Source organism: Camelus bactrianus, chromosome 26, assembly GCF_048773025.1.
Source record: "Camelus bactrianus isolate YW-2024 breed Bactrian camel chromosome 26, ASM4877302v1, whole genome shotgun sequence".
In the NCBI taxonomy this organism is placed as follows: Eukaryota; Metazoa; Chordata; class Mammalia; order Artiodactyla; family Camelidae; genus Camelus; species Camelus bactrianus.
The window spans coordinates 7,524,755-7,662,729 of NC_133564.1; the positions used below are offsets into that span (position 1 = coordinate 7,524,755).

The following is a 137,975-nucleotide window of genomic DNA, read 5'->3' on the forward strand; positions in this document are numbered from 1 at the left end:
TTGGTGTGGCGGACTGCAGGTCTGCCCTCCACCCCAGATTCACACGTTGGATACCTAACCCCAGTGCGATGGTGTCAGGAGGAGGGCCTTCGGGAGGTGCTGAGGTGCTGGGGGTGGGGCCCCCACGGTGAGACCGGAGAGCTGTCACCCCTGCCCCCTTCCAGCTGAGTCTGCACAGAGGAGGGCGTGTGCAGGCCGGGAGACCTGGAACCCGCCCCCGCCGTCAGCCGGAGCGTCAGCCTCCGGGTCTGCGTGCTGTCAGAGCAGCTCCCGTTCCTCGGCCGTACACGCCTGCAGCCCCCAAGCAGTCAGAAGAGTCCAAAACCCAGCCCGTCACCGCCACCCGCAGCCATCAGGGGGTAAGTGTCAGGGCTTCTGGTCCGGGAGCCCCTGCTGCTGCTTCCCTGGGGACTCTGCTTTGCCGCTTTCCACTTTGCAGCCTTCACGACGCTTGCGGCCTTGTCAGAGGTAAGACATAAAATGCCAGACCGCAGTTGGAAGCGGGCGTGTCTCAGCCAGTTTTTTTGTTTGTGTTGAGACAACCCTCAGTTCTTTTCCCAGAAACTTCAAGCCTGGTTGCTCTGCCCCAGAGGCTTTACTTCCACGCGGGGCGGACCCAGAGCACAGGGCTTTGCGGCCGGGGGGGCTGGGTGTGCAGAGTGCCGTGTTTCAGAAGTTCGAGGCCGGCCGCACTGGTCTCCCGTTCTCCGTCTTCCAGTGACTGCTTGTTTCACAGTGAAACATGTAGCCTCTTAAAAAAAGTGATAAGCTGAAAAGAACATCGCTGAAAATGATGGGTTGCATTCTAATTTGGAGCCAGTTACCCACTGGACTGTGGGGTGAACCTTAATCAGTTCATCCTTTGCCATCGGGGCTGTCTGCCCCCCTCGCCCCTCCGGCGTCAGGTGCCCGGAGCACGGGCTGGCCCCAGGGTCCTTCCTGCCTGCCGCTGTTTCTGACCACGTCCTTTTTCTCTCCCGGGACAGGATGCCCTGCTCTGTGTTGTCGCTGCACTGGGCTCAGCCGTTTCCGTGGAGAAGGCCCGGTTCCTGGGAGGAGTGGTGTGTGGACATCGGGGCTTGAGTCCGAGGTGGGCTCGCTGCTCGAAGGTCGTAACCTCCGGGCCGTCCTGCTCCAGCGCAGGGCTCCCTGCCTGCCCCTTCACCCTGAGCAGTGAGGACCTGACACCAGCGGCAGTGTGCGTCCAGGTGTGTGCAGAGATGCAGAACTGCGGCCCGCAGACACACATCCGGCCCCTACGAGGAGGCTGCTGTGTGCTGGCGGGGTTCTCTTCCTCACTCAGAGGGTGTACAGAGTGCTGTGTTCAGAGTTCCTTCGGTGCCGTCCTCCCAGCCCCCTTCAGGTGAGCACGTTCATCGTTTGAGAGACAGGTCCCCTCGTCGCTGTTTGCATTCAGTCTTAGGTCTTGTCCGGTTCTTGTTAATTTGATTGTATGTTTGAGTATGTAGAACATAACCCAAAAGTCAAAACTGTTCAAAAACTACGTTCAGAGAAAAGTCACTCTCTCCTCAGTTCCCGCATCCTGTTCCTTCACTCTTCGTAAGTGACAGGCTTCGTTCGTTCTAACAGCTTTCTTGAACCGTAATTCACGTGCCATTCAGTTCCCCGCTTCGAGCATCTAGGTGAGGAAAGCAGCAGTCGTGTGCCACCTTCGTCTGGTGACTGATGGTGACAGACCTGCCGTGATGGTCGTTTGTGCCGCACAGAGGTGACCACCGTGTTGTGTGACAGGAACTAAACAGCGCTGTGGGTAATTACACTGCAGAAAGCGACAGGCCCAGAGCAGGAGAGCAGACTGGTGTTACCAAGGTGGGCGGGGGCTGGGGGCCTGCAGGAAGGCAGCGGGAAGATCGAACGTGCAGCTGTGAGTCAGGGAGCCCCAGGGCTGTGAGGCACCGCGCGGGCAGCATCGTTCACTCTGCTGCGCGTCGCAGGTGAACGCACACAGAGCAAACCCTGAGAGTCCTCGTCGCAAGGGGAAAACATTTTTTCCTTCCGCACACACTTTCTAAAGTCAAATCGATAGCTCTTCGTTACATGTGGATTTTAAATCATCTGGAAAATCTTCCGCCCAGGTTAGAGGGTGATCGTGTGGCCTCGCTTCTCCCACATTTCGATCTCTGGTCCACGTAGCTTCACTCTTGCGTGTGGTGTGATGGACGGATCGCGTTTCGTCTTTTTCCAGAAGGCTCTCGGGTTGTCCCAGCACCGTGCGCTCAGGAGTGCGTTTGGTGTCCTGAAGGGAGACCCGCCCTCCTGAGCTGAATTCCCTGCGTGTGCGGCCCCGTCTCTGGACGTCGCTGCGCCCTGTGGGGCGGCGCGGCAAGCGTTCGTTTTCGTGGCCCCGTGCTTGTTCTTAGTGTTTAGATGAACTGTAACATCGGACAGTTTTTGTCGAACGGCAGGAAAAAAGTTAATTGATACTTTATCGAGGTCCCGTCAATTTCTCAGGAACCTAGTGACACAGAGACTCCCTGTCCCAGGACGAGGAAAGCCTTTGCAGCACTGGTTCTGCTCTTCCCGGCGCATCACTGCGTAGCCACTGCCCACCACTCGGGGTTCTGCCGCAGGCGTCACGGCTGTTTGTCTGGGCCCGGCTCTGGTCTGCGTGGTCCCCCGGCTGCCCTAGAGGGCCCAGGACAGCCTCGCCAGGCATTCCTTCTGCTGCGTCTTGTTGTCATAATGCTCCCGAGGCCAAACTCCTTCTGCTCACCGCACGACAGGCCAGTAGACTGGGAGACGAGGTGCTCGGGCAGGAATGACGACTTCATTGGGAAAGCAGGCAGACCGAGAAGATGGGGGACCAGTGTCCCCAAGCAGAATTCAGGCCCCTCTTATACTAGAAAGGGGAGTGGGTGCTTGGTGGTGGCAAACTTCTTGGTGTCGGAATCCTTTGTTCTTGCCGCTTGTCCGCTGTCCGCGTGGGTCAGGTCCTGGCATCCCTGTAAACCTCCAACAAGACAAGTGTGATTCTCCGTCCCGCAACGTCTTCTCTCTGTGAATGGGAAGGTGTCCTGCCCTTGCAGGTCAGAGCCCTGAGAGTGGGCTCTCCTGTGTGTTTCAGGCTCTAGGCGACATTCTGTTACAAAAGGTGCAGAACCAGCAGAACTCAGCCCAGGAGACGGAGCACAGGGTTGGAGCCACAGGAGTGGATCCAATATGGAGTCAGGTGTGTCCTTTCTGTCACCACAGAGCCAACCAGACCAAGGGCGGGTGCCCAGCGAGAGCCTTGCTGAGGGCTGGCGGCTGTCCTCGGGCCGACACGCCCCTCCTGGTGTCCAGGGCGTCTTCAGAGCCCCTGACACGGGCTCTGCCCATGCCCAGTAGGTGCCCCCCCCCCCCAGGTGCCTGCATCCTTGCTGTGGGGAGAGGGCTCCTCTCCTGCTGCGTTTGCTCCCCGGTTTGCCTGCAGGCTCTGCAGGTGTTTACGTCCCCCCCACTTGCTCAGGCTGAATGCAGAGGTGCTCGGCTTCCTCTCCAGCTGCTAGGCCTGCAGGTTCCCCTCATCAGGACTTCCTGTGGGGATGCGTTCTCTCGCTCTCGTTTCCACGTGCAGCCTGGGGTCCGCGTGGTTCCCGTCCAGTTCGCCAGTGCTGCCCCCCAACGGCTCCTGGCTCCGCAGGGTCGGCTGTGCGGTGTGGACGCCTTCGGTCCAGCCTGCCGTGGGCCAGGGGGTGGCCTGGGGACCGTCGCCACGAGTGTGTGCTGGGCGGGCACCCCCCCCCCGAGTTCTGCCACGTGGCCAACAGGACATCCTCACCAGGGCCCATCATGCGCGCTCCCAGCGTCCGGCTCCCTTGCCCAGCCCAGCGTTGAGGCTCACGCCCGCGATGACGTCAGAGCCGACCTCCCCTGAGCAGGGCCACTTTGTGTGGCAGGTGGCGTGTGGCCCTTTCACCCTGTCCCCTCCGGCTGACAGGCGGTGGGTTGTATCCAGGTTCCTGCTGTCAGGTCGGGCCCCCTGAGTCTTCTGTGCGTCTGTGCGTCACTCCTCCCGGGCAGACACCGGGCGGGGGGGGTTCTGATCTACCAGGAGATGCCGCGCTTTCCTGAGGGGCAGAGCAGAGGGAGAGGCGGGTTAACATAGCAGCTTTTTAAAATTCTGACATCATTTCAAGTAATTTTTTGTTGGTTTCCTGCAAAAAAAGTTATTTCTTCTTCTGGAACCTTCTAAAGACCAATCAGTGAGTGTTCTACCCAGGCTGTCTGACCTGGGCCGTTCCTGCTGGCTGTGTACACGAGGAAATTAGGCGTCAGAAGGACCTGGATGGCCATTTTAGGTTGAGGCCTCCTTCACTGGGGCTTCCCCAGCAAGTATTTGCAGGTGTAAATCCCACACGTGTCGTACGGGAACCTGGCCTGGGTGTTGGCTGGAGGCTGGCAACCTGTCATTCCTTTCTTTTGTTTTGAAGCTTTGTTCCCCGTCCCAAGGTCGCTTTGTTGGGCAGAAATCACTGGTGAGGACCACGTGGTGGGCGGGTGTGCTGCTGTGGGCCCCACTCCGGGGTCGAGCCCAGGGTCACCGCAGCCCTCTTACACGTCTCCGTTTCTCCCCTTGGAGGCCTCGGGCCACCGCGGGCGGTCGGAGCACTGAGTGGCCGGCCCTTACGCCCCACCCCAGCCGGGCGCGGTGTGAAGTAAAGTGAGTGGGTTCCCCTCTAGGGACAGCAGCCCCGTGTGCGGACCTGCCCCCACCGCTCCCACAGGCTTCCCAGTTGCCGAGGGAGGCCAGTGCTGGCCGGGAGGTGTCCCTTCTGCCAGGCTGCAGGCTCTCAGGAGGGGTCTTCGTTTTTGTCCCAGCGGTCTCGGTGTGAGTAGCTGATTAGGGGGTGTTGGCAGGCCAGCCTCCCACCCAGTCACCCAGCCCAGCTGCGCTCGGTGTCCCACAGATCTTCCCAGTGTCTCTTGACCGGGGCGACCTGCGTTCCTCTGCTTGAGAACCTGCTCCTCCAGCAAGGAGTTTATCCACTGCCAGGTAAGGCAGGACCAGCCAGGAACGGGAGCGCCGGGACTCGGGAGGGGCACACCGAGCAGGCCGGTGGAGCACAGGCCCCCGTGGGTCCCAGCCTCTGCGTGGAGCTCGGGCAGCGAGGCGTCTGCTCGGGGCCCGCCGCAGTCGCCAGAACTGTCCGCTGAAGAGAAGCACAGCCTCAGAGCTGCCAGTTAGGGTTTCCTTGGGGCCTCACTGAGGCTTGTATCCCAGGAGCCCGCCTCTCAGGGGGGTCAGGGAGGAGCCAAGGTGTATGGATTTTTTGCTGGAAGGAAAAAAACATTAGTCGAATAGAGATTACTGCTTATCACACACACGGCAAATAACCCCAGACCTTGCAGGGTAACAGTTTTAGTGCTTTTCTGTGTATGGGAAGATGCAAGGTTCGGGGGTCACTGAAATCTTTGAACATGCATTCTAACCGTCTAGCGCTGGTTTCTGGCGCACAGAATGCTTCCTGTTTCTCTCCATCCTGAATCCGCCCCCACCCCAGGGCACACCACTGCGCGGCCTCGGGCTGGGGGCTTGAAAGTGCATACCTTGTTTGCTGGAGTGGCAGGTGACGCTGCGTCCTCCCCCCCGCGAGTCAGGTGGCTGCTTCGCTGGCTGGAGTGGCAGGTGACGCTGCGTCCTCCCCCCCGCGAGTCAGGTGGCTGCTTCGCTGTCCGTGCATGAACCGCTGTGCCTGTCAGTCGGGACGAGTGGTCACGTAGGTGTTGGTGCCTGGTTAGTCCTGTGCGACCATCTGCAGTGCTTTCTATCCTGTAATGTCGATGTGCTGACAGTTCACCTTGTAAACAGACAGTGTGAACGTTCCTCACTGGTAAACACAGAGTGTAAACATGTCATGGCTCTGACATTTTCTCTAGCTCTACTGTAAGAACGCAGTATAGTGCATGTACCACATAGAAGGCTAACGGGCTGTGTTGTCAGTAAGGCTTCTCGTTAACAGAAGGCCGTGAGCAGGTAAGTCTGGGGGAGTCAGAGTTACGTGCAGGGGGAGATTCCCCAGATGGCAGAGTAGGACGGCCCTGAGCTCAGCCCCTCGCAGGCCGGCCAGAACCACAGCAATCTGCAAGGAAACTGCTGCCAAGAAAGGCCAGACCCTGCCACTGAGGACCCCCTACAGTGAGGCTGGGCGGGGGGCCAGAGTCAGGATGGAGACCCGAGGAGGAGGGGCTGACGACAGAGCCAGAGGAGCCTCCCTTTGTAGTGAGTGGATGTGAAAACAAGCTTGTGGCATTTTAATCTAATGAGTGTTTTCATCTGCTGTCAAATACTGATTATTAAAATGTGCACTTACTGGAGAATTTGCTGGTGTGTGGCTGGATCCAGGGAACCCTAGACCTGTGACGTGGTGGTGTCTGCACAGGGCCTCGCCTCACTGCTGGTGGGCTGTGCCCTGCCTGCCAGCACCAGGGCCACCTGCTGGGGTGGCGGCGGTTACATTCATGAGAGGTCTTGTGCAGTTGTTTTTAACTGCACGCCTGTAAAACTCTATTTTATTTTGTAAATGAATAGGGCTTTAAAATGCTCGACTTAAATTTTTTTTTTTCAGTTCTATGAAGGACTTAAAACAAGCTACATTAAGCGTAGCTAAAATTATTTAGTGGACTAAAAAGTGTCAGAACTTCATTTCCAGGTGTTTTTCTGGCAAACGGTTTACAGTCAATTAAGGGAAAGACGTAAAACCGGACAAATAAATCCTGGAGCTTCAGTCAGTCTTCACCTTGGGGCTATTTCGGGCCAGTCATTTCTAACATCCTCGTGACGTGTGGAGCGTCGAAGGAGCTAATAGTATGTGTGTAAGTGCCAGGCAGCTGAAGCCTGTGTCGGTATTGCAGAGATACACACGTGGTACGTGTCTCCTCCCTTCCCCCTTCTCCCCACACACCCCCGTGAGGACACAGGGCCACACAGGATGGAAATAAAACCATCGGTTCAGGACCTGCACTCCTGGAAGGGGGCTAAGAAAAGGGGGCTGCGTGGGCCATACTGCCGTGGTGAGGGGGGGGATCAAGCCCCCGTCTGAGTCCTCCATGGAGGTGAGTTCCCTTGGCTGGCTGGGGAAGTCTAGGCTGCATCCGTGAGTGTGCCTGCCGCCGGACAGCAGGGGAGAGGCCTGACCTGGTGGCTGCCACCTTGCCTGGCTCCTCAGGCCAATCTGAGCTGAGCAGCCGTGCCCCCTTCTCCTCCAAGCCACGCCTTGGCTCTGTGTCTAGGGCAACCCGGTCCTGCAGAAAGACTCAGAAGTGGGCCAGAGGCCTGAGGTGAATGCCGGGTGTGGGGGGTGTGGCGTGAGCCAAGTCGGGGGTGGCCGTAGTTGGCACCTACTCCAGCAGCACCACAGAGGCAGCCCAGAGTTCTGACGGCAGCGAAGACACCTGAAGCCACAGCAGGGGAGAAGACGTGACGTGGGGCTGCGTCTGAGCAGAGCTGCAGACACCAAACACCCCTCTGCAGGCACACGAGCCCCACTTGCCCCAGCACGCCCATCCTTCGGGGCCGAGGCCCCAGTGCAAGGAAGAAGAGACACTTCCAAAGGCTGACCCTCAGGGCTTCCACTCCAGCATCTTGGGACAGACCCTCCCCCGACCCCTGAATGGGTGGTGCTGGCTGCTGAGCAGAGGAGTTCCGGCCGCCGCCCTGCACGGGCTCTGCTTCCTCCAGCACCAGCCGCGCCCCCTCCAAGGTGACAGTGGCCAGCACATCGCGTGGAAAGACGTGACTGGCGTCCACACCAAATCCAGTCCTACCAAAGGCGCTGGACACAGTCTGTGTGGGGGTGCTCCCCCGTAGAAACACCGCTTCAAACCACAACAGAGAACTGCTCACCTGAATATGCAGAAATTCACGTAAAAGGAAGAAGGCAGAGGAGCCACTCAACTAAAGAATGAGAACCCTGAAAAGAAACGTAACAGAGGTAGACCCCAGAAAAACTGTAACAAAGGTCCTCAGCCTCCCAGACAATCAAAACGTTGGTCATAAAAGTGCTAACAGAATGAAGAATCTAAGCACAGATCGTAGTCAGAGTTCCTTGTTACAGGAAAGTCCTAACCAAAGGCACATAATTTACTCTCTGAAGTTAAACAGCGGTCTGGAAGCAGTGACCAGCCGACTAAGTGACACAGAAGGGCACACGTGGACTGAAGACGAGTGGAGTCACCCAGTGAGAGCAGCAGGCAGATGGACGGAAGCGACACGAGAGCTCAGGTGGCAGCGGCACTATCCAGGTTCCACCCGGAGAAGGGCGGCGTCTGATGTTACGGCTACAGCCTCCCAAGTGTGAGGAGGAAACAGGGACGGGAGGCACAGAGGGCCCCAGACAGGGTGAATACACACAGAGCGACACCAGGACACATCATTAAAATGGCAGACGTCAGAGGACTCCACACGCAGCAGGAGGAAGACAAAGTCACTCACGAGGGAATTCCCGCGCAGCCATCGGCTGCTTCCTCTGCAGAGCTTGGAATGCACCATGCACTCCCTTTAGGCCTGCAAAGTCCTAAAAGTGAGAAAACCTACAGCCGAGGATACTCTGCCCAGCAAGATCCATTAGAATTCACGGAGAGGAAGAATTTCTCAGGCGATCAGAAACCAAAACGAATTCAGCAGAACTAAACCTGCCCTAGAACTGGAAGTCAGCTGTGGAAAGAACACCGGGAAGAGGACAAACACACGGAGACGAAACATGCTGCTAAAAAATAAACCCAATGGGTAAACGATTAAATATATACATTTTTAAAAACCACCACAAGACAAATGAAAATGAGGACAACTTCACAAAGTCTAGGGGTGCAGGAGAAGTCGTCGTAAGGGGAGGATCGCAGCGATAGCGGCTTCCTCAAGAGGCGGGGAGAGGGACAAAGCCCCAGGTCAACAGAGGAAGGAAACGGGAAGCAAGCAAGGATGAACGAGACCAAGAGCTGTCTTTCTTTTTTGAAAATAAGATTGGTAAACCTTTATCTAGAAGAGAGGACCCAGGGAAACAAGAAATGAGAGAGACCACTGATAACGCACGACCGCACTGACACGTGATGCTGTGAGTAGCTGCAGCCGCGTGCACGGACCCGGTGCACGTTACCACGCCTAGGGACGCAAGACAGAGAGACGAGTACCATGTGGTGTCACTTACACGTGGACTCTAAGAGGTCTGATAGAATTCAACACCCACTTAAGGTAAAAACCCTTTCCAAAGTGGGTGCAGAGGGAACATGGCTCAACGTAATAAAAGCCAAATGTGACAAGCCCACAGCTGGCACAGTGCTCCACGGTGAAAAGCCGAAAGCGTTCCCGCTGACATCTGGGACAAGACAAGGTGCCCACCCTCACCGCTGCTATTCACATCGTCTTGGGAGTCGGAGCCACAGCAACCAGGCAATAAAACAGATACAGGGGGTCCAAATTGGAGAAGAGGCAGAATTGCCATTACATGCAGATGACATGGTACTATAGAGAAAACCCTAGAGGCTCCGCACAGAAGCCACTGGAGCTGATAAAAGAACTCGGCAAGGTAGCAGGATACAGATTAACATACGTAAGTCAGTTGCATTTCTTTACACTGACGATGAACTATCAGAAAAGTAAAGAAACAATTCCTTTTAAAACTGCATCCAAAAAAATAACACACAGGAACTATCTGGCCACAAGGAAGTGAAAGACTTACACGCAGAGAACTACAAAACACTGACTGAGGAAATCAAAGAGGACTGAAAGAAATGGAATGATATCCGGATCCTTGGAAGAATTAATACTGTTAAAGCGGCCATACTACCCAAAGCCGTCTACAGATTTAAAGCGATCCCTGTCAAATTATCCAGGACATTTTTCACGGAACTAGAACAAACAATCCTAATATTTATATGGCTGCACCGAAGACCCAGAATTGCCAAAGCAATGCTGAAGAGAAAGAATGAAGCTGGAGGAATAACCCTCCCAGACTTCAGACAAGACTACAGAGCTACAGTTATCAAAACAGTGTGATAACTGTTGGCACAAAAATAGACATAAGGATCAATAGGACAGAATAGAGAGCCCAGAAACAAACCCACAAACTTTTAGTCAGTTAATCTTTGACAAAAGAGGCAAGAACATACAATGGAATAAAGACAGTCTCTTCAGCAAATGGTGCTGGGAAACTGGACAGCTGCATGCAAGTCAGTGAAGCTAGAGCACTCCCTCACACGATACACAGAAATAAACTCAAAATGGCTTAAAGACTTACACCTAAGACACTATAAGCCTCTTAGAAGAAAACACAGGCAAAACATCCGACATAGATTTCAGCAATGTTCTCCTAAGGCAGTCCACCCAGACAATAGAAATAGAAGCAAAAATAAACATAGGACCTAATTAAATTTATAACCTTTTCCGCAGCAAAGGAAACCATAAACAAAGCAAAGTGACAGCCTGTGGAATGGGAGAAAATATTGCAAAAGATGAGACTGACAAGGGCTTGATTTCCAGAATATGTAAACAGCTCATACACCTTAGTAATTAAAAAAAAAAAAATCTAAAATTGGGCAGAAGACCTAAACAAGCAATTCTACAATGAAGACATACAAATGGTCAAGAGACTTATGAAAAAAATGCTCAAAATCACTAATTATCAGAGAAATGCAAATCAAAACTACAATGAGGTATCACCTCACACCAGTCAGAATGGCCATTATTTAAAAGTCCATCAACAATAAGTGCTGGAGAGGGTGTAGATAAAAGGGCACCCCCCTACACTGCTGGTGGGAATGTAATTTGGTGCAGCCACTATCGAAAACAGTATAGAGATTCCTCAAAAAACTAGTAGACTTACCGTATGATCCAGCAATCCCACTCCTGGGCATATGTCCAGAGGGAAGCTTAATACAAAAGGATATGTGCACCCCAATGTTCACAGCAGCATATTTACAATACCCAAGACATGGAAGTAACCTAAATGTGTATCAACAGATGACTAGATAAAGACGTGGTGTACATACGTGTGTACATATGTACACACACACACAGGAATACCACTCAGCCATGAAAAAGTGAAATGCCACTTGCAGCAACATGGATGGAACCAGGAGACAGTCCCTCTAAGTGAAGTCAGCCAGAAAGAAAAAAGAAAAATACCGCATGATAGCACTTTTTGTGGAATCTTAAAAAAAAAAAAATCAAACGAACTTATTTACAAAACAGAAACAGACTCACCGACGGAGAACAAACTTATGATTACCACGGGGGCAGAGGGCGGGAAGGGATAAACTGGGAATTAGAGATTTGCACCCCTTGGGGAGTGACGGAAAAGTTAGCTATGTCGATTGCGGTGGCTTCGCTGGTGTATTCATCTATCAAAATTCAGATTGTACATGTGAAATATGTGCAGTTTACTATACAGAAGTTATACCACAATAAAGTTAGAAAAAGAAAGAAGTTAAGGAAACAGCCCCATTTCCTCTGCCGGCCCCACCAACACGCTGTGAGGCGGACCCGCCCGGGCCAGGCAACCCAGACTCAGACGGCGGCTGCAAACTGAAGGCGGCCAGTTCGGGGCAGGTCTCAGAGCGCAGGTTCCTGGAAGCAGCCCCGCGCCTGGCCTGGCCGTGGGTGAGACTGGACGCCCTCTGCGTGGTTCCTCCCCTGGGAGGTGGGGCTGCGGCGAGGGAGGACCCATCCAAGGTCCTGCAGCACCTGCCATGTGGTGCGTATTCAGTAGGTGTTAGTTAAGTGCAGCGGTGGCAGCTGTGATGGCAGCGGCAGGGGAAGAGGCGTCTTTGCAGCACTCTGGGCCGCAGGGGCAGCGTCTCCGGCTCCGCATGTGGTCACTGTGCGGGGGAGGCGGGGCTGCTCCGGCGCCCCGCCCACCTGGTCCCCGGGCCTGCCCGGCATCCTTTCCCATGGCTGTGCCTCCCGGCAGAACAAGAGGACGCTGCACACAGGCCCGGGCGGAACCCAGCCAGAACCTGCGGGCTTTTCCCCGACACACAGAACCCCGCAGCTGCCGCTCCCAGCGGGGCCTCGGAGCTGCCCGGCGGGGGGTTATTCCAGGTGCCTGCCTCCTGCCTCCCGAGTCACCGACTCCTGCCAACAGCAGGAGGGTTCCTGGAGAAGTTAGTAGACCCACCCCGCAACCCAGCAGTCCCGCTTCTGGTCAGAAGGAAACAAAAACATTTCGAAGAGGTAGCTGCACCCTGCGTTCATGGATTTTACCATCTGTGCGTGCTACTGGGTACACGAACATTTACCATGCACCCAGGGCACACAGCATTTTACGAAGTAGCCTGTCCCTACGTGGATAGAGGCTGGGTGCAGGGAGGAGGGGATTTGGGGCAGGGAGCGGGGCTGGAACCCACCATGGCAGGAGGCAGAGAGGGCTGGTCCAGGAGAGGAGTGGGTGCAGAGACCGCCGGGATCTGAGCCCACACGGGGCGGCAGCCACACAGCGAGTCCATCCTGCTGACCACCCTCACCCCAGCGCACAACCCCACCCCGTGGTTCTGCTGCTCGGCCACGCGAGTCCGTCCCTCTGGTCCAGACCCTTTCGCTCTGCCCCTCAGACCGCCGGCGGCTCCCAGGTCCCAGCTGCCAGTGGAGATGCCACCTCTGTGGTTTCTGAAAACAACAACTGAAGGAACGAGAAGAGAACGTCCAGCATCCATCTCTCCCACGGCATGAGGGCCCGTCCGCAGCCCCCTCCTCCACTGTGCATGGGCCCGCCCAGGCCTTTCTCAGCAGCTGCCTTCCCGCTGCACCCGACCCTTTCCCTCCTGGAGCAGCCTCCAGCCCTGCTGGGACCGCCCCCCACCCCCACCCCCACCCCCACCCCCACCCCACACTAGGGCATTCTTGGCTTCCATACCCCGTCGCCCTTCCCCAACTGTTTCTCTCCTTCACCGAAAACCCCTTGAAAGGGTTCCCACGCCCCCACCGTCCACACCCTCTGCCTTCCCCCAAGTGCCTGTCCCTGTCCCCCCACCACAGCCAGCGCCCCGTGCCTGACCGCGGGGGATGTTTGTGCATTCGTTCCCCTTCGTGAGTCCGCTCTTCCCGGCGGTCCTGCAAGCGACCGTGCCCCCGTCCTTCTGTCTTCTCTGCTTTCCCTTTGTCTTCTCCGTCATGCCCTCCTCGGACGAGCTCACAGATCCCGGGCTTAGAGTCATGTCTGTCCACTGCCAGCTCCCCAGACTCCTGTCCCCCACCCCGGCCCCGCCTGCAGAGCCAGCTGCTCATGCACACCTCACCCAGGGTGTTCCACCCGCGATGAGCCCTCCTGACCCCAAACAGGCCTTTTATTTTCTCCTCGACGCCCTGCTTTCCTCGGCCACTCCCACCTTGGTGAAGAGCACATCGTTACTTTGTGTAAGTCAAAGCTCTTGGACTGTCACTGGCCCTGCCTGCAGGAAACCAGGATCCAGACGTCGTCCCCTCCACCCATGTTCCCCAGTTTCCCTGCCTTCGCCCTGGCCCCCCGACGTCCAATTTCTCCCTACTGGCTTGTCCACACAGCAGAGCGACTCTGGGTCCTAGGAGTCTGCACACAGCTCTCCTTGGCCAAAGGCCCTGTTCCAGGAGTCGGAGCCTGGTCCTCGCATGTAGGTCGCGCCTGCCTGCCTGCCTGCTGCGGTTTCCCAGGGTGGCCTGGAGCCCAGACCCTTGGTGGGGTCCTAGCTGTGTTCCTACTAGCCCCAGGGCCGTGTTCCCCTCTGCACTCAGATCCCCTCACCAGGTAGGGGCCGGGGTTCCAGACACTGGTGGTCGCACCGCCTCCAAGTGCAGAACAGCTGTGAGCACCCCTTGTTTCCGTTAAGCCGAGAATAAGATGCAAAAGTGTGCAGTGATTTACTCTTCCCCCTGGAATACGGTCTTTGGGAAGCAGTTATTTCTCGTAAGGTAGGACATGTTATGTTAGCGTGTAACAGGTTTATTGCATTTTAATGATTTCTACAAATTAAAACACAGACAGTGCTGGTAGACACAGCCCACCTAACCCCAGCTCCACGCTCTCATCCATAATGTCTGGAGATGGCCAGTCCAGAGACCAACGGCGACAACACTGCCAAACAAGACACACCACGGCCACCCTCCACCTGAGTCCTGTCCTTGTCCCCCACTCGATACTTGTCAGGATGGCAGAAGGGCTACTTGAGAGGGATCCATTCCTGCAGCGAGGTTTCACGGGGGAGAGGTCGGGCTCACCTCCACATGTAGGGGTGGACAGCCAGGAGCAGGTGGTGTCACCAGTGGGAAGTCACCGAGGAAGCAGCAGGGGTGGGGGTGTCCCTGTCCAGGCTGCTGTAACAGGATCACAGACCAGGGGCTTCAGCTACGAGAGAATCCTGGCAGCCTAGGGGCTGATGTCCAGACCAAGGTGCCAGCCGACTCAGCGCCCTGTGAGGCCCCTCCTGGTCCACAGACGGCGTCTTCTCCCTGTGTTCTCACCTGGAGGAGGGGCTGGGGCTCTTCTACGGAGGCACTAAGCCCCCGCAGGGAGGGAGGTGTCCCTCCCCATGAACTCATCACCTCCCAAATGCCCCCGACACCCTCCCACTGGGCACCAGGATTCGATATGTGTTCTCAGGACACAGACATTCACACCATAGCAGAATGACTCAGGTAAACGGATGCACAGGATTCGTGCTGAGGGCAGGCCGGGGGGACCAGACATCATGCAGGGGACTGAGGGGGACAAGGAATCTCAGATACTGAGGGTACTCAGATGTTGAGCCTGGGGAGATCTGGCTAAGCTGACTTAACAAGAACTTGCTGAAATAGGACAATGAAAAGGCAGTGAAGCCCAGGGTCAGGGCCCAGGGGGGACTGGCTCAGAGGAGCCCGCCTGGAGTCTGGTCTAGAGGGACCGACCCTCCTCTGCTCCAGCCCACCTGTCATTTGCATGCCACACTGGTCCAGAATGTCCCTTCCCGGGATGCAGGGGGCCCGGAGCATTCCACGACACCCAGTCCTGCTCCCCAGACTCCAGGCTCCCCTGGGGTGTATGACCGGCAGTCCCGGGAGAGATCCCAGGTTCACTTCTACCTCGGGAACGTGATCGCAGAGCGAGTCACGTGAATGGCGTGGTTTCCCAGCGCATGTAAAGCTTACACTACACTGAAGTCCACACCTACAGACTAGCGTCTAAACATGCACACCTTACCGGTTTATTGCTAAAAAATGCAAGCCAGTACCTGAACTTCCCACGAGTCCTAGCAGTAAGAGCTCTGATCACATATCAGATAATCAGTTAGAAACATTCCCAGAGTTACTGGACTGTGATAAAGTGAGCAAATGCTGTTGGAAAACTGGCACCACCCTTGCTCACCGCAGGGTTGCCGCGAAGCCTCTGTGAGAGACGTAGTCTCATGAAAGCAGAACGCAGAGGCCTGGGAGAGACATTCCCTCGTGAGACCCCCGCATCCGCAGCAGTCGCCTTACCTAAGAGAGACGTTCTGTTAACTAAACCTGCGCGAGTGCGAGTAAGCGAGTAACCCGGGGCCGCGCCAGGGGCGGGGCGGGTGGGCGCCAGGGGCCGGGAGGGCGGGGCGGGGCCTTGAGCCTCACCTGCTTGCCCACCCACCCTCTCCCCACCCTTCTAACACCTCCTGCAGGGGGCTGGGGGCTCCGCCCTTGCTCTTCCAGTGAGAGACCTATGTTTGTGGAAAGCTGGGTTTTAAAGGGCTCTACTGACACCCTTACTTGCCTGGTGAAGCCTTTCCGACCCGGCTGCAGCGGGAGGCGGGGCAGCCGCGGGGCAGCACAGGCAGGCGGAGGGGCAGGGCTGCCCAGGTCGGACCTGGTCCAGGCCTCCCCATCCAGAGGCCTGGGGGCACCGTCCTCTTCCCCTTCCCAGGAAACCCCGGAGAACCCGGTGCACTGACAAGACAGTGTCCGCTTCCCTTCCTTGGAAAAAAGGCAGCAGATTCCCTACTGGAAGCTGTTCTGGGGGAGACCCTCCTTCCAACCCCCGCCCGGCGGTCAGCCGGGAGGTGACAGTGCAGGGCCCTGGTGCAGTGTGAGCGTTAGGTACGTCTGTGCCGATGAGCCCCAGGGTGGGGGCCTCGTGCCCAGTGAGGAGCTGCTGTCCCCCGCGTCTTCCTTGCCAGCTGGCAGGCGTCACAGGTGACGCAGGACGGCCTGTGGTCTCAGACGCATTCCAGTCGCCTTTCTTAAAGGTGTAACTATCAGGGAAAGGAAATCGTGTCTCAGATGCTGATAAAATCCCAACATTCTTTCAGGTGGGAAGCCTGGGGGTGAGAACCACGCTCAGGCCCTCTGCACCAAACACCATCAGCCCACAGCACAGGAGCGGGGACCCATCCTAGCACCCGGGCCTGGGGCTCGGCTCCAAGGACTGGCCGCAGGCAGCTGAAAGCTGTTTAACCTTTGCAGTCACCTCCCCGCTCCAGATTCTGCTCTCGTCCCCATGCAGTGAGGGGCTGGGCCTGTGCACTAGACTCACTTAGTGTCCGTCCTAGGGACCGGATCCCGGTCACACAGAATTCCCAGGGCCGTGGGCCTCCCCGGCCTTCCTCCCTGTCTCAGGAAGAGCTGTAGCCTGGAAGGAAGGACTCTGGGCCAAGTGGCATTGCCTGTGAGTTTGAGAACTAAACAATTGGGCTATTTTTAGCTACTTGCGTCTTCAGGATGGACAGGGAGGCCCTGGGTCCGGAAGCTGAGCCCTCCTAGACCAGGTTTCTGCCTGTGGCTTTCGGAAGATGGAGCATTTGGGTGCCCTCCCAGTTCAGGTAGATTAGCATCACACTGCAGGAGGTCCACTCTGCCCGGCGCACAGCAAGCCAAAACGCTGCGACGCAGATGTCTGTGGCAAAGAGGGCTTGTTTGCAGGGCAGACAAAGCAAGGAGACTGGAGAACACGTCTCACATCTGCTTCCCTGGAGGCCAGGGGCTGGGGTACAGACGGGGCCAGGTGGGCCTCCGTGGTTGGAAGAGTGTGCAGCAATCATCCCTCAGCACAGGCATCGTTAAGCTGCCGGCCTCTGCAAGTTCACAAGGTCACCCTCAGACCCCGAGCAGCAGCCCAGGCTGAGGGGTGGGGGTCCTATCCAGTCTCAACAGGCTCCGCCCAGGCCAGATGCAGCTGCCTCCAGGTTCCTGGACAACAACTCGGGCAAACATCAGGCTGAGTCCTGCTTGGAGGACACGCAAGTCTTCACGACCTTGATTAGTGATGGCAGGTGGGTTCAGCACCCGCCTCCCATTTTCTGATCATCCCTCAATCTGGAAGGAACGGGCGAGGATGACACTGGCTACTTCCTGCTGACAGGGGCACGGGCCCAGCGATGGCACGGCCTGAGGAATGAAACTGCTTGGCGCTCGTTTGAGAGAACATTGTTTCTGGTTTCAAGTTAACGTTTTGATCCCACTGAACGAACAGCACTTATGCGCCAGCCGTCAAGGTCCACACGGGCCCAAGGCTGGTAACGGAGTCTGCAGAGATGGCCCTCGGGGGGCACCGGGTGCCAGACACTGGGCAGCAGGGTCTTCGGGTTTTATCTAGGACACAGTCAAGCAGGGGCTATGGCTTACCTTCCGACTTGTGGTGGCGTCTTGGTCATCACCCACTGGGCTGAAACACTAGGATATCAAACATGGAAGTGACAGGCCAGGAAGAGTATGGTTTCTCCAATGTCCTGACCAAGTGGAGCCTCAACAGGGGATAGACACCAGGGTTTGTTTCGATGTGAGGATCTGATGATGCAGGACAAAGTTTCAGCTTAGTCAAGGGAAGGACAGCAGACAGGTGGTCAGCCTGTTTGATGCTGGAAATCCGTGGAGTTAGGGATGAGGAAAACCTGACCAGCACAACCACGGGGTCAGCCTGATCAGGTCAGGAAGGGGTTGGATGACAGCTCTGTAGCTGGAGAGAACACCTGCTTCTGTCAGAGGAGGAGAAATCCTCATCACTGAGCTGTCCTTCCAAACCTGGGAGGTTAGGAACAAAGGGCCAACGAGAGAAAGTCATTCTTATCGCCTAGCAGTTACTTGCGTTGCCTTCTGGAGAGTCTGGCTTCTCCAAAGCCACTACTGCAGCAAACCCACTCACCTGGATTTCTTTCCAGCAGCTTCTGAAAAGCGACTTCAGGTGCTAGGGTTCACCTGGCCCCTTGGGGAAGTCAGCGTTGGATCTGGAATCGGCCAAGGTTTGGGTGATCTTGGCCGCAGTTCTCCTTCTGCAGCCTGGTGTCTGTTTCCTGGGGCACTTCTCATAAAGTCCTGTGCAGCAAGGGTGGAGCTGGTCTTTGGATGTTTATCCTCCAGGATTTCAGACTAGAGGTTCACTGTCTTCTCTTTTAAGAACTTCATTAAAAGGGTTTTGCTATGAGCTCAAAGTTGGGGATCCCGAGGCGGCAGAGCCCAGCCGTTCCCAGGACCACGCCCCTCCCCACCCAGTTGTCTCTCAGTGGGAAATGCAGTCTTGCCTGGTGTCTCTCCCCGGAGCAGCTCTGTCCTTGAGTTCAAAACCCCACAGCATTTAACAGAGGGCTGAGATGTCTCTTTTCGGGGACACTTCCCAGCCTGGTTCAGCCAGGAAGTGCGAAGTCAAACCCCTGCTCTGGTCTCAGGTGTTCTTACCAGTAATCAGCATCACCCGCATCCTGGAGCAGGGCTCCCCCATTTAGTTCAAGGTCGCTTCAGTCTTTTGCGAGATGTCTCGAAATATGGAGAGAACTGAGGTCCCCGAGAAGCGCTGTGCAGCAGTCCCGTTGTCACTCCTCATCTAGACCCTCCCATTCGGAAGCAGGCGGCTGCAGGGTGTGTAGGACCGGCGCCCTTCCAGTCCAGACCGGCCACCCAGACCCCCTGGACAAAGCGAGCGGAGCGTGGGTTAGGGACTTGTGGTGGGGCTCCTACAGCCTGACTGACTGCTGTTCAGCCACGCACCAGCATTTGGCTGCGGACCCGCCGGTTGCTGAGAGGTCAGCGGGGGCCGGTTAGTCTCACAGGAGGAAGGCTGCTAGGCGTTAACGCCACACGCCGTTGCTCCTTCAGTGGAGACCACTTTAAGCTTGGGGATTCCGCCGCAGGGCGGAGCCTGCCCTGTGCCGGCACAGCTGTCTCTGCTCTTCCCGGCACCCCAGCCCCTGCCCCTCCGGACTCTCCTTCTGTGGTGTCCCTTCCGGAGGGGCTGGGGCTGTGCTGTGCGTTAGAGTAGAGCCCAGCGTGCAGGTCTGCTCCGGTGGTACCTTAACAACCCACTTAGAGTCCAGGTGCAGAGACCACCCTGGCTTTCAGTTCAGTTGGTAAACCTCACCCCACAGGGAACGGGGCCTTCAGGCTTCCCGTGCTCCCCCCGAGTCTAGCAGCTGGAGAGAAGGTGTCAAAGGCTCTCTGGACACCCCCATCACTGAGAGTCTCAAAGTTTAGGCAGCTGGGTATTTAAAACCAAGTCGGTGCCTCCCTCACCCCCTGCCCCGGGTGACGAGTCCAACCATTGATTTCCCACTGTCATAGTCACCTGGGACTCCGCAGGGGAGATACTGATGGACCTGGCGGAAACTTGAGGACCCCTGGGCCCCATCATTCTTGGTTGCTGTCATTTTCAGTTAGCTGTGGCATCTAATGTGCCACCTGTTTACCTTCAAGAGTCCCAGTCTCTTCCAGCGACATGCTTGCGATGTGCGACTTGGGCAAACAAGACCAAAAACCAGAGCCCCTCAGCCGTTGCAACCTTCCAGGTTATCTCCGACCCCCCCCCCACCCAGAGGGGCCTCCACCCGCCCTCTGGGTAAGACTGGCAGACAATTTAGACACAGGTGTGTTCCTTTAAGGCGGTTACTCACTCAGAAGACGTCCTCCTCACCCAAACCCCCAAACAGCTTCTCAGCTACAAAACGAAGCCATGCTCGGAAGGTCGTGGGGAAGTCCGGGTGGTCCTGGGGCAGGGGAGCCGGGCTGCTGGGGCAGGGCCCTGGCGCTCAGTGTCCCCCCCACCGCCCCCGGACCTCGGGCTAAGGCCCGTCTGGACCCTCTCGTGCCAGGTCGCTGCTCCTTACCAGGGTCTCTGGCCTGACGCACGGCCAGCTGTGGGGCTGAGGCTGGAAGCGAGGAGGGGTTTACTGACAAGGCAGCCGAGCGGGGAGACCCGAGAAGAAACCTCGAACCCGCCTCTGCCAGGCCAGGCCGGGTTTTTATGGGACCAGGAGGAAAGGACGCGGGCCTCCTCGTGCCACACAGGTGCACCTGGGCCGCCCGCCCGCACGGCGCCCACGCGCCGGCCCAGAGGCGGGTCCGGGGCCAGTCCGCTCTCACCCTGCTGGGACTAGCTGCAGCTGCTGCCTCGTTCCTGGGAACACCTCGGGCCGGCGGCTTATTGTTTAGCTCTGCGCTGCTGAGAGGACATGTAAGTTTTAAAAAGGACCTCATTAGTGACAGCAGGTGACGTGGATTTGACTCGTTAGCCACAGGTTCAATTTGCGACTCAAACCGGGTACGTGGCCGGACCCTTGACTTAGGAGGAGGTTTGAAAACGAGATTGGTCACGGCAATAAAGCCAGCGGGCGACTCTGATTGTTCACAACTCATGTCCGCGGTTGAAACCTGGCCCTACTGCTAACAGGCTCTGTGCGGGGACAGACTGTCCTGCCCACGTCCTCCCGGAAGCCTGGGGCCGGGCCTCTGACGAGCACTGACTGACTTAATATAGAAAACCAAATGCCTCTGCTTCATCTCCTGTCTGAAAAGCACAGCCGGCACTTCCAGGAACCAGACTCTCAGGAATGGAAGGGGCCTTAAAAAGCATACACCAAAGTTTAACATGAGTTTCTAGAGCAGCACAACCTGACTCACGGAGTTCAGAGAAAGGAGAAACCGCCGGGCTGCGGGAGGCTGCGAAGGGGTCAGGACTGAAGTAAATAATGTAAATAATGTAAATAATGCTGCAATGAACATGGGGGTGTGGATATCTTTTTGAGATAGCAGTTCTGTTTCTTTTGGATAAATACCCAGAAGTGGGATTGCTGGGTCATATGGCACTGAGCCCGAGCCAGCGAAAATCCAGGTATGGCTGTCTCTGCCCCCAAAACAGAGCAGTTGGTCAGTGACAGTCAAGGGCAGGAAGCCAAGCCAGTTTGGACAGAATCAGGGCTCAAACCCTAGTTCTTTTGACTCCACGTATTGTGAACTCTAATCAAACACAAACTTTGCCCGAACTTGGTTAAGTTAAAGGTTTGTAAAATGAAAATACAGATACTATGCTTACTGAAAAAAAAATTGGTGTCTAAGTGGACCTCTGCACTCCTAACCGTGTTATTCAGGGTCAGCTGCAGTTACACAGTTTGTGCGTCCCCAGTCTGCAGCCTGCAGGTGAGAGCGGAGGTGGACAGACAGCTCCCACCTGCCCCGGGCCTGTCTGTTCACCTGGGCTCCGTAAAGCAGAGGCTGGGACTTGATTCTGCCGGGGGTTGAGAGGGAACCATCCTGGGAGTCTGAGATTCGGTGTGGCTGCATCATACCTGCTCTGGGCATCGTCTGGGGGCTGTGCAGAGACTGGACATTAGGGGGAAGAAATCTGGAAAGGAAAAACAGAGGCTCATAGCCCAGCCCGGCCTGCGATCTTGAAAGCCTGTAGTGGGGCAGGAGAGCGCGTGGACGGAGGGAAGGGCGGATCTGAAGACACCTGAACCAGGAGCCATGGTACCAGCCAGGGGAGAGGTGGCTTCGAGCAGAGCAAGGGGCCCGCGGTGCACCCAGGAACCCAGCCGACGCTGCCGGGGCCGGAGCCCGAGGTTTCAGCAGAGTGATGGCAAAAGAGAGCTCCTTCTGCTCTACTCACGACCCTCTGACTCCGCGCTTGTGGGTGTTCCCCACCCGGCCGGTCCGCCCACACCAGCTGGGTGTCCTCCTGTCTACCTGGAGTTACCGTCACATCCCCGGGTTGCAGGTTTGGTCCCAGGGACGGCCCGCTCCACACACTAGTCCAGGCCTCTCACACTTCGACCGACTTGGCTGTAAGTTGGGGCCCCCACCCTCCCTTCGCTGGGTTCGGTCATTTGCTCACAGAACTCGGGGAGATGCTACTGACATTTACCGGCTCATTACATGATGAAGGACGACAGACAGGACATGAACGGTCAGATGGACAGGCGCGAGGGGCAGGGTCTGGGAAGGTCCTGAGCTCCGTCCCTGGATTTGGGGGCATGTTCGCCCACCTGGAAGCTCTCCGACCCCACACTTTATGGATGTTTAGGGGGGCTTCATCCCATAGACTATGATCCATCATTAACTCAACCTCCAGCCCCTCCCCCGCCCCGAGGGGGGGTGGGGCGGGAAGTCCCAGGCCTCTAGCCCCGCTGGGCACTTCTGAATCCATCCAGGAGTCTCCTCATTAGAACAGACATGCTTCTGTTACCCAGGAAACGGCAGGGGACTCGGAACGCCATGTCAGGCGCCGGGAGCAGGTACACAGATGCTCACCAGGTCCCCGGTGTGGAACAGAAGCCGGTTGGGGCTGGGGCAGCGGGCTGGGAGCGGGGAGTTAGGAGAGTGAGCACCTTAGGTCACATTCTGCAGCCACAGACCTTCGTTCTGAATTCGGGTCCTAGGACGGGTGGGGCCCGTCTGCGGGTGCTGTGATGAGGGTCTGGAGGGTGGGGCGGGCTCTGCGGGGTGCCTGGAGATGGGACAGAGCAGAGGTCTGAGCTCTGCGCTGAAGCAGTAGGAGGGGCCTCGGGCAGAAGTGGGGACTCCACGTCCCCGAGAAGGTGTTCCTGTCCTCCTGCGTGTGGATCGGATTGGACGGGGGAGGTCACCCTCAGCATCTCTGGATGCAACGGGGGTGAGTTTCCTGCTGACAGGGAGAGGCAGTTGCTGGTGGTCAGCCCACTGGGGTGGGTCAGGGGAGGAACCATCGCTGAGGGGATGGGAATGAACTGGGGCAGAGGAAACGTCCTCCGGGACCGTAGGTGGTGCAGCTCCAGACATGGGGTGACCTGGAGCGAGGGACTGTGGGTCGTGTGGGTCCCAGCCTCCCTGTCCCCTGAAGTGTCTTTCATCTCCTCTGCTGCTCAGGACCACTGGGCACCGGGGTTCCCTCTCCCCTCCCTCCCCTTCCCCTCCCCCCTCCCTTCCCCCATCCTCCATCCCCTCCCCCTCCCTCTCCACCCTCCCTCTCCACCCTCCCTTCCCCTCCCCCACTCCTCCTAGTGGCCCCTGATAATACGGTGAAGGTGGACCGAGACCTGAGGTGTGCTGGCCTCTTACACGATGGCGGGGGCTGCAGATGCCCTAATGGAAAAGCTCAGGGCAGAAAGACAGATGTACCTGCACACAGGATAGGGGTGCGGGGGTTCCTTTGGGCCCCTAGAATCATGGCATGTTCCTTCCTGTGGGTCTCCGGGACACCGATGACTCCCGTGCTCACCGTGCTGAGAATTCGAGCTTGTTCAGGCAGGACCAGGGCTCTCCGAGCAGGGAAGAACCCTCTAGAACACCCGTGAGCGTCCCCTCTCTCTGTCCTTCCTTCCCAGCTCCAGCTCCCTGGAGGGTCTGCCAGAGGCCAGGAGGAGTGGGGGGAGGATGGGGGGGGCGTCTGTGTGAAGAACCCTTCCAGAGTCCTCCCACTGCCAGGTGTCACCTGCTGGGCCCCAAGGAGTCCATGTGCAAACCTGAGGCACTGAAATGGAGGCCTCTCACCCAGCCTCCCTCCCCTGGTCCTCGAGGCTTGTGGGGCGGCTTTCCTTAGAGCTCTGCCCATCTCCTCCCCCAACTGGAGACGAGCAAAGCAAGAAAACAGCTTAGTCCTTGTTGCAAGGGCTCTGGGAACAAAAAGGTCCTGTCTCCAGCCTGGAACAATGTGCCCTTCTCCCCCACCAGATTCCAATGACCCGCCAGACATGGCAGCAGCGTGGCCCTGCCTTCCTTATCTTCAGGTCCCCGCACCTCCTCTCTGCCTCTCCTGCTTTGTTTTCTCCCAACTCCGCCTTGTCCCCTGGGCTGCCCGCCCTTGAAGGGGGCGTGGGGGAGGCAGGGTGAAGAGTGGAGGTGGTCCAGGCACCCAGTGAGAGGGCGAGGGTGCAGCCGTGAGGGAGCGTGCCCTCGGCTCAGGGCACGGGCGTGCTGGGGACCCGCCCTGCCGTCCTTCCACGCACCTGCCTTCTGCCGACTCTATCTTGGGCTGAGTTAATGCAGCCACAGACACACCCCGTTGGCCATTTCTGCAGAGAAGGACACACAGTTTGGGGCAAAGAATGCCCCCAGGTCTGTTTTTTTTTCATACAACACTGTTTTTGAGGTTCATCTCAGCCACTGAGTGCACAGTTTATTCCTTTTTGTTACTGTTTCATTTTTGTTATCCTGTGTCCTAGTGTGTGCCTGTACCACACTTTGTTCATACACTCACCCTGTGATTGAATTTGGGTTGCTTCTCCAGTTTGGAACTAGTTGCACTGATTTGAACCGTTTGAACTGTTATGAATAAACCCTTCGTGCAACAGTCTTTTTGACCGCCGCCTGTTCTCACTTACCTTGAATAAGTGCCTGAGAGCGGGCTGCCGGGCCTCTCTCATGAGAAAAGGCAAAACAGGTTTTCCGGGTGGTTGAGCCGTTTCACAGTCCCACCCACCATGTGTAGTTGTGACAGTTAATTTCATGGGGTGACTGACGGCCTTGGAGTTACCCAGATTAAACATTCTTTCCAGGGGTGTCTGCGAGGGTGCTTCCAGAGGAGGTGGGCATGGAGTCCGTGGACGCAGTAAAGTTAGTCCACCTCCCCCACCAGGGTGGGCACCATCCAATCAGAGGGGCTTGACTAGAACAAAAGATGGAGGAAGGAGGAATTCGTCCCTTTTTCTGCCTCACTGAGGAGCTGGGACATCTCCGCCCTCCTGTCCTCAGACTGGGACTTCCACCATTGCCTCCCCTGTCCTCAGACTGGGTTACACCGCCGGCTTTCCTGACTCTGGCAGGCCAGGCGGCGTCCCTGTCTCCATGGTCAGGTCCTCATGATCAGTCTGTCTCTCACCATCTGTGTGACTCTGAAGCAGTGACTCCGTATCCGTGGTCCTCCGTATCCGTGGTCCTCTGCTCCACAGGTCTAGATGGAGATGCAGATCCATCCCTGAATGGTTGTGTTTCTCTGGGGAGCGCTGGCTAACGCGACAGTAGTTCCAGCTGCCCCACAGCCTTACCAGCACTCGCTGTTGTCAGTCTTGAGTTTTCGCCATTCTTGTACAGGTGAAGTGGTATCTTCATGTAGTTTTAATCTGAATTTTCCTGAAAGCTATAACACTGAGCACCCTTTTCTATTCCTACTGTCAATCAGTAAATTTTTTATGATGTATTTTTTTTCATTCTTATTTTTTATTGAAGTAGTTAACAATGTTAGTTTCAGGTGTACAGCAAAGCAATTCAGTTATACATATACACACGTACAAATATATATTTTCAGTTTGTTTTCCATCATGGCTCATTACCAGAAATTGAGTAGAGTTCCCTGTGCTGCACAGTAGGTCTTTGCTGCTTATTTTATATACAGTAATGTGCATGTGTTAATTTCAAACTCCTAGTCTATCCTCCCCACCTCTTCCCCCTGGTAACCACAGTTTGTTTTCTATGTCCATGAGGCTATTTCTGGTTTGTAAATGAAATTTGCATTTTTTTCTTTAGATTCCACGTGGAAGCGACATCCTGTGATACTTGTCTGTCTGACTGAAGGCATATTTGTTCTTAAATGGACTGTCTTTGTTGCTGATTTGCAGGAGCTCTTTACTGACACCTTTGTCAGATCACGTACTGCAGATTCCCAGTCTGCGGCTTGCCTTTGCACTTTCTTGCTGGTGTCATAAGCAGAAGTCCAGTTTAATCACTTTAAATGGTTAGTGCATTTTGTGTCCTACTCCAAGATCAATATTTCCTATATTTTTGTCAAGAAACTTAATAGTTTAATTTTTACATTTCAGTCTATGCTCCATCTCAAATTACTGGATTCCTTTTTTAATTCTAATAGCTTATTTACAGATTATTTTGGATTTTCTATGTACACAATCACATTGTGAACAATCAGTTTTTTCTTTCTCCCCAATCCTTGTACGTTTTCTTTTCTTGCTTTATCACACTGGTTGGGTGTTTCAGTGCAATGTTGGACAGAGTAGCAACGTTTGAAAATTTTAATCTTCTTTTCTTAGTGTCTGATAGAAAATGGAGACAATAAAAATTAGTAACAAATGTGACCTAATTGACATGCGTAGAACCGTACATCAACAGATGCAAAATACACTCTTTTCAAGTACTCATAGAACATTTATGAAAACACTGATGTATCTGAAGAACACTAGAATAAACTAGACGGGACTGGAGGCCTCAGTCAGAGCTCTTTCTGCCCCAGCCTCGTGCCCCACCTTCTTCGGCACTGCCCCGGTGTCCCACCCCGCTGCCCTTCCTGGTGGCCCTGAGCGTAGAGGTCAGTGCATCCAGTGTGGAAATGGGAAGCTCCCTGAGTTTTGATGGTGCTACGGTACTGTCCCTGGGGTCCACAATAACGTGATTTCTGGGTGGAAAACGGTGCCACCATAGCAGCATCTTGAACTTCCTTAAGTTTTAAAAACAGGGGAACCATCTATCAGAAGGTGAATCGATATGTTTGTTTGCTCCTGAAAAGAAAAAAAAAAAAGAAAAAAGAAGATGGAACCAAATTACTTTATGGCTTAGCGAACGTCTACTCCTGCTGGACGGCACACGGGTCCTTTGTATGGTTCTCTCTCCTAAACTTCTTGTCTATGATGTAGCTACTATTAGTCACACTTTCTAGATGGTTATACAGAAGCTCAGGGACTTGTGTGAGTCACACAGGATTTTATTAGTGTTAGAAACCACAATAGGATCTGCAAATTGACTCCACTGTTGAACCCATACACGCCGGTGCCATTTCCCTCTTGTTTGTGTTCTGCTCGACCAGACACACGAGCATCCGGGTCTTGTGTGGTGACCTAGAACTGACTTACTCGGTCTTTCTACCTCTATCCACCGTGACTATTAAAACTGGGCAAGAGACTTGAATAAGCTGCTGGAAGGCCCTAGCAGCAGAGATGTAAGTCACCGAGAGGAAGCATCCTCTTCAGCTGGTTCAGGCTCTAGTATCTTCACAGTGTGCTCTGAGATGGGTCTGAAATAGCATTTAAAAATGGCTCGGTCCATCTCCATAAAATTAGCAAATGCTGATAATAAATGTGCTAAAATATTACCTTACCTGCTACTGTCCATTTCCCAGGCATTTTCGTCTTTGTATGTTAGCTGTGATTTACATCAGCCACCATCTGCAGGGCAGAACTTCTACAGAGGGTGGGGGCTTTGAGGACACTTAATGTTTAAATTAGCTTTGTGGCATTTAGCTCTGTTTCTTCCTTCTGCAAGCCTAGTGCATGGCACCCGACAGCTTTAAGACGTCTGGCGTTTTAAAATGCTGACTTTAAATTACTTCTATGATTGAGAGGTTTGGCAGGAGATGGGAGAGGAGCCTAGGGTGTGACTCGTCTGATTACCCTGTCGACCAGGTAACAGATACTATTCTTCAGCTGTTATTTTGGTTTGTATCCTTGTTAAAGTTGCTTTATCTCCCGTTTTGTCCTATAGCAGAAATTATAACAATAATATGCTTCCTTTTTAAAAATTATAAAGCAGAGAAGTGCTCCTGGCGAACCACTCCAAGAGCACAGAAGGGAATTCTCGTTCATCTTAGGCGCTCCTGGGAGGAACCAAACACTCGGGTAGGTTTTAACCTCAGATGGGTTCACAGCACAGCAACGCTTTCCAGGCCTAATAAGCACTATGCCTTCAAGGGCGGAACCGAGGGTCGCGCTCTCCTCCAACAGCATGACGCTCTTAGAAGGTGTGGAATTCTAGAATCCACGCTCACCTGAAAGATACCAGGGAAAATGGGCGCTTTCCAGCAAAAGGCAAGCTTTACAAGTGCCTCGGTAATGTGTGAAATCATTGCATTTCCAAACTCCCAAGAGTCGGCGGGTCTAAGCGCAGCTGACTTTCGGAGGATCCAGGAACGCCCTGCAGGCAGGGCCGGCTTGCGAAGGGAAGGGGTGGATGCTGTGGGGACCCGGAGGGGGGTTGGGGGACCCTGGGAGGTGTGGCCTGCAAGGCGGCCCCTGTCCACGCGTGAACAGCCCGGGGGCTCCACGCGGAATAGACCCGACTCTGGGAGTCGGGCCCCGCGCCCCGCGCCCACGCGTGCGCAGCCAGGCGGGGCGTTGGGCCGAAGGAGGGGGCGAAGGCGGCCACGTGGCTCCGCAGGAATGCGCGGTCGCCGGGGCGGGGCGCGGCCGAGGAATGGGCAGGCGCGGCAACCAATGGGCTCCGGGGGCCGCCCAATCCGGCCAGTCACGGCGTGGGGGTGGGACGGCCTCCTTATGGGCGGGGCCGGGGCGCATCCCGGCGGCGGACGCCGGGCGGGGAGAGGGGCGCTCGGAGGGACGGCGGGCGGGGGTCCGGTCCCGGCTGCAGGGTGAGTGCGGGCCAGGGCCGGGCGGGGGTCTTGCGGGGTGAGAGCCGGCGGGGGCCGGCGGGGTTCCTGCAGGTGAGAGAAGGCGGGGGCGCGCAGGGGTCCTGCAGCGTGAGAGCGGGCCGGGGACAGATGGGGACCCTTGCACCGCGCCTCCAGCGAGCCGCCCGCGGGGACTCGGAGTTTTATTTTTTCCTGTGAAACTTGCACTTATGCCCATCTGCCCCCGAGCTAGCCAAGTCCCCCCGCCCCGCCGAGTCCGGGCTGCCTCCCCACCCCAGGTTTTGTGGGAGGCGCGAGGACACCTCGGGGTGCGCCCCGCCCAGGACGCACAGTGCGGGTGCCGGAGCCGAGGCCTCGGGGCAGCCCACTTACCGTGGGTCCGGGGATAACGGGGTTGGCCGAGACTCCCGGCTGTGAGCTCTGTGCCGGAGGGACCGTAGGCCGGCCTGGGGTCCACGCGACCCCCTGCAGTTGCATGAGCCATGACTAGTCGGGGTGAAAGGGTGGGCACAGGGATTTATACTTACCTATAGAGGCAGAGGTCCTTGGCCCGCTCGAGGGTGAAAAAACTTACCACTTTAAAAACCTGTGTGTGTTTCCTCTCGCCCGTCTACCCACGGCTCCAGAAACTGGTCGGCAGATGCTTGAATCGTCCCCTCCTGGCAGCACTTTGGGGTTGAGCCACAAAGTAAAAATGGAGTAGCTGTCAGTGTTCTGTCAACTTTGTGGACTTTGTGCAAGAGTTACGTAATATCCCTCCAGGTGGACCATTGCAATGGATAAGATTGTCGCTGTTCATTTATTGCTTATATATTCTGAGCTTCTGTTTTATAGGAAGTGACTTTTATTAGACAGGAAAGATGAGATCTACTCTGCGTAATTTTGAAACATGATTGCCCCCTTAAGCTCTCACAGTGTTTACTTGATTGGCCTTAGGGTGTGATTAAGTGACCGCAGCTGCAGTCAGGTGACCGAGTGACTCTTCACAGTCAGATGTAACTTTCGTGGTTTCATGATTTCAGGTCAATAAGAAAAGTCACTCCTTGAAGGTGCTGTTTCCTAACTGATTAATGTCCACACAGGCCTGGTGTTATCAGAGCACATTATAGACAGCTAGGGATGAGGTGAAACCAGTTATTCAAAATAGCTTTTTATCCTTTTAGAAGTTGAGCTTGACCTTCTAGTTTTAACCGAATTTGTCATCTTGATATTTTGACATGCTGCGTTTTCTTTGCATAAAACTTTTTTTTTTTTTTATTGGAGGTACTGAGGATTGAACCCAGGACCTCATGCGTGCTAAGCATACGCTCTACCACCGAGCTACACCCTCCCCTTCTCCCTAGTTTTTTGTGGTGAGGTTGGAAGACTCTTCAGAAATTCTTGGTGACAGAGGCATTCTGGTGGCTGCAGGGGCTTGGAGTTTGGACCCCAGGTTGAGTTCTGAAACTGCTCACCCGACCCTGGGTGAGTCAGGTCACCTGCAGAACTTCAGGTTACTCACTTAGGACGTTGCTGGAGGGCAAGCGTATGAAAACGCATCTTAAACAAAGGGTGTTCTGCATACCTTGGAGCAAAATGAAAATGTGGAGACTGGCTCTGTCCTCTGTCGGTGACAGACTCCTTGTGAGTGACGCACAGGGCCGAACAGAAAGGCGGCAACGACGAATTCAGAGCATATTTGTGTGTACTTCATACATCATGCAGAGTTTGCACAGGGACAAACGTGATCAGAGTGAAAGAAGACGGGGAACATAGGTGTTAAACGTTTATGAGGTTACAGCTCTCAATTGGGACTTCTGGAGGAGAAGGGGAACGTTCTGGGGGCTTTGAGTACATAGGGGAGTTCGGTCACCCAGGTGCTGAGGGTGTGAGAGCTGAGGCCATGACTGACCGTGCTCTGCAGATGTGTGGCAGGGCCTGCGCTGGGGGTGGCCTGGCTCTGCCCTGTGAGCAGTGAGGCCAGGAGAACTGGAAAGGACCCTCCTGTGCAGCACCGGTCCCCCCGCACCCCCGTCCCCTCATCCTCTCTCCTTCCCGACTCAGGCTTTTCAAAGATCCAGGCCTCACAGTTCATTTTTGCTCCTTTCTTTGTTTTTGTGTACACATTTTCAAATTTTTCGTTATAAAAATGACCAGTCCTGGTCCTAGTGTTGTTCTTTCATTTCCTGTTCTTTCTGTCACTAAAGTACGTGCTGGCAGAAGGTGCTTTCTGTGCGTTGTTGGTGTTTCATTGTTTCATTACACAAAGTTCAAAAGATTTTTTTTTAATATTAAAAAAAATTGTTTTTAAGTTTAACATTTTTGTCTTCCATTGGCTGCTTTCTGATGCTAGAAATTGTCTTTTAAAGTAAAATACAGCATCCAAAGCCTTGCGGTGGCCTTTGTGAAAGGGACTGTGGAGACGGCTCACGGGCAGGAGTGACCATGGTGGTCCCACCGGACGTGCCCGGCTGAGCCAGCCTTCCCCCCGGGGCCAGTTACCCATCTGAGTCCCCTGTGACTCCTGAACTGGGGATTTTAGGGGGGCGACAAGAGGAAGAGGTGGGGATGCCGGCATTCTCTGTGCACTGACGGCTCCACGGAGCCCAGGACCTTCTGCACGTGAGGTGTGTCTGGGTCTAAGGTCCTGGGCTTTGCTTCGTGGATGGAGGTTTTGCTGTTTGTTCCTGGGCCCCGGGCAGGCTGTCTGGCTGTGGGGGACCAGACCTCATGTGTGGACATCCTTGTCATTTTGTTTTTTTGGAAAGCGCCGTGGCCATTTAAACTCCACAGTCAAACGCAGACTGGATTTTGAAGTTGTGCCGTTGCTCACTGGTGGGGAGCGTCAGAGCTGACGCACGTGTTGATAACAGTTTGATGGCACAGGACTCACATTTTGATGAGGGTGTGCTGTGCACTTTTGCTGTTTTATTCTGTTCCTTGCGTTATTTCTGTGAAGGGAGGAGAGACAGGTGATGCCGACTTCAGAGGCTGTGAGAACATGTAGCTGGAAGGCTGCTTCTGTGCTGAGGGTTACTGGGTCTCCGTCTTCGAGGGTTGCAGGGCCTCGGTCTCGGGGAGGACGCGGCGGCCTTTGCAGCACACGGAGAGGATTGCTCCTCGGCTGGACCGGGCCGGGCTCTGCCTCACTCCAGCAGCAGCGGGGAGGGCTCCAGGGGGTAGGCACTGGCTATGGGGTTGGATGGGTCCCGTGTGGGCGGGCATAGACACAGCCCAGGGATTCCAGAGTCGCCCGTGCTCCCCGTCCGGAGCCGGAGCCCGCAGCGCTGAGCTGTGGTGGAAGGAATCCGGCGCCTGTTACTGACGGCGTGTGCAGGTCCGAGCCTGGCAGCGGGAGCGGCGGGCTGGGTGTGGGGCCTCCTGCTCCTGCCGGGGACGTGGACGTGGCTCCTGGCCCGGCCAGCCCTCTGGCTGCAGAGTGGTAGGAACTTGATCGAAGTTTTGTCCTCGAGCGCTGGACTCAGCAGGCCACGCGGCCGTGCTGACGCATGTCCGTCAGAGAAGCCGGGCTGGCCTTGCCCGCGGTTCTGTGGACTCAGCAGAAGCGCTTGGCCCAGAGCGGTGCTGGAGGGTCAGTGCTCCATCTTCACCGCTTTTCAGTGGAGCTAAAATCAGACCTGTGCCATCGGGTCCTGGGGTCTGCAGAGGACGCGGGTCTCTGTCTGTGGCCCAGAGTCCAGGGCCTGGAGAGGCGGACGTGGAGCAGAGCCTGGGAGCCCGCTGGGCTGGCTGCCAGCCTCTGTTCTGGAAAAACGTTTAGACACGCACCGCTCCGGTGACTTCACAGGAAGGAACGAGAGGGCGGCGTCCTGCCAGGCGCTGGGGATACCTGGGAGCCAGCCCGAGGGCTGCAGGGGGAGGCGGGGCTGCCTCCAGAGTGTGCGGTCCCTGCGCCTGCCTTTGCCCGGAGGAGAGCCAGGCCTCAGGGAGCATCTTCTGGTCGCCCTGGAGAGCGCCCCCTTCTCCACCGTTTGCAGGAGGAAGGGCGAGGACTCCCGGAAGGCAAGGAGGCTGTGTGCGCCTGCCAGCGATCCCATTGGGGCTTTCTCTCCTGAGGACATATATTCAGTGTTGTTTTGTTCTCATGCATTTTTAAAAGCAAGTTCTTACACTTGCAAAAAAAAAAAAAAAGCCCTGAGGAAAACGGACTAGCCTCTTTACAAACGGGAACAGGTGCATGTGGTCGCGTAACAAGCTGTGACGTGTCACCTGCCAGTCTGGAAATGACTTGTTAATTTGACGGATGTTTCGTGAGCACCTACCAGGTGGTGGGTCCTAAGGGTCCTCAGTCCCAGGACTAGGTAGTGAGCAGATGGACCAAGCACTGTTCTGTGGGGCTGATGTCCTGGTGTTTGGGGGAGAAGAGAGATGAGGAAAGCACACGGTACTTGAGATGAGGATAAAGGTAAAGCAGGAGGTGGGGCTGGGGGTGCTGAAGGGGCGGGGCTGGGGACCCATGGCAGGGGCCAGGAGAGGCCTCGCTGGGAAGGCGGTACTGAGTGAAGATCTTAGGATGAGTGATTGAGCTGCGCTGACATCCACACAAGAGCATTTGGGGTGGAAGGAACGGAAGGTGCAAAGGCCCTGTGGCAGGAGTGTGTCTGGAGCAGCGAGATGCCTGGGGGCTGTGGTGCTGGGACTGAGGAAGACAGGGCTTGACCTCAGGGAGGCAGCAGTGACAGAAAAGGGTTCAGGCAGATCTGACTTGTGTGTTTGTGGGCCTCCTGGCCTCTGTGTTGAGATGGTTATAGGGGAGCGAGGAGGGGGGAGGGAGGCCAGTTACGAGGCTTCTCCAGTAAGTCAGGCAAGAGACAGAGGGTGGCCCTGGAGGGAGGGAGAGTGGCTCGTCAGATTCTGGTCTGTTCTGAGGGTGGAACTAAGGAGATTTGCTGACAGATCAGACACTGCGAATGTGAGGGAGGGCGGAACTGGTTTTGTCCCGAGCGGGTGGGAGCAGGAGGCTCAGGCGGGGAGGCCGAGGTGGCCTTCACAGTGGAGCTGGTGGCACTCGTTTGTGAGAGCGTGTCTGAGATATGCAGTCCAGTATCACTGACCGTAGTCACCATAAGTACATCACATCCCAGGACTTAGGAGTTTGTAACTGGAAGTTTGCACGTTGTGCCCATCTTCACCCATTTTGTACACGCCCCACCCTGCTTCTGGCAACCACCAGTCTGCTCTCTGTATCTATGAACTTGTTTTGTTTTTTAAGCTTCCACAAAGAAGTGAGGGCATACGTATTTGTCTGTCTCTGTTTGACTTATTGCCTTAGCTTAGTGTCCGCAGGGTCCATCCCTGTTGCTGAGAATGGCTGGATCTCCTTCTTTCTTATGGTTGAGTAATATTCCATGGTGACTCTGTGTGCGTGTGTGTGTGTGTGTGTGTGTGTGTGAATCACATCTTTCTCCGTTCATCAGTCAGTGGACACTTGGGCTGTTTCCATGTCTTGGCTGTTGTAAATGATGCTGTGATGAATGGAGGTGCTGCACATATCTTTCTGATACCCTGTTTGGATAAATATCCAGACATGGGATTGCTGGATATGATGGCAATTCTATTTTTAATTTTTTGAGGCACCTCCATACGGTTTTCCATGGCGGCTGCACCAGTTTACCTTCCCACCAACAGTGCAGGAGGTTCCCTTTTCTCCGCATCCTCACTGACACTTGTTACCTCTCGTCTCTTCGATGACTGCCGTCTGACAGGTGTGAGGTGTTAGCTGATCGTGCGTTTGATTTGCATCCCTGATGATTAGAGAGACTGAGCTGCTTTCCGTGGACCAGTTGACCATTTGAATGTCTTCTTTGGAAACGTGTCTATTCATCTCCTTTGCCCATTTGAAAAATCAGAGGGGCTGTTTTTTTGGCTCTTGAGCTGTATGGGTATTTTTTGTGTATTTTAGACGTTATCTCCTTACTAGATGGTTTGCAGGTAGGTCCCCCTTCTGCAGGGTGCCTTCTCACGTTGTGATGGTTTTCCTTTGCTGTGCAGAAACTCTTTGGTTTGATGTGGTCCCTTTGTTTATTTTTGCTTTTGTTACCTTTGCTTTTGGTGTCAAATCCAAAAATGCATCACTGAGACCGATGTCAGGGACTTGACCCCCTGTATTTTCTTCTGGGAGATGTGTGGTTTCAGGTCTTACATTCAGTCTCTAATGTTTAATCCATTTTGAGTTAATTTTTGTTTACGGTGTAAACAGTGGTCCAATTTCTTTCTTTTGCACGTAGCTGTCCAGCGTTCCCTCCACTCTTCGGCAAAGAGACCATCCTTGTCTTACTGTGTATTCTGCCTCCTTTCTTGTAGGTTAATTGGCCATGTGAAGTGTGGGTCTGTTTCTGGTTTCCCTGTCCTGTTCCGTTGGTCTATGTGTCTGTTTGTGCCAGTGCCACACTGTTGTGATTACCGTGGCTTTGTAACACAGTCTGAGACCAGGAAGTGTGATGCCTGCGGCTTTGTTCTTTCTCAGGATTACTTTGACTATTTGGGGTCTTTTGTGTTTCTATACACATTTTAGGGTTGTTTGTTGTGTTTTGGTGAAAAAAGCCATTGAAATTTTGATAGGTATTGCACTGAATTTTTGTACTGCTTTGGGTAGCATAGGCATTTTAACAGTATTAATTCTTCAAATCCGTGAGCACAGAAAATCTTTCCATATATGTGTGTCTTCATTTTCTTTCATTAATGTCTTGTAGTTTTCAGTGTATATGTCTTTCACCTCCTTATTAAAATTTTCCCCAGATTTTTTCTTTGTGATGCAGTTGTAAATGCGGTTAGTTTCTTAATTTCTCTTTCTGATCGTTCATTATTAGTGTATAGAAATGCAGAAGGCTTTTGTGTATTGATTTTGTATCTTGCAATGTTACTGACATTGTTCATTCTAACAATTTTTTGGTGGAATCTTTAGGGTTTCCTGTATGTAATATTGTGTCATCTGCAAAGAGTGACAATGTTACTTCTTCCTTTTGGTTTGGATGCCTTTTATTTCTTCTTCTTGTCTGATTGCTCTGGATAGCACTTCCAATACTATTTTGAATGAAAGTAGTGAGAGTGGGCATCCTTGTCTTGCTCCTGATCTTAGAGGAAAGGCTTTCAGCTTCCCCTTCTTGAGGATGGTGTTTCTGTGGGTTTGTCTAGGTGGCTTTTATGTGAGGTACAGTCCCTCTGTACTCACTGTATTGAGAGTTTTTATCAGATGCTTTCCTGAGTCTGTTGAAGTGGTCCTACGACTTTTACCTTCGTTGTTTTAATGTGGTGTACCACACCGATGGATTTGTGGATGTTGAGCCATCCTTGCGTCCCTGGGATAAATCCTTTTAATGTAGTGCTGAATTTGGTTTGCCAGTATTTTGTTGAGGATTTTTTGAATCTGTGTTCCTCAGGGATATTGGCCTGTCATTTTCTTCCCTCTGGCGTCTCTGGCATCTTTGTATTCTGCAGCTTTACTGAGCTTTAGTAGATATGTGCGGAACATTCCATCCAAAAGTAGCAGAGTGGATGTTCCTGTAAAGTACACGGGGAGCATTGTCGAAGATAGGTCACAAGTTAGGTGACAAAACGAGTCTTGATAAATTTAAGAAGGTTGAAGTCGTATCAAGCACGTTTTCCTCCCACAATGGGGTGAAACCACAAGTCAAGCGTAGACAGAAAATGGGGAAATTCGTGGAAGGCTCCCATCCCTGCCACGTGGCTGCTGCCGCCGCACTCTCCATGCATCTCCTGTGCCGCCCCCTCCCTGTTTCCACCGTCATCGGGGCCACGAGCCTCGGCTCCTGCCCAATATCGTCCTGGGGCAGCCTCCCTCTACCTGGCCCTCCTCCCCGATGCCCTGTCCACCTGATGCCACTATGACCTTTCAAAAAGGCAACTCTGGCCACAGCAGTCCCCTGATCAGACACCTTCTGTGGATGCTCTCTAAGCCTGGACAGGCCCCCATAGCAGGCTGGCCGCCTCTCCCTGCCCTTCCCTCCATCTTCCTCAGGAAGGCGCTCTCTGCTCCTGCGCTGGGGCTGTGCTCCGGCTCGGTCCTCCTTCCTCCTGGCCTCGGGGTGTCTCGCCCCCCTGCAGCAGGGACGGCCGTGAGGGAGAGGTGATTGCAGGTGCTGTCTGGACACGTGATGAAAAGCTCCACTGAACTTCCGGGGGACAGTGGCTTCGTCTGCAGCGACTGGTGTAATTATGCATCACATGGCACTCTTCCTTCTCTGTGGAACATTTAGCTCGTTTCCCATGAATGAGGGGAACTCCTGCTTGAAGTGAGCCCCTGGGTGGGGCCTCATTGTGGGGCACCCTTGACTTTGCACCAGGGGTGCAGCGAATGGCCCTGCAAGGAACGCCCAGGGATGGACTTCAGCCCCAGGGGTTCTCCCAAGTTCCTTCCACTCCTGAGGCTGGTTGTCCTCATGCATGAGGATGAGTTTTGGAAGTTGGAACTTGCTTTATGCGAGAAGTTGCTGGGCATCTGGGGCCCCGGTGGAGGGGTGTCTCCTGCTTTCTCCCCTCCTCACTGCCTCCCTCCTCCGGTTACTTGGGGTGAGGACTCTGCTCGGTGTCCTTGGTCTGGGCCAGAACCGCCCTTTGCTGGTGTGCTCTGTGCCTGTTCTTGGATGGGGCACGTGTGATGTGGGAAGTGACAGGGAGGCCTGGACAGACTGGGTGTTGTGGGGCAGGCTCTCTGGCTCTGCTGGGAGGTCCTGACGCGGAAGTGGCACCTGGCGCAGTGCTGGGCAGCGTGTGCCAGGAGCAGACACGGGGCCCCGACATCCAGGCCTGAGACCCGGAGGCAGGTTATGTGTGTCACCTTCCTGGGAAGCTCCCGTCTCAGGAAGACGGTGTCCTGGGGATGCGGATGTGGGATGGAAAGTGTCCCTGAGCGTTGTGGTCTGCTTGAAACTCTTACAGGGTCGCGCACACAGACCGAGGTGCCCGGGCCTGGGTTCCAGTCCTGACTGTGCCACGCAGGCACGAGGGGCGTGCCCGTTGTCCTCCACAGGGGGGACCACCAGGACGGCCGTGCAGCAGTCTGGGTAGCCGTCCAGGTAGCCGTCTGGGTAGCCGTCCGGGTAGCTGTCCTGGCCTCTGGGCTCTGAGGGTGAGTTCTGGTTCTTTGATGCGGACAGTGATTCGGCAGAGCTCGCCTGTCTCAGCAAAGTTTGCTTCCCGCCCCTGTTCTGGTGCAAACACTCCTGAACAGGGCACTTGTTCCGTGGGACATTTTCCACGGAGCCAGGGAACCTGCCTTCTCACAACTTAGCTAGTGTCTCACTCGCTCTCAGACCCAGGTTTTCTGATCACGTTAAGGAAACAGGAGGGCAGAGGAGAGAGGAAACAAGGCGGGCCTGCAGAGGTCCGGCCCAGGCCCGAGGGCTTAAGAAAACAGCACATCCGTAATCCTCAGAAATTCGTTCTTCACTCAAAGCTGATGAAGATTAAGCTGAAGGAAGAAGAAATACTGGGCTTCTGTCTTCATTCCCCGCTCCAAGCATGTGCGAGAGGAAGCGGAGAGTTGAGGGTGTCGGGGGCTGGAGGGGTCTGGCCAGTGAACCCCTGGTGCGCGAGTTAACTCCTGGCGCGGGTCCGGGTGGCGTCTTGCTCTGGGAGCTCTGCGCCGCGCTCTGCCCTGAGCCTTATTTCAAGGTTTGCAGCCTTTCCACTAGTAGGTGGCAGTTCTTCAATTGCAGTTGTGAATGAAGTCCAGCCTCTTTCCTCAGGTGGTCGGTGGGCGTCCCCCCACCCACCCCTGACGGCGTGTCTCATCCTCACAGGGTCCCGGCTCCTCCGAGGCCCAGGAGCCAGGTGGACGGCGGTGACATGGACCAGCCAGGGCCCCCCGCTCCCGCGGCAGAAGGTAACGGCGGGTCACGGCGGATGGGGGCTCTTTCCCGGGACCCCAGGCTCTGGGAATCACTGAGTTGCTGCGGCTGGGTTGGGGCATGGGGTGGGCACTCCTGGGGAGGGGGTTCTGGGCAGACGCTGAGGGGGAGCCCTGGTGCCCCGTGCTCTCAGCCTGTGCCCCTCACTTTGGGGGCATCCTGGCTGAGCCCCCTCCTCCCTGCAGTGCACACGCCAGTATCTAGAGTCCCGTATGTTTACCTCAACATCAGAAGCCCATCTGGGTTGGGGGACGGGTGGACGACTTCCTGGTTCAGAGACTAAATTGAGGCCGGACCGCAGCTCGCCAAACACGTGTGCCTGTGGCCGACCGGGCACCTGCTGGCTGAGCTGCTCGCAGGTTCCCTTTCTCCTGCCTCCTCCCTCCCTCCCTCTTTCCTTCCTCCCTCCCTCCCTCCCTCCCTCCTTCCCTTCCTTCCTTCCTTCCTTCCTCCCTCCCTCCCTCTCTGAGCAAGGATGTGAAAGGGGGGGTGCACATTGAAGTGTCCTGTTGTCCCCTCCCTAGAGCAGAGTCATCACCGGAGATACTGGGGGGAAGCTGCACACACAGGCCACTGGCCTCCCCCCCCAGCAGGGTTTCCCGGTTTCCGGGCACTCCGGCCTGCTCTCACAGCGGCTTCATCCAGTGTGAGTGGCTGGCTCTGGGGTCTCAGGCTAGATCCCGCTGTGATTGTTCTAACTGCAAATGAGGCAGACGGACAAGCACCAGTTTTCATCCCCATCAGAGCAGCGATGCCTGGACAATGCCTGGAGGGTGTGTCCTCCTGTGGCCGCTGGGGGACGGGCCTGCGTCCCCTCGGCCTGGCCGCCGTCTGCCTGCTGGACCCGCCTCCTGGGACAGGCTGTGCGCTTGCAGAGCTCGGGGGAGGCCGAGGGCACTGGGCCTGGGAGCGGACTCCCCCGCGGCCGCCCTCCGCCTCTTCCTTCCTGGCGTTTCACTGGAACGGGCCTCTGTCGCTTTCCTGTCTCTCGGGGGCAGCAGCTGTGAGCTCGGGTGTTTCCCTCCCCTCCCCTCGGCCCTGGGCGGGATGGGGCGGGGGGCTGCAGGGCCCTGAGGTGCTGGGGGCGTCACAGCTGCTGGGGGAGTTGTGTCCAGGGCCGGATGATGTCCAAGCGGCTCAGATCTGGTGGCAGGCGTCTGCCGTCCAGAGGTGGCCACTCCTGCCCTTCCCTCGTTGCACGTGTCCAGGTGCGAGCCGGCCAGTGTCCACTCGGCCTTCCAGTCACGCCCCTGGTTCTGCAGAGACGCCCGTCCACCCGGCCTGCGCTCCCAGAGGCACCTCTGTGCTCGGTCTTGGCGAGGAGAGGGCGCGGCCCAGCAGCACCGAGCCCTGGTAGGCGGGCCGGCGGGCACGGGGCTCACGGCTGGACGCCTATCAGGGGAGATGGGGCCAGGCCTGTGCCAGGCTCGGGAGGCCGCGTCCCCGATCGGCTGCAGCGATGAGACCACGTGCCAGGGGCCGGGGCGCCTACTGGGGTGGAGGCCACCCAGCTGCTTGTGGTGGTGGTGGTTTCATAGAGCACCCGGCCGTGCACCTGACATTTACACAGTTTCTGTGTGTCACTCACACCTCAGTAGAGACAGAAAAGAACAGGTGAACGAGGGGCCCCACAGAGGGAACTGGAGGCGCGTTGAGGGTGCGGGCAGAGTTCATCGCGTTTCCCGCAAGTGGGCTCCGTCCTCTCCGCCCTGCAGGCTGCTTCCCGACCCCCACCCTGTCCTGCTCGCACACCAAGTGCTCCTCCGACCCAGATTCATGAGCGAGTCTGACCAGCAGGGCCTGTCGCTCACTTCTGGGGTGCGGCCAGTCCTGCCAGGCCCTCCACAGGTGACACCCCGACCCTGTCCCATTTCAGGGCCCCTCTTCGCTGGGATCTGACTCAGGGCTGGAGGAGGTGGGACCTTCTTCCTGGACCACTGTTCATGGTCCGCCTGGAAGGCTTCCCCCGGGGGCCTGGGAGGACCCTGCAAGTGTGGGGGAGCCGAGGGTGCAGGTGCAGGGCTGTCTCCGGCTCCCCAGGCCGGTGGCCGTCTCCTGGCTGAGAGCCCAGCGCACAGCTTCTGACTTTGGTGCAGAGTCAGGCCACAAGTCAGTCGTGTCAGTGCCACGTCTCACGTGCGACGGCACTCTGATGCTTGCGTGGTTTTCTGGGTAATTAACACTTGTGCCCTTAGTGGCGGGGTCACGGCCTGGCGCCTTTTTTGATGATTCAGAGGTGCTTTAATTATAATTTCCCTCATTATTAAACTGAAACTGTCCTCTTACAAACGCCGTGGCGAAGGGGCTGGAAGTCACCGAGGTCGCTCCTCCCAGCACCACTGGGACATCTTGGCACTTACATTTTGATCGGTTCTCTGGGTTTTCCTCGAGTTTCTACTCTGCGTGATCGCCGCCATCGGATGTTCATTTTAACATTGTTGACTGTGCGTCTTTATGTCGCGTATTTTCCACGTCCCTGGGAGTTTTCCCGGCTGTCATTTCTGATGGCTGCGTAGTGTTCTGTCTGCAGTGTTGTTACAGGTGTGGGTGGGGTAACTGTCCCGTGTCCATCTGTCACCTGTGCCTGTTCTAGGAGCTTCCTGGTGACAAGTCAAACTGTCAGGGTAGAGCGGGGTCTGGGCGCAGGTTGTGTGGCAGAGGACCCTGCGGGCTTTGAGGGCTCCGCGCACGCGGCGCAGGCGTGTGTCTCTCCAGCGTCAGCCCCTCCCCTGGGGACAGCGGAGCAGGAGCAGCCCTGCCCCCGCACTTTGGGTGGAGACTGGAGGGGTCACGTCCCGCAGGCGCGCAGACACGTGGCCAGCGGAGGCCCTCAGCGCCTCAGCGTAAAAGGGGCTCTGGGATGTGGACGTCGGATGGGAGGGTGCTCCCGGGTCTCTCAGGATGCACAGGCCGCAGTTTGAGGTTTTAACGTCGCCACCAGCTAAGCCTCCCCGTGACTGATGGCAGAACTGGACGGCGAGTCATGCCGGTCCCGGAGCCTGGTGGCTTGCCGCGGGCTCAGGCGGAAGCAGAGCAGCGGGCGGTGCGAGGGGACCCTGCCGTTCCAGCTGCAGCCGCGGTGACGCGCGGGCCGAGCCGGCCGTGAATGGAGCCTTGTTGGTGGGGCTGTTCGCAGCCTGCGGCTCCTTGCAGTGCTTCCTCTTCGTAACAGTAAAGGGAATTGCAAAGCAAGGAAACAGAGAAGCGTAGCGCGGATGAAGCGTTCACGTCCTGATCCACTGTGGTCTCACGAGCCCCCCACAGTGCGCGCTGCTTTTATCTCCAAACTTGAGAGCGACTCTTCTTTCATTTCCTTAATGTGTTATTTTGTGGCACGTCTGTAAAGGCTGTTAATGGGTCTGTAGCCGTCCTGGGGGGCTGTCTGTGCTCAGAGGAGGGATGACCCGATGGGGCAACCTCCCCTCATCCGCTTCACCCTCTGTCTTGAGCCCTGCAGCCGGCGTGCTCCCCCGGAGGACGGGGGACCAGAGCCAGGCTGTCCTCACTGCCTGTCGTCTGGGAGGGTAGATGGGGATGGGGACAGGGAGGGAGGGGGCGGGGGAGGACCGGCTCGGTTTGGGGTGAGCTGCATCGGGGCTCCTCTGGTTGCTGGGTGTGAGTCTGCAGCTCTGGGGGGCCTGGGTCTAGACTTTGTTTGGGCCTCACGTGGATGAGGACGGGGGTGGGCATGCCTGGCCCCTTGGGAGAAGGTCAGGACTGGAATTGACTTTCCAGGGGGTGGGCAGAGGGAAGGGGCCCGTCAAAGAGGACAGTCTGCTGCGGAGGCCATAAGAAACACCGCGGCCAGGGGGCTTAAACCACAGACGTCCGGTCCCTCCCAGTCCCAGAGGCTGGACAGCCGAGATGACACTGTTGCAGGCTGGTTCCTGAGGCCTCTCTCCTCGGTGGTGGACGGCCGTCTTCTGCCATGTCCTCACGTGGTCGTCCCCCTGGGCATGTCCGTGTCCTCACCTCCTCTTCTTGTAAGGACCCCAGTCCTGTGGGATCAGGACCCACCCCAAGAGCCTCATTTCACCTTTACCACCTCTTTAAAGGCCCTGCCTCCAGATACAGCGTGTTCTGAGGTCCGGTGTATGAATCTGGGGACACAGTCCAGCCGCACAGGGACTGAAAGTCTGCCAGCCGGTGGGAGGGAGTCGGGAGCGCGCTGTGACGGTGCTGCCCCAGGAGGGTGGTTCCAGGAGGGGTCGTGAGAGCTCCTGGGGCTCCTGGCCTGGGCAGGGGGCGCGTTTACAGCCCAGATGCCAGCCGTGGCTTGCAGGGCACAGAGGTTGGTGCTTCCGGCTCTGACTCTGGGCTGCTCCGCGTGTGGCTGTTGTGCCCTGGATCCCCATCCTGGGTGGGGTCTGTCCCTCCACACCACACTCCTGGCCTGGCTCCCAGACCAAGGGTGCCTGCACCTCATCTGTTTGGTACCCCTCGAACCCCAGAACCCTCAGCCGTGCTCGGCCACCTCCGCCTCTTCTGTGCGTGGAATTGGGAGCCAGGTGTTTCAGAGAGGCGTCCTCCTCCGAGTCACCCAGCCTGCCGATGACCGCTGAGTCCCATTTGCGTGGAAGCTTTCCATTTGGAGTGTCATTTGTCGTTACAGATGCCTGGGGGGGCTGTGTCCTTGCCTCTCCCCGGCTTGAGTGTGGAAGCCTCGTCATCTCTGCCCTGTCAACTCGTGACCCCTGTGTGTCTCCGTGTCCCCCCCTTTCTCACGGGGACATGGTCATGCTGGATTGGGGCCCACCTGCTCCGTCCACGATGACCTCACCTTGAGTCCCTCTGCCGGGGAGGTATTCCCGGAGGTGGTCACCTTCAGATGGTAAACAGCCGGTGTAAACCAAGCACCGTACGATTTTGTATGCTCTTTGTCTCAGGGATTCTGTCACTGAATATTCATCTTAAGGAAATAATCAGAGATCTTTACTTAGTTGACTGTAAGAATATTTGTGAAGAAACAGCCCCAACGTCTTACACTAGAAAATTTGTTCAGATTATGACACTCATACAGTGCGATACTGTGAAACCATTAAAGTCACTTTGTTGAAGATCAGTCAGTAACGTGGGAAAAAGCTCCTGACATGCTAAGTTAACGTAAGTCTAATTGAAAAACTGGGTCTTTTCATGCTCGTCTGCTGGAAGGTAACAGACACTGGTGAGGATGTGGAGAAACTGGAACCTTGTGCACGGTTGGTGGGAATGTAAATTGGTGCAGCTACTGTGGAAAGCAGCATGGAGGTTCCTCAAAAAAGAAAAAAAAAACTACCATACGATCCAGCAGCCCCACTTCTGGGTATATTATGCCGAGAAGACTTGAAAGCAGGGCCTCAAACAGACACTCGTGCCCCCGCGTCCACAGCAGCGTTGTTCACAGTAGCCGAGGAGGAAGCAGCCCAGGTGTCCGTCAGCAGTGGTTGTTTGAGGAACTGTGGTCTGGACACAGCAGAACATCACGCAGCCTTGAGAAGGAGGGAGACACTCACCACAGGGGTGGCCTCGAGGACATCGTGCTCAGTGAGAGGGACCCACATGAAGGACAAGTCCCGTCTGATCCCGCTCACGCGGGCCCCTGGAGGAGTCAAGTTCTTAAGACGGAAAGTAGGTGGGGGGGCGGGGGGCAAGGGGACGGGGAGTTAGCGTGTAACGGGGCAGAGTCCCAGTTTGGGAGGCTGGGCAGGTTCCAGAGACAGACGTGGTGGTGGGCGCACAGCAGTGCGAATGTGTTCGTGTCGCTGACCTCTGCTTCAGGATGGTCGAGACGGGGGATTTGAAGTTCTGTGTGTTTTACCACAGTTTTAAAAAAGACCTCGGTTTTGATCATTCCACCGCTCCCTTCACACACAGGCACGCACAAGTGCGGTCTCTGGACCTACTGCAAGCGATTGGCGCTTTCTTTGTGCTTTTCTACATTTTGCAGATTTTCTACAATGAATATATTGCTGTCTGCTTCAGGTTGCAGGACGTCTTTCTACCTGACACGCTAATTTTTTGAAGCATATTAACCCTTCGACATTCACATCTAATTACAATATGAAACTCAGCCACTTACTAGAAGTGAGAAGAGAAATTTGTTCTGTAATCTTCGATTTCAGCCTAACCCAGCAGAGTGATCACAACGGGGCGGAGGAGGCTGGCACTGGGGAGGCTGCTTCCTCTCCTGTCGACTTGGGTGCTTCCTAACCAGCTCCAACTGTGTTTCAAGCAACGAGGAAGGAATATATATTTCAGAAGGTTTTTGGGGCGGGGGCTGAATCATTAAGTACTCAGTTTACTCACAGCAGTAAAGCTGGCGAACACAGCTGAGCGATAAATCTCTTTAACAGAAAAATAAAAATTTCCAGAATATTTTCTAAATGCAGTTACCATCTCCTTAAGTTCATATTTGCCAAATAAATATGACAGGGGAATAATGCTAATTTAGTGCCCTGACAAAAATGATGGGGAAAAAAGCTTACGTTTTCACTTAGCAACGTGACAGAGCGCTCCCGGCACGGCCAGATTCCTGAGAGCGCTGACTCAGAGCCACGAGCCAGGCTTTTCTTTGATCAGCCTCCTTGCTCGGGAACCACATCTTACAACTGCCCAGCTTTGGGCATTAGAATACACCCAGAAGTGAATTTATGAAAGTTGTTCTAAAAAAACGCTTTACGGTGTCTCACACTAAATGGACTGTAAGACATCTGGGAGGAGATGGAGCGAAACACGAGCCCAGGACGTGAGACACAGGTGCTCCCGGCACCACCTTCACCTGTTTCTTTTTAAAACAAAATATTTGCAAGTATAGTCTATTTAGTGTTTTTATATGTAATACATGCAAAACTCAGGTAGGCATAGAGGGTTTTAATGCCATATCAGATTTTAATTCCAGCTTATGCATTTTTTTTTTCCCTGAAAAAAATTTTTAAAGTCACCTTCTAGTGATTTGAAATTACAGCAGGTACAGTGTTCTGGTCCTTTAAATTCAACTGACTTTCTTTTTCTTTTTAAAGTCTGCACAAGAGATCTTATTATTTGTGATATAAAAGCCCTTCTGTAAGCAAATATTGCATCCCCTCTCGAGCTCCCCCCAAAGAGCAGTCCTGGAAAGAACTCTCACAACCACGGGGACACAAGTCACCCATGCTGTGGGGCTTACGGCAGGGATGACACACAGCCGGCTGGGTGACTAGAAGGGATGGAGTCTTTACACTGAGCGCAGGGCCTGCTGAGTTAAACATCGCTGCTCTGCCGGCTGCTTTAGTTCAAGGTTTTCCGAGTCGATTTTTCCTAACGCGATTCTGAGTCCAGGGTGGAAGCATTTAAGACGTGGAAAGTGCTTTTTCTCTTGCCCTCTCCCTTTCTGCCTTTTCTTTCCAGACTGAGCTGTGGGTCCTGACCCCAAAGCCTGATGCTGCGCACATTTCCCAGTAGGAAGGCTGGGTGCCGGCCCGGGGGCCTGGCCACCCGTCCTCGACGCTTCTGTGTGTGTCCAGGAATATGAAAGTCATTTTACCAGTAACAGGTGGTAACACTGGTTTATGTTACCTTACATTTTAGAAAATGAAGTGAAGTATGACCGTAACAACAACGAGGAGGAGGAGGGGGAGCGGCTGGATTTCAACAATGGGGATGAGGTTCCAGACACAGACGGACAAGCACCTGGGGCCCCCCAGGCAGGTGACGCGGGAGCCGCCGCCCCCACCCCCACCACCGCCACTGACACCGTCACCGCCACTGACACCGGCCCCGCCACTGACACCACCGTCACTGCCACGGCCACTGCCACCACCACTGACACCACTGTCACCGCTGCCACCATCTCCACTGCGGGCTCAGGTCTGTCCTCGGGCTGCCCACCTGTGGCTTGGAACATGCCGGGGGAGGTAGTGTCGGGGGCCCGAGGTCTGTGCCGTTTCTGTGACGCAGCGTGAGCTGGAGCGGCTTAAGTTTGGTCAAGATCCTCTTATTGGTCCTATTTTCCGTGATTTTCAGTCTTGTCCGTCTACCTTCATATTTGTATGTTGGAGGGAACAGGCGTTGCCGTGTGTGTGCATGATTACCATGGCTCCTTTCCATCTTCAGGAGGTGAAAACGGGAGGCTGGGTGCAGACGCAGCCGCGCCGGCAGAACCTCCTAAACTCATGGTCCCGCCGAGGGTCAACCCCTACTCTGTCATCGACATCACGCCCTTCCAGGAGGACCCACCCCTGCCCGCAGACGCGGACGCCCAGGAGGAGCCTGCGGGCCTGCATGTGCCCAGCGGCTACTCGGTGCCGGTGCCCTGCGGCTACGCCGTCCCCTCCAACCTGCCCCTGCTCCTGCCCGCCTACTGCAGCCCTGTGGTCACGCCCGTCGACCCCACAGGTAGTGCTGCCCCGCCAGGCCCGGCCCCACCGCGTGCTCCCGGGTTCTCGGGCCTCGGCCACAGGAGCGCTGCCAAGGGAAGGGTCACCGTTGTGGTGTCTTGATGCAGCACGTGTTACTGGAGTGTGTTATATGTCACGTTACCCCTGTCTCCCCAAAATTCACTTGTTGAAACCCAGCCTTCAAGGTGATGGTGTCAGGAGGTGAGGTCATGAGGATGGACCCCCTCCCTGCGTGGGTTTAGTGTCCTGATGGAAGAGCCCCAGCCCCTCCTCCAGGTGAGGACACAGGGAGAAGACGCCGTCTGTGGACCCGGAGGGGCCTCACCAGACCGTGAGCCTTCCGGCACCTTGGTCCTGGACGTCGGCCCCCAGGCTGCCAGGAACAGACGTCTGTTGTTCACCAGCCGCCCGGGCTGTGGCATTTTGTTGGAGCTGCCAGGGCAGACTGAGCTGAGAGTGCAGGCTGACTGCAGCCTGGCTGAGGCCTGTGGGCAGCCGCCTTCGCCCACTGCAGTCCCGGGACTGGGAGGGCAGCCGGACCTCACGCTGAGGCGGTCCTGACCGCTGGGAGTTACACCTGAGGACAGAGGCCCCTCAGCCGCACGGTCACAGTTTGTGTGAAACCTCAGTAAAGGGGCTCTTCCCTTCCCAGTTCGTAACAGTTGAGAAAAAAGAACTTTGTCAGATATCACCAACTTCAGTGCTTCTCCCCTGAGCATCATTTGAGGTTGTCATATAGACGTGATAGCATATAGATCACAGCTGTCAATTCCCATGAAAACTTAAGAAACAGGAGATAAGCGTGGTGTTTCTTTTTAATTCTGTCTTGATTTATTTGGGCACCGTTTTATCTCTAACTGTTTGGTAAGATCTTGGGACGCCACTCTTCCTTGTAATCCTATTTGAATATGGTTTATCTAAAAGCTAAAGACCTTAAATCTACCAGTCGATCATCTTTACAGTAAGATAAGCCTCCCCGTTGATAAGGAAAACATGAAACCATTTTAAGGATAAAAAGCAGCTTCCTGAACACCCCTTTCAGGTGTAAATCAACACGAACTTTCTTTGCTGAACTTTCTCTCTTTTCCTGGCAGAAACACAGGAAGCAGCAGAAGACAACCAGTTTAACTCCTTAAGTTCTGAGGATCCAGCAAACAGGTACCTTTACTGACTTTATGCAGATGTTTTGAGCCCCTGACCTTTTTCTAGGATGTTGAGTCAGGGATTCTGAGGGGCCCCCGCCCTCCCTCAGCCTCCGACCGCCAGGCCCCTCCCCGCCCCCAGCCTTGTGTCCTCTAGTCCACTGCCCTCTCGCCTGGGACCCCTGGTTGGATCACCCTGAGCACCAGGACTCCATAAGACGTTAACATTACTCTTTGTGGATAAAGAGAGCCTGTGAGTCCCCGCCCGGTGGAGCTGGTTGATGCGACCCCCGTCTCCCCATTGCAGGTGCTCAGTCTGCTTAACGTGGTGACGGTATCAGTCTTGTCGGGGAGAAGGGGTTTTTAATTTTGTCTAGCCCACCTTTCATCTAGAATCCTTGAAACTGGTTTGGTTGTAGGCCTTTCTTTCATGCTGCTTGCCTTCACAAGTGCTATTTCCTCTGCTTGAAGTGCCCAGGAAAATCCCCTCCCCCAGGCAGACTCCTACTCACCCTGCAAAACCCAGCTTAAATGTCTCCTTTCATAAAATTTCCTGCTCCGTGCTTCTGAAGCGTGTGCACACACCTTGTTATAATTAACTGCTTTTTGCTCTCACTGTTGTTTCCTGTGTCCCTTTCTGCTACTAGACTGTGAATTCTTCAAAGACAAAGACCAGGTTTTACCAAGTCTTAGAACATCTACCACCTAGCCTGGCAGTGTGCTTGGTGCAGGGTAGGTGCGTTTGTTTTTGTTTTTAAGCAGCCGTTTTGAGTCGTAATTCACACACACTACGTTTCACCCATTTAAAGTGTACCACCCTGTGGTTTTTGGTATATTGCATTATTCACTTTTAAACAGTGGTTTAAAAATATACCATACAATTTGTCACATTAACCATTTTTAAGTGTAGAATTCAGTGACGTCAAATACATTTACGTGTTGTATAACCATCACCACCGTCTCCTTTGGAAACTTTCTCATCGTCCTGAACACAACCCTCCCCACAGTCCAGTAACCCACCGCCAACACTGCCCACTCTGACCTCTGCTCCGCCTCTGTCTCTGAATTTGCCTGGTCGAGGGGCCTCCTGCGCCGGAGTCACAGTGTGCTTGCCCTTCATGTCTGGCTTGTTTCACTTGCATCCATGTTGTAGCACGTGCTGGGTCTCCTTCCTTTTTAAGGCTCGATGATACTTTGCTCTAAGTACAGACCGCGTTGTGTGTGCCGGCTCATCTGTTGATGGACTCGTGGGTCATTTCCACCTTTTGGCCCCTGAGGGTGACGCTGCTGTGAGCGTTGGTGTGCAGGTATCTTAGCTCCCTTGGCTGCACCTAGGAGTGGAGTTGCTGGGTCACAGGGCAATCCTGTGTTTAACTTTTTGAGGATCAGCCAGAGTGTTTCTCAGAGGCTGCACAATTTTCCGCTCCCACCAGCTGTGAGCGGGTTCCAGTTCCCCTGTGAGCTCACCACACTTACTTTCCGCCTTGAAAACCCATGGCCTCCAGTGTGTGCGAGGTGCTCTGTGGTTTTGATTTGCGTTCCCTTGCTGACTGAAGGTGGTGAACGCCTGTCTTTTCACGTGCTTCTCGGCCGCTTGAGTGTCTTTCTTGGAAAAATGTTACTCAGATCCCTTAGCCCATTTCTGAGCTGGAGTTTTTGGTTGTTGTTGGGTTGTAGGCGTTCTTTATATAGTCTTGGTGTTAACCCCTCATCAGACACGCGGTTCTGGAACATTTCCTCCCGTTCTGTGGGTTGTCGTCACTCTCTTGATAGTGTCCTTTGATGCACAAAAATTTCTAATTTTGCTCAAGTCCAGTTTTATCTGTTTTTTCATGTTCTTGCCTGTGCTTCTGGTGTCGTATCCAGTAAGTCGTTGGCAAACCCAGTGTCCGGAAGCTTTTTTGCTGGTCTTTCTTCTAGGCGTTCACAGCTGTAGCTCTTAAGGCGGGGGGCCGTGATCCGTAGATGTCTGGGGGCCCAGCTGATCCGTAGTTCTGTTCACGTCCTGTTTGCACGTTGAGCTCTGGCCTGGTTCTGTCTGCGGCTGCGAGTGCTGCGCCGATGGCTCCGTGACGGCCGCGAAGCTGTCTGCCTGCCCGGTTTTGCTTCGTGTGTTTTGGGGCCCCTTTGATAGTCACGTGCACGTTGGTAATTGTCACGTCTTCCTGCTGCGTTGAACCTTTTACGAGTGTGTCATGTCCTCCGCTGTCTTCTGTAACCTGTTTTGGTTTGGGGTCTCCCTCGTCTGACCAGGTGGTACAGGGTCTCGGCGTGGTGGTGTGTGTGGCGCAGGGGAGTGTGTTTATTGTCATTCTTCGTTTGCCGGCGTTTCCTGAGTGCCCGTCGTGCGCTCTGCACCAGAGGGAGAGCAGCAGGGACACGTTTCTCGCGGTGTCGGCGGGGCAGGAGATGCTCGTTGGTAATCGCGGGAGTGAGTGGCTAGTCCTGTGCGACGGTCACTGTCCTGCGAGGAGGGAGTGTGGTCTCACGAGCGCCTGTAACAGCAGGGCTGCCCTGGGCTGCAGGATTAGGTCACGTCACGGTTTCTGAGTAAACAGGGGGCGAGTGCCTTTTCCTGGAGCACAGATCCAGCCCGTTACCCTCTTTGCTTTCACTCTCCTCAGCCGAGTCCGCCGCTCCCACGGCCCCTCCCAGCAACCCCCCCATGCTTCTCTCTCTGCCGAGATGGGCACCTCCCTGACGGTCACCTGTCGATCTCGAGCTGCCCCAGCCCCTCCTCCCAGGGGGAGGTGATCTGCGCTCCACCCACGGTGCGGGGAGGGGGGCACCTGCTGGCTCCCCCACATGCGGTGTGGCTGTGGGACCCGCCGGGGCCTCCAGGGCTCCTGGGCTGCCTGTGTCCCCAGCGCCACACACGTGGCTGCCAGGTGACCGCGACCACTGATCAGGCTCGGGTGTTCGAGGTATGCAGCCGTGAGGCCCCCGCCCTGTCTTGTTCTTACACCCACTTTGCCGGCCTTTTCACGGCACGAAGTGCACCTCGTGTGAGCTCCGAGGAGGAGCAGCTTGACCGGCGTCTTCTCCGTGGTTCCCGCACGGAATTATCGCGCAAACTAGACCCGCCTCTTTTGGAGATTCCAGTTCTGTACGTAATTAAAGATGAGTAGACGGAACATTGTCGCTGGTAATCTAAAGTTTATCGTGAAAAATATACCCATTGAAATGGTGGTTTTTTTTTTTTAGAAGAGAAAATATAAAATGAAGTGACACTGGTAACCCTCAAGCGACTTGCAAAAGTGTGAAATTTTTTAAACACATGGGAGCATTGAGGAATAATTTAAAGGACCATTCACGTTTGATTCAGATTTTCTCGTGTTTGGATAACTTTATTTTGATGTAGTTCCCCACTTGAAAAGCGCAGGAACGCTCCTTTGTCGACGTGGTAAAGCTCGGGCTGAGCTGGGGGGCGTCTGCCCCCGGGCGTCCTCCGGCCCTCGGCTCTTGCCTCTCACCCCGAGCCCTTGCAGGCATTTCGCGGCTTTTTAGAACTTCCAGCAAAAACAGTAAAGGAGGGGGACCATCCTCTGCAGACAGTGGCACCTCTGTCCCTTGCCCCGAGGTGTCGCCTTGTAGTCATGAAACTTGCCGTTGGTGACTCCTTCCCACGTGCAGGGTTCTCAGAGCTTCTGTGTTTGTCTCCGGGCGGCGCCCTGGCCCAGTCTCTCCTCCTCCCCGTCCCGCTTTCCCACCAAGCGCCCCCGGGACCGCACGTTCGCCAGGTCCGCACCACGCTGCCTGCAAGTCCGCAGCATCGTGCCGCTCACAGGCGCCGTGTGGCTGGTGGTCCTACTGTCTCTTCACTCTTCCCCACAAATCACCCCAGCAGCCTCCCTCCCAGGTCCCGACAGTGCGCGGTCCTGTGCCGCGGCCCCGAGGCCCTCGCGGGTGAGCGCTTATCCATGGCGGCCTGTGTCTCCCCTGCTGACCCACCACCGTGCCTTGGGGCCCGGCTCTCCCTCGGGTGTCTCCGTCCACAGCCCGGTGTTGCATGGGGCACAGCGGACCCGCCCCGAGGTCGTGGGAAACAGGAGGGTCCAGCCTCTTGGAGCAGGGACTGCATTTCTTCCGGTCCTGCAGTGCATGTGCCCACTTGTAAACAGTCATGACCTTGAACTCGCACTCCTGTGAGGCCCCCAGGAGGGTGCCCGAGCCGGGTGCAGTGGGTTGGGGGCCTTGGTGACGGCTGGGGGAGTCTCAGTGTCTGACGCTCGTTCGCTGTGTTTTCTTGAAGCGAAGATCCGGCCCACAGGGAGGAGAGCGCGCTCGCCCGGTGGGTTGCAGACCCGGACAACACAGCCTGGATGGAGAGTGAGTACCTGGGCCGGCGTGTGCCGGGCTCTGCGTGATTCTCTGCCCGCCGTGCTGACCAGCGCGCCTGTGAGGGTGCCCCCGCGCCCCGCGGACCCCCCGGCCCGTCTCCGGACGTGCCCCTCCCTGACGGGTTCTTTCCGGCCCAGACGCTGGGGCCCGTCAGACACGCGGAGGCTGGGGCAGTAGCAGCTCGCCTCCCTGGGGCCCCCAGTGAGGCGCTTTCTCGTGGTGCCACGTTGCGGGGGTGGGGGTGGGCCGTTACACAGCCGACCGACCAGATGGCTCAGCCGACCTGCTGCACGTGTGGTTTAGAGAGCAGAACTATTTTTAGCTAGGTTTGTTTGTTTAAAAAAAAAAAAAAACACTGCTTTTTAAATTACCCCCTTCGTTATCCACTGGCTCACTGATTCCTGTGAGGTTGTTTTAAATGATTGGCTTACAAGGTGGAACCGCCCTCACTGTCTGCTAATTATTAAATTCTCTCCTGGAACGTTTCATTCTGGCTTTAATTGTGGCATCGTCAGAATGAAGAACTTAGCATCAGTGACGCCTGCTGGGGGCTGTTGGCCCTGGATCGTTGCAGGGTTAAAGCTCCCTCCCACCGGCCCCTCCAGGTTTATTTCCCGAGTGAAATCTGCCAGCTTTCCCCCGTGACTTGGCCTTGCTCTCGGGATGGCTTGCTTGAAGGTGCCCCCTGTGCACCAGCAGCCCCTCACGCGCTCTCACGGGAGCGGGGACGCTTCCCGGGGTGCAGTTAACACACATTATTACAGGACGGCGTCTGTGACACGGGAGCTTGGCAGCAGCAGAGTTAGGCTGCTCACCCGGGGAGCGTGGGGACAGGGACGGTGTCTCCACGTCCGGGGAGAGGGAGGCTGTGTGAGCCTCGTTCTGTCTTGTGTTGCTTTGTCACTGGTTCCCTCTGTGGTTTCAGGGTGGGGGGCCTGTGGTTGGGTTGGTTTCCCTGTGAAGCCCGGGGAAAGTGTCTAAATGAATCACAAACCCTGCTGCTCTCCCGCGGGACCGTCTAATGCAGGCACATGGAGCACCCACCCAGGGAGGAGCCCTACTTTTTTTTTTTTAAAAAAAAGAAAACACATTACAGTTTCCTTGGACACTAATGTCCCGCATAATAGAGTTTGAGAGATTTTGTCCTAAAAGTTCAACGTTTTTCTGCTCGCGTGTGGCTGCCTCTCATCCACGTTGTGCGGCTGGGCACCCCTGTGTCCCCTCTCGGCCAGACGTGATGTCCCTGGTTAACCCCCGGGCCAGAGCGTGTCCGGTGAGGACTGGTGGTCACGGAGGGCGCTTTGCCTCAGAGCCACAGTGGGGAGAGGGGAGGTGAGCCGGCCCGGGGACAGAGGAGGCGACCTGCTGTTGGGACGTGCGCGGAGGGGCCAGGGTGGGGCGGGCTGGCTGGCTGGCTGTGCTCTCGGACTTGACTCCGGAAACCGTTCCCCATAAGGAACAGGATAAACACGTTATTCACATGGGATCACCGATAGCGAACTGGGGAGAGAAACCAACGCGAGAGGAGGCCTTTGGTCTGTTTCCACAGGCGGCTGTGAAGCCGTCCCTCTTTTTCGGGCACCCCACCTTTGCACTGTTTGTGTGCGTTCACTTCACTGGCTTAACAATGTTTATAAAGAGCCATGTGGGGATTTGTGGTTGGACACGGAGCAGTGAAAGAGTTTGGCCTGGAAAGCGGGAAACTCCCTGTTGGTGACGTTTCACAAGTGCTCCGCTCACAGCGCGGTGCTTCCGTCCCAAGAAGAAGTTCTGCCCTAAAAATCGTACTTCCCCTCTGGTGGGCACCGCCAGCCACCAGCCACCCTTACGGACTGACTTCCTGACCAGCTGCCGTGCCGCGGGGCCGTGGGCCCGTCTGACGCGGGGCTCGGTCAGTGCTTGAAGTCTCCTTCCTTTCTTTCCAGATCCGGAAGAAGCCATTTACGATGACGTGCCCAGAGAAAACTCAGACTCGGAGCCAGGTTTGCTTTTGTGCGGATCTGAGTCTTACGAGACTCGGTTCGGCAGTCTTTCCCTCTGGGTGTAGACGTGCACGCGTCCGCGCCCGGCGCCCGCGTGTTGTGCAGGCACGTCTTGTGCGTGTGCAGTGTCTCGTGACTAGGCTCCTCTAGAGTTAAAGGTGCGAGTTCTCGGACTGTAGGAGCAGGAATTCACAGCGGGCTGAGGCGCCCGTCGGCGCCGAGGCTCGGGCAGCTCGGACGGCCGAGCACAGCCCACGTGAACATCTCAGGAGGAATAGGGGAGAGCGTGTTCAGCCGCGGTTTGAAGGGACAGCCGACTTCTCCACGGAGCAGGGCCACGTGCTGAAGGGGGCAGTGTCCCAGCCTAGACTCCCACACCCAGCTGAAGTGCCGTCCTTTACGGAGAGGGAGTCAGAGGCAGTGACAGACGGGCTGGAGAGACTGCCCTCTCCCTGGCCCTAGAGAAACACGTCGTGTTGCGTGGGGGAGGACACTGAGCATGGTGATCAGGCGAGAGCGGTGAGCGGGGACGCCGTGCCCTCTGGCCCAGCCCGCGTGTAGCCCTTCCACCCCAGAGGTGTGAAGCTAAGCACCCCGAGAGACGTGTTAGCAGTCACATCCCGTAATGTCCCGGCAAACAAGCCGAGGCCCACCCTCACGCCCGAGACCGTCTGTGGGGTCCAGGGCTCCTTAAACGTTGGCTGGGTTGGAGCTGTCGTTTCTGGCAGGATCAGGCCTCAGTCTGCATGTGCCTGGAAGGCCCGTGGCAGGGTTCGGTGGCCTTCCACCTTGAAGCCCCTGGCGGAAGGAAACTTCCTCAGTGGTTGGAGTGCACGTCCCTTAGATCCACAGCTGACCCACGTGGCTTCCTTTAGTCCTTCCACGAGTGCTTTGGATGCTGCCACGAGCCCAGCGCTGTTCCAGCCACAGCTGGCGAGTCCTCCCCTCGAGGGCCCCCTGTGGGGCGACCAGCACATGCGTCTGGGTCTCTTTACAGACAAACCTCCGAGGTCCTTAGATAAGGACACTCCTGGGGGACATTTAAATACATGCTGCGTGTAAGGTGGGGCTCCAGGCTGGTCTGCATGACCAGGTCTGAGGAGCGTTTTCCAGCAATTCATCCTCCCAGGTTGGCCTTTCCCAGCACAGAAGGGGTGGTCTGGGGTCTCAGAACCAGATGCCACCAGGTGTGGTGCCCCTGCTGCAGGTGAGGGCTGCTCTGGGGAGACGCAGCGTGTCCCCTGCGTGGGCAGGGCCTTCATCACAGTGTTGGGTGACAGAAACAGGAGTGCTCGTCACTGACCCTAGAGGACCGAGGTGACCGCACGTCTGAACACAGTCGCAGGTTGTAAGCTCATTAGGCTCTTTTTAGCACAGAAGAGAATTCCCGGGCATCTGCCATGAGCTTCTCGTGTTCAGACTTCACCGTCTGTTGCTCTGTCCGTCTGTCTGTCCTGTTTATGTTCCATACGTTTGACCAAATCTTCCCTCGTTGGAAGTTCCCTGTGCGCGGGAGTTTGGTGGTGCCGTGGTGGGTTCTCATGGACCGGGGGTCCTCAGGCTCCGTCGGGCCCGTGGCCCCACTCCCGCGGCTCCCACGGTGCAGGGACGGGCGTGCGCGAGGTGAGAGCTGCGGGGCCACCTCAGAGGTATCTTGGCGTTTGTGCCCCCAGATGAGATGATTTACGATGACGTGGAGGACGGAGCCGAGGGCGGGGACAGCTCCCTGGAGTGCGGCTGGAGCTCCAGCGAGTTCGAGAGCTACGGGGAGCAGAGCGACTGCGAGAGCAGAGACGGGCCCCCCCGCCCCTTCCTGCGCGGCGGCCACAGGAAGCAGGTGCGTGCGCCGCGTGTGCGCTCCGGGAGGCGTGGCTTTGGCCCACAGGGTGTTGAGCTGCGTTTAAGAGGGTGTACGTGGTCTGAGGGGAGCAAGGGACACTGGCAGAGGAGAAGACGTCCCTTTTTCACACAGTGTAAGCCTGGCGGGACGGGAGAGCTAAGTTTTACAAACTGAGTTACTCAAGGCCCTAAGCACTCGCCATCTTGAATAACCTAAGGCAGTGGCCGTCCCTGAGTGTCTGTGTCGTGCACACAGGACACCCTGGCCCTGCACGCCGCGTGCATGGGCCCCGCTGCGTTAGCAGGTGCTTTGAACCTCAGCCTTCTCCTCACAAATAGGAAGACAGAAAATAGAATATGTCACAAACGGGTGTTTTAGGACAAAAGCTGCCGGGCTGCCCCGGGTTATCCTTCCTTGAAGGGCGAGGGAGAGAACCTCCTGAGGCGAGGGTCCGGAAGGAGTGGACCCAGGGCTGGTGGTTGTCGGCTGGGGCCCCGAGAGCGGCTTTGCCGAGGGCTGTCTTCCCAGGGGCCCCGGGCTCGGGGGCGCTCGGCCGTCTTGTGAAAGGTGGTCTCTGCTGCGGCCCGCCGTCCTGTTGGCTTCGTGTGCCTGGCGTGGGGCTGAGACGCAGGCCCCATGTGGATGGAGGCCACCAGCCTGACAGGGTCAGCGGGCACCACCCCTCCACCTGCCCATAGCCCAGGCCGGGCTCCGTGTTCCCGGACGCCGTTTCCACGTCGGTGGCTGACAGGTTGTTAGAGGTGCTCGGTGTCCTCTCTTCTGGAATGTTGTTTCATGAAACTCAAGGAGAACCTGCCAGTTCAGGGTAGCCATCCCAGAGCACCCGTGTTATTAACAAGCTTCCTTCAGGAATTCGGCTCTCTTCCGTCGCCAGAGCTACTGCCACTGGGACGTGAGCAGCCAGCGAAGCTACAGGCGACGTGTGTGGCTGAGCCAATAGCCAGGGAGGCAGCTGTGCGCAGCGCTCCAGGTTGAAACTGAGACTTTCACTGTGGCGCTGGGGTCTGATTTCAGCAGGACGCGTCCCCGGTGGTGCACTGGGGAGAGGGTGAAACCCCCCTGAACTTCGTCCTTGGTGAGCCTGGTGGGTCACACACAGGCTGGGCTGCGTTGGGCGATGGTCCCGAGCCGCAGGCGCCGTGACTGAGCAGAGACTCTGCCCTCCTGGCTGCCCACCGGGACCCGAGTCCCCAGACGCACCACCAGCAGGGCTGAGGGGGCGGGGCAGGGGTGGCAGGAGCGGGAGGGCCTGCCCGGAGCGGCACGAGCACAGAGGACTCCCGAGGGTAGCCTCCGGCCCCTCCTTGTGGGGCAGGTCCTGGGGCCGGGGAGGGGTGCTGTGATAAGCCCCAAGTGTCCTAGCATAAAAGCCCGATTCCCAAATCTGCCGAAACAGCACCCTGCCTGGCTGAAGAGTCACCTCACCAGCAGCCCCAGATTTTTGTCAGGAGTTGCCGAGCTGTCCTTGTCGGGGCGGAGGTGGGAGCGTGCCCTGGGGAGCGGTGGGGCCTCGGTTCGCATCCTTGAGAGGGTGGCGGTGACCTAGGGAGGGAGCAGCGCCAGGATTTCCCCCCCGGGGGGGCTGCAGGAAAGTAGGCCAGTCTGGAGACTTGAGGGTCTTCAGCCCCCGCTTATGCCCCTGTCAGCGCAGCCTGGAACTCAGGTTTCTTTTGCTCTGGTGCTGACTTAAAGGAGTAATTCTATGCGTATCTTGTGTACTTGATCTTTAATGTCCCTGAAGTCTGGAGGCGCGGCGGTGCACAGACTGCTCCTGCATTTCTCGCTCTTGCTCGGGTGGGAGCCTCCAGTCTGGCCAACTGGAGCCGCGTCCGCCTGTCGATGACTCGTGTGACTCACCTGTGCGTTTGTTCTCGAGGGCCGGTGGGCTGGACGCGGGGTCTCCGTGGCGCGTGGCTCCTGGGGCCCCGGGCGGAGGCCTGGGGTCTGAGCACCGCTCCCCAGACGCTGCTGGAGCCCCTGCGATGTAAGACCGTCTGGAAGTGCCTGCCGGGAAGAGCGTGTTTGTGAAAGACCGTGTCTCCCTGTAGCTCTCCCGTGACCTAAGCCGCTTAAAGGAGCACTATGAGAGAAAGATGCGAGCCTTGATGGCAAACACGGTGGGAGCGGTAGAGATGCAGCAGCTAAAGCAGAGGCAGGAGCGGAAGGTAGCGTGGCCCCTCCTCCCGGGCGGTGGTTCTCACGGCGCGGCCCAGGGAACCCCGGGGCCCCCGGCCGGGCGGCGGATCCCCCTCCACCCCGGGGCACCCTTGGCCTCTGTCTCTCCCGTCCTCCCGTGTGTGGCAACACCACATCTGCTGGGCACAGGGTCTGCCATCTGCGAGATCCCCCCAAATGCAAAATGATGCACTTTTTTGTTGTTTTGGAAAATATAGTGATTTTTTATAAGTTTGTTATCCGAGGTAAAATGCAATAGGTTTATTACTTTTTAAATGAATATTAAAAAAAATGCTCAGTATTTTTCTCAGTTTTGGCTCCTTATACAATAAACAGAGAGAAATAAACCCGGGCAGCCAAGCCCGCTGGGCGTCTCGATAGTTTCTCTGGGTTTTTTGAGGGGCTCCCGAGACCAGAGCTGAGAGCTGCTGGCGTCCGGTATCTGAGGGGTGTTTTAAAAGGACACTGTCAAGTAACTTGTACTTCAGTTGATCTTCCGTCCTGCTGCTGTTTGGGTTTGCTCACACGTCGGAGGGCACTCACCTGAAGTGGTGTTCACTCAGGGGCGTCCTCTGTGCTGTCACCTGCCTTGTTCCACGCTTCTCAGCGCAGGAGCGAGGCCCCGGGAGGCACGGTACCTCCCGCAGCTCAGCGTCGGCGTTCCCGGCAGGAGTGCTGCCAGGGAGGCGGCAGGTCACTGGTGTCACCTGGAGCCCAGAGCTGGGTCGTCCGGGGAGGCATGTGCGGGAGGCCAGCTCAGCAGAAGGGGTCGGACATTCGCACAGATCGGACGATGGGAGGAGGCGTGGGCCCGTGTGGGAGGCGGTGAGGACTGGGCAGAAATAGGGCTGCAGGAGGAGTGTGTCCCTGGCCGCTGTGCGGTCCCGGCAGCCGCTCCCACTCCCTGGAAGCCGGCATCTTTATGGCTTCACCTGGAGCTCGGCTGTCCTGCAGGCTCCCTGGCCGTCCCTCTGTCCCTAATCTCTGACTCCCCTTGGAGGAGCCTGGACGGGGTCAGGCTGCAGAGTGAGGCCTTGGAGTCCAGGTCTGGGGTGAGGAGGAGGGGGGTCTGGGGTGACCGTGTGGAAGGAAGTGACAAGGGGGTGCCTGGTGGCCAGACAGGCGGGGCACACGGGCAGAGCGAGGGGATGGCGGTGGCCGTGGAGACGGGGAAACGCAGGCTGCGGTCCGAGTGGTCAGTGGGGCAGCCACTTCTGGTTGGAGGGATACAGGAGTCGGGAGCCAAAGGCAGCTCTGCCGAGTGTAACCTGGAGGAGTCGAGGTCGACCTTCCCTGTGCTGAGTGGTGGCCTTGGTGCACGTGCTTGGGAAGGCCGCCCGAGGCTCGGGGTCATCCAGGACTTGCAGAAACACTTGGGCTGGGGGTTCCTGGAGGGGCTGCCCACGCCCGGGGAGTGCTGAGCGCGGCCAAGGGCTCGGCCCGTGTCCACCGGTCGCACACTCAGGCTGGACGGCTTGGCTGGCCAAGCACGGGCTGAACCTCGGCCCCCCGGTTCCCCTCACCTGGTGCCGCTTTGCACAAATGCACAACCGCGTGGCGGGTTCTCCCCCGGTGAGAAGCACGGGCTGAGAGGCCGGTGGAGGGAGGTCAGGCTGAGAGGGCAAGGCGAGCGCGCAGCCAGGTGTCGAGAGCCCTCGTCTGGCGGGTGGGGAAGCGCTGTAGACGACCGAAAGGTGCTGGTTTGTCTTTGAGTGGCCATGTGGGTTTTCTGTAAACGATCCGTTGCTCGGTGGCCAGCACCTCAGGTGTCAGACTTACAAAGGGTGAGAAACGAGGATAAAATTCCAAAGCACGTCATCGGAAGCTCTGGGCACCAGTGGCCAGTCTGAGTGTCAGCAGCTTGACGGGACCAGGCTGAGTCAGCTCCACGGTGGGCAGTGGTCTTTCTAGCCTCCAGCCTCCGCTGGGCAGGGCGGGGCGGGGGTCTGCCACTTCCTCTGCGGGCCGTCCCTCCATCCGAGTCGTGGGACTGGCTCATCCGGTCTGTTCGGTGGGCAGGGTCTCTCCGTGTCCTGGGCGGGCTCCACGTGGCCCTCAGGACGGATGGCCTGTGAGCTCCTGGACTGGCCTCCCTGGGGAGCTGAGGAGGGCCGGTGGGGAGGGGTCCGGGGCCAAGCTGGGTGGGCGAGGTCTCCAGTGGGTGGTTCTGCTATTCCCTGCATTCTGTCCTCTAACCCGGGCAGACCATTTACTTTACAAACGTGGCTTCTCCAGACTCGGCGTCTGCAGAGCTCTCGGCAGGTGTTTATAATAAAAGCGAGGACTGTCTTTTAAATGCAGCAGGAGACTCCTTTATGTCAAGGAAGGGCTCCAATTTTAAAGTTTGTTTTTCTTCCTTTTTTTTAACCAGCAAAACCAAACCAAACCAAACAGCTCCCACCCCTCCCCCCAGCACACGTGCACACTCGAAACAGCCAGCAAAGCTCTGCCAGATCAAAGAGCCAATTTCAGATGGCGTTTCAAGACCAAACTACTTGACAGTATTCTTTTAAAAAATTCGTGGAGCGCAAGGAGATGCTGGTCGCCGCCCCCCCATCACCTGTCTCCCTTTCCGCAGATGCAGAAGCTCATGAGGGCGGCGAGGGAAGGCACCAAGGACGGGCTGGAGCGGACCAAGGCTGCGGTGAAGCGGGGCCGCTCCTTCATCAGGACCAAGTCCTTCGTCTCTGCAGGTCCGCAGGCTCACACGCGGTGTCCCCTGGGTGTCGCCCCCTCCTCAGTCCTGCGTGTGCTGGCGGCGCACGGCCTCCTCCCAGCACATGGGGCAGGGTCTGTGGCCTCGGCTGCAGGTGCCTGTGGGCACCGGGCATCTGGGACTTCCTCCGGGGGGTCCACCAGCTGCAGGAAGTTCAGTGACTTCTCGCGGGCGGGGATCCACTTCCCTTTTACCATCTCCCTTGGCAGATGGATGCGTGGTGCTCCTTGGGGGACGGGTCCTCCCACCCACGTCCCCTTGGGTCCCCAGGGACCCCGATGAGTCGTGGATTCTCTGCAGTCTTGTTCATGACGATCATGACGATGCTGTGTTTACTGCCCAGGGAGGCCGAGGAGGGCAGGCTCTAAGCAGGACTGCAGGGACTTGTTCTGGTGAGAGGCGCCCGGACTGAGGTCAGAATTGTCAGGTTTTGTGAAATTTCAGTAAGGGCGGTAGCCCGAGCTGTGTGCATGTCAGAGGACAGGACGTCTGGGCCGCGGCTCCGGGCCAAGGATCGCTGGCGTGTGAGGGCATTTCGGTGGGCGCCTTGCTAGGTGGTAGGGGAGGCTCTGCGTCACACGGAGGCGCTGTGACTCTGACTTGGTCCTCTAACGGCGCGTTCCTGTGTTGTTCCTACGAGCTTCTAAGGTGCAAATCCGGTGCCGGCTCAGAGCAGCATTTGCTAATCACGGTGCTTGGAGAGGACTCTGAGACCCCGTGCTTCCTCGGGGAACGGCCCAGGGAGACCATCTGTAATCGCAGCTGGACCTAACGAGGCCTTTAAGGAAGTGTTAATCCTTGTGCAGTTGTGAGCTTCTTAACACAAGACAGGGTTTGTCCGGGGAGCGCAGCGGCAGTGAGGTGGCGGCAGCCTGCGTGTTCCGGAGGGGACCCTTTGTGGGGGACACACAGGCAGAGCCCGAGAAGGGCAGAGGCTGGGGTTTGGGGCCCTGTTCCGGGGTCTGGTCACAAGTGCCGACACGGGTCCACCCCAGACCCCTGGACCAGGATCTGCAGGCGAACGAGGTCCCTGGGACAGGACGAGGGGCGGGCCTGGGGAGCTGGGGGAGCGGGAAGGGTCATCCATGGTTGGCAGTGCAATACACACGCCCCAAACCCCGTGGCCCTGGTTCCCTGAGCTGCAAAACGGGGAGACTGGGCTAACTTGTGGTTCTGGGCCCTGGAGGTGCCCAGGCAGGAACCAGGAGCCCAGGCCCACTGCCGCTCAGGCCGTCTGCGAGTCTCGAGAGGGGTCTGGACACTGGGACATTCTGGGTTTTTTTAAAGAGCATATTTTAGAGCAGTTTTAGGTTCACAGCAAAACTGAGTGAGGAGTTCAGAGATGCCCCGTGTCCCCGTCCTCCCCGCACAGCCTCCCCCGCCATCAGCATCCCCCAGACTTGTCACAGCTGTGAGCTTGTGGACACGTCACCATCACCCGAGCCCGTGGTTTACGCTGGGGTCACTCCTGGTGTTGTCTGTTCTGTGGGTTTGGACAGATGGCATGATGACTTGTGTCCACCATGTGGCGTCACAGCGAAAACGCTCTGTGCTCCACTGCTCATCCGTCGCGAACCCCAGCACCTGACAGCCGCTGATCTTACGTCTCCCGGGTTTTAGCTTCTCCAGGATGTTCTCACAGTTGGAGTCACATGTGTAGCCTTTTCGGATTGGATTCTTCCAATGAGTCGTATGCCTTTAAAGTTCTTCCTTGTCTTTCCACGGCTGGACAGCTCATTTCTCTTGAGCTGAATAATGTCCCATTGTCTGGATGGTCCCGGTCTGCAGTTTATTTATCCGTTCACCTGCTGAGGGACGTCTTGGTTGCATCCAAGTTTTGGCAGTTATGGGTAAAACCGCTGTAAATGTGCGTGTGCAGGTTTTTGTGTGGACGTAAGGTTTCAGCTCCTTTGGGTAAATCCCCAGGAGCGTGACTGCTGGATCACAGGGTGAGAGTGTGTTTAGTTGTGCAGGGACCCCCCCGAATGGTCTTCCAAAGTGGCTGCGCCGTCCTGCGTCCCACGTCCTCACCAGCATGTGGCGCCATCGGTGTTCTGAGTCCCGGCCATTCTCCTAGGTGTGTAGACACTGTGGGTTTTAAAAGCTCCCAGGCAGTTTTCTTCTCTAGGGTTTTGTATCTTTGAGGTGGCCTCTGGGTTCGTGTCACCTGAGGACTCCTGTGCATTTCTGGTTTTCCAGCCGCTTCGTGGATTCTTCAGATTATTTAGCTGCATCTAAGTCTTTAGAAATGAGGTTAGCTTTGGTCAGAAGTTTTTGATTTTGGGAAAGTGGTACCTTTTCAGATTTCTGGTGAGAAAGGCCGACAGCCAGGAAGTTCTCACTGACCGAGGGTCGGTGCGCAGTCGTTCCTGGCTGCCTGTCTTTGTTCCTGGCTGGCATTTTATAGATGAAAAAATTGAAACGTGTATTTCTACCTTACCGTCTGGGTATTCAAATGACACATCTATCTGGAAGTTATACGCTGAGTATTGAGAATTTCAAACACCGACAGGTGCTGGGTTGCTCTTGAGGGAAGGGAGTTCTCTTGGGTTTGTCTGCCCAAGGCGTCGGCTGCTACCTTGGCTGTGCTGTTAGAAATGTGCTGTTTCCATGTCCAACGAGCACGTTCTGTCTGTCTTTAAGATCACAGGTCCTGTCTGGAGGAGGAGGAGCAGAACGTGTTTATTGACGTGGACTGCAGGCACCCGGAAGCCGTCCTGACCCCGATGCCCGAAGGCTTATCTCAGCAGCAGGTGGGCGAGCCGGGCTGCTGCTCCGCTTCGTGACTTATTTTCAGCCAGAGCAGCCGGGCTGGCTGCTCACGTGCCGCTGGGGTCACCTGCTGTCACAAACTCCTGGTCGCTCCATCCACCTGGGCTCCTCCACGGGCCTCTCCTGGTCCAGCAAGGAAGGGGCTAACCCTGCAGCTGTGGCCTCCGGGGCCTGGTCAGGAGCTGTGTTCTGGGCTCCAGCATCCGGGCCGTAGATTTCGAGTATCACCCCCAGTGTAACTGTGGAAATGCGTGGAAGGCGGGGGACACCTCAGATAGCCTTTGAGCCCCCCCCACACACTTCACCTCGTGTAGTCCCTGCACGTTCCCCGGGGAGAGGGGGATACCGGGCCCAGAGGAGGTCATGGTCGGGGTGGCCCGTGAGATGGCGTGGCTGCGTCCAGCTCCATCCGCATCCCGCGTCCTCCGCCTCCCGCACGCTCCCGGGTCTGAAATGTGGCCCCCATGCCGGCGGGGACAGGGCTCTGCTGGCCCCGCTCGTGGTCCTGCTTCATGGCTCATGCACCTGGCTGAGCCTCGCAAGTTTGAAAAGGGAACTGACTGCTGGAAAATGCCCTCGACCTCGCCGGGGGGCCTCTGGCTGGGACGTGCCCACCTTTGGGGCCCCTGCGGCCAGGCCCTGTTCTTGGATGACATGGTGTCGTGTGGCACGGTATGCAGCAGAGCCCCCGGGCCGGGAGCACCACGGGAAGGGCCGTGGACGGGGCAGCTGGCCGTGCAGAGAGGGGGGCTCGGGTGGGCCGGAGGCACAGTGACCACTTGGTGTCACTGTCTGAGCCTGGACTTGGGGGCGGTGAGGGGTGGTGAGGGTCGGCCAGGAGACAGAGGGTAGAGGTGTTTTGAGCCTGGAGGGCCTTAACAGACACTCACGCCTGCTGCTCTGTGGTCGCCCCCAGAGGGCTGGGTGGTAACAGCGAGGACGGGTGTGTCCGGGGTCGGGAAAGGTCACCCCGGAAGGCGTCCACAGACCTGTTCCGACCCCGGCACTGCGGCAGCGGGAGACTCTGGTGGGGCGGGTGGCTCCGTCTGTGCGCTGTCCTCCGCTGTGAAGCGGGGACGCTGTACCCCCTGCGTCTCCCTTGTGGCGGATCAGGACTCCGAAGTGGTGCGGGCCGGGCTCTTCCGGGCACCTCGCAGGCGCCCTCCGCGTGGAGCACGCGGCGGCTGGGCTCTGACTTGTGCTTCGGCTTCTGTGCGCGTCGCCCTGCTCGCTTCCTCCACCGCACGGCTCACAGAGGCCACGTCTTTCCCGCTGGTAACTGCCGGTTCTCACAGGAGTTTCTCTTAAAAGATTAAACCAGGATGTTGACGCTCTTTTTAATTTCTTCCAAAGTTGAAATAAGGCCCCATAACTGTCAGGAAAAGTGCAGGGTATCCAGCAGTCTTCACGTGTCTATCCAGACAGCCCTCTTTACTTCCTGGGTGGGCGTTCATTTTGAAGCAGCCTTGATGCTGAAGGGCCTCCGGTCCGGGCACAGGCGGGCTGCTCCCTCCTCCTCCAGCCCCGAGACCCGAGACCTCCACGCTGACGGCTTTGCAGGAGAGCCTGTCCTGGGGCTGAGTTCTCCCCACAACCTCGGGGTGGGGGTCTCGGAAGACTGAGCCTGGGAACCCGCACTGGGCGCGCTGTCCATGGCTGACCTGACTGCAGCGGCCGTGAGATCCCGGTAGCTGGCTGGTTTTACTTTGTGTTTTCCAGTTGTCTTAGTAGCAGTTCCAGGTCCTTCGACCTGATACATTGGTGTCGTCTCAGGACTTTAAATACATTTAATTCCTAGGTTGGATCCCCCAGCCCCCCAGATACCCTGAGTGCAGACTTGGGATGGTGTCTGGGACTCTGGGTTTGGGGAGGAGGCGGCCCGGATTTGACCGTCTGCAGTGTGGGGCGCATCCCGGTCGTGGGGTCTCACCCTCGTTTCAGAGCGCGGGCCTGTGGGCCGACCGTGCTGGGAGTCAGCCGCGGGAGGGCGGTGTGTGTGCGCTTGTGTTTTAGTCTTGACAACCCTTTACGTCACTTTCTTCCTCAAGGACCCCAGAAGGGTTGATTTTTGCCTTAATTATGTGAATGGAACAGCCTTTTTTGTAAAGAAAGGAGTCAGTCCCTCGGTGTCCGAGCCTGGAGTGGGGACTGGAGGCGTCTCCTGTGGAAGAGGCGCCCTCTGCCGCCAGGGGGCATCGTGGTTCTGAAATGAGTCTCCCCGCCGCGGGCTGCGGCCAGGGGTGCCTGTGGGTGTGGGTTGGGTTAGGAATTTGTGCCTGCGTGTGCTTCAGTAACGAAAAGTAAACCCAGTGTCGTCACCATTTGCAATCAAGGATCCCAGACAGTAGAGGACCTTTTGCAGCTGGAAATGACACTGGTCACTCACTCACGCGTCCTCAGCCTCGGAGGTGAGCTGTGCCTCCACCTTCCAAAAGCTTTTTTTTTTTTTTAAGTAACTTTGGAATGATTTTAGATTAGTGTTACTGACATCATTCTCTGAGTCAAGACTGGAACTGTGTTTTTAATACTTAGTGCATCCTTGAAATACCGTGTAACTCCACGCTGGACACGTAAAATGCTATCAGTTAGTTCAGCTCATTGTCACTGGGTAAGTGAGTGAAACTGTTATTAATGTAGTTACAGCTTATAATTTGAGGGTTAAAAACACACAACAAAATTGAGGTGATGGGGGAAGCACATTTGTGCCCAGCATGGGAGTTAGTTAACACATCATCTAAAATATTTAAAGACCTTGGGAGGTTTCGCTGACCTACTGTTTTGAAAACAAAAACTTCTTTATCATCGTGCGTCAACATAGAAGTAAAATTGATCTGTTGTCTTCTGAGGCCGTTTTCGACCATCATGCTTTCAAATCCCAACAGGTGGTGAGAAGGTACATTCTGGGCTCTGTTGTCGACAGTGAGAAGAACTATGTGGATGCTCTGAAGAGGATCCTGGAGGTACGGAAGTGCCTCGCTACGCAGTGCGTTTGTTTTGTTACATATGTACGTTGACATGTGTGAACCGTAAAGTACTCATTTGCAGAATTCTCAAAATGGTCTAAGAACCGCGTGTGTGCTGACCTCAGTGGTGGGGGGGCTTGCTTTGCCATAAGTGTGACTTGCACGGGGGCCTGTCTGTGCCTGTCGGGGGCCGTGCGAGCACCCGTGCCGTCCCTGCCCCCTCCCAGCAATATGAGAGGCCGCTGTCCGAGATGGAGCCCAAGATGTTGAGCGAGAGGAAGCTGCGGACCGTGTTCTACCGGGTCAAGGAGGTCCTGCAGTGCCACTGCCTGTTCCAGATGGCGCTGGCCAGCCGCGTGGCCGAGTGGGACTCCGTGGAGATGATCGGAGACGTCTTCGTGGCCTCGGTAAGCCGGCCCCTTCCATCCCTCCCTGCTGCCTCTCACCTGGAGGTGAGATCGGAGCGCCCGCCATTGGGAGGCCATCATCAGGACAAGTCCTTAACTGAGACCCGCGGCGCCACGGTTCGGAGCAGGGATGCTAAAGAGCACTGGGGGCGGCACAGTGAGAGAACCAGCCATTTAACAACTCCTAGCAAGTTTGTTCAAAGGAGAAAGCGATCACACAGCCTAACGAAGTTTATCCTGTGAGAACGTTGGTGGCTGAGGATCATCTCTGGTGCGGGATTCAGTCTTTTGTGACAAGCTCGGGAAGGGGGCGTTTGTACTCTGCGTTGTTTATGCTTCTCAATTTTCTCCTGTATTTCAGTTTTCCAAGTCCATGGTGCTGGATGCTTACAGTGAATATGTGAATAATTTTAGCACAGCGGTGGCAATCCTTAAGAAAACGTGTGCTACAAAACCTGCTTTTCTTGAATTTTTAAAGGTAAGCACTTAAAAAAAAATGGGGTGTTTTAATACCTTCTGATAAGAGGTCCCGTGTCAGAGTACTTCCTAATGAAAATTTCCCAAACCTTTTGCCTGTACAAGTAGAATGTTCTTTATTGTAAAGATTTTAGCGCCATCAGGACCCCAGCTCTTGGATCAGTGCTAGAAATAAAGGTGAATTTCTAGTGGTAACGTAGCTTTTTGAAAATAACTGTTTTTTGCATGTCCTTGGAAGTGTGCGGGTGGCCTCTTGCTTCCGGCCTTCAGCACAGCGCTGGGGGGAGCAGGGCATGGCGTTCGGGGTCTGGGTTGGAGGGCTCCGTGGCGCTCTGGGCGTCGGGCAGCGAGGCCGAGCCCCACGTGGCTGGTGGGGCTCCTGAGCTGGGGGCCTCCTCTGATGTCGGGAGCGGGGCGGGGCTGCCCACCCTCTGCACGGCTGAGCGAAGCCTCCGGTGGGGAGGTCTGGCCCAGCGCAGGATGAGCCCCGACAGCAGGGAGGGTTCGCCCCCGACGCGCAGGGCCCGCTGCCTTCAAGGGCCCTTGCAGCTCTGATTCAGGATTCTGTGACTTTTTGGGGGGAGAACTGCACTTTTCTTGTGGGTATAGAACCTCAGAAGCTTACTTAGCCCTTAGAGGGTGGAGATCAGACCCCAAGTGGGCGAGCACCAGTCCAGCAGTCAGAGGTGGCTCTCAAACCCGGAGTGAAGACCGGGGAAGGCTGCGGCCAGGAGGCCAGGCAGGGCGCCCTGTGGACGCAGGTGCACCCGCGTGCGTGCGAGGTGCGAGGTGCGGAGGCTGTTTTGGAGCAGGTCTGCAGCACAGGCAGGCGTGGGTGCCCCCGGCCAGCCACGTCCGCGTGCGAGTGAGCGCCCGTCTCCCGCAGCAGTGCCAGGAGTCCAGCCCCGACCGCGTCACGCTCTACAGCCTGATGATGAAGCCCATACAGAGGTTCCCGCAGTTCATCCTGCTGCTCCAGGTACGCCCCTCTGTGCGCCTGTCTGTGCTCCTCACCGGCTCGGATGTGGGCCGGCCTGGCCTTACTGAGTGTCTCCTCTTGCCGACGGCAGGCTCTCAGCCCCTCCTCTCCTCTGAGCAGTGACATGAGGTCATGGCCGGGGGGTGGGGTGGGCTCTAGGGACCCCAACCTGCTGAACGAGGTCAAAACGCCCCCAGTCCGACACCAACTTCCCAGAAGAGTGTCGGACCCCGCAGTGAGGGGCTCCGTCCCAGAAGATGGCCCCCACTTCAGACACCAGTGGGAAGTGGGGGGCGGGCTGCACACGGTCACCAGGCGGGGGGGTACCAGAAGGTCCAGGGTCTTGCTCTGGGGTCAGGCGTGTGCCTGGGGCGGGGTGGGGGGTGGCTCAGGAACCTGTGCCAGTACTTACGCGAACTGACTGTGGTTGACGGAGCCTGTATGCGGCCCGAGTGGGGGAGGTCTGTGAAGTAGGGTTTCCAGATTTCCCCACCCAGCAGCTTTTTAGGCTGTCTTCTCAGCTAGATGCGGGTGCTGGTTTAAAGAGGAGGCTGGTTTGAGTGCAGATACAAGACGTCACACCAGGAAGGCCCTCCCCTGCTGGGTGCAGCTCGGTCTCCCGGGGCTCGAGGCCCAGACACCGGGCGGGGTCAGCGCTCACCTGGCTGCGTAGGTGGACGTGGGGCATCGGGAGTGGTGGTGTCCTGGGAGGGTCCCCCGTGGCCTCTGCCCACGCGGGTTTCTCAGTGACCACTCAGCTCCCATCTCTCATTAAATCAAGCGACTTTGCTTGGCTGCCTGGCCATTGATGCTGGTTGAAGATGGACAGTGAACGTCCCCAGCCACGGGGACGACTTGCGGACACACTGCCCACCCATCACGTGGTTCCAGATTTTAGAAGGTGGTTTTTGGGAGAATCCTGCTCGCTTTCCCCGTATCCTTGTTTTTGCTTATCCCCAAATGATTCGATTTCCTGGGCAGGAGTAGATGGAAAGTCAGGATCAGAACTTGGTTTGGCTGAAGGCCTCGTCCTCTTGAGCAGATGCGTCTGCTCGCCCTGGTCCTCTCCGGGCTCCCCAGTGCTTCCCACGTGGCCCGTCCCCTCTGCCCGCTCCCGCCCCACCTGGGCACCTGCCCAACTCTCCTGGCAGAAAACAATCTTCACGGTGACTTGACGGCAGGGCAGCATCCAGGCTGCTGGTCCCAGGTCAGCCTGAGCAGGCGCCCCGCGGGGCGGGCCCTCCGGCCTTTCTGCTTCCTGAGCATGCCCAGTCATGGGGGCGGGGCTCAGACAGGTTACCTAGGAGACGGTTGTGGGGATGTGCCCGGGGTCCCCGCCTCCCAGGACCCACTGGAAGACGGGGCAGGTGTCCTCCGTCCCTGAGCTCTGAGTGTGCGGTGGAGGGGCTGGAGGGGGTGGCGGCAGGGGACAGTGCACCCTTCCTCCACTTTTCAGCCCTGCCAGCCGCTCCCCTGCCTCTTGTGTCTCTGCTCTCTGGTCCTCACCCCACCTGAACCTCCTTAGCTCGGGGGCCCATTACCTGTGGTCACTGTGACCCTACGGCCATGTCCCTGGCCCCTCGGTGCCTGCCGGACTCTAACACGTGGCCCCAGAAGCCTTTGTTTTTATCCCAGTTCCCTTCCCTCTCGTGTGTGCCAGAACAAGCGGCGGTGTGGGAGTGCCAACTCACGGCCCGGTTCTGTGCGGTGCTCATGCTGCTGACGGCCCCGGGGCCCGGCCGGCACTGCCCGTGGGCTGTGTTGGTACAGGGCTTCCTTTGACGATGCTTCGCTTTGCCTTGATGGGGTTTGACATGATTCACAGGGAAACAGTCGCCTGGAACAGGAGATACTGTTCACTGCAACGGAAAACGAGTGATCATGATGCAGACTGAAAAGGACAAGAGGTTTAAGGGGACGAGGGCACGGCGCAGATCCTGGGGGGCGGGCGGGTGGAAGCACGCGGAGGGAGGCCCAGTCTCGCCTGCCCTCCTTCTGCGATGTCGACAGGTGACGTGGCCCGGCACTTGGCTGTCTCTCTGGAGAGCTGACTCCGAGTTTGACCCATGTGGTGCCGTTGCTCGGTGACCGAGCTGTGCTCTGTGCGCTGCCTGGGCCACGTGGCCTGCAGAGCTGTGAGGCCCAGGACGCAGGCCCGCCGTGTGAGCCGAGGCCAGTGCGGTGGGGGCCAGCGGTGCTCCCGTGTCCCACCTGGACCGCCTGGGGCCTGGCTCCCCTGGTCTGACTTAAGCTGGGGCAGTGGTCCGACTGTCAGCAGAGAGCAGAGATTTCTGAGGCCGGGGAACGCGCGCTTGGGGGGTGTCCTCTGCCGGGATGTGCATGTGGCTCTGGCTCCATCTGCATCACCATTTAATCAGTCTCTGCTGTTTTCACACAGGGAGCTTCAGGTGTCGGCCAGGCGGGTCACCGTGCTCGCTGTCCCTCCCCTGGGGCTCGTTCCACTCTTCCCCGGAAGGGGCTGGCGCCGCCCCCCCGCTGGCCGTGTGTGGCCGTGGCTGGCGTGCGAGGACCACCCGCTGCCCCCACACCCGTCACACGGCCCCTCTATCTTGTCTCTCTGAAAGGACATGTTGAAGAACACGTCCCGAGGCCACCCCGACCGGCTGCCCCTGCAGATGGCGCTGACGGAGCTCGAGACGCTGGCAGAGAAGCTGAACGAGAGGAAGAGGGACGCTGACCGGCGCTGCGAGATCAGGCAGATAGCCAAGGCCGCCAACGAGCGCTACGTGAGCAAGGTGAGGCCGCGCTGGGCGCGCGCTGTCCCCTCCGTGCTGGCGGCCCTGCCTGGTGCCCGCCCCGCTCTGTGCTGGTGTGCGCTGCCCGCTCTGTGCCGGTGGCCACGCCTGGTGCGTGCTGTCCCCTTCATGCCGGTGGCCGTCGCCCTCTCGCTGCTTGTTTCTCCTCTCCTGGAACCTCTGCCAGGAGGCCCTTGACGGAGGGTCGGTGGGGAGGCACAGGGGTCGCGAGTGCTGGACGATGTGCACCTTCTTAGGAAAGGGGCCCCCAGGTGGACTAGGTCCTCATGGACCCAGGACCCCAAAAGGACACGAGCCACCCTTCAGCTGGCTTTTACCTCCAGAATGTGGTATTCCACCGTAGACGGCCCCGTTTAAAGCACAGGTGTCCGCATGCACTTTTATCTGTGCCCATCCACACACGGCCTGCGCGTCCGTTATCGTGAAGAAGTGACGTGGAGAACAGCTTGAAGGCGGTCTTTGCAGAACTGCGTGTAGCTTCATGTTCACAAAGCCGTTTCCCTGCCGCGGTGACCTCGTGTCAGGCCCCAGGAGGAGGTTTGCTGCTGTGAGCCGTGTGAGGCTGGGCCTTGTGGCTGAAGTCACCTTTGTTTTTGTTGGCGGGGGTGACTTCCTGCTACAGAAGGACATCCAGTAGTTTAACTGCAGGAACCTGGTTGTCATACATCGCAAGCTGAGGTTTCCCTGATTCTCTGATGATATGTGTGGGAATTTAACATGTGGACACTCGCGCTCGCTGATGAGTGGCTTCTGTTGTGTCAGGTCCGCTCCCCGCTCCCCACGGTGCCCGAGTGTCTGGGAACCCGGGATGTGCTTCGGGGACAAGGGAAGTGGTGTTTCCTTGCTGTCACCTCAGTGCGCACGTGGCCCCACCCCTGCCCCCGTGCAGGCGGAGTGCCCCGGCGAGGCCGGCCAGCCGGGCGGCCAGTGTGGGCGTCTGCGCTGAGGATTCCGGGTTTCCTACTGGGCAAAATTGCTAAAAATGGGCCTGACTTCTGTACAGGTTTGTCATTTTACTAATTCACACGAAGCATCTTTACAAAGAACCAAGCGTATTTTGTTTGGTGAAGGTTTTACGTGTCGGACCATAAGCCCTGAGGGTGTTTTCTTAATTATGCTATCCTTTGGGAAAACAAAATTACGAAATAGTTACTTTCACTCACAGACATTCCTGGTGGTTGATACAGTGACATGAGTAACACAGGGTGGGGTGACAGCCTGTCGGGGATGGAGCGAGTCTTCCCGGGGGGGAAGACACTGAGTGATGCTGGAAGGGGCCAAGCCTCCTTGGCTGGATCGGTGCCTCCGACGTGGACGTCATGCTTCCGGAGGAAGTTAGAGTCCTGTCCCTGTGCGGTTCGCTCAGAAAAGGCCACGTGGTGTGGGCCACGCGTGAAGTGTGGTCAGGAGTACACGGATTCTCTTTAAGGGAAGAAGTCTATAAAACTTTGACATCATCTGCTCCAGTGGTTTGCAAGCTTTTTTTCTCATCGTTTTTCTTTTTTTTGGGCTGGGGGTGTAATTAGGTTTATTTATTTACTTTAGTGGAGGTGCTGGGGGGGAACCCAGGACCTCGTGCACACTGGGCATGCGCTCCACCCTGCGCTGCACCCCCACCCCTGTGTCCTTCCTTGGTGAGCCGGGTTGTGGTAACTGTGTCCCCATCACTGTGAATTCTCAGCTTCTCAGCAGCGGGAGTCGGTACCTCGTGCGCTCCGACGACATGATAGAAACCGTCTACAACGACCGGGGCGAGGTGGTGAAGACCAAAGAACGCCGGCTCTTCATGCTGAGCGACGTGCTGATGTGCGCCACGGTCAGCACGCGGTAAGGACATGTCACGGGAAACGGTGTCCAGCGTCCGCATCTCACTCAGACCAGACAGTCTGTGTGCAGAGCCCCGGTCCCAGGTCCTGTGATTTATGGGGTCACCAGTGTCCTGTGTCTGCGTCTCACTCAGACCAGACAGTCTGTGTGCAGAGCCCCACCCCAGGTCCTGTGATTTACGGGGTCACCAGTGTCCTGTGTCTGCGTCTCACTCAGACCAGACAGTCTGTGTGCAGAGCCCCGCCCCAGGTCCTGTGATTTACGGGGTCACCAGTGTCCTGTGTCTGCGTCTCACTCAGACTGGACGGTCTGTGTGCAGAGCCCCGGCCCCAGGTCCTGTGATTTACGGGGTCACCAGTGTCCTGTGTCTGTGTCTCACTCAGACTGGATGGTCTGTGTGCAGAGCCCCGGCCCCAGGTCCTGTGATTTACGGGGTCACCAGTGTCCTGTGTCTGCGTCTCACTCAGACTGGATGGTCTGTGTGCAGAGCCCCAGCCCCAGGTCCTGTGATCTATATGGTCACCAGTGTTCTGTGATTTGTGTGGTCCCGTCTGAGTCTCCAGGTCACTGCGGGTGGAGGCTGGGACGTGTGTCTGTGTTTTCTCTTTAAACAAAGGCTGATGTTGGAGCTGGAAACTCAGCTGAATTTCCCTGTGGCCCCACTCCATCCTCTGCAGTTCCTGATTTTATCATCGTCCAAATTCTTTCTCATTAGTTACTTCTCTGTAAATGCATTTCTGATGATTTTTTTCTTAATAAACTTGTGTGTTTGTGGTCCGGGAAAACCCTTTGTGAAACCCAGTGGTCACTCCGGTGAGAGAGTCAGGACTACGATCGCACAGCCCAGGCGTTTCTCGCTCAAGTGTCTGGGGAGAAAAGCGCGGTGACGCTTGTGCGACTGTTGGTAAGCGGAGGGTTTTGGTCGTTGCAGCACCTCGCACGACAGCAGCGCGCTGACGTCCACCAGCCAGCGGTACCTGCTGAAGTGGAGCGTCCCTCTTGGGCACGTGGAAGTCGTAGAATACGGCGGCAGCGATGGCGCCGGGGAGAGCAGCCGGTGTCCCCTGGTGCACGCGCCCGAGAGCCTGGCGGTGGTGGCCAGCACCAAGCCAAGTAAGCGACCCCTCCGTGCACGTGCTCGCAGGGCTGGGACCGGTGTAGCTCCGGCGTTGGGACCCCTTCCTCAGCCTCTGGCGGCACCGAGGGGGAGAGCTGTGGGGTGACGCGGTCCCTGGAGTCTGTTCACCGGGGTCTGGCTGTGGATGCAAGCACCCCGTCGCCCTGTCGCTGTCCTCTGAGCCCATCCCCCGGCTGTCGTGTGCGTCCTGGGTTTACTGTGGGGCCCGGCCCTGGGCTGTGTTTCCCTTCAGCAGCTGGGGCGTAGATGTGTCTTTAAAATGCCTTCTAGATTGAAACAGGTTTTTTAACAAAGTAGAGCTTGCTAGTTGTGTGCGTGCCGGACGATGGGCGCAGGGCAGGCTCTCCTGGGCTGTTGCTGGCTCTGGAGTGAGGCTCGGAGGCCGTCCAGCCCTCAGTGATGCCGGGAGGGGCAGCCGCTGGGGCTGCATTGGCTCTGTCCAGGTTTGTCCAGGAGAGAGGGACCGTCTTGCTGGGGACAGTGAGCTGTCTGTGTGGCGTGAGCCTGTCCTGGTGATCCCAGCGCCGTCTGAGCCCCGAGTGCCTCGGGTGGGTTTGTGCAGATGAGAGCTGGCCCGGCCGGAATCCCGGGAGTCCCGGTTCAGCTGGGCTGCCCCGGCGTCCCAGGGCTTTTGTGGAACAGATTTGCCCCCACCTCCTGTCGCCGTCGCTGCCTTGGCTTCCTGTGCTCCCCCTGCCTGTCATCCCTAAATTATTTTGAGAAGCTAAGTTCGAGTTCCTCGTTCCTGGGCGATGGTCACGCGACTCGACTCTCCAGTCTGAGGGACTCTCCTCTGACACGCAGAGCTGGAGGGCCTGGCCTGTTCAGGGATGAAGGCGCGTGGCAGCTGCGTGGGGCCCGCGTCCTGGGGAGCAGCAGGTGGGCCGCGCTCTGCTTTGCCCCTTGGCGCCCTTGACCTGACCTGGGGTCGCGTTAGACCCTCCCTCCAGGGTGGGGCCTCCGAGTGGGTCCTGGGGTTAGTTTACGCTTCCCGGCCCCCTGGACTCATTTTGCAAAATTCTGTGTGTTTTCTGGCGGGTGATAGAGGTTTCAGTGACTCCTCGAGTCGGGGCCGGCGGGGGGAAGGCGGACCTGGACCCTCCGTTGCTGATCTTGCTGATGTTTCTGTATCTAATCACGAAATCGAACCCTAAATAACGTACAGTTCATAACTGTTGATTCTGCCTCAATTTAAAAAAGTCTTTGATTTTTAAGATACCAGACTTCCCTGAGTTAAACGGAAGTTCTGGAAAGGAGCATTTAGCCCAGGGCCAGAGGTGCTGGGCAGGGCAGGCCCGCCCTTCTCGTCCTGCCCGGATTGTTCCTTGGCCGCAGCCCTGGTCCCGCCCACCGCCCCGGGACTGCTCACTCTTGTCCAGCTGGATTCCGTCTGCGGCGTCCCCCTCTCCCCGCCCTCCTCCCTCCTGCCCAGAGACCCCGGCTCTGAAATCTCCTGCCACCCAGGTCGCGGGTGTGACGGAGGGGCCTGGCCATGCAGGGCAGCATGTCGTGTCCGCCTGGGGTCCTGCGTCCGCGCCCCTGGGAGTCTCTGGGCCGAGTTGCTGTTGCCTTGGCCACAGCGATCCGCTTAGCTTTCAACCCTGGATTTTCAGGCCAGTTGCCGGGTTTCCGTGGAGACAGCGGGTGTGCGTGAGAAGCCCGCTGCCCCCCACCCGGGTGCTGGGCCCGGGGACCAGACGGCGGGGAAGCCAACCAACCGGAACCCTGATTTGTTGTTTCTGTAAGTTTAGCCAGAAAAAGAGATTCCTCCCCCAGCCGAAGGCAGCCTCTGCGGAAGCAGTGACTGCTCTGTGCTCCGCCCCGGTGAGTGGAGCAGGCCCTCGGGCACTGGTGTGTGTCTGTGATCACCGCGCCGCCGCTCGCTGCTGTGTCCCCGGTGTGCCCTTCCGCAGAGCGTCCCTGGGGCTCCCCCTGTGTGGCCCTCGTCAGGTTTTCAGACATGGGGTGAAGACTGAGAAACCCCCTTCAGCCCCATAAAGGAGGGTTCCCTGGTGCCCTGGGGACGGTCCTCCCTCCCGCGATGGGGCGACCGGGGCAGGGCTGCCTGGCCCTCGTGTGGCAGCCGGGAGCGGCCCCGCGCCGTGGTCCTGATGCCGCTGTGCGTTCCCCGCCGTTCTCTCTGTCTCCAGAGCCTGCCCCGGGTCCCTGGCTGCCCAGCAGCCCGAGTCCTCTCTGCTCTGACCAGCGTGGCTTCCCTCCATCACGCCGGGCCCTCGTCCTGCCTGGTTCCCACCTGCCCTCCCCCTGCTGAGACAGGTTGGGCTGGCAGGTGCTGGTCCGGGTTGTCCCAGCTGCCTGGCTGGCGGGCAGCATCTGTCCTGGTGACCAGGCGCCCCTCTTGTCCTCATGCCATGGACCGTCCGCCCCACCTCCCGTGGCCCCCACCGGCTGGAAGGCAGAAAAGCCCCTCTTTTCTTTCATCCCAGTTCTGCCGCCTCTCGGTGAGCTTCCTGCCTCTCCTCCTCCGGCAGAGAGTAGGTGCCCATTCACTTTAGAGCCTCTTGGTCACAGAAGCAGAAGTCGGATTCTGAATCGGTTCCCAGTCTCTGAGCCGTTCTCCAGGTTGGGATGGTCTCAGAGGGCTTGCCAGTGACTCCACTGGTCAGGCGTGTGTTAACCTGACGTGCCTGTAAATTCACCGCGTGTCCACTTCACTCCTGGAAACGCTCCAGCAGCTTCAGAACTCTGATTCAGCTTCAGCCCTTTTGCTGATTCCCCCCGAAACGTAGCTCATTCGGTGGAGACCAAAACGGCTGGAATCCATTAATGGGTAACTCTTCAGTGAAGGCGGGCAGGCTGCCGAGGGCCTGGCTGGTTTGGGTGATGCTGTGGGAGTGCGTGGCCTTCGTGGGATCCCCCGCGTGGGGCAGCCACCTGTCGAGGGCCACATGTATCTGAGATTTAGGGAACCCCCAGTGTCCCTCCAGGTTTAACCGTCACCCACCTTGCCACTCCTCCGAGGAAGCACGTTCTTACTGGTTAAAGGAACAGGAGAGCCCTGAACTCAGGAGGGTGGGTTGTCGGGGGGCATCTTAATGGAAAAAAGATACAAATAGGACCTGCTGGCCGGGCTGCAGTGTTCCACGTGCAGGGGCGGGGCCTTGGGGGCGCGGCAGGTGCTGGAGTGAACAGACCCTCATCTGAGTGTGGACCCTTAAGACAAGTTACACAAGTTTCTGTAACACACGTGGCATTTACCTTAGCTCACAGAGTTCTTTTCTGTGGCTCCTCTGGACACTGCTGTGAGGTGGCAGGACAGTGCCGGCCACGCTGTCCCTGTTGACAGACTAGGTGACAGAGATGGGAGAGGTTTCGGGGTGTCCTTTTGGTGCTCCCAGGGGCTTCCTGGGTCCCAGAGGTAGATCCGGCCGGGGAGGTAGAGCATCGCCACTGGTCCTCCCCAGCGTGACTCTCGGCGTGGGCTTCTGTCTCTGAGGCACTTGCTTAGGTGGAAAAGCGTCTTCTCTCCTGGGGCCTTAGGGTGGCTGGGTTAGCAGAGGAGGAAAGGTGTGCGTCCCAACTTCAAGCACAGACGTCAGACTCTTGGTGCTCCCAGTTGAGAATCAGCTGCCAGTGTCCCTTCTGTGTGGTTCACACTGTATCTCAGGGATGGACCGTGAGACGGGGTGCAGACCGTGCCGGACTTTGCTTACGGTTCACAGCTGAAGGGGTGTAACTGTTTGGATCCAAGTTAGATACTTGTCCTCCAAAACCAAGGGATTTCTTCTAACAAAGGGCACATCAGTTGATTTGATGTGCAAATATAAATACACCATTTACGTGTTAAAAAATTGGTGTGGGCACCATGTGAGCACTTTTATACAGCACCCTTAAAAAGGCAAAACTGGAACATGATGGCCAGCAGACAGCTGGTGTGGGGCGGGTGGGGCTGGGGTCTCTCCGGGCCTCTCGTGAGCCTCCCCGTCCCCGCGGCCGTGATGGTTCCGTGGTTCTCTGAGATTTTAACATCCCGGACCTGGGAAACGGTGCCTATGAGGGAGGCCTATGCTACTGCAGCTTTTCTGCAAGTCCAACATTATTCCAAAATTAAAAGTCAGAGAAGGAAAAGCATCTCATTATCTGAAAACACGCACTCTTTAAAAATGCTGGACGAGCTAGACTGTGTTTCTGTGTTTCCTTCCTCGAGCGCCGGCGTGAACAGCTGTAGGTCTGTGCTGTTTTCTGTCGTCTTGTTTTGCAGACAGGGTTTACATGGGGCCAGGACAGCTGTATCAGGATCTACAAAACTTGCTGCATGACTTAAATGTAATTGGTCAGATCACTCAACTGATTGGAAACCTCAAAGGAAACTATCAGGTAATAGTTGAAGGCATTAGATTTAAAATCCTCCTTTTATTTCTGAATCAGTGTCAGCATGAGAGCACATCTCCCAGTTCTATTAGAAGTGAGAATTGACCTTAATGGTCAGAACTGATCCAATTGTCTGTTTTCTCCTGTTTTGGAGGAGGCGAAGCTCTTCCAGCGTAACTTCCCTTCATTCTGGGGCAGACTTGCATGTCCGTGGTCTCTGAGGGTGGTCCCAGCCAAACCACCACGTGACCCCACTCCCAAAGGGGTCTTTGTTGCCATCAGATGAGTGTTGCTCGTCCCCCTGAGGTTTTCACATGACGGCCTTGGTTTTCTCTTCCCCAGGATGGACGACCGAAACGTCCTTCAGCCCCTCTCAATGTGCCTGTGCGTTTCCTTCGTAGAACTTGAACCAGTCAGTGGCCCACGACTGGACCTCGGGGTTACAGAGACTCGTCTTGAAGAAGGAAGAGGAGATCAGGGCGGCCGACTGCTGCCGGATTCAGCTGCAGCTCCCGGGGAAGCAGGACAAGTCAGTGGGGACCCGGGCAGGGCGCCCCCGCCACCGGGGCTGAGGACGTGGCTCTCGCCTCACGTGTCTCCGTGGTGGGGGCTCCGTCCCACGGGGAGACACGGAGCCTGACCCCCCCGGACGGGGTGCGTTCCCGGGGTGAAGGCTCCCCTCTCGGCAGGTCTGGCCGGCCCACGTTCTTCACCGCCGTGTTCAACACCTTCACCCCTGCCATCAAGGAGTCCTGGACCCACAACCTGCAGATGGCTAAGCTCGCGCTCGGTAAGAGCCCACTGATTTCAGCTGGCGAGGCCAGTCCCTGCCCTGTGGTGAGGTGTGCACCCAGGAGGGCAGGGTCACGGCTGAGAAGTTGGCTTGACAGACGGTTCAGCCGGTCACCTGAAAGGCTCTTTCCAGGCAGGAAAAGTTAAAAAAAAACCGGCATAAGTGATTTTTTAAAGACATTTATATTATAATTTAAAGGTTGTAGGAGAAAGAAAGCCTCACTTTAATTAGAACAAAACATTAGTATTAGTTGAGATGGAAGTAAAGGCCCTTTGAGTCTGTGGCCTGTGAGTCGGGGGTCCCAGCCCCTGGTCTGCCCCACGGGGTGAGCAGGTGAGGGCTCCTCTCAGCCTTTTCCTGCCCTGCACCTGCGGGGTCAGACACAGGACCGGATGGCGTCCCCAAAGACCCCCCCCCGAAGACCCCCCGGCAGGTTCTGTCAGAGACAGGAGTGACTCAGGGATGTTCCAGTCCCCTTGGCCTCGCCCTCTGTGACCCGCGTACCAGACAGACAGGTGGGTGTGATGCACTGACCGCGCAGATGTGTGATTTACGCACACAGGTCTGCTGTGCGGAGCACGGGGCTGTCCTGTGTCTGTGCGTAAACTCCTCATTCAGATGCAAACACCCTGAAATGTTAACTGGAAATAAGATGAAGAAGAGAAGTAGGCAGAGGGACGCCTGCTCACCCCCCAGTGAGGGAGGTCAGTGAGAGAAGGCCTTTGTCAGGGGGACGGCTGTCTGGAGTGGCCCGAGCCCCAGGGAGGGGGCAGAGCGCGGCCCCTTTCTCTCTGCCCGGGTCAGTTGGTGGTTTATCAGGCCGGCTTCCAGGCGGCCTCGTGAGCGAGGAGATGGCCCGGTCTCTGCCGAGTGAGTGGAACGTGGAGATGAGCTCATTTCGTCTTCAGATGCTCACTTTCAGAGCGAGACTGGCGACCACTTAGCAGACCTGCTGCTTCCTCTCCGTGTACGTCTTACCCTGTGGCCTCGTGCCGCTTAAAGCCTCCTCCTCAGTTCCCAGCGCCTGAGTCTAAACAGGTCAGTTTCTTGGAAGGAAAGGTAAGGGAGGACAGGTGGCCTGCGCAGTGACGGTTCCCAGGCCGCCGGTGGGCTGGGCCCCGAGGCGGGAGCCGGGCACGCCCGTGCTCAGATGCGGCCAGAGCGTCGCTGGGTAAACCAGCCAGAGAGCGGCCCCTCCTGTGAGGAAGGGCCGTTCCCCGAAGTAAAAGGTGCAGTTCTCCAGTCTCGCCAGAGTAGGGAGCAGACTCCCCCGCCGCCCCGGGCGCCCGTGGAAGGTGCCAACCCCTCTGTTCCCTCCCCACCCCCGACCCCGCGGCTGCAGAGGAGGAGAACCACCTGGGCTGGCTCTGCACGGAGGATGACGGGAACCAGATTAAGAAGGAGAGACACCCCCTCCTCGTGGGACACATGCCAGTGACGGTGGCCAAGCAGCAGGAGTTCAAGGTGACGGCGGGCGGGCCCGGAGTCGCGTGTCCACATGGGCAGTTACCAGCAGGGAAGGGGCTCGGCGCGGCCCTGGGCGCTGCCTGTCCAGGCGGCTCGGGGAGGGCCTGGTGGTTTCAGACCAAAGCCCACTTTCTGGAGCCACAGCTGAGCGCCCCCCAACCCGGCACTTGTGATCCAGGCCCACACGTCTCGGCCCCAGGGGCTCCCGGCCTCTCACTCGGGGACACTTAGCCTCCCCTCAGGTCACCGCCGGCAGCCTCGTGGTTGCATGAGGTGTGGTGCCTACTGTGCTGGAGCAGACCCTGTCTCGGGGGACGTTGCATCCCTGTTCCTCTGCTGTCGGTCCCAGCACTGCAGCCGGTGCCTGCAGGGGCTTCAGGACCTGGCTGTGTCTCCCTAAGAAGCACGACAGTCATGGCCATTTCTCACGTCTGGTCTCCGGCCGACACTCAGACCTGGAGCCCACGTGTCCCTGGGGCTCCCTCAGCTGAGGGGGACCCCTCCCAGGGAGAGACAGGGCGCCGCCCGCGGTGTTGCGCAGCTCCCCCACCCACACTGGCCCCGGACAGGCTCCCTGCCGCTTGCTCCCAGCGGGCGCTGGGGTCTGAAGCCACCGCAGAGGGAGCGCTTACCTCGGTGCTCGCGTCCAAAAAGCTCGTTTTTGGGACTCCACACACTGAGCTTTCCCTGCCTTTGGAGTTGCTGTGGTTCGTGTCAACCCTGCCGTCCATTTAAGACAGGCCTGCTTGCCTCCTCCGAGTCCCGCTTTAAACTCGGGCCTCTGATTTAACCCGCTTGTAGATCGAATGTGCGGTTTATAACCCCGAGCCGTATCTGAATGACGAGGCCCGGCCAGACTCCTGTTCCACGGCGCATGGCTTCCTGTGGGTAAGATGCCTTTGTCTGTTTGAACGCAAGTCTGCGAAGAATCCGTAGTAATGGGATGGGAAATTGCAGTTTGGAGCGGTTCAACAGGACACTGTTAGGGGCCAGCGTGTCCACATTGTGCCTGCAAACTCAGAAGTCACGGAGCGGGAAGGGGAGCCCGTGCCTCCTCGAGCAGATGGAGAATGCCAAGGGGTCAGAATGTCCGTCCCTTTTGTTTTCCGTCTAGAACGTTGCCAGGTGAAATTCAGTCCAAAGACAGCTAACTCAAGTACTAGCATAAGTGACGTGCTTTGTCGGTTTGGGCGGTGAAGCTGCGTGGACAGGGATCTGCGAGGAAGGCGTGGCTCGCGGGCGGAGCCGGCCCAGGTCCCTCTGGTGCTGGAGCAGCCGCCCTCCCGCTGCGCGAGGTGCCGAGGGTGCACCCTGCCCTCTGCTCTCTTTCTGGGGACCTGTCTTCTCACGTGAGGCCTGTTACGCACTAAGTGTTACAGTGTAAACGTTGGCATCAGTCTGCTTTTTCAGAATTTGAATTACGTGTGGATCAGCCTTGACCACCGTGTGGTGCTGGGTGCGTGACTTTTAAAGGATGAAAATGTGCCTTTAAAAAAAAACCTGAGTCCGTGTTATTAAAATTGAAAGGAAAAGGAATTTAATTAGCGTGCTGCAGGGGGAACGGGGTCTGTTTGCAGACCGTTTAGACGTCATCTGGTTCTCGTGAGCGCACTGGGTCCGCATGAGCGCCGACTGTCTCCGAGGCCGTGGGTGGGGTCCCAGTGGCCCTGGAGCGCCCTCGTTCACAGCCCCCCCCCGTCCCCCCATTCAGATCGGAAGCTGTGCTGCTCAAATGGGCCAGATCGCCATCGTCTCCTTTCAAAGTCCCAGCCCCAAAGTCATCGAGTGCTTCAACGTCGAGTCCCGCATCCTGTGCATGGCGTACGTGCCCGCGGAGGAGAAGCCGCGGGGGCCCGGCGCCCCCCCGGAGCCCGAGGCTACGGCGGGGCACGTGCTGGGCGTCCCCACCATCTGCTTAGGGACGGAGGAGGGGAGGTGAGCCCGTACGCTGTGTCACACAGGCCTCTAGGCTTCGTCAGCGGCAGAGCTGTGGGGCCCCGGTGGACAGTCCCCGCGGCCCTCTGCTGGGAGGGACCTGATGCAGGTGGACGTGGGCGGGTCTCGCACTTGGAAGCGGCCGGTGACTGAGGCCGTGGATGTCACCCTAGGAAACCCCAGGGAGAAACGGTGACTCTTCGCAGGGACTGTCTTAGGTGCACCTGCCGTTTGCACGGACGTGCTTCGTTCTTACTCGTGCTTTCCCTGTGCAGCTCTGATACTTTGGAGTAAAGCAGGGCCGTGTTCTGTGTCCTTGTCGACCTGAACGTCCGCAGGGTTTAAAGGAAAGTTAAAATGATTTTCCTGATGCGATGTTCCAGGATCTGTAGGAAGAACTAAGATTGATTGATTGATTGATTGATTTTTGAATAACTGGGAACTTGCCTCTTGAAAGGAAGGAGAGATCACTGTGGGAGTGGCCGAGATTCCAGAAGGAGTGGGGGGGACGGGGAGGCAGCGCTGGGCGTGGCCGTGGGACGGACGGCCTGGCCCCCTCCCCGTGTTAGCTCCTCTTCTCTCGCGCAGCATCTCCGTCTATAAGAGCAGCCAGGGCTCCAAGAAGGTGCAGCTGCAGCATTTCTTCACCCCCGAGAAGTGCGCGGTCCTGAGCTTGGCCTGCTCGCCGCGCAGCCTGTACGCTGGCCTGGTCAGCGGGGCCGTGGCCGTCTACGCCAGAGCAGAAGGTGACCGTCCCGCGGGCGCGGCTGTCCTGGGAAGGGGGTCGCTCTGGGCCTAGTGTCGCGTCCCGTCAGCGTCCATCACCCCTCGTCCCCGCCACGTGGAGGGTGTGAGATAGGTCGGCGCCTGCGGAGCACGCGGGAGGTTGCTCGGAGTCCGCCCCTGCCGACACCCGTGTTCCCGGAGCAGAGGCTTCAGTGCAGACCTTCATCCGCCCTCACTCAGGGCCAACAGGGTTTCCCTTCCTGGACGGAGCGAGGTGCAGGCCCCCCACGCGGTGAGGCTGTCACCAGTCTGCACCAGCCCTGCTCCACGGGACCCCCAGGCTAGCGCCGGGTCGTCACCTCTGCAGGAAAACCTGACCGTCAGCTTGGTACCTGTGGCCACAGATTTGAGCGAATCCTACTTGGCCCTGAGGGGTGCATGATAAACAGACTAAGACTGGGCTGGGCCGGCTGGGAGGAGGCGGGGTGCTCCGGGCCCTGGGAGCAGCGCCTGCAGGCGCTGGGGGTCCAGGTCTCAGCAGGAGGGCGGAGCCCTGGGGGACAAGCGCCCCCTGCCCCCCACGGGGAGTCCGCAGGCTGGGGCGGCCGCAGTCCCGGGACACGGGCGGCTGGAGGGCCGAGGCCGTTCCTCCTGAAGGCGGGTTGGGGGGTGAGGGGCACCTCAGGGCCTGATGACTGCGGAGCACACGCCGTTCCTCCCCTGCTGGATGTGACGTGTTGGAGTGAAGGCCACGCTCGTTCAGGCTTGGGCGGATCGATCGTGGGATTCTGCCTGCTGCTCTTCTCTGCGGCTCTGCCTGGCCCCGGTGGCCGCACGTGCGCACTCGAGCTGCTGCTTCCGCTGCCCTGGCAGAGGGGAGGTCTCGGGGGATTATCAGCTGTTTGAAGGTTTGCAGCTGCCGTAATTCCGACCTGGGCTGGCAAGCCCCCAGCTTGGTGTGGGTCACCACGGCCGCTAGCTAGCACCCCCGTCACACCACGTAGTGACCTTGCTTCTCTGGTGTGAGGACGCTTTAAGATCCACTCTTCCAACAACTCTCGACCGTGTGACACAGCGACACTAACCGTGACCGGGACGCTGTGCTCCAGATCCCAGGACCTACTCACCTGACCACTGAGGTTTGTGCCCTTTGACGGACACCTCCCCGGCCCCCACCCCCGGTCCCTGGAAAGCACCATTCTGCGCTCTTGCCGAGTTCAGCCTTTTCAGGTCCCGCATGTAGGTGAGAGCACACCGTCTGGCTCGTTTCCTCAGCATCACAGCCTCAGGTCCCACTGGCGTTGTCACAGGTGGCAGGATTTCATTCTCGTCACAGCTGACACGCCATCGTGTGTCTACCTGTCACATTTTCTGTCACCATTCATCCATCAACAGCTTAGGTCACGTGCGTGCTCGGCCACGTGAATGGTGCCGCCGCGAACGTGGGGCACAGGTAGACTCTCCAATTAGCGTTTTCATTTTCTTCACATAAATACCCCGAAGCGGGGTTGCTGGGTTACATGGTGGTTCTACTTTTAATTTTTTGAGGAGCCTCTTTACTGTTCTCCACAGTGGCTGCACCGATTTACGTTCCCACCAGCCGTGCGCAGGGTCCCTTTCCTCCACGCCCGTCCCCGCCAGCTGTGCGTGGGGTCCCTTCCCTCCTGTGCGTGGGGTCCGCACCACACTTGTTCTCTCCTGTCTCTTTGGCGGCGGCCATTCTCACAGGTGTGATGCGACAGCTCGCTGTCAGTTGGGTTTGCATCCCTGGTGACTGTCACCACCTGTGGGCGTCTGTGCGTCTTGTGTGGAGACGAGTCTTCTTTGCTCTCGTTTTGTTATTGAAGGCGGGAGGACTTGGCAGGCCAGAGGCCTGGGGAAAAGGGCCGCTTGCCAGCCACATTCTGCTGCCAGTCTTTGACTTTTTAGGGAGTTGGCAATGTGGAATTCTGTGGGAAATTTCCAGACTTCTAAGTGGTGGCTCCAAGCATAATTAGCAGTTACGGGCCCGGCTGTGGTGTGGGCAGCCTGTTTGAGGACTCGGGCCTGCAGTGAAAACCTTTGAGGAAAGTGGCCATATCGCCCCCATTTTACAGATGAGGGAACTGAGACTAGGGTGAGTAGTTTGCCCAGCACATGCACAGCCGGCTGGGCTGGGACCAGAGCGGAGGCCTGCTGACTACGTACGGGAGCTCCGTGCTCCGCCGCTTGGCCAGATCGCCTTGGGGAAGTGGGGCTGATTCTTGGAGCTGTGGACACACCGCGAATCGGGCCCACGTGTGAGAACATCACAGATGATTTTCGTTTGTCTGTCACTTAAGTGACCTGTGCTCCTGTTCCGGTCCCCGTGCGTGGATAACTGAATTTGAATGAAATTAAGAGAAGTGTTTTCTTTTCAGATGGATCCTGGAATTCAGAACCTCAGAAAGTGCTGAAGCTGGGTGTCCTTCCAGTTCGAAGTCTCCTGATGATGGAAGACAGCCTGTGGGCCGCGTCCGGGGGCCAGGTGTTCATCATCAGTGCGGGGGCTCAGGCTGTGGAGGTAAGTCGCTCTGTGCGAGCACGGCGGGAGGGGAGGCACTTCAGAACTAGAGGTCGGGGGTGCCTCTCGCACGTAGGAAGCTCAGGCGGCCTCTTGCCTGTGGCTCCAGCTTTATCCTGCTCAGCGTTCCTGAGGGAGGGATGTTTAAACACAGGCAAAGCCAGGCTTCCAGGATGCAGACAGCAGAGTGGGGGCGGGTGTACCTAGAAGTGGCCGTACGAAAGAACGTGATCGATTTAGTCAAGCTGTAGAACACTGTTTTACGTTGAGTATGTGTTGTTTGTATAGAAACTTCTATAAATGAGAAGTTGGGAAAATATCGCTCCATCTACGATCGAGTGTGAATGTTCTTAATACAGAGAGAATTCTTACTGAGTTAAAAAAGACACCAAGCTGATAGAAAGTGTTCAGAGGACAAGAAGAGGCGTCTCAGAGACAAGGAAGCATAAGTAGGTTCGGCTTGTCCACGCCCAAGCGTCCTTGTGGTGTGTGTGTAAATGTATGTGTTTGCAGAGCCGTGTGCTCACAGCACACACACGCCAGCATGTGCACGTGTGTAACCATCGTGTGTAACCGTGTCCACCACACACATGCACATTAGCATCCTTAGCAACTAGAAATGGCTGTTGAACAAGGACCGTCCACGGGTGGGCAGAGGGTAGGCCATGCACGCCGTCCAGCGATGGTGCTTGGGGGCACATGACTGGGAAAGAGCCCTCAGCGCGGCGTCTCCAGACGGTGGCCCTGTGTCACCTGCTGTGGCTCACAGAGCTCCTCCCCGTGCCCGCGATGCTGCAGCGACCTTGCTCTGCAGAGAAGCTCGCGGCCCATCTCTCCCTAAGTGCTTGGGAGTCCCCACGAGAGCACCGGGGCCATCTGGTTCATCGTGCGCCCGTCTGAAAGGAGAACCTCACCGTCCTTACTCTTGATCGTCTGCAACATCCAGTGGTCGTGACTGAAGACATACAGGGTGGACGGAAGGGAAGGAAGAAAAGAGGAAGGCGTCCCTCGAGCCCCGCCCCCAACGTCGGGGAGAAACAGGACGAGGGAACATAAGGGATCAGGTGTTAAAGGTGACCTGGTGGCGGAGTGTTTTCTGAGTTGATGAGTTGAGTTCCTGACGTTCTGTAGAAAGACAGGAATGCAGGGCCCAGCGGACCAGGCCCAAGCCCACAGGCCCTGCTCTTCTCCGGAGACCTTTAGGGTCACACGACTTGTAGGTGGCAGGAGGCATGGAGACCCTGTTGCCCAAAGAGTCCCTTTTCAAACAGAAGATCAAGTCTGAGGCCGTGGGAGACCCTGCCTGCATCACAGGGGTGGGTTATTGCCCACGTCATCTGTCGCCCAGCAGAAACGTGTTGTGTGCTTGCCTGGGACAGGGGCTGCCCCGGGGAAGCCCCCAGGCCAGGCGGGGGCCGCCGTCCGGGGTCAGGACTGGCCATGAAGCCTGTGGGGCCTGGAAGCGTCACCACAGGTCTCAAGACAGCAGCCGCAGAGCATCAGAGTGGGTGTGGGGCACCTGTCAGATGCCCAAGAAGCCGGCCCCGTCGGGGTGAGGAGGGGCTTACCAGGGGCAGACGCACAGCATCTCGGAGGAGAGGAGTGACGTGTGTCAGGACGGGAGAAAGCAGTTCCTTGAGGGGCTTTGCCTGGAAACGGGGTGAGTCCGCACAGGTGTGGTCGGGAGGGACCTGAGACTTTGTTCAGAGGAGCTTGGGGTTCCTGTCCTCAGATCCCTGGGCTTCAGGCTCTGTTCCTTTAAGCGCTCGGGGTGGTCGGTAGGCCGCCTCCCCATCCAAAGCGGGGCGCATCCGGGCAGCGGGCAAGGCCTGTGACCGCAACCGTGGAGGCAGCTGGTTTGGCTCCATCTTGGAGCTGATTTGTGTGTGAGTCCCTTCCGGACACCAGCGTGCAAGTGCGGCCGTGAGCCGTGGGGGGTGGAGATACGGAACAGATGTGACAAAGCTTCTACCCTCTCCGCCCAGGTCGCCTTCCTCCGCCCCAGGCGGCTGTGCAGGGGGCAGGTACCGCTTGGTCCTGAACTGACCTGCGGAACCAGCCATGATGCAGGCTGTGCTGACACTTCCCCCTCCAGAGACAAGGGATCGCAGGCCGAGTGGCCATGTCACGCGTTTACTCAGGCTGCAAGATCAGTACACGGAAATCAAGCTAATTTCTGCACATTAGCTGCAAACAATCTGAAAAGGAGATTTTTTAAAAATCCGTTTACAATGACATCAAAAAGAGCAAAATAGAAATAAATTTAACAACAAAAGTGCACAATGTATACACTGAAAGCTAGAAAACGTAATTGCAGGCAATTAGGAGGACCTAGATAAACGGCAAGGCAGCCCACGTGCATGGCTTGGAAGACGCAGTATCGTTAAGACGGAAATCGTCCCCAGGTTGATCTGCAGATTCAGCACAACCTTGTCCAAGTCCCAGCTGCCTGCTTTTCTTTTTCTTTTAAACAAAACTTGACAAGCAGATCCTAAAATTTATATGGAAACTCTAGGGACCCACAGTAGCCAAAACAATCTTGAAAAAGTACAAAGCTGGAGGACCCACGCTTCCCAGGTTCACATTTACTACACACCACAGTGATCAAGTCAGCGAGGCCCAGGGACAGACATTCGGTCAGTGGAACGGAGCAGAGTCCACAAATAAAATCGCCTGACTGGGGTCAGCTGGTTTTCAGCAGACGTGCCAGAGCAGTTCCCTGGAGAGTCACCTTTTCAGCAAGTGGCCCTGGGACAGCCGGACGTCCACGCGCGGAAGAATGAGGGTGGACCCTGACCTAGCACCACAGATGAAAGCGAGGGGAAAAATGGATTAAACCCAAGTGTGGAGCTAAACTGTCAACCCCATAGGGAAGAACGCAGGAGCAGATCTGTATGACCTTGGACCAGGCAGTGGTTTCTCAGGTGTGACTCCTGAGGCACAGGAAACCAAGGGAAAAACAGATGCATTTGACTTTATGGAAATCAGAACCTTACGTGCCTCGAAGAAAACTGTCAGGAAAGTGCAAAGACAAGCCCAGGAGGGAGAGGATGTTTACGAGCCGTGTGTCTGCCAAGAACGCGTAACAAGCAGCTTGTGTAACGTGGCGCTCAGCGTCCGGTTGAAGCTGGACGAGGGGTCTGAAGAGACGCTTCTACGGAGAAGACACACAGCTGGCCGCTGCCTGCATGGAAGGGTTTGCGGCGGCGGCGTCCCCAGGGGAGTGCAGATCAAACCGGCCGTGAGACGCCACCTCGCTCACCTGCACTAGGATGGCAGCGGCAAGAAGGACGTGAGCCGCACCAGAGGGGACACTGGGGGACGCGGGGGACGCAAGCCTCACTCACTGCTGGTGGGAACGGGAAATGTGGCAGCTGCTAGAAACCTGCGTGTCCCTCAGAAAGTGAACCACGGGATCACCGTGTGGCCCAGCATTTCCAGCCATCAGCGCACACTCTAGGACGGATGTAGGCGTTCACGCAGAGGCTGGTCCGAGAGTTCGCAGCAGCTTTATTTACATGGGACGTGTTGTATTTACGTGCGACAGAAGGGACGGGAACAACCCGGTGTCCGTCAGCTGGCGCCTCCGCACAGGGGGCCCGTTCGTCATGAAAGGAGAGACGCGTCGGCACAGGGACTGTGTGGATGAGCCGGGAACGCCTGTGCTGCGTGGGCGAGGCCAGACCCCGTGCCGCTCCCCGGCTCTGCAGCCCCTGAGCGTGGGCCCAGGGTGCCCGCCTGTCCCTGTGCAGTCTTCCATTGAGACAAGGTGGTGCCCTTGGGTGGGGAGCCTCCCGTCCGACTGAAATTGGAGATTCACGTCCATTCCTCAGTCCAGCTCATCGAGTGCCGCGTGGTCTGAGGTACAGCGTGGAGGTTTGACTACGCGACCCCTCTCCGTGCAGTGGGCGAGCAGGACGGTAACATGGCCACCGAGCAGCAAAGGGGCACAGTGTCCCCCGTTTGCGGCCCCAGGACAGATACGCAGGCTTAGGGCCCTGGGCTGCATCATTCCAAGCGAGGGAGTCGGCGGGCCTGTCACCTGCTGAGGCTGAGGGGACTTCTCTGAGGACGCTGTTTGTTCTCGCCCGCCCGTCCAACCTCCACTTCCCCAGTGGCACAGGCTGTCCATCGTCCGTCGTGGGGACAAGTTGCCAGAGCTCCTTCCCGTGGGTCCCCTAGAGCCGGGCTGTCAGGATGGAGGTGGAGACGTGGGGGCAGAGCTCAGCCTGGAGGCTCGGGAAGGACCTGGTCAGACGGAGAAGCAGCAGGCCCCCCAGGGCCGGGCAGGGGCCAAGCAGCTCGGACCTGAGGGTGGGGGAGTGTGAGCCCCGCTGGGGACGCCGCCTCTACTGGTCCCGCCTGTGGGCAGGTGTGGGAGGGGGCCGATGGGTCCACACGAGTCCTGGCGTCAGTGTGGGTGGGGTTGGGGTGACAGTGCCTTTGCCGTAGGTGGTTGAGGGCGGTTGAGGACCAGGGCGCCAGCCGGGCGCCTTGCAATGGGACGACAGCGCTCCCCATCTGAACCGCCGTCCACAGGGCGGGCCGCGGGCAGCACTGTGAGGGTGCAGCCCTGAGCCTGCCCTCCTCGGCCTCTGCAGGGTCAGCTCGAGGCCCACCAGGAGGAGGGCATGGTGGTCTCACACTTGGCCGTTGCTGGCGTGGGGATCTGGGTGGCCTTCACCTCGGGGTCCACCCTCCGCCTGTTCCACACAGAGACCCTCAAGCATCTCCAGGACATCAACATAGCCACCCCCGTCCACCACATGCTGCCAGGTAAGGGCGGAGCCGGCGGGTGGGGCGGGCCTGGCAATCTCTGTCCTGTGTGTCCCCCCACCCCCGCCCTGGGAGAGGTGCTCAGGACGCCTCTGTGACTCCCATCTTTGCCTGGAGCCCAGCGAGAGTGCCACCCGGTTTATAGATCGGAAGCTGAGACCACACAAGCCTTCCTATTGCTCTCAAGGCGCTGGGGCAGGAGTGGGGGCGGGGCAAGGACCACAGTGGAAGAGCAGAGAAGGGGGGCCCTCAGGGTGGGGGTCACAGGGCAGCCTTGGCTGGGGTCCGCCGGCCCCGAGAGGGCAGGGTGTCCATCAGCGGGGGTGAAACCAGCCAACGTGCAGAAGTGGGGTGTGGGAACTGCAGAGCTAGTGTGTGCCTGTGCGTGCCTGGTGTGCATGAGCACGTGGCTGGTGAGCACACGCATGTGCTGGTTGTGTGTGAGCGTACAGCTAGGTCTGTATAAGAAGGTAGCTGACATTTGTGTGGTCACGTGGCTGGTGCGTGTAGCATGTGGCTGGTGCTGCCATGTGCGCACCCTCCGTGTGTGCTTATGCATCCATTATGTACGAGTGTATGGCTGGTGTTTCAGCGTGTGCCCGGCACACGTACGCTTTAGCTGGCGTGTGGACATGCGGGCCGTGTGCAGGAGCCTGACTGGCAGCGGCAGAAGCGGCCGGGAGGGTGAGCTGACCCGGCTGAGGCGGGCTGGGAGTCAGGGGCAGGTGACTCTCGGCTCCTGCGGGAGGAGAGACAGATGAGACGCAGAGCACGGGGCTCCCACCCACCCACCGTGGACACTTTGCAGGAACCTCCCCTCCCGGGGTGCCCATGTCCCCAGTTCCTGTTAAATCAAAACTCAGGGGTCACATGTCAGAGTTGTGACCCCATGACTGCTGTTGGCCCTGAGCCGCAGGATGTGACTAATCTCCCTGTCTTTCCTTGACTTTTGCACTTCTGGTAACGATGCCCTTGATTCTCATCCCCCAGCGTGGCCTTTGACGTGCTTCTGGGCTCCTGCAGAACCAGGGACCGTGCCGTTGGTGGGGCACCCGCGGCCCCACTGTCCCCGAGAGCCCTCCTCCAGTCTGCGGTCGCCGTCACCTGCACGCTCCCCCTGCCCGTCCTGGGCCCCGCTGCCCCCTCGCTCACCCCGGGCCTGTCCTCGGGGCTCTTCTTCGGCAGCGTGCTGCCCGTGTGGCGTGCTCCCCCGCACCTGTGTGCAGCGTGTGAGGGGGCTCCTAGCTCACCGTGCTGCAGTGCTTCGTGCTTTGTCTGCATCTCACACCTGCTCCTGGGTGTGCGGCCCTGGGCCTGGTGGGCTGCAAGGGAGGTGGGCCCTTCAGAGCGGCGTTCAGGGACGCTCGGGGCGAGGGTCCTCTTGTGACACCAGGTGCTTGAGTCCCGTCCTCAGAAAGGTGTCTGAAATACGTCAGATTCTCGTTGCGTTTTGTGAGCTGGAGACCAGGGAGGCTGAAGACCCACGTCTTTCCCCTCCTCCTTCCATCCGCCTTACCCCCGAGCCGGTGTTTCACAGCGGGAAGCACCGTCGAGGTCTGCCTCGCCCTTAGGTGCTTGAGTGCGTGTGTGCGCACACCCGTGTGCACACGTGGAATTGCGGTCGCTGGGCCATCGTCCTCCCGGACGGACGGACACACAGGGTAAAACCTCGTCTAGAAAGTGCTCCTGATGCTGCCCGGGTGGGGCTCGTTGCACACGTGTGACAGTGACCGTGAGGTGGTCCTCTCATGCACTCAGTGGAGTATAAACTTCTCAAGCCAGAAAGAACAAAATTTGAAAGAAAAAAAAAGACTGTACTGTAAGTCACGGCTTTTTTATAGCTTAACAAAACTGGTAAAATCTGTCTAGTTCCCTGGAGGCGCGGGCTCAGCGCGCCTTCCCCGTGACTGTGACTGACGAGCTGGCCTCTCCCCTTCTGTCGGGGCTCAGTTCTCAACACCGCTGGCTTGAGCTCTTGGCGGAAACCGCAGTGGGCCGACACCGCCCCGGGGGGGACGCACTTTGGGGCCAGCTCGCAGGTTTCTGGGGGCGGCAGCCACGCCTCGGCTGCGGGGGTGCTCCGAGGGGCCGCGGCTCCAGCCGGTCACGAGAAGCCGGAGTGACGTCGGTGCAGCTGCTTCTTGCTGCGTCTGGGACGCTCCAGGGAGGATATTTGGATGTTCTAGGGCAGGGCCTCCCGCCAGAGTAGCCTTTCCACGTCCCCGCTGACTGAGCCCGTGGCCTGCCAGGGTGACGTAGCCCAGTGAACGGGCCAAGTTTTCCATTTCAGAAAAATCAGTGTGACTCTTCTGAACACCATCAACCATGTCGTAAGGGGATTCAGCAAATTAAACCAGACTCAGGACTGTTTATGAATTAGGGGACAAACTGAGAGTCGGGTTTCCTGTCCCTGGGCTCTAGGTGCCATCCCGGGCTGACCAGCAGCTGCCTGACCAGGAGCCGACCGTGCCCGCTGCCTCGGTTTCTGCGCCCGCGAGCTTGCGTCGCCCAGCTGGTGGGCCGGCCCCTCCAGGTGTCTGTAACCCACTCAGACCCCATGCAGCCGTCATCAGCATCCCAACCCCCCCCAGCCCACCCCCACCTTGGTGCCGAGTGGAGGCCCCTCAGCCCGCAGCGTGGACACCGCTGCTGTGTGTGCAGCCCCCCCCGAATGGGGGACCCCCACGTCCCCCAGTTCCTCTTGCAGGTAAACTTTTTGTGTGTGAGGCGACTCTGGAAATGGAACAGACCATCATGCCTGGAGCTCGGGCTCTTGGCGAGCGTCTGGCTGCTTTCAGGCCGTGAGGACGCACAAGGGACAGCCCAGCTTTACCTGCTTCTGCCTTTTTATGGTGAAATCAGAGTTTGGGGGGCACTTCCAGGGGCCCCTCCAGGAGCCCCGTGGTCATTTCACTTGGTCTTTTCTACCTCCCGGGCAGAGAGATCTTCCCTCTCCTCGTGCTCATGACCTTTTTCCCACCTGGTGACGCCTCCCCGTCCCGAAGCCACACAGGGACCCTCTGTGCATTTGAATTGCTTTGACCTTTTTCCTTAGAGAGACGCATGCACGTCTGGAGAGAGGAGTTTCCTTACAAAGACCAGGGAAAGGTTCCCAGATTTTCACTGCCTGTGACACAACACAGATGCAAACGGACTAAAAGTCAGATGTTCCTAATTTGCTGTTTATTACGGCAGAGGTGGAGAAATTCCTAAGGAGGATGAAAGATCATTTTCAAAATGCATTTCTGAAAGAAAACAAATAGTAAAGTTTTATGCTTCATAATTTTAAAGCAAAATCTTTTTAATGTTTTTATTAGCAGGTAGAACTGTTCCGCATCACATTTCACGAGGATCTGTTTGCAATATGTAAGGGTAACCCGCACGTGGAGACGGGCTGTTTGCGAGTCCCATTTTGCTCGCTAGTTTTCTTTAAAGCCAAGTGACAGAATGAACGTATTTCAGATGCCTTCAGTAGCCCTAAGCCAGTCTTTAAAAAATTATAAATTCCCTGTGAAAGAAAATTTAACTCATAAACTCCCTTTTTGGAGAAGAAGTAAATGAAACTCAGTTTCCCAAACCAGAGCATTTCAGGATGATCCAGGAAATCACAAAATGACTTATTTGCGCAGTTTTCACTTACCTGCAGGACTTGGTTACCAAAACGAGGGTGTGGAAGGAACTGTGTGATGTGACACGGCTCGCTGAGAGCGTGCAGCCAGGGTCTGCGTGTTTGCACTGTTCCCAGAACTACCGTGTGTTAAAAGGAAGTTTATCTACACTTAGGACCACAGGACTGCAGCATTGTCCGATTTCTGTGACGGTGGCTTCAGAAAGTGGCTGCAGCGGGGGGGTAATAGCGCTCCCTCTGTCCACCCCGTTGTCATAGCGGTCTCCACTCACACCAGGTCTGCTGTAGGCCGTTCACAGCAGCGTTGGGAAGCAGTGTCCAGATGGAAAGACTGGTGGCAAGGAGCCTTCTGCCGTGTGCAGCAGGGTCGTGGGGGAAGCTGGCTGGGTTCCACTGAAACAGGGCGGAGTTCAGCGCAGCGAGCTCTGACATTGTTTCGAATGTCACCTCCACCAGCTGCTTCCAAAACTCCGCCGACCGGCTCCAGGAGGGTCGGGCAGGGTGGTCTCAGATCCGTTCTCTGTCTCACGGGTAGTCGAGTGAGACTGGTGCTCTGGAAAGGTGCACCTGCATTTACTGCGCGTCCTCGGCTCTCCGGGGCCCACCTCCTGGTGTGACCGCCTGGCCATCGTGAACTGTGCCCAGCCTCGCATTCCGGAACGACTTTCTCACTAGCTTTTGGAAATGACCGCTCTGGCTCTCCCGTAGACGGACGTGAAGCTCCAGTGAGTCTCTAAAGCCGAGCCCCTCCCACCGCTGCCGTGGGCACACGTTCAGAATTCCTGGGAACTTAATACATTAGCTTTTTAGAAACAATATGATGTCTCTATTCAGAGATAAAACCAGATCTTTGGTTTTTGTGGTGCTTGGTTTATTTTGGGTTGGGTTGTTTTAAGTGACTTCTGTAGACACGCCCACCTGCCTTTGGCTCTGGTGTTCAGGCCGCGTGTCTTCGTGCTTCTTATCTAAGGCGAGCTCCAGGTCAAGTGCAGAGATGTTGGAAGCGATGCATTTCCAGGGAACGGGAGTCAGGTTGTTTTTGTGCCCCTGTTCTTCTCAGGAGCAGACTGGATTGCCTTTCTCTGCCCTTGAGCGCTGGAGCTGAGCGGACAGATGCCAGGAGGGGTTTAAAGCCACTCTGAGAGCCTAGGTGCTGCAGGCAGAGTCAGAACGGCAAGGGTTCCAGATTCACTCCGAGATGAGAGCAGTGGGAGACGGTCCCGTGCATGGGGTGCAGTTCTGCCCCGTTCTTCGCCCCCACTTCCCATCTTGCCAGATTGCTCAGCCTCCTTGGGCCTCAGGGCTGGAAAACAGAACAAACCGTAGCAAGCAGCCAAAAGCTCTGCAGGCCCGGACCCATTGATGTCGCACGTTCCAGGCTTCCCCAGAGCCCGCGAGACGGTCTCCCTTCCGAAAGAATGCTTGGGAAGTGCTCGTGTCTCTTCTCTGTGTTGCGGAGCTCGGCGGCACTAGGAGCCCGTCCTGCCTGTGGGGTCTGGACTTACCTGTCCAGGTGGGCTCCTCCTCGCAGGGGGCTGTGGTCTGATGTGCCTGCGTGTCCGCGTGCGCGTGGCTCCAGGGCCCCGGTGCTCTCACTGGAAGTGGATGGCGTTTGTGGACAGTTAGGGGGTTTGATGGGCTCTGGAAGCAGGGGGGATGCGCGTGTCCCTCAGGTGGCCGTGTGTCCTGCTAGGGGGCAGCCAGGAGGGCACCTGGAGATCGCTCCCTTGTCCAGCTGAAGCAAACACAGTGTCACTCTGGGGCTCCTAGGAGGGCTCGGCGTCGGCGCGGGGAGCGCTCTGGTGGGTCTGCAGTGTTTTGGGCAGTTCTTGGAGTCCCTGTCCCCAGCGTGTGCCGCTGCAGAGGCCAGGCTGCAGGCAGAAGCCCTTCCTGTCTCCGCATGCAGGGCCCCAGCGGCTGTCTGTGACCAGCCTCCTCGTCTGCCACGGCTTGCTGATGGTGGGCACCAGCCTGGGCGTCGTGGTGGCCCTGCCTGTCCCTCGTCTGCAGGGCATCCCCAAGGTGACCGGTGAGTACCACCCCGCACTGTGCGCCTGCATCTCCCGGGCCTCTGTCCTGTCCTGTCAACTTGTAAAGCTTGCGGGTCTGTGTTCAGCTGCATCATCCTGGGAGTTGCTTAAATAATGTAAATTCCTTGGTTTCTCTCTCTTTTTTTAAATTTTACTATAAAGGCTCTGTCTGTTACTTTGAATCATCAGTTTATGCTTCTGTTTTCCTGTCGCTAACATCGTTGCTCCAGGGAGAATCTTATCCCCAGGACACATTTTCATGTTACCTTTATGCCTCTGGTTAGTTTATATCAGTATATACAGTTCCGCTCAGTGAAAATGGATGCTCTTATATTTTGCAAAGAAGGCAGCCCAGCACGGGAGAACGCTCAGCTGTGTGCTTCTGTGACGTTGTGGGGAGATCAAACCGGCACAGCCTTTTCGGAAAGCAGTCTGGCATTATGGCCCTGGAGCCTGGGAGTGCGCGTGTGTCAGGAGTCAGGGTTTCCAAGTCGGGTCTGTCTCCAGAAGCAGCCAAATCCATGATGCAGGAATAACAGGGAACAACCCAGAGGTCCCAAATGAAGGGCAGGGGGATGTCTAGGAAGGTGGTCAAGTTGTCATTTTAGGGTGTGATGCAGCCTGTGCAAATGTTTGCAGAGAGCTTCGAATGACACAGAAAAACATTAATTCTGTAAGTAAAACCAAGATCTCAAATTTTGTGTTGATTGTGGGATAACTCAAACAGATTTGTAGGAAACTCACTGAAATGTTAACGAATAAAAGATCTCTTTCTGTGGTTTCTTCCCAACGTCCACTCTGGAATCTTTCACTCTGGCTGCAGGCACCCCTCCTCCCCTCACCGAGGCTTGGCGGATCTATTGCAGACAGGTCTGTGGTTAGATAAATCCGTATTTTATCAGGACCCCCCCGTTAGGATTGAGGAGTTCCAACTCTGTACATTCATTTCTAAGTTCCCATTTTCATCGCTGTCTGTGACGCAGACGGAGGCTGCAGACGAGGAGCTCGTGCAGGTGAATGGGTGAGAAGGCGCGGGCCAGGACGCGGGCGTGACGGCCGGGGTGACCCCCCCCCCAGCACACAGGCAGGACTGTCCTCCGGAGCCTCATGCCGTCCTCCCGCTGGTTTTCTCTGTAGTTTCGCCCCTTGTGCCTCAGAAAACCAGGTTGTTTTTCGTTGTGCCATTTTCACGTGTATTCTTGTCTTGTGACACCTGAATTGCTCTGGACATCGTCTCCGAGCTGCATCCTCCTGGTCCTCTGACTGCATCATGGCCGGGGAGCGTGCCTGTCACCCAGGGACAGACCATGGATTCTAGTTGTTTCCGGCGCCGTGTGTTACAGGCAGCGCCTCCCTGGGCGTTTACCTGCCGCCCCTGCTCACAGGGGCACAGGGCCCCCTGGGTGTGCACCTGGGGGGGCGTCCCTGGGTGTTCAGATTCACCGGAGACGCTCGGGTGCTGTTCTGGCTGTGTGTCAGGTCACACCTCCGTCGCCGGTGTCCGGGCATCCTTACCCCTCCACGGTCCCCCCAGTGCCTGCGCTGGCAGAGCTCTTAACTCGCGTTCTGCTCTTTGAGGGAGCCTGTCACCCCACTGAAGGATCCTGCAGGTTACTGCGCTCCAGCCAAAGTGGGGTGAAGGCCCCAAGGCCCGGTGTTAGCCTTAAAGCATTTGGTGGAAGGGGCACATTCTCCCTGCAAGTATAAATACCACAAATGTAAATGTAAACGTGACTCAGCACCTGCCAAGTGCTTGACAAACGGACGGCCTGCTCCCACCTGACTCTCGGAGTCGCGTGTCCTGCGGGGAGTCCGCGTGCCATAGAAAGACCTGTAAGGAGCGCCTGATGACTTTAAAATTCGATTCACGTCACCTTTCAACTGAAAAGTCCCCGTTTTAGTTAATTCCAGAGAACTAACTTATTCCAAACCACAGAGCTGAGAGCTGGCAGCCAGCTCCGGGCAGCTGGGGCATGTTGCTCTTAAAACTGAAGTGTCTCAGGCGTTCAAGTTTTTAAGTCAAGATTCAGGAAAATTTTGCTAAATTGTATACTCTGGGAGCAGGTGAGAAGGCTTGTATGCCAAGAGCAGAAGAGCTGTTTTTCACTTTAGAGGTGTGATGCGAGTGTGAGAATGTAGAAAATGTCCTTAGAATTAACTAAAGGTCCCCGAGAATGTGACTGGAAGCTGTCTGCACCGTGAGCTGTCATGTGTGGGCTTTGTCCCGGGGACGGGGTCCCCTGGGTGCCCCTGTGGTCCTGCCCGTCCGCGAGGCTCTTGCTGAGCAATGTCCCATTTCAGGAAGAGGCATGGTCTCCTACCACGCGCACAACGGGCCCGTCAAGTTCCTGGTCGAGGCCACAGCCGCCCTCAAGACAGATAAGGACAAGCCCAGGGACAGCCCGCCCCTCAGCGTGGACCCCCAGGACGAAGACCAGAGGGACGCACTCCCCGGCGAGGGGCCCGGGCCCTGCCCCGCTCGGAGTAGCCCCGATGCCGTGTGGCTGGGGGCTTCACTGGGCTCCACGACCCAGGCCAGCGACGTCTCCTCCTCGTCCGGGTCCCTGACGCCGTCCCAGGGCTCCGGCTCCCTGGAGCCCCGATCAGAGGAGGGCTTCCTCCAGGACCTCCTGCGGCACCCTGGCATCTCCGCCGGCCGAGGGCGGAGGGCCAGGAAGGCCAAGGCCAGCTCCGTGCTGGTGGCCTGCGGGGGCCAGGGCCACCGGCGGATGAGCAGGAAGGCCAGGCAGCAGCGGCCGGAGGAGCTGGTCTCCTCTGTCATGGTCTGGCAGATCCCTCTGCTGAATGTGTGAGCCGAGATCGCCACCCCGGACGGTCTCAGCCAAGCCCCAGGGCCAGGGCGAGCGAGCGTGTCTGCCCCGGTCGGTCAGCGTCCCTGGGGCAGAAGTGTGCGATGGCATCGAGGTGGCGCGTCCTGCCAGCACCTCCCCTCTCCCCAGCGGCAGGGCCGAGTGTGGAAGCTCGTGAGGACGGCCGGAGGTGGTCCCGGGAGGACACGGTGCCCCGACCCCCGCGCCTTAATCATCACAGCCCCTCCAGACCGGTTCTCACACTGTCCTGTCTGTCACCTAGAGAATCTGACAACTCAGACCTCACGGGGAAGCCCAGCACTTTCAGCAGTGGAGGGATGTGGAAACGATCCTTAGTCACGTGGCTTGATTCTGGCTCACTCCTTTTATTTATATGATGAACCTCAACTCCAGGGTAGAATGCGTTAACAGTGAAGAAGGCCAGGTAGCACTCACCAGTCCAGGTGGTGTCCTTGCTTTCCGAGGTGAGCTGGGTTTTCCAAAGAGGCATGATGTGTGTCTTGTATGTCTTTAACAAAGTAGTATTTTTATGTTGCATTTTGCTGTTAAAAAAACTAACAAAGGTTTAGTTGATATATTTTCTGTAACGTTTCACAAATAACTGCTTTGAACCAAAATGCTCAGCTCCTATCGAGATTGTAGACCTGAGTGCCGGTGCCAAAACGTTCACCTGTTCTCATGCTAAGTAAGCAGCGTCCGTCTCCGGGTCAGAGATGCGTGTGTTGTAGTGCCGTGGAGACGTGCCGGCGGCGTGCTGGCCAGTCCTCCCTGCTGGCTTTGCACCTGTCGGCCAGGAACGCTGCCTGAAGGACGCAGGGGGCCGGTGGGGTGGGCGCCCCTGGGGGCGGCGGACACGGGCGATAGGCAGCCCTCGGTCGGCAGGACCTGCCACTCGGCTGCACCGGCCTGCCATCTGCAGTCGTCCTGTGCGGGGGTTCGGGGCTCATCGTGCGCCACGTGGATACATGATGTAAATTCTACTTACTGGATGGATTTAAAAAAAAACAAAACTAATGCAGGCCTTCACCCGAGATGAAGTTGTCAGCACTTTACAGGTGACTAAAAATGCTAATTTTATGACTTCGCCAAATATTTTCCAAGGTGCATGTGGACCCCCATGTGAAAGTAATACCTCCCCGAGCTTCTCAAACTATCAGCTGCTCTTATTTCATAAATAAAGTCTTTTTATTTAAAAACAGTATCGCGAGTTGCCCTTTCTTCCTGTAAAACGCAAAAGGGGCGGTTCTGTTCCGCAGAGGGTAGAACAGCCCTGCCTGATGCAGCCGCCCCGCCTGCGGCGCCCGGAGGTGGGCGGGCGCAGCTGCGCGTTAGCAGCGCTTTGAGCTTGAAGCAGGTGCCGGGAAACTGTAGAGACGCACGCACTCGCCAGTTTTTGTTCTGAGTGACGCCGTGGGTTGGATGAGTTGATGTAAAACAGAGAGAGATGTGTGGGGTGATTAAAACCCAGCTTCTCAGTATTTCCAGGGGCCAAATAAGACGGAAGCGCGTGGATGCGCCTTTTACTTAAAGCTGGATGCACGAAGGTCTTCATCAGTGTCTCAGAAACTCAGGTTACAACTGCCGGCTCTGCGTGCAGCATAAATGAGGTAAAAAAAGTGCCAGGTGATGTTTCCGTTGACGCTGGGATATTGGCGACCTGTCGAGAAGAGCCTCACTGTCACTTGCGGTCCACCTGCACTTCGCCCGGTTTGCTTTTCAGCGGCGTGGTGAAGCTTTCAAGATTGCTTTACTCCTGCGTTTTGGTTAAGATGTGACATTGTTCTTTCCCAAATATAAACACACTGGCCGGCTCCTGAAGGTTTCCCTCCCGTGGGGAACTTGATGGTTCTTAACCCCAGTGAGACAACGTGTGTAAGGAAGATCTGGGGAGACTAGGTCCTCACAGAGACGTCAGGGCCTGAAACTTGTCAGCAGTTCCAGGGAGTCCTTTCTCGGTGCTCCTGGTGTCCTGCAGCACGTCTCTGGGCGTCCGGATCGGAGCGCGTGGCTATACGTGCACCTCCGAGGGCGCTGACTGCGTGCCGGGGCCCACGCCTCCCAGGCAAACCGCTGGCCGACTGGCTCGGCAGACTCATCATCATTCCGGAGGTCAGAGCATTTGTACACGAGGACAGCAGTTTCCACGTACAGTCAGATCCCGAGACGGGGCGAACGGGCTGAGGGGCTGGGAGGTAGCCGGGTCCCATGTTCCCAGAGTGTCCTGTCTGTTAGTCACGGTCTCTTCCGTCCCCGCAGACACGGTGGTGTTGGCTGTAAAGGACAATTCCAGAGCCTCACGGGAGGCAAAACCCAGGCACGTCCCAAGGATGTTTTATGAGCGCCACACAGCCCCAAATAACATTTTCACGGAGATCTGTTCATCAAACGCCGTGTCATTTAAATGACTTGAGTTGTTAGCTGTCATCGGGCACTGTGAGGGCCGGTCCAGCTCACCCCGCCTCGCCGTCCAAGCTTCAGGCTAGGGAGCGGGAGGTCCGGGGTGGGCACTGCAGGATTGGGGGGGGATGGAAGCAGCTGCAGCAGGGTTCCCCGTTGGGGGGGGTCCTGTCACCTGTCACCCCTGGGGCCTGATTAGCAAACCCTGAAATGCGGGGTAAACCTCAGCCAGTGGGACCAGGGGTGGTGAGCCTGCAGGGCTGGCCTTGCATCTCTGCCGGGAAGGAGTGTGGCCGCAGGTGCGGGAGAGCTGCCGTCTCAGGTGAGTGAGGGCCGGTGGGCTCGTCTAAGGGATGTCGGTGCTGTGCTGTGTGAGGCCACCGTGCCGGCCTCCCCGGATGTGCTGGGCCCTCCTCGGGAGATGGGAACTGTTCAGACCGCCATCTGAAGGTGGGAGAATGTCCTTTAGATCCTGCTGGGCTCATGTGTGAGAGGGTCCTGGAGGACGAGGAGGTGGCCAGCCCTGGGGGGACAGTGAGAGGGTGCGGAGTCCTGGAGCCACACCCAGCCTCCACCCAGCTCTCCTCTGCTGCGTGCCCCCCACCCTGCTCCTCAGGTCCGGGATGCCCTCACCCTCTGCCCCCTCTCCTGGTTGGGGTCACCCCACCTCCTGCCCCTCCCAGCTGGTGGTGCCCAGGGGACTGCATCAGACCCCTGGCTTCCTCTCGAGCTGACATCCAGCCAGTCCAGAGCCCCCGCAGGGACCCTGTTTTTACTGGATCCATCTGGAACCCCTCCCGCACCACTTCCTGTTTCTGCCTCTGGCCGGGAGCACAATGTATTCTGTGCTTTGAGTCTCTGGGACTTGGGTTTCCCCAGAAAACCCATTTCCTCCTTACCGGTCACTCTGGGCCCGGCCCTGCTGTGAGGCCCCGGTTCCAGCAGGATAGGGAACGGGCAGGGGCCACGGCAAAGTCGGTTGCTGCACTCTGGACGCTTGGCTTTTATGCCTGCACCGGTCAGAGCAGGAGCCGGGCGCCTGGAGAGGAGGCTTCCTCTCCGCGTCCAGACGGTCTGCGTCTGGCTGCGTGACCTGGGCCGGCTGCTCCTGGGGACGGGAGCAGCACTGGCACTGAGCTGGGGAGGAAAGCGTTGTGTTTCCTTGGTGACCGCGTGTAACGGCTTCTCTCCCTGACGAGCCATGTGGCGTGGAGGGGGGTTTCTGCAAATAGAGTCATCTGATTTGGTTTTCTAAATCATGTCCTGAAGTGTCCTTTTCTGCAAATACTTCCATAAATTGAATTTGATAAAATGTCCCAGATCCTGGGAAAGAGGGACAATTCATAACCAGCTTTCTCGCCTGTGAAGTGGACATAGTCCAGCCCCAGGGACTGTGCATTTTGGGGGCAGCTTTGAGATTAATATGCATGGAAGTGTTTCATAAAACTGGGTTTTTTAATGAATAAAGGTCTCAGTAGTGGGAGTGGGCACTGACCTAGAGCAGCTGTGGGATGTCAGGTCACGGTTCCCGGGGAAGCCAGGTGGGAGGCTGCAGCCGCATCTCTCATTTTCCTTAAAAAAAAATCTGGAGGCCGTGTAAGAAAATGAGTGAACGAAGGTGTGGTGTTACTTTGCTGGCGGCCTCCTTGCCCGTGTGTCAGCTCTAGCTCAGGCACAGGGCGCTGGCCGCTCAGAGCCCACTTGCCCTCTCACGCCCTCGGCCACCCCTGCGCAAGGGCATGGCTCACACACACGCACACACATGCGTGCACACACATGCCCCTGCGCCTGCGCGGGCCGAGTGGCCGTGCTTGTTTGGCTGGAAGGAGGGAGCGGACAGCTGGCAGGGGCCTGGCTCTGCCAGGGTTTGCTCCCTGCATCTGCGAGCCCCAAAGCATTAACCCTTGCAAGGCAGGTCAGTGAGTTCTCTGCTGCCCAACAACTCTTGTGGGGATGAAGGCACGGACTGTTCACGTGCCTGGGGGAATCACATCCTGGTCCTTCCAGGAGGATCCCTGGTACCTCCTTCGCCTTCCAGGCCGCGTCTGGGGACACTTCTGCCCGGTTCTGATAAGAACGTGCAGAGCCTGGGTTCCAAGATGGAGGGGCAGTCAGGGCAGAAACGCCAGCTTTCTCACCTGTCAGTGGAGAGCTGTGACCCTGGAGCTTCCAGGGTGACCCTGAATGTGGGAGGGGGCAGGGGGCTCGCAGTCCTCTGGGCACCCCGGCCCGCCCAGTGGGCTCCCGCAGACCCAGCACTGGGCTGGGAGCCGGGCGGGAGGGGGAAGCTGGTTGTTAGGTGCACACACGCCAGGCGATGCCTGCAGAGGGCTGGAGCGGCCCACGTGCCCTCCCGGAGGTCACCAGAGCTCCGATGACAGGGTTGGACTCACAGAGGAGGAGGGAGGGAGGGGTTAGCGCCTTTGCAGGGAGGCTTGTGTAACCGCGCTGCCTGGAGCCCGGCCAGGGGGCCAGGGTGTGGAGCGAGAAAACAAAAGGCTGGGAGCACAGACCCCACAGGAGCCGCCCGCAGAAGTCAGGGACTGAGCTTCCCCTCAGCATTGGCTGCACCTCCCAGCGACAGTTCAGCACCCTTTCGTGTGGCTTGCCGGCTGGGAATTTCATCCCAGGTGACCTCCGTTTGAGGTCTGGAGAGCCTTGTAAGTAGGGGATTGGGACAGACCAGCTTGTCTGGCGCACGTGCGGCCGAGTGTGTAGGACTGCGGGGACGGCACAGACGAGGGGGGCGTGGGCCTCTGCCTTTTCCCCGCCTGCCCTGCTGCAGTGGGTCTCCTTGGACACGGTGACTGAGAGCCGAGCCGGAGGAGCCCCGGGAAGGGGTGGTGCCAGAATCTGAGGAGCATCCAGAAAAGCCGCCTTCGCCAGCGTCCACAGGTGAGTCGTCAAGGACCAGCACCTGCGGGAGTGCGAGACGCAGCACACCTGCTCAGGTGAGGCAGAGGGACAACACGGGTGATGGGGGAGTTACCTTTAGTTTCTTCTGCTCGTCAAAACTAACAGGTTTTTCTCCTGTTTTGGTGCTAACACATGGGATTCCTGTTCTGTCTCTAGGCCCGCAGCTCTCAACCCGGGGCGAGTTTGCCCTCCGCACCAGGGTCGTGGGGTCATGTCTGGAGACACTTGGGGGTCACTGCCTGAGGGGGGCATGCATGCCACTGGTGTCCAGAACATAGGGGTCAGGGAGGCTGCCAGACACCCCACAGGGCGCAGGACACCCCGACCATCCACGAGGTCAATCAAGGAGGGTTCATCCTCATTCGCTTTTGTGATTTCTTTTCCGGGGTGAACATATGGGATTCCCGTTTTGTTCCCAGATGTCCTCGACTTCTCGTCAGTCTGTCTCCTTGTAGCACCACTGTTCTGATTTGAGTATAAAAATAATCTTGTTCTGGTCATGAAATGGAGCTTTTCCTACAGATGAACAGGCAAACTGCCCATGTTCAAACAGCCTTACTTACACTGATCTTTGAGCAAGATCTAATATAATGGTAAATTTACAGCATGAAGAGGCTTTGGATTCATACTCAGCCAAGAGAGAAAGAGAACTCGTGCTGGCAGGAGATATCGTCCTGTCAGACACCGCGTTTTAAGCAAGTTCGACGTCTGCACACCCAGATTTCCACGAGCAGCAAACGAAGCACAGAATGTGTTTGGACGGGGATTCTGCACCTAGAGTTCATGGATCGGTAGATCCATGGTTGACAGCAGGGGCTGTGGACTTGCAGAAAGAATATGCCACCCCCCACCCCGGGCTTGTGTGCGGTTGCATTTCCCCCCTCCTCACCGTCTGAATCGGTGATCAGAAAGCTACGGGAAGCCGCCCTCCTGGAGCGTGACGTCTGTGTCTGCATTCTCAAATTACATTCCCTTTAGTTTAACAGAAACACAAACCAGAGGGGAGAGCACTGGCTTCGGAACCCAAGTCCTCTCCTTCCTTCTGTGTTCACCATCCCTCCCACTGTACACTGATTACTTCTCTTTTGCTAAACAGTCAGTAGGAACTGCCTCAGGAGGTGGGGGAGACAGCACCAGATGGGGCCTCTCAGGAGGGGCTGGCTGGGGTCTGAGGTCCCAGATTGCCCAGAAGAAATGGCAGCTGGAAAGGTTTTGCGGTCAGCCCCACCCCAGCCTTCCCTCCCTCCCCTCTGCTGCCTGGACCTCCGGCTGCAGTGCAGAACAAAACCGCTGGTGGAGGTGGGGCGGCAAAGGGGAAGTGGCTGGCGGGGCACACTCCCGGGTGCCTGCCTGCAACTGCCGGCCTTCCTCCCCTCAGAGCCGCCGGCCTGCTTCCCGGAAGGGTGAGGGCAGAAGCTGGGAGTGTGAGGGGAACAGCAGCCCCTAGTCAGTGTCCAGCACTTTTGTAAACGCATCTGGGGCCTCCCTACCTCCTGGAAGGCCACAGTTTCAAACAGAGAGGCCCCATGAGTTTGATGCTGGCATTTTCCAAGTTTCCCTGGTACCCAGTTGAATCCTGGAGAGCAGCAGGAGAGAGGGGCTTGCCTGGCAGGTTAAATTTCCACATGTATTTATTGGAAATTGTTCAGAGCCCATTTTCAAACATTTTACCCCCACCGCCCGACTCCTCCAACTAATTTGTCACAGATGCATGGCTTAATTCCACAATTTCCAACTGGGAAAGACAGGGCAATAGCACCCTGCGTGCTGTGGTCTTTGCAAGGGTGTGACAAAGGGTCAGCTTCCCACGGATGAGCCACGTGCCCACCCAGGCGTCCTGGAACTGGCGTGTGACCCTCTCCTGCCCCCTGCCAGGGCGAGGACCGAGGCAGTGTGTCGTGTCGAAATTCGTACAGCAGTTCGACAGAGTGAGTGTGTACCCGCCTCACTTAGTGCTGAGGAAATGGCTTTGCATTTTGCATGTCATTTAAAAAATTTTTTTTCCTAACAATTCATCTTTACTCTGAAAAGATCAGTCCATAATAGACTGAAAACGGGTAAACAAAGGAATTGATTTCTTACAAAAAACAGTTGGAAAAGCAATGTTTGTATAGAGCAGACACAAGACCTCTGGATCAGTGTCCCAGGCTGTAACCAAGTAGCGTAAACGAGGGGCTTGAGACAACAGGAAGGCATCCTTTCCCAGTTTGGAGGCGCAAGTCCGCGAGGGATGGGGCACGGGCCGCTCTCCCTCTGCAGGTCCAGGGAAGGATCCTTCCTGCCTCTTCTAGCCACTGGTGTTTGCCAGCATCCTTGCATCTCCCTTGGCCGTAACCACACCCTCTGATCGCTTCACATGGCTTTCCTCTGTGTGTGGCTGTATCTGTGGCTGAATCTCCTCTTTTTATAAGAATGCTGGTCATAATGAATCAGGACCCACCCCAAGGACCTCATTTTACCCTGGCTACTTCATAAAGACCCTGTCTCCAAATACAGTCACTCTCTGAGGTCCTGGGGGTTAGGGTGCCAGCATATCTTTTCTGGGGGACATAGTTCAACCTGTAAAAACCTTTAAATTGGGGTTAAGCAGAATTTACTATTGGGTAAGGGTCCTTATTTATGCTTTTGAGGATTTATTACTTAGGCCTTTACTATGCAAAGATGAAAATCTTTGAAAAATTAAATCTTTGAAAAATTAAAACCTGTTTTGCAGTCACTGTATCATCAGCAGTGAGGTCAGTAACGCCGTGGATACCTGTTGATTTGGACTTTTGTCCTGTTTAACCTTGCACATCATCAAAGCCACCACTAATATTCCTTATGTGGTGACAGCAGTGTGGTTTCAGACAGACTGATTCGACAACAAGATCTGTCCCTGTTCTGGGGACCCCCTGCCCCTCAGCAAGACAGGAACAGCCCGAGTCCTGGGCCCCTGCAGCTGCGCCAGCACCAGCACCGGCACCAGTACCGGTACCAGGACCAGCACCGGCACCAGGAGCACGCTGGCAGGCTGTACCAGAGCATTTTCTGTCCTGCTCCGTCTTCCTACTAGGGTTACAGGCGAGCATCATGACTTTCCTGTCTGGAAACTTCCTCCAGCCTCACCATCTGAAGCAGGAATCTTGAGCAGAATGACATTTAGGGCAAGATCCCTCTCAAGATGCATAATCAGCACCTCCTCCCCCCAAGGGCAGAGTAAGCTTGAAAGTTAATCTTTAACTCACAGCTCAGAACATCTTGGGGATTGGGGTGAAAGTCAGGGCAGTGAAGGAAGCTCCAAGATGTCCTGGGACACCGATTTTATTTTTAACACACGGGTTCCTGTTACACGGAGTGTGGTTTTTGTGTTCATAAGCCTTCTTCATTTGCCCTCTGAGGCATGGATTCATTCATCATTCGTTTGGAAGGATAGTGTTTCATTGTAAACAAAAACAAAGGCTTTGAGGTCAGCCGGGATTAGAATTCTTGCTGCATCTCACACACTATGAAAGAGCTGCATCACACTCTTTGAGAGTTAAATTTCCTCAGCTGTAAAATGGAAGCAGCCCCCACCTCCAGGGAGCCCTGCGCGTGTGTCCACACCCATTATTTTGTGAACTCTACCTACACTGACGTAGAGATGCACTCTACACATTTATGTGAAGTCATACTTAATTGCAGATACCTTGTGCTAATACTATAAATGCATACCATGAAAATATTTTACAGTAACTCTTAAATTTTTATTTCTTTTCCAAAAGAACATTTACTAGGATCAATACTAATAAACTTAGTGGCCATTTAGTGACGGTAACACTTGCCCACTGAGAATTTACCGCCTCCTGATAGTCTGCAGTCTACTGAGGAAAAGTACCTGCGTAGATGCCCGCCGCCCAGGGCAGACCGCAGTGCGGGGCAGTGAGGGACAGGCGTGCGCCCAACAAGGCAGCTCTTGTTCACTGAGTCAGCAGTTCCTGAGGAGGACTTCCCCCGTGACAGGGCTGGCCGTCCCAGTGTGAGGCTAAGAAGACAGCTCTCTGCTGTGGTGGTCTAGTCAGGACAGCTAAGGCATTAGTTTAGGCCGGGACTGTCTCTAACATGAGATGTTTGCACTGACACAGTCCACCTGGGTGCACTGTTGATAGTGGTCAATGTTCTATGAACCTGGGAGCATCCTCTAGTCTGAGCACAAGGTTCTCAGGCACCGGCTTATAAGACACTTGGAAAAACTCAGACACGAAGAAAAGAGCTTCCAATATTTAAGGAGTAGCTTACAAAAGAATGCAGATACACCCAGAGTTCATGAGAGACCTGCAGAAAATACTCAGGCTGGGGCTCGGCGAGTGCAGGGGAGCAGTGGGGAAGATGGCTTTCCTTTCGTACAATATGGATAGAATACTGAAATGCGCAGGGACTGTGGTTTCCACGCCGACACACAGATACTCTAATTAATTTTTCATGCCAAGAGACTCAGAGTACTTTGTAGCAGTTGGACCAATTCCTGACGGCTACTGGAATCTAATTGCTTTTTTTTTTCCTTTGGAAAGCTGGGGGAGTGCATGAACTCTTGTGGGCTGTTAAAGCTTGGGGGAAATTATCTGTTACCTGGTATTAGCACACGTAGGAAAACAATATCCAGGGTCCTAACAGGGCTCAGAAGGAGCACCTGGGACTTACCAGCCACCCCCCGCCCCCTCCTCTGGGTCTAAGTACTGGATGCATACAATGCAAACTATACGGGGCAGCACAGAGCTGGAGAGGTGAAAATATTTGCTGGAAATCACCCAAAGAGGCAGGGACAGAATTGGAAGTGCAAGTGTGAGTTGTGCTCCCCAACTAGGACTAAGAGCTGTGGCTCCAGGCGCATGGCTTGTCCTGTGGGGCGGGGGGTCGGTCATATCCCCACGTGACAGAGGTGGACAGTGAACACGGAGAGGGTAAGTGTCCAAAATTCACAAGACTTGCAGTGGTGGAACTGATGTTTGAAACCCCATCTGCTGAGTCCCAAAGCCCTGCTCTCTCTGCTGATCCATGCAGCTTCTGAGTGCGGTTCTGAGTCCCCTGAGCCTGGAACCCAAGTCCCTGGACCCTGCATTCAGGGGCCTGTAAACCGTCACTCCCAGGACGAGTCCACAGCTTCACTTCTATTTTTCAGGCAGATTCGTGCGGCAGTATATTTGCACACTTCCAAGCCTACCATGCGCGATCAGGCTCTCCCTAAAATATTTAGGATAACTTGTCTGTCTTCTTGACATTTTTAAGGTTCAATTTCAGGAAACCCAGAGGTCCCTGGCATTCGAATGAACTCCTCATTAAAAGCATGTAATGTTCCTCTGCAATTTCCATTGACTGTATTGGGGCCAGAGTGCATTAAAAAAAAAAAATCTAAAGTCTGAAAATAGATGAGGTTGCCCACTCTCCTGTACTAGATGGTGGAGAGGTTGCATGGATGTTCTGATTCATTTATTTTTTCACTCCTTCTGTAAGTATTTATTGAGAACCTACTCTATGCCAAGCACTTGTAAAATCCAGCAGGGTGAAAGTTAAATATGACTTATTACCGGATCTCTGGAAGCTGGCAGAGTGGTGGAGAGAGCAGACCAGGACCTTAGTGGCAACGGCACCTGTGACTGGGAAAGCTGGGTGGTCACTGAAGGCTTATTCACAAAGCAGGATGCAGCTCTGGTGCTGTGGGTCAGTCCGACATGTCTCTTGAAAAGATGGGGTGGGGAGGTGCTGGGAATATGCATTTAAATCCCGCCCCCCCCCCGGACATCTTTAAATCATGGTGTTACAAGTAGTCTCCGTGTAAAAAAGGGATGCACTGAAAAGATCCTAGGAGAGTCTGGAAATTTCTGAAGTGAATTGGGTAAAATAAAATTGGAGCAGGATGGGAATTATTTCAGCGTCCAAAGTTCTGTTTCTGCTAGAGTGAACTGAATTTCAAGAAGTTATTTCCTGATAGTTTGCTCAGTTTCTGCCTCCTTTAACCCAAATCCTGATGTATTCTGCATAGCAACTGAATGAAGATTTTTTCACAGGATGTTCACAGGGTATTAACTCTGGTACTGAACACCCAAGGGCTCATAACATTGAACTGGCGGAGACTGTTGAAGGCAACATTTTTAAAAAGAAAAAACCTGAAAGGCTCAGGTTCTCTGTGCCTTTGGAAATTTAATCATTATTTTAAACAAAACCTTAAAAAATAGCATTCACCATCAGGGGCCCGGCCTTAACCAGCGCTGACCCGGCGGGAAGCAGCCGTGCGCAGGGACAGAGGGCAGTTGAGGTGGAAGGGCGTTCCATCCGGCAGGTCTTCGTGGAGCTCGCTCTTGACTGGCTCGAGGTTCGGAGCGTCCCTGGTTGCCCTTTGCTCCTGTGCCCCGTCCCCGCTGCACGGACCGGGTGTGTGTGTGTCTGTGTGTGTGTCCACGTTTCTAGATACAAGAACAAGTTTCAGCGTTTCTTCTGCTTGAATATTTTTTCTACTCTGAATGTCTTCCTTTTTTATTCTGGAGTCGGTAAGGATGTGGGCAGGTTTTTAACCACTAAATATTTCAACAATGCATCGTCCCTAATTTTCCAAAAACATACACACTAAATCCCATTATCGCATGGTTTTGTAAGGGGATGGGGGACTTGCTCGGACACAAAAGAGCTAGCTTTTGGCAGGGACCCCAGCGCGCCAGCGGGAACCCGTTTCTCGCTTCTTGGTGGGGTAGTGGTTGGATTCAAACTCAGTATCTACCAGGTGCCGCGGGGTCCAGCCCACAGCCCGCGCCCCTCCCCGTGCGCACAGGGACACGCCTCCAGTGGGCGCCGCTCCCCCGCCTCCAGCCGGGTTTCCGCGGGACCTCCCTGCGCCGGGAAAGGGTTACGCGAGTGGCGGGCGGGCCGGGACCCAGGGCCGCGCCGGCGCGCTCCACCCGGAGCTGCGCGCCCGAGAGCACGCGCGCCTGGCCGGGGGCTGCCGCCGCCCTCCTGCCCGCGTCCTCGCCTCGGGGCCGCTGGGAGTCTGGCGCGGTCTCCACGGACGCGGTGAGTGCCGGGCCCGCCGCCACCACGGCCGGCCGGGGGCGCGCTTCCTGGGCCGGGGCCGCAGGGGACCCTCGCCGGGCCGGCTTGGCCGCGCCGGGGCCGGCGGGGCGCTCGAAGGCGCCCGGGAAGATGCACAGGTGCGCGGAGGGCGGCCGCCCCGCCCCCAGGCGTCCTCACAGGTGCGCGGGAAGAGACCCGCGCATGCGCGTCGGAGACCCCGGCGAGGTCTCCGCGTCCCGGGCTCGGGTGGGCGCCGGGGTGGAGGGCGAGGCGCAGAGCTGCGAGGTAGGGGCGGGCCCCGAGGGGGAAGGCAGCGGCGAGACGCCCCAGGAGGCGGAGGACGAGCGGGGCGGGGGCCAGGGGTGGGCGCTGATCGGGCCAGGGGTGGCCGCCGGGGCGGGGTGGGGGCCAGGATGGGGAGGCGGCCGGGGTGGCCCTGCTCGCTGTGGAGGTGTGGGGAGTGGGGTGGGCGGACCTCCGTCCCGCCCCGGGCGCCGCGTGGAACGGGGGCGGCGGCGCGGGGATTCCCCTAGGGCAATCCTGCCGGAAGCGGGTGACCGCCAGTCCCCGCGCTGCGCCCGCGGTGACCGCCTCCGAGGACACAGCCCCGGGGGCGCCGTGGCCACTGCCGTTCCCGCCGCCGATCGCGCCCCCGCGCACCGAGCCCAGCCGGAGCCAGCCGGGGGCGGAGCGGCCCGAGGCCCGGCGGGGAGGAGCCAGGCCCGGCGCCCCGCTGCCCAGGCTGCGCGCTCCTTGGGGAGGCGGCCCTGGCGCCGTGGCCACGTTAGCGGCTGGCTTGGCCGCCAGTTCCCCTTTCCGAGGGGCTGCCTGGGCCTTGCCTCGCGGACGGTCACAGCCGGGCCACGCTGCCCATCTGAAGGGGCTGCAGGAAGCGGGTGGGAGGTCCCTCCCCGACCAGGGACCTGGGGGAGGGGAGGAACGTGCCGGAGTTCATGCGGAGGCACCTCGCCGTTCCTCCTCCATCTCCCTCCCTGACTGCCCTGGGGCCGCCGGCCAGGACCCCCGCCTCCCCCAGGGTCCCGCTGCTGCCCGGAACTGCCCGGGCTCGTGGGTGTGGGCTGGTGCTCAGCGAATGCTTTCTTTTCATCCAGGCTTCGCCCCACTGACCGACCAGACAGCCCGCCACAGTGCTTGTCGCCTGGGTTTGAACGTGCCTGACATCACGATGGCGCGGGGGCGGGAGTACTAAAAGGAGTAGCGTTTAAATAAAGACTGCGTGGAACCAGCCCACCGCACCGCGGGCTGAAGGTGCCTGGAGGGGAGGTTAAATGGTTTCCACAGCAGCAGGCCTCCCGCTGCCACCCACAGGGCGGGGGGTCCCCAGCCTCCCGCGGGGGGCTGGGAGCGGGGCCGCAGGGTCGCGCCAGTCCCGCATGGCTGCTCCTGTAACGTTAAGTAAGAAAGGTTTTTAAAAAATTCCACCACTTCTCAGGTTCCTACGAAACCACGTTCTCTATCTCCACCCACCCCCACATCTATTCTAAGGGAAAGGAAAAGAACAGATCAGTGCAATAGCTTTATTTCTACGCAACCCACTGAAAGCACTTTACAATCAAATTTTAAGTCCCTGCGCAGCCCCTCCACCGAGGAACGAGGCCACCCTGCCCCCGCCTGTACTCTGGCCGCCCCCCTCGGGTTCTCTTCAACCAGCAGTTCCTCAGCCTCTAATTAGGAGCCCTTAATGGATGCGATGTTGTCCTTGGGCGTTTTTCCCGAGCTAACGGTGTCCTGCTGCTAGAATCCTCCCCACCCTGAAGCGCAGAAGGGAGCTCTCCTCTTCTGTCTGACTTGCCCAGGACAAGTGTGGTGTCTGCACATGTATGGAAATCGGCATTCCAACTCCCCTTTTGGGTCTAACAAAGCAAAATTTTAATGAAATAAAGTCTATCCTGCTTTTCATGTCACTGCATGGCCATCAATGATAATATAATCAGAACGCAGAATGAAACACTTTTAAAGACTTGGCTTACAGGATTTAAGGCAGTCTTAGGCTTGGGAGGAGGGGAGAAAGCAGGTAAATGTCCATCTTAGGTCAGGGCGGAGCCGCCTGGGCGCCTGGCTTGCGTGGGCATCTTGCCGTCCTAGGGTCTGGGCATCCCTGTTGCTAGGGCGGCTTCCTTTCTCCCAGAGGACCTTGCCTGTTGCTGGCTCCAGCCCTGGGAGAACAGAAGAATCTGGAAATGCGGTGAGGCCATCATTCATCTCGGAACATCTTTCTTGGCAGCCTCCATGGCTTGATTTCATTTCGCTTGTTCTGATACAAGTAGCCGCGTGGCAGTGGGAAAGCAGAGGCCTCTTTCTAGCTGAGGGTCCACGTCCAGCGACTTCGTCCTGGCCCTGAGACCAGAGGCTCTCCGTGCTGTGGGGCCTCCATGCGGGGTCATGCTTCAGTTGCTTTCTGAGTACCAGTGGTGAGTTGTTGGTATTGATGGCTCTGCCGAGCCTGGAATTACATCGGCAGCTGTCATGCCCGCAGCCTCCCTCCATCTGAGGCGGCGGACCCCAGAGGATGGCTGCTGGGGGGCCTCGGAGCTGCCCCGGTGGCCGTCCCTGTGCAGACCAGCCACCAGCCCTGCCATCCTGCACATCTTCCCGTGGTGACTCCGGGTGAATCTGCCCTTTGGAGTTCAAGGGATTGTGGTCTCCACTGTGGCCTTGGTTTGAGTTTCTCTCTTGGAATTGCTGTAATTATGTGAACGTTATAGTGTTGGCACTGGCACATCTTCGCAAGATAGTTAACAATGAGCAATGACTTCTGGAATAAAGCGGAAACTTCCAGGAGTTTGCCTTCTGCCAACAACCCAGCTCCTGCTAGGAAGGGTGTTAAACAGCCTTGGGAGGTGAAGTCGTTGCATGCCTTACGCAATAGTCGATGGGTTAAAAATTAATTTTTCTTTCACAAACATTCATTGACTGTCTACCCCAGGTCAGGCAAAGTTCTGGGTGCTGGGAATACAGTGGTATTTAAAACAGACACGGTGCCTACCCTAGCCCCTTGCAGCTTAGATCCTAATAAGGCGAAAGTCATTGAAAGTATAATCACGTTACTTCAGGTGTAAGAACAAGCAGGCAAGTTCTCAGAGGACAGGAATAAGCCCTATGAAGCATCTGACCAAGGGGCTTTGAGTTGGGGTCTGAAGGGTGAGCACAACCTGACGGAGGAGGTCCCAGAGGAACAGGGCACAATTGAGAGTGGGAGGGAGGCCGGGAGGTGCCCCGGACCGTTGTTGCAGAGGTGTGACTTTACCCCTGATTAATTGTGCTGTTTCCTCCATGAACTTGACGGAGCGTCACGCTTTCAGACTCGCAGCAGGACGTGGATTATTTTTACAGCACTGAGGTCCGCTGAGTCATGAGGACACTTGTTGAGGGGGGTGGTGTAGGTAGTGCTTGTGAGTCGGCGGTGACCGCTGCACTGCCGTCGGAGGCCCTCAGTGCTGTTTTCTGGGGTGTTGTGGTCGAGGGGCCTCAGAGCTCTGCCGTGGTGTCCGAGCACTGTCACCTCCTGCTCCCACTGCGCTGGCTCCCGGCGGCTGCACACAGCTCGTCCCTCTGACAGTTCCTCCTACGGTCGGCAGAGTGGTCATTTAAAGACACCAGTCTTACTAAGTTGTGCAGCCAATCACTTCCCGCTGCCGTGGGTGCAGTCCACAACATGGGTAACAGGACCCTTGCTCCAGCTGGCATGATTGTTCAGTGATCAGCCCCACAAACTTAGTGGCTGCCGTAGACTGAATGTGTGTGTCCCCCAAATTCACATGTTGAGCCCCCGCCCCAGGTGATGGTATTCGGAGGGGGGCTCTGAGAGGTGCTGAGGTCACGAGGGTGGAGCCTCGTGAGGGCATTAGTGCACTGATAACAGAGATGCAGTTCTGCCACCGGCTGGGAGCATGCAAGCGTTGGGGCCGGACCACCGGGTGTCGCTCTGTCTCTGTGGCCTCCCCATGTGCTCCCTCCAGCCCGGTGTCTGGTGTCCCCTGACCTCTTAGGTGTTGGCACCAGGAGTCCGAGGTGGGGTCCTCAGAGAGGAAGCTGTTATTACCATTTTCAGCGCAGCCTCACCTCAGCATAGTTGTGGGCGCTTAGGATGGAGAGGACTGGCACACGTGACCTCCGGAGGGCCGTCGTCACCCTGAGGAGAGCTCATGGGGCTCTGGACCGAGGGTGCGCCTGCACCATCCGGCCGCTGCTGGGGCCCGAACTGCCCTTCCTGCAGCTCCTGTGTGCGGCCCTCGGCCTGCCCCCCGCCCCCCGTCGTCCTCCCAGCAAGTTCTGCTCGCCCGTCCTCTGTCCGTCTGTCTGCCACACTCTCTTCCTCTGGGGAGCACCTCCAGGGCAGGCCTTCGCACCTGGCGCCTCTGGAGTGCACCTCCCATCTGCATCCTGCACGCGGTCACTGGTCACAGGCTTCGCCTGCCGTACCCCTCGACCAGAAGCCCCAGAAAGGCAGGGGTGCACCCAACCCGTGGGCCATGTCTTGGGGTCTGCGTGGAGCCGGGCACGCACTGTGCTCAGCGGGGTGAGTGGCCCAGTTACTAGGACACTTCAGAACACAGCGCTGGCCCCAGCAGCGGGCATCCCCCCTGGAATGGGAACGGGCTCTCCACGTGCTGTCCACTGGTGTCTCCGGGGCCTGGACGTGAGGCTGCACGCCGTCCAGTCCCGGGGCGAGTGAACCAGTGGAAGGTGAAGTGAAGAGCCGCTCGGCCACGTCATCCTGACTCAAGGCCTGCGTCTCCCGAAGGCTGGTGCTTCCGTGGCCTGAGCGCGGGGACGGCACGGTGAGGGGAGAAGCCTCACCCTCGCTGGTCCTTTGGCCAAAGAGGACGTGTGGCCAGTGTAGGTCAGTGTCACGGGATGGGACGGGACAGGGACGTCACGTGGCCGGTGGTGGAGCCGCTCGCTGCTCCGCGGAGGCGTCCCCTCCGCTGTGTGCTAGCCTGTCCCGCTGCACGAGCCCCTCGCCTGGGCCGACTCCTGCTCTCCCCCCGCGGGGGAGATGGAAGGAGGAAGTCAGGGGAAGCGCTTTTAGCCGTGGAGGTGACCACCTTCGCGTAGAAGTCAAAAGGGAAAGATCACCTTCATTTCTCTTACGTCAGACAGACCGCTTGGTGATTGGTTTTTAGCGCAAATGTTCTTACCATTTATTAAATCGGTGAGACCTTATTAAGGGGTTGATACTTTGAGGGAAAACATTGAGGTGGAAGATACAGGCCCAGTTTATGTCGCAAATGAGGTGAAATTCCCGTGAGAAATTTAAAAATGAACTGTAGGCGACTTCAGGCCCTCGGTCAGCATCCCAGTCTCCACGAGGGCTTTTGATCGGCTGACCTCACAGGGCCTCCCCGTGGCCCAGGGTGCGGGTGGTGGTGGCCTCGGGGCCTTGTCCCCGGCTGTGAACTTGGGGTGCTTGTTGTGGGGCCCCGGGAACTGCGAGGGCGCTCGGCAGCAGCGGGACGAGGGGCTTGGGGGTGGGCGGCATCTGCTCCGTCCTGGGGGTGGCCGTCTCCCAGGGGCACTGGCGGAGGCAGATGTGTCGCGCGCTCGGCTCCAGCCTGGCCCGGGAAACCGCGCCTTCTGCGGTGCCGCGGGATTTGCAGAAACCTTGAAAATGGTCGGATCTTGGACGTGTTCTCAGTGTGTTTTAGGTTTCTGGAGTTGAGGTAGTGCCGTGGTGGGTGAGACGGGTGGGGGTCCTGGGACCTGGAATCTAACTCAGCCTGACACCACTGTGTCCCTGAGCAGGTGGTGAGTCCCGTTCCTGCCCCGACGCCTGGGCTCCACGCCTTTGAAGCCATCAGAGGAGCCGCGTTGTCCTTAAGAGGACCAGGCCCCTTGGACGGGCCCGGCCCTGTGGACCCCACAGAGCTCTTGCTCCCCGGCCTCTTCAGTTTCTAGAACTGGTCAAGCCTGTTTCCACCGCCAGGAGTTTGCTCTCTGTTCTGCCCGCCTCTGTCTGGCTAACTTCTCTCAGAGGAGACTCACCTGATCCCCGAGGAGAAGCCAGGCCCGTTCATCATTATCCTCAGGTCCTGTGGCTCTCACCGTGGTTTGTAATTGCACTGGAATTCACATAAGCGTGGCCTAGATTTGCCTTTGTCACTAGACTGCAAGTCTGGTTCCTGCCACTTTCCGGGACCCAGGGCACTTCCTGGTACACCACAGGCGTTTGGTATACATCCGCCGTAAATGAGCAAAGGACTGGAAATTGTTAATTATTTATCAGCGTTAACCGGACTTTCCCAGACTGAAGAATTGGGCGAGGGGTGGGACTTGTTTAATGCAGAGAGTCTCTCATTTCTGACTCCAGCTTCCCACTGGCAGGACCTGATTTCAGTGGATGCACAAAACAGACTTATTTTAAGAGAGTTAAGTTTACCCAAATATTGCTCAGAATTGGGCCTCAGAGCTAGAACTTTCCGGGCAGTAATGCAATTCCAGTGCCTCTTTCCAGGGTCTCTGATTCTGTGTGTGATCTTAGTGTTTGGCTAAGGCAGTAATTCCTGAACCTGAGCCACAAGCAGAGGCTCATGTTTCTGCTGCAGAATGTTCCCAGCTTGCTTCCCGAAGGCCCTTCCGGAAGCCTAGCGTTTAACTTGGAGTCTCTCCTGCGTGAATGCAGATTTACTCTCAGCCTTTTTCCTTCCAGTTCTTCAAGGTCTGTGATTCTGGTGACCACAGGACCTGTTGCACCTCCGGTGGCGTGTGACACACACGCATCCTGAGCACGCCAGCAGTGCCCTTCGGCCCCCCTGCTGTAAAGTGTGGTGACTCCAGGTGCGTTGTGACATCACCAACTGAGGACCGTCTGGTGGGTCACAAAGCTCTCTCCCTGCGGGTATCCAAGTGCTGGAATTAGAAGCAAAGGTCTACGATCTGAAAACCAGAGCGGATCAGCAGGTCTCTTTAACAGATTTTTGCGACCTGGCTGTCCAGCTTGATTAGTGTCAGTGTGATCTCTGTACGTGGGCTTCATCTTCCCCAAACAGTCTGGAACTTGTAACAGCCAAGGGCATGGGGACACTCGTGATGGCCACCACCCTCGGTCACAGCCCCTGGGAAGCTGGCCGCAGAGTGGGGCGCCCTCCTCAAAGTATGAGCGTTCCACTGAACTTCTGAAACCCGGGGCAGCGGGGGGTGGCCCTGGGCGTTCCTGTGACCAACCAATTTCGTGAACAGATACAAATCGGGCTTTTTTATGGTCTGATGCTCATTTTTTTTGGTCTTTTGAGATGAGTAACTTTGTGTCCTGGGCCGTCAGCTTTTTCTCATCTCTTGAGTCAAGATCGTGGGGAGCCCTCCACCTGCCCTCACGTCCGAGTCGTGCTGGCGCTGGCCGGGGCCCAGCTGCTGGGGGCTCTCATGGGCTGGGAACGGCGTTGTTCTCGGGGGTCGGGTCTCACGGTGCGTGGTTGCGCAGAGTGGGTCTTGTGCTGGTGTAGGCCCTGTGCACGTCTGTTTAATCCCCGCGGTGACCAGTGAGGCGGGTTCTTGTCTATGGTCAGAATCATGTCAGTTTCCGGGGACGGGAACCCCACTTGTGGTCCCTGAAGCCAGAAGCGGAACTTGCCTACCTCCCAACCCCCAGCTGTGGCCTGACTGTCCAGAGAGCGTGGCCTCTCTTTCCATGTCCTGCATTTTTGCTCTGTGTTGGCTTTGCTTTCTTCTCCTGAGGACACGCTTTGCCTCGATTTCAGCTCCCTGACCTACCGGTGGAAACCCTTCTCCAGCACCGACCTGAGGCCACGTCACTGCAGCAGGAGGACCTGCTGGACGGGGCACTGGGAGAGCGGGGCACGGTCCTGGGCTGGACGCGTAAAACCCACAACGCTTTATGGTTATTTATTGTAGCAAATGTAGAGCCCAGGCATAGGTTTATAGCAGATAATAAAGCCCATCGCTAGTCCAACACCCAGAGACAGCCACGGCCCCTTTTAAAGAATGTTGTGGTGCGCTGTGCATCACGTTTCATTGAGAACACCCTAGTGTACGTCGTTCTTTGTGTAGCTGAAGAGCTTGTTTTGGAAGAGTTTCTAACCTGGGTGTCTTCAGACTTGTTTATCTTAGTTTCCCTGGTCAGTGTTCATTCGTTCACCGTCAGTCTAGCCTTTCCCGGTGGCTCTGCAGGACGCATCCCTGTACCGAGGTTGAAACGATTGATGCATTTCCATGAATTCCACATCCTCGTGGAAAAGGATGCCACGTATGCACGTGAGGCTCTAAAATAAGACCTTCTGTGCAAACAGACTGCACAGTAGCTCACCCCGGAAGTGAGGAAGGCAGTGCCAGTCACAGCAGGTCCCTGGGGGCCTGAGCCTGCGGATGAGCAAGAGTTCTGGCTCAGAGGAGGGCAGGGGGCTCTGGGCGGCAGAGGCGCCAGGGTGGAAGTGCACAGGGACACCTATATGGGTTACACACACACACACACACACACACACACACACACACTCTGCATGGGCCTTCCCAGGGTGTGGTGGCCGTCTGTGCTCCTGCTGGAGGATGGAGAGGCGTTCGAGCAGAGTGGAGAGTGGGGTGAGAGATGAGGGTGGCGGAGACAGGGAAACAGATGGCACATGCCTCATTTACCAGCCTAAGGAGTTTGGACTTTGAGAATAGCTGTTACATAAAAGCTTTCTTTAAAAAGGAATTTCTTAGTAATTTTACTTCTCCCAGAAGGTTCACCGCACTGTCATTCCCCTAAATCACGCCCACCAAGGCAGAGCAGTCGGAGCCATCCCCTCCACGATCTTCCCTGCCGCCTCCATCTGCTTTACTCTCAGAACAGGGTGCGGGCAGATGCAGTCACGAGAATTCTGCTCACAGGATGCGCCGGGCAGCCGGCCAGACGTGGGGGCTCTGTGGGCATCCGTCATCCCAGCAGGCGGACGCAGCAGAGCCAGCTGCTTCCCGGTCAAAACTGGTGACGGACAGAAGGACTCCGGGCTTCGGGCCTGGGGCTTCACAGCGTGGCCGCTGGAGCCAGGCCGCGGGGCCCCTTTCTGGGTCCTCCACCTTCTAAGAGCTGGGCTGGTGGGTTGTGTGACGTTGGTGAAGTTCCATCTCATTTCCTCTTTGGAAAAGCAGGGCTAAAACGGCGCGACCCCACAGAAGGGCTGCTGGCGAGGGTCCCGTGTGTCGGTGACCATGGTGCCTGCAGGGCAGACGGAGCAGGTGCGCCTGGCTCGTCACCGCTCGGGCACTCAGGGCACCTTACAGCCCAGTGAGTCCTAGACACGCGCTTCACAAGGAGGAAATTAAAGCTGCAGGATGCGGCCTGGTGGAGTGGGCTCCGGTGAACCTCGCTTTGCCTCCTGAAGGACATCACTTACCCACTTAAGTATTACACACACCAGACCCCCACCCACCCCTGAACCTCACACAGCACACGGCCTAGACCTGGCTTTGGCCGCAGATGGACACCAAGGGTGTGAACTCCCCGACATCAGCACCCGGCTTCTAGCACCAGACAGCAGAGCCCCTGAAGTGGCATTTAGAGTTGTGGGTGTCGCTTCTTCGTGGCAGCTTTGGACCGTATCGTCGCAGGCACGCCGCTCTGATGGTCTTCCTGGGGCTGTCCCGCGGCACAAAAAGTGAACGAGGACCCTGGAGCGAGGTCAGCGGCTGCCCTCCCCAGCCTTGTGTGTGCAGCTCGTTAAATGGTGCCCAGAGAGGAAAGAGCCCTGGAAAGCAGCATTTGCAGGAGCAGCCGAAGCCAGTGAACACATCCTACCACCCGACAAGTGCTGAGGCCCCTGCGAGGGTCCCAGACTCGATGAAGTGCCTCCGCTTTGTGTTTTCTTTGCGAATTAACCCCGGGCTCAGTGGCTGTTCACCGTGTGGGCAGAGGGGTTCTGGTGTGGGGGGGGGGGCTCAGCGGGCAGGGCACGGGGACTCTGGCGTCACAGGCGTGTGGCTGGATACGCGGACGAGACGCTAGACGGGCGAGGACGCTGGGGAGGAATGCCTTACGAGGCGGTGGCAGAGTGCGCATTCCTGAGTCTGCTCATCACTTCAGGAAGAAAGCTGCCTTCATTATTGGAAAGGGAGAGCTCCTTTAGCAACCTCTAGCATTACAATGAGGCGTATTTAATTTTAAATCATCTAATGTCCACATTATGTGTGTACATAGTGTCCACATTAGGACATCAGACTCAATCCTTTTTTTAAAAATTGACATTAATAGTGAAGAAATTCATAGAAGGGGCTTTAGAAAACCCTACTTAGGCACTTACAGTGTCAAGAAGAAATGTGTGCTCTTTGGGGGAAATGCTCCCTAAGTTACATTTAAAGAAAGTGAGTCCCTGTTAAAATTCCCACTGCAGCCGGGAAGGGGCCTGTTAGCACCACTCCGTACCTCCCCCGACGCGGGCCGCCCCGTTACTACGTTACTACGCTGGGCTCAGGTGTTGTCTTCCTCGGTTGTGACAGGCCCCAGAAGCCGGGCCCAGGGGAGCAGCCCTCCCGCCGCCTGGGTCAGGCGCGGAGTCCGGTTATCTCACCACCACCAGGGCGCACCGCGCGCAGAACCCTCCCGGAGCCTCTGGGGGCAGTTCTGATTCCAGGGCCAACCGCAGAGCGGGGCGGACGTCCCTCCGGAAACCGCGGACTGCCGGTCCAAGCAAGTCCGCACCTAACTGTCTCGGCAACGTGGAGGACTGTGACACTGTGGGCTGACTCTTCCCCACCTATCTTAAGGCCAAATCAGAATAATGGGTTATTTGGGGGAGAAAGAAAGATACAGCTATTAATGTCGAGTTCCTTTAACACGTTTGAACAAGGAAATGGCCCGTCTACGTGGTTCCCTCTCTGGGGGAATCTGACCGTCTGTCCTGCAAGGTGGGTGGGGGCCGGGACCTGCTTCTCTGCAGAACCGTCCTTCAGAAAGCGGCACTGCAGGGCGGCCTCCCAGCTCGTGGACCCAGCGTCAGTGACAGATGGCCTTGCCCACCTGACAGCATTCACCCTGGCCGATGTGTGGTGGGCGCGGGCCCCTGACCGGGTCGCTGGGCGCAGAGCCGGCCGTCAGTGTGCGGCCGTCACGGTTGGACTGGGTGGGACTGTGGCTGCGCCGGCTCCACCAGCCTGCTCTGTGGCCCACGCTGGGGGCACCCGGGGGCCGGCGAGAACGGGGCTGTGTTTGTTTCATCATGGAGATGAAGCCTCTGCTTGCTGAAGCGAAGACAAAATACTTAGTCTGCCTGGTTCTCTCAGGCTTTAGGCTGATTCTGTGGCGCTTTTAAAACACAAGTTCCAAACTTAGGCTTTTAAAACATGTCCCATCCTGTGTGTTCCTTTGGGTCTGTGATGACTTCTGTGAAGAGGAGTCTTGTGGGTTGGGCTGGGAAGTTCTGAAACCCTTTTCCAGGCCAAAAAAAGAAAAAAAAAACTAGTTATTTTTCTGAGCTCCAAGGTCTTTTCTACTACACGAGTAAGTGTGAAAAGAAAGAAGCAAATAAGGGGGCCGGTTCTCTGACTTTATTTCAGACATTTAGGTTCATGTGCATATTGGGGTAAGATACGGAAATCTGTCTTAATTTTTATCAAATTTTCCCTTGAGTGACTCAGCTAAAAAAGCGCCTCCGGCATTTTGGGCACACGCCAGAAACTTTGCTTATAAAATCTGTGCAGGTTTCCAGTTGTCATCACACCCCCCGTCGCCGGGGGCCAGCGTTCACTTCCAGCTCACTGGACGCAGCCTCGGCAGGGCCAGGGCACAGCTGAGTAAACACACGAGCCCGGTGTGTCCTGCTGGCGTCCCACGGTCCGTGTCAGCCCACCCCAGCATCCTCCACGCGGCTCCCACGGGTCCCAGACAGTGCCCTGCGCATGCCGAATGTGCCCAGAAGGTTATGGCTAAAGACTTCTGGAAAAGGGAGAGGGAGGGGGGTGGGGGGAGAGAGAGAACTGAGAGTCTTGAGTTTCCACCTCAAAGACTGATTTTTGAGGATACCGGGAAAGCTCTTTCAGTAACAGGAGCAGGAAGACGGGGCCTGGTTCAGGTGTGTATTTACACACGCACACACGCAGACACACTCAGCGCAGAGCGTTTAGAGGGGCCAGGTCAGTATTAAGTGTGATCAGCAGAAATTCAAGAGCAGCTGAGGGGTGGGGGAGGGGGTGGTTAAGTGTCACCTTCCCCACCGCGTCGGAGCGGTGACCCCCTGCACAGTGACGAGAAGCCTGAGCTCTGCGTGGTGCAGTTTTCTGTCTGCAGTCTCTTCTGGAAACCCAGAGCACAATGTGCTTCCTCTCTTTACACGAAGCCCCCCTCCCAGGCCGGGGAGTCTCAGTGAAGGCTTTGCCAATTTAGGGGATATTTTATTGTTTTTTTAAAAACACCTCATCTCCAGGCGCTCACACCTGCCTTCACCGTACCTCCGTGGGCTTTGTTTTTTGGCTGTGTTTCGGTTTGGTCTGGGTGCTGGGCCTTTTCTTTGGCCATGGGTCTGCTATTTGGGGAGTGGCTTCCCTGGGGTTCTGGGAGACGCAATTCCACGGATGAGCAGTTCAGACAGACTTCAGAGTTGGAGCCTCTGAGGCCAACTCCAGAGAAGAGCCCTCAGCACCCTTCTGCAAATATCTGTTGTGACTGAATGTGAGACACTTGACTAGAAATGACTTCAGGAAAACTCACATAATAAAACAAACAAGGTTTCATAGACCAGTCGTGCTTTCTCGCTAAAAGTCCTTAATTTTACATACATGTCTCACCGGGTTGAAAGTAGGAGGTGGTGGAGATCTGACTGCCGTCGAGCTACCAAACTGGCGGTTTCCTGGGGGTCAACCCAGTGTATTTAAGGCTGAATTGGGTTCCCTTTATAGGCCTTCAAACTCAGGAGGAGCTGTTCTTCATACCTAGATACCTAATAATCCGTATGTCTTATTCACTGAGCTCTCCAGCCCTGAAAAGGCAAAGTCCCTGTTCCCACCAAATCTGAATCCTGTCACCTGTAAGTTGTGGAGGGAAGTGTGGTGGGTGCCACGACACCAAATAGCCCTACTGTGAAACGCAAATTCCAACGGCCTCTCTCTCTCTCCTGTAAACAGGACGTGGAAACACCTGACGCCCGACAGAGGAAGTCAGAGCCAGGCTTCTGATGGCTAAACGAGGCGGGCCGGTCCAGCGTGCGCAGTGGCTGTGTTTCCCTAACGCCCACCTGGCCGGTGAATTATGCCCGTCTCCACCGGTGACCGTCGTGGTGGCAGACACACCAGGGGAGCCGCGCACACACGAATTCTCCAGCTGACCATTCATAAACGTTAATCCCGAAGCGAGTCACTCAAAAAAGAAAGCTCCGGAGGAGGGGGGGCGGCTCTCTGTAAAACACGGAGTTAAACTCAGGATTGGAAAGTGTTGACCGCAGCCTGTCTCCGATTCGTTGGTCCTCGGAGGCAGCGATGTGGTGCCATGTGGAGTGATAAACACTGACTCAGGAAGGAAGGGCACGCGGGGCCCTGGTTCCCTACAAGTACCTGGCCGCTCAGTTCTGCGGAGCAGGACCTGCAGATAGAGCGGCGGCTGTGGCTCCAGGGCTGTCCCGCCCACCGACTGAAGCATCACCGCTCGGCGGGGGGCTGAGCCACAAAGACCCTGGCAGGCCGCCGCCCGGCGGTAGCGCAGCTGGGTTCACAAGTTCAGCCGAGAGCGCGCTCGAGTCGATACACCCCTTTCGCTGGAGAGGAGAGTGGGAGGGCGCGAGGGGAGCGGCGTGTGAGCAAAACCGAGCGTGGACACAAGTGAAATCTGATCGCGCGCCAGGAAAAGCGTGCGGAGCCAGAAGCCCCAGAGGGGCGAGCGGCCCGAGTTGGGCGAAGCCATGCGGGGCTGCTGAGCGCGGGCGGCGGCCGGAGAGAGCGCCCCCATGGAGAACCGGGTGGCCCCCTCCTGCGTCCTCTACCCGGGGGACGACCACGGCCGCGGCGCCGAGCCCGGGCGCGCCTTTACGCAGGGAGCGTGCGGCCAGGCCGGGGACCGGGGCGGCGTTCCCGAGGTTCCGGGAGAGGGCAGCCTGCAGCCGCTGGACGCGGCCGCGGGGGAGGGCGCTGCGTCCCCGGCGCAGACACCCTGCAGTCTGAGCGCGTCCCTGTGCTTCAGCTCCGGGGACGACTCCCCGCCGCAGTCTCGCGCCTCCGCAGCGGAGGGCGCAGCGGCCTCCCCGCCCTCGAGTCGCAGCGGCCAGCGGGTGGTGGAGAGGCAGTGGGAGGTCGGCAGCGCGGGCGCCGCGTCCCCTGAGGAGCGCACATCCCCGGAGGAGCCCGAGTTCCCGGAAGAGTCCGTGTCCCCCGAGGAGTGCGCGTCCCCGGAAGAGCCCGCGTCCGCGGGGGAGCGCCCGCCGGCCGAGGAGCCCGCGTCCCCGGAAGAGCCCGGGGACTCCGCGCCCGTGCCCCCCGGCGTCGGGCCGGAGCACGGGGAGCCCGACCTGGTCATCGAGGTGTCGGGCCGCCGGCTCCGGGCGCACAAGGCGGTGTTGGCGGCGCGCAGCGACTACTTCCGCGCGCGCGCGTCGCGGGACGTGCTGCGGGTGCAGGGCGTGGGCTGGGCGGCGCTGCGGCTGCTGCTGGCCTACGCGTACAGCGGGCGCATGGCGGGCGTGCGGCCCGACAACGTGGCTGAGGTGGTGGCCGGCGCGCGCCGCCTGCAGCTGCCCTGCGCCGCGCAGCGCGCCACCGAGGCTGTGGCGCCGCAGCTGAGCCTGGCCAACTGCTACGAGGTGCTGAGCGCGGCCAAGCGGCAGCGGCTGGCGGAGCTGCGCGACGCCGCCTACCGCTTCATGAGCGACCACTACCTGGAGGTGCTGCGCGAGCCCGCCGTGTTCGGGCGCTTGTCCGGCGCCGAGCGCGACCTGCTGCTGCGCCGCCGCCTGCGTGCCGGCCGGGCCCGCCTGCTGGCCGCCGCGCTCGGGCCGGCGGGGGAGCGCGCAGGCAGCCGCCCGCAGAGCCCGTCGGGGGACGCCGAGGGCCGCGGCGACGCCGCCGTCTACTGCTTCCAGGAGGCGGCCGGCGAGTGGCGCGAGCTGACCCGGCTGCCGGAGGGCGCGCCTGCGCGGGGCTGCGGCCTGTGTGTCCTCTACAACTACCTCTTCGTGGCTGGCGGCGTGGGGCCCCCGGGCCCTGACGGCCGTGCGCGGCCCTCGGACCAGGTCTTCTGCTACAACCCGGCCACCGACCAATGGAGCGCCGTGCGGCCGCTGCGCCAGGCTCGCTCGCAGCTGCAGCTGCTGGCCCTGGACGGCCACCTGTACGCCGTGGGTGGCGAGTGCCTGCTCAGTGTGGAGCGCTACGACCCGCGCGCCGACCGCTGGGCCGCCGTGGCCCCGCTTCCCCGGGGCGCCTTCGCCGTGGCGCACGAGGCCACCACCTGCAACGGCGAGATCTACGTGTCGGGGGGCTCGCTCTTCTACCGCCTGCTCAAGTACGACCCGCGGCGCGACGAGTGGCTGGAGTGTCCGTGCAGCAGCAGCCGCGAGCGCTCGGCCGACATGGTGGCCCTGGACGGCTTCATCTACCGCTTCGACCTGTGCGGGGCCCGCGGCGACGCGCCCGCGGCCGGGCCGGCCGGAGGGGTCAGCGTGCTCCGCTACCACTGCCTGGCCAAGCAGTGGGGCCGCTGCGCCTCGCACCTGCGGCCCCCGGGCGCGCCGTCTGGCCTGCAGCCCTTCCGCTGCGCCGCCCTGGACGGCACCATCTACTGCGTGAGCCGCGCGGGCACTTGGCGCTTCGTGCCGCCCGCCGACAGCGAGCCCGGCGGGGACGCGGGCACGGAAGGCAGCTTCGAGCTCCAGTCGCTGCGAGCCCCTCCGGACGCCCGGGGTGTGCTCTTCCCGTTCGTGCTCAACCTGCCCGAGAAGCCCGACAGAGGCGAGGAGGGCTCCGCGTAGGGTGGCCGGGGTCTCCCAGGCGTGTCCCTCTGCGGCCCTGGGACAGGGGAGGCCCCGCGGGCCGAGATCCCAACAGGGAAGCTGGAGTTGGGCCACGGCAGTGGAGGCGGGGAGGGAGAGTTGTGGGGTGGGCGCTGCCCACGGGGTCACTGAAACACATAGACGGTAGAAGCTTGTCGCGGGGCCTTGAAGACCTTTTGCAAAACTGTGTTAAGGTCCGCTTCGCTGATCTGCACTCCTCTCGCTTTGCTTCGCTTAGTGGGGTGGATGGTGTAAGACGAGGGGTGTGTGCAAATACGTACCCTTACAAATAACATACAAAACACCTGAGAAAGAGGAACTAGGATGCAAGATTAAAGCTTCAGGGTACAGTGGGTGGGGCCCGGAGTGTACCGCGGTGGACTGGTTGTACCCAGCATGTATTCGGGGTGTACTGGGGTGTCCCAGGGGCTGCTGGCAGAGTGGCCAGGAGGCCAGGCTTGAGTTCTGTGGGTGCAGTGTGGCTCACTGCAGGATGAGAAGGCGCCAAGGCCCAAGAATTGAGGTCCTAAATTAGGCCAACGTGAACTATATTAGTGGAATCACTGAAAGAGGGTCACATGTCTTTTGGCTTGAGGCTTCAAATTATAACTGGTAAGTAAAGCTCTTAGACGTAACTTCCACGGGTTCAGTATTTTCAAGTTAAAGGGTGGTCGTAGTTATGCTCGCTGAGAGGATAACGACGTGCTGTTATTTGAGTTTTAATCTCTGGTGACTGGACGTTTGCTGCAGAGCATGTCTTCAGGGGGAAGCTGGCAGCAGACGTGGGTGCTGGTCTGTTCCAGAGGGAGCGCCAGGACCACCAGGTGCACTCGGCCGTTTTCACGTTTTAAATGGGCTCAGGGAGAGTAGTGTTCCCCCCAGAGAAGGTTACAATCTTTTCTGTTTGAGAGTTCTAAAGGGAAACCTGCATGCACAGTTTGAACCCACTCCCTATAATGTTCTGAATGTGAATCCTGCGATTCTGATGAGGGAAGTTCCATTTCTGCAAGCATCGTTCTGAGAAAACATGGCAGAGTGCCAAGGAGCAGGTTGACCTATGGGGAAGTAACGTGTATTTAACATGTAGTTTAGCAGGTAAGCTACATTTTCCTAATTGTGAATGCCAAAATATCTTAATAGAGTTAACTTGAAATTAACAGGGCACAAGGACCCACCCCCTCATTTGTTACAGCATTTTACTTTCCAAGTAGGTATGGACAGGGCTTCCTGTTTATTAAGATTTTTACAATACAGTACCCACTCATCAACGGAGGCAAACTGATTTGGATTCTGAGTCCAATCACTTTTTTATTACAGTCAGAAAAGCACACGTGGAACGTGACTGGCGAGTAAGAAGGTGAAGTCACGTGCACCTGACTGGCTGACCCGTGAACCCAGTGACGGGAGTTTAGCTCTGTGCCAGTCCGGGGGTAGATGGGAAGTAGGTTATGCTTTTTAGAGGGTCTGTGGCTAGGAAAGCCGTCTGTTCAGCGTGGTGAGGAAGGACGCCATGGATCACGCCTGTGCTCCAGGACCAGGCGGGACCATTGCAGCCCGAGTGCGTCCTGCTGACTTGTGTGCCTGCCCACGCCTGCTCTTGCCAGGAGACGGTGTCTTCGCAGCTTGGTTCATCATCTTAGGAAAGGAAAACTGGCCTCATATCACCCGACTTCTTTGGCTTCTTTGTAGCAGTCGACTGGAGACATAGTTGGAGAAAAAGAGTTCAGATCCAACAGAAATAAGTGATGTTCTTTTAAAGACATGAGTGTTTCTCGCGGCCGGACATTTTTACTCTGGAATTTCAGCACTTTTGCTAAAACTTCCATGTGAAATGGAAACAGGCTAGTATTGTTGTTCCTTCAGTATCAACCCCATGAAGTATCATCACCGTGATTTCACTTGGGAAATCATTCCTATGATGTTTACTGTTTAGAAACGTGAACGGTGGAAGCGGGCTTCCCTTAAGAGGGTGGGAGTCGTGTTAGACGCCGGTGGACAGCTGAGTGATGGCGAGCCCAGCCGGAGTGCTGTCTGTTACTTTCATCCTTTGGTTGAATGTCTGTATACGCAGAGCACCTCTTCCTCTGGGAGCTGGTCCCGGAACGCCTGGGGTTTGTCAGCCTGAAATACCCGAGGAAGCCTAGAGTGGAGAGGGTGCAGAACCTTAGAGACCGGGTTTCTGATAGTGACATCACCGAGAACAAGCCCTGAGGACCTGGCGTGCCGTGAGAGCCAGATCGCTTTGCTTTCCGGGGGCAGTGCCTGGGGTGTGGGGCCAGGAGGGTGTGCACCAGTTAAACACGTGGAAAAGCCACCCCACCCAAGATCGTTGGTTTGGAGGACTGCTGGGGGGAGGGGCAGGCATGGCCTAGACTGGCCGCAGCTCTGAGGGTCCCAGGAAGCACCTCGTTATGTTCAATGTGAAGCGCTAAGTCTGCTTGCAGCTCTGTGTGGGGAAACAGGGCAGAAATACTCCTGATCTTGGATCAGTGAAGAGTCAGATGAACCTAACACACTGAGGATGGCCATCCATAGTTCTCACGAAATTAAGCAGTGCATGCGCACTGACACATCCGGACCCCGGAAAGAGCAGCGGCATTTTAAGGGGAGAGTGATATTCAGGAAAGCTTCCTCTTGCGGTTAGCTGACCAGCCGTGACTTGGGTATTGTCAGTCGGGGTTCATTCAGAGCCCAAGGGAACAGGGCTAAGATGCCTTCATTTTCTTTCTGTCTTCACTCTTGGTCTTGGGACCCACCCAGCGCCAGCTTGGACTCATGGCTGCGTTTGGAACTTGGTGACTTGACTTCTGAATCTGTGGCCACACCTGTTTCTTTTTCCTTGAAGAGAATGAACGCTGTGGGAATTCGTTGGCTGCTGAGTTAAAACTCCTACCTGGATCAGTTTTGCTGCAAATACTTACAAACACGAGTCACCTGCTCCATTTCTGTTAATTTCTGGTGACCCCTTAGTGATCCTGGTAACCCCTGTTTAACCCGCCGGTCTCTTGGGTAACTTCCTGAGAAAGATTCTCAAACGAGATGTTTTTGGTTCTTTGCCTTTCCCTGAGGTTCAGATGGTCTCAGGACATAGTCTGTGATAACACCTTCCTGGGCTGAATGTAAACAGAACCACTGTTTCGTATTGTCTTGCTTTAGATGCTTTCCTAGCTTCCAAAATGTTTTATTTTGGTGTTAAAAAAAAATCAGAGTTCTGATTTCCCCCTTCCCTCTGCAGTGGCATTATTCCAAGAAGATGGTAGGGTCTGAGGTGGAAGTGCGCACGCGTCCCGGTTGCATCCACATTCCTGTCGGCGGCGCGTTTCTCCAGGCTCTCCCCGTCCAGGAGGGTGCCTGGACCACGTGGCGCCAGCTCTCCGCGCAGCCGCGGGCAGGTGGGCACTGTCTCCGTGCTTGGGGAACTGGTTTGAAATGAAGGGAAATAAAAGGCTTAACGTGTTCTCATGCGAGATGAAAACTCCCCCAAGGCTTCTTAAAGCTCTGCACGGGCCCCGGAGCTGCCGGGGTTAAAGACACGTCACACCCGTTGAGAGACAGCCCAGGCGGCTGACACTGTCTGCGCCACGTGCGGATCAAGGCCCGGCACCTATCCCGTAAAACCGTGTCTGTCTGTCTGTCTGTGCCAAGATGAAATAAATCGCTGGGTGATGCCAGTGCTCCTGAAATGTGTGCAGCTGTGTCTTCTCTCAGGAGCAGAGCACTGGGTGGGGGGTGGGGATCCCCTCCTGGGAGCCAGCTGGTGGGGGGCTTGGAGACTCTGGCTGGACCTGCAGGCGCAGGGTGGGAGCCCCCATCTGTAAATGAGGAGTTTGGAGACTCCTGAGCATCCTTCCAGGTGCCAATGCTAAGGAAGGGGGTCTCCACATACTCGTCAGGTGCGTCTGGACGCCTCTGCCCTCTCCATCCCATCCCCGTCCCCATGGCCAGCAGGTAGCGGCCCCTCTGGCTGCAGTGTCTCCTGGAGAGGCCGTGAGATGTGATGCTGGCCGTGGGCCAGGACGGTTGATGTGGCCACGGCAGGAAACGGGAGTGAGGTGTGGGAGGAAGAAGTTTCCTGCATGCTCACGTCCCGGAGCGGGGTCGGCACACACCTGGTTTGGGTCAGGGCACAGAACAGCCTTTACTGGGGTCCCCGGGAAGGGCAGGCAGTGGGCGAACAGCTGGGCGCTGGCCTCTGTGAATGATCCCGGGGCCGTCGGGGTCTGGGGCCTGCCCTGGGTGGCCAGGCAGGGGAGGTGCTGGCTCACGTGAGGCTGGGTCGGGGGTGGTTCTGTGTCAGAGACGTGCTCGCTGCCCTTTGCTGTCTCTAAGGAAGCCGGGGCCCTGGGAGGGGGGTCTCTCCTGGGTCAGAACACCATCCAACAGAGGAAATAAGGAACGTGGCCCATGCAGCTGGGGACCCCACTGCCCCAGCCCCCAGAGCGGGTTGGAGTCCCTATGGGCATGTCAGGTGAGCATCGGGGCATGTTCACCCGGTTTCCCTGTGTTCCTCTTCCTGAGCGGCCCCTCACTCCACCAAAACCCCAAAGTGCCCTGGAAAGGGGCCCGAGGGGATTTCCTCCTGCCCCCCCGGCCCCCCCCCCGCCAAGTTCAGAGCAAATGGAGAAATGGGCCCAGTGGTCAGACAGACACTGACCAGCACGGGAGGGAGAGGATGTGGGTTTGGGCGGATTGGCCGGGCGGCTTGTGCCCTGGAATCAGCCCACTGTGGCCTTGTCCTCAGTGCATGTGTGACACATATTTAAATTCTGTGTCTGTTGTGGTAGCCTGGCATCTCAAAACCCTCCTGCCTGGGGCGAGACGGCCCCTCCTGTCGGCAAAGGGCCCAGCCAGGGGACGCCTGTGACAGATGCCAACAACCCACCCAGGCCGGGCTCCTGTTGAATACATCGCCACTGAGCAAAGAGCTTAGAAGCCGCAGGTCTTGTGGCTGAACGTCGGTGTCCACAGGGCACTCGACATCCCTTGTCTCCACCAGGCTCTTCGGGCATTTGTGGGGGAGGACTGTTACGGGCCCCAGAGTGACACCCAGCGCGATGAGGTCATTTCAGAGCCATCACCTTTTGCAGAGTATTGACACCCTCCCCTTTCCTACCTCACTCGCCCTTCGCAGGTGCCCCCACAGGGGACAACCTGCCTACAGCAGACCCCAGACACAGGTCCACATTCACAGTGCGGCCGGTACTCCAGCCCAGGTTTAAGTGACCCCAGAGTCGTACACACTGTCCCCCTCTGTGGGTGACCAGGGAAGGGGACTCCTTCTGAGCGCCTTGGAAGTTTCTCCAAATGTGGGCCGGCAGGTGCCACCCCCAACAAACGCACAGCACCTGCTGAGAGCTGGGCTCTGTCCCAGCTGTCAGGCTGCCCAGTGTCCAGGTGGCAGCCCACAGTTCAGCCCCTCGGAGATGAGGGGAAACCCCACCTGCACCCCAAGGAGGTGACGAGCCTCCTTCCCCGGCTGTGACCTGCCCGCCGTCCGCTCCTGCGGTCCAGGGATCAGCGTTCGTTCAGGAGTCAGTCATGAGCGGGGCCTTCGTGTTTGCACCGGCCGAGCAGCAGCAGCGGTGCCCGGGTCAGCACGTCCAGGTGTGGTGTCTGCACAGGCCGGCCAGCAGGTGCGAGAGGCCGGCAGGTGCAGGGGTGGAGGCACCGGGCAATGGGGGCCCTCAGTCCCCTGTGCTTGTGGACGGGGACACTGACTGTGACTCCGCAGGTAAAGGTGGTCCTGCTGCCCAGCCTGGGCGCTGGGCCCAGGGCCCTCTCGCTGATGCAGCGAGGGCTCACAGGGCCCGGGGTGACCTGGGACGCCTATGTGCTGACCGTGGACCAAGCCTCACTCTCCAGAGTCCAGGTTCTCAGACTGATCCTCGGACAGTGGCAGGAACGAACAGAACATGAGGGAACAGTCCCTCGGAGCTGCCCTCCGTCTCAGAGAGACCCAGAGGGGCGCTGCCGCCGCGCCGCCTGCTCCTGCCCGTGGGCTCACTCAGTCGGTCCACAGCCATCTCCATGTCTTCTGGGCACCCGAGCTCTGGGCCGCCCCGGCCGCCCCTCTGTCAGCACCACGGGGCCCGGAGGCGCACAGGACACTGGCCTGGGTCTGGCTCTGTCTTCACTTCATCTGAGCCCCCGGGACCCTGTCCTCCTCTCCAGGCCTGCTCCTGTCTTGCTCCTGCCCTGGGCCCTTCCGAGGCCCTTCCCTCCCCACACCCCGCAGTGGCCTGGAGGCTCGTTCTCGTCTCCACGCATGGCCTGTGCTCCCGGACCCTGCGAGCCCTCGCGGCATCAGCGAGAGGGCCCTGGGCCCAGCGCCCAGGCTGGGCACCCGGACCACAGAGAGTGCCCAGCACGAATCTCACCCTCTGGCCTTTGTCATCACCCGGGGATGGGCCTCTCACTCTCCCACACAGACGCAGACCCTCTGGTGGCCTGCTCGTCCCCGATGGACCCAGACTCCAGCCCAGCTCACAGGGCTCTCCAGTCTGCCTCTGTCAATCTCTGCACACTGTCCCTGCTGTGCCCCCAGCTTCATGCCTTTCCAGGCACTCAGGCTGTCTTGCTGGTCCTCATGTGGGTCATGCGTACATCTGTCCCACGGAGTTTACGGTGTCCACTCTGCCTGGGCCCTCTGTCCCCATGTCCCCTGGCTCCTGTCACCCCCGCTCACTCTCTCTCAGTCCTGCCCTGGAGACAGCCTTCCCACACCACCCTCCCCACTTCACCTTCTCCGTCCCGCCACTGTCTGTCACTCAGCGGCTTTGGTTTTTCTTTTTTTATTTGGAGTATAGTTGGTTTACAATGTTGTGTTAATTTCTGGTGTGCAGCACAGTGATTCAGTTGTACATATATATTCTTTTTTAGATTCTTTTCCGTTATAGGTTGTTACAAGACACTGAATGTAGTTCCCTGTGCTCTACAGTAAGACCTTGTTGTTTATCTATTTTATGTCTAGCAAAGTGTGCCTGCAAACCCCAAACTCCTAATTCATCCCCCACGCCCACACTGGTAGCCATAAATTTGTTTTCTGTCTGTGGGTCTTTTTCTGCTTTGTGAATAAGCTCATTCGTATCATTTTTTGAGACTCCACGTATGAGTGATGTCGTAGGATATTTGTCTTTCTCTGTCGGACTGGCTTCACTTAATGTGGTCACCTCCAGGGCCATCCTTGCAACTGCAAATGGCCTGCTTCATTCTTTCTGTGGCTGAGTGGTGTTCTCCTTGCTTTTCCTGGTGGCTCTTGTTACTGTCTACTTAGGCGACGTCCCTACCGTCACCGTCACCGCCACCGCCATGTCACATCACGTTGTCAGTGTGCTGCTGTCCTGTTACCCGAGGCCTTTGCTGTCACCCGTTTAGATCAGACCTTTGTCTTTAGCACTAATATCCAGTGTGCTGTGTCTTCCTTCTGATTTTCCATTTACGTCGGGCCTTTGTTATCGTTCCCCACTTAGATGTGCCTTTGTGGTTAACGTCCAGCTGTAGCAGGTCTCCTGTTTGCTTGCTCTGGTCTGTCACCCTCCCTGGAAGCCAAGCTCCGTGAAGACACGGGGGGCCTGGTCCCGCCTGCCCCGTGCCCCCAGATTCTCGGTCAGCCTGGGACACGCAGGCACTCAGCTTGCACCTGTAGGTTTTCCGGGACCACGGGCGAGTGCGTGCGTGAGACTCCGCGGGAGAGCCATCTGAGATCCCCCGACCCCGCCAGGCAGAGGGTGTGGCCCCGCCCGGACGGAGGTCAGTACCGCAGCTCCAGGAGTGACACGGCACTTACCTGGCCATTTTATATTTATCTACAGGAATCCACCTTCAGCACAGTCTCTAAAAGGCACGTATGCGAGCAAGTGGGGTCCACACTGTAGTGAACAGTCTTTCTGTCGGGGCGTCTGCCAAACCCAAACTGTCACTCATGTCGCATTTGCTCCTCTCTCTCTCACCACCCGCCCCTCAGTTCTGCAGTCACCTGCCTGTGGGCACAGCGTCCTGACTCTTATAAAGACGTCCCGGGAGCTGCCATTCCTCCCACCAGATCGAGGCTTGGGGATGAGTTTCCTGACCTCTGAAGCCGCTGAAGACAAACACAGTCGGACGTCTGTTAAGGTGGTGACAACAGATTTTATTCTGTTCCCACCCACAGTGGGAAGAGACAAGGGTCACTGGGAGTCATGCAGAGGTGACAGTGACTTGGGGGAGGCTGAGGGATCTGGGACGGGGGAGACCTGTGGACAGGTGCCCAGGGTCAGTCCTGCACGTGTGAAGGGTCCACATATCTGTAGCAGGCGGCTGCCTGAGTTAGGACTGCGCCGTCCCCAGGGCCTGGGAGACCAGCCCTTCCTTCCTGAAGATTCCATCTGAAGGCATGGCTCTCAGGCCCTGGAGAAGGGGGCTCCTGGTGGTGAGAGTTAAATGGGCATCTGAGGCACGGAGGAAGGACTCACCCTTGCCATCCTGCTAAGGTCCCCACCCACAGTGGGAAGAGACAGGGGTCACTGGGAGTCACACAGAAGTGACAGCAACTTGGGGTGTGAGGTCAGGGCCTGTGGTCGGGTGTGGCTGAAACACGGTGACCCCTCCTGGCAGCCTCCACTCTCTGGGGTCTGAGTCTCCCAGGACACAGCCTTATGGGGCTGGCAGCCCTGCTAGAGTTCGGTTGAGGGTCCTGGTGTCCAGGTCTGGACAGAGTCGTCATGTGACCAGAGCCTGAGGTCCTCAGGCAGACAGAGTATCTCAGTCGGGGAAGACACTCAGAGACTCGAGAGACTAAAATCTAAACCCGCTCCTTTTTCTGCAAATTGGATGTTAACCTTTCTAATGCATTCTGAAAACCTTTTCTTCTGTTTCCATGGCATACTCTGGAACCTCTCAAACTTCAGCAGTGTGGTATAAATGGGTTTGCATGCACGAGCCAAGAGAAACAATGTAATGTATCAAAAATACACCTCGTGCCCATCACTGGGTTCAGTGCTGTGTAATCATCGAAACAGATGCAGGCTGCCCGTTGCCCCCGGGGTTTCAGACGACGAGTCCCTTGAGACTGAGGCTGTGAAGGCGCCAAGGCTGACTCCCCCCGCCGCGTTCTGGGAAGCGGGAGGTGGCGCTAGCGTCCCATCCAGCGCAAGGGCTGCCCAGTGCCTGTTGCTGTTTAGAGAGTGTTTAGCTAATAACGTGATGTTGTGATTCAGGTGGTGATTACAGAAGGGCGCGGTCCCTTCGGCTGCTGCCAGTCTGCTTTGCTGGGCTCTGATCGGCAGGACAGCATCACCACGACTGCTGGCGTCCGGGCTGGGCGGAGAGGCTGCCGGTCGGTCACCGGATGTGGTAAACCCTCGGGCTTGTTGTCATACTGTCTTTCCATCAGGGCTCAACTCCCCCGAGGCAGGCAGGTCATAGGCAGCTGGAGCACAGGTCAGACCTCCAGGGCAGCTGGTCCAGGACGAGCACAGAGGTCCAGCGCTCCCGCTGGGCGGGCGTCACCCGGGCTGTTTCCACTGGCTCCTCGCACACGTTTTCTGCTGCTCTGTGTCCCATTTCCTTTTCCTTCAAAGGCGTCCATAACCAACGTCCGTATTTCCCAGGCTGTGTCCTGCACGCAAGGGGCTTTTCTCCACATCTTGCTTGTCGCAGGCCCCTCTGTAAACACCGAGGGCGGGAACACAGCAGAGCAGTGTCTGCGGCCCTCCTTTGTGTGTGTGCTGTGGGAACCGGGCCCCTCGCCGCAGACAAAGCCTCTTTTTGTCCGCTCGCCTCGGGGCTGAATTTCCCACTGTTTCCGCGGCTCCAGCGGGATGGTGTCCAGGAGCAAGCGAGGAAACTCTCGGTGGCCTCTGCTGCTGAGAGGTGACTGCCGCTGAGGAAAGGACATTGATCGGTTGCCTTCTCACGGTTTGTTAGCAGTTAAAGGGGTTTCTCTGACGTTGCGTACTGGGTCCTTTTCAAAGAGGGTCAGGATACGAAGAATTTGTAATGGGGTCAGGGAAGTGGCTCTTTAACTCTTGGCCCTGAAGAGTGGATGAACACTCCCCCCAGCCCCCCGTCTAGTTAGAGATAATTTATTTGGCACAATTCAAATACATCAAACCCAGAGATTTGGATTCTGGAGGGGATGGATAACATAACAGCCTAAGCAGGAGTCGTTTCAACAGTTGTTGAGTTCCGACTCGCTGGAGGAGCAGACGTGAACGAGATGCAGAGCCACAGCCAAGGGGGCGCCCAGCTGCGAGTCCAGCCCAGATGTGATGGCCCCAGACGTGAGGACAGGCCCGTGCTGTGAGCAGGCCCAGCACAGGCTGCTTCCGGGCTGCAGGCACGACGGGGGCTCGTGAGGATCAGGGAAGGCTTCCTGGAGAAGGTGGTACCCAGTCAGGTGGGCATGGATGCCCAGACACTGCGGGCTGGGGGCTGCCGCCAGGGACTGAGGCT

At 57.3% G+C, this 137,975-nt stretch overlaps 2 protein-coding genes and 3 long non-coding RNA genes across 16 annotated transcripts; 2 read left to right on the top strand and 3 right to left on the bottom strand.

Moving 5' to 3' along the window:
• Positions 1-13,889: 13,889 nt before the first annotated feature.
• LOC141575089 (uncharacterized) lies at positions 13,890-22,448 on the bottom strand. 3 transcript variants are annotated; one of them, XR_012502408.1, is made up of 4 exons: positions 19,464-22,448; positions 16,446-18,808; positions 15,687-16,164; positions 13,890-14,281 (listed from the first exon to the last, which is right to left on the bottom strand). It is a non-coding gene; the product is annotated as an uncharacterized LOC141575089 (long non-coding RNA). The 3 variants fall into 3 exon arrangements; XR_012502409.1 differs by having other exon boundaries at positions 16,446-18,220; positions 18,581-22,448; XR_012502407.1 differs by having other exon boundaries at positions 16,446-22,447.
• A 9-nt stretch (positions 22,449-22,457) lies between these two features.
• On the bottom strand, positions 22,458-37,345 carry LOC123619425 (uncharacterized). The gene is made up of 4 exons (XR_006728025.2): positions 29,029-37,345; positions 28,827-28,940; positions 23,267-27,854; positions 22,458-22,616 (listed from the first exon to the last, which is right to left on the bottom strand). It is a non-coding gene; the product is annotated as an uncharacterized LOC123619425 (long non-coding RNA).
• ARHGEF10 (Rho guanine nucleotide exchange factor 10) lies at positions 27,848-100,492 on the top strand. Of its 10 annotated transcripts, XM_074353399.1 has the most exons (30): positions 28,345-28,454; positions 37,353-37,542; positions 38,216-38,298; positions 45,869-46,147; positions 46,394-46,675; positions 47,772-47,835; positions 52,072-52,148; positions 54,086-54,142; positions 55,816-55,979; positions 58,052-58,168; positions 60,757-60,871; positions 63,538-63,647; positions 66,549-66,626; positions 66,857-67,036; positions 67,398-67,514; positions 68,400-68,492; positions 71,078-71,248; positions 72,951-73,096; positions 74,028-74,209; positions 78,424-78,572; positions 78,968-79,095; positions 79,256-79,356; positions 80,702-80,823; positions 81,628-81,714; positions 82,538-82,761; positions 83,350-83,507; positions 85,887-86,029; positions 90,631-90,805; positions 96,340-96,462; positions 98,765-100,492. In XM_074353399.1, the coding sequence occupies exons 3-30, from the start codon at positions 38,262-38,264 to the stop codon at positions 99,274-99,276; spliced, it is 4,191 nt and encodes a 1,396-aa protein (XP_074209500.1). In that variant the 5' UTR covers positions 28,345-28,454; positions 37,353-37,542; positions 38,216-38,261; the 3' UTR covers positions 99,277-100,492. The 10 variants fall into 10 exon arrangements, with proteins under 10 accessions (XP_074209496.1, XP_074209492.1, XP_074209494.1 ...); XM_074353391.1 differs by lacking the exon at positions 37,353-37,542 and having other exon boundaries at positions 28,231-28,454; XM_074353393.1 differs by lacking the exon at positions 37,353-37,542 and having other exon boundaries at positions 28,231-28,454; positions 78,457-78,572.
• Positions 100,493-122,389: 21,897 nt separating this feature from the next.
• LOC141575071 (uncharacterized) lies at positions 122,390-124,934 on the bottom strand. The gene is made up of 2 exons (XR_012502350.1): positions 124,803-124,934; positions 122,390-123,001 (listed from the first exon to the last, which is right to left on the bottom strand). It is a non-coding gene; the product is annotated as an uncharacterized LOC141575071 (long non-coding RNA).
• Positions 124,935-125,500: 566 nt separating this feature from the next.
• Positions 125,501-131,227, top strand: KBTBD11 (kelch repeat and BTB domain containing 11). Its single transcript, XM_010963962.3, has one exon. It carries the CDS (start codon positions 125,508-125,510, stop codon positions 127,521-127,523), a length of 2,016 nt encoding a protein of 671 aa, XP_010962264.2. The 5' UTR covers positions 125,501-125,507; the 3' UTR covers positions 127,524-131,227.
• Positions 131,228-137,975: the final 6,748 nt, after the last annotated feature.

Bases quoted from the DNA above. Each gene is read 5' to 3' on its own strand.
- ARHGEF10 (XM_074353395.1), top strand. From the start codon at position 27,874: ATGGGCGCTTTCCAGCAAAAGGCAAGCTTTACAAGTGCCTCGGTAATG. The intron at 46,148-46,393 runs GTCTGTCCTCGG...TTCCATCTTCAG, and splicing joins CATCTCCACTGCGGGCTCAG to GAGGTGAAAACGGGAGGCTG. The intron at 79,357-80,701 runs GTAAGAGCCCAC...CCGCGGCTGCAG, and splicing joins GATGGCTAAGCTCGCGCTCG to AGGAGGAGAACCACCTGGGC.
- KBTBD11 (XM_010963962.3), top strand. From the start codon at position 125,508: ATGGAGAACCGGGTGGCCCCCTCCTGCGTCCTCTACCCGGGGGACGAC.